Here is a 144179-nt window from a genome sequence, read left to right as displayed (position 1 = left end):
CTCCTGTGAGACCCGAAGACCCCACAATCCTCCTACGTGTAGAAGGCATCGGGCCAGCAGAGCTCTCAGCACGAAAAATATGATTTTGGAAGCCGTGGTTGTGTTGAATCACGGAGTGTAGTACATGCGCTCCCGCACGGAAAGGATCGAGGGGAGGGGAGAGGATCTGGGCGAAATTTGTGCGGAAAGGCAGGAGAGGTGCTTGGACGTTTCCAGGCTGTGTAATAACGCGAAAGGTGGGGTCCGTGCATGATTCTGCAGGAAGGAAACTAGAGGACGCTAGTTCCCTCTGTATGCGTTATAAGCGTTGACTATGCATATGCCTCAGTGTTGCCAACCAATCCTTCAAAACGACTCTACGCGAAGGTCAAAATGCCCTACATTACACTGCGCGGATTACTCCGAGATCCTGCGTTTTCCCCTATGTACGCCCTAATTTTGCGCTCGAGCAGGTAAATGCAATTTGTTTACGTGAGAAGGATGTTAATAACAGATAACGGAGCGCCTGCATCTTCGACCAAAACTGTAAGGCAATCATAAGACGCAACTTTTCTAAATGAGCTTCATTTAGAAAAGCTGAGCTTCAACCTGCTTAGCTAAGCAGTCCCGTGCGGTCTAAATTATTTTAACAAGCCGTTGCAACGCCGCTACGATAAATCATTTAAACAATTTCTTTCGTTGGCTCCTCTCCTGACTTTCCGGTTTGTAAGTTTCTGGCCGTTTATGGCGAACTTGAGACACTATAGATGTCACTATAGTTGCCACTAGAAATATTCGATTGACTGTTTGGAAGCCGGCCTTTTCTCCAGCTCAGAATGCCAGATGCTCAAACCCTTAGACCACGGACGCATGCCTGAAAAGGGAAAATGATATTGTGCAAGCCAGCGCTCAAAAAGCTTGGCGCCTTAGGCGCGTCGCTTAGCAACACTTAGAAATAGTGAGCCCGCGCATCTTCGAGCTGACGATGAAGCAAGAAGTTGCGGGACACATTCGTCCCCGAGATTCGATGCGCGTCTCTCATCGTACTGAGGCACTGTGCTGCGTTTCTATGACGTCAAGCACCTCATGTGTCGTGATTGCGCAGGTTTTAATGCTGAACAAAAGTATCGCTTTCCCTGCAAGACCCACCATCATTGCGTGAGCTGCGAGTACGTCACTGAAATCGGTAGCGCGTCTTTTGTCGTAGTGCACAAGCTACCGCTTAGAAAGATATCAACCTAAGGTTGGTTCTGCCTTGACTTTCTGGTAGTGTCAACATAAGAATTAGAACGAATAATTTTTTTAGTATTGTAACAAAGGACAGGGCCTAATAAGTGGTTTATTAACACGTTCATCCTAAAATTGAGCTGTATCATACAGCTTTAGTGCACATGGGCGACGAAAGCGAAACATATGTTTAAACTCCGTTAAAACAGCATCAAGTGTCTCTGTCCAGTATATTTCTTTCGGTGCAGTTCAATATGCCATTCTTCGAAGTTCATATTTACGCAGCTCCGGACAGTCTCTGGCTGACATCATTACGAGGACGACGATAAGGCTGAGAGCTCGAAGTCTATTCCGCTTTTTTTTTTTAGATCAGTCATACTAAAGAGAATATCCTTTCCATATCTGCGCTTCATTGTGGTAAAGATAATATGAGCTGGGCCAATGTCGAGCTAGTCTTGAATTCCTGCACGCCATGTTATATGTTTCTCTCTCCAATGTCTGCCCAGAATGACGCGGTGGATGTTTTTCCATAGTGACTTTCTCGTGGTCAGTAAATTAGGAAGGCAGAGTTCGCCACTACTGTGCAATTCTTACAGGCTCAGGCAGCAAGTGAGCATAACGCTCCTGAATTGTCAGCAGCATTGGCAGCTCCACTGTGGCCTGCACACTGAGTGCAGTTGCTGGCGCTACGAAGCTGACCTCGTGAAAAGCGGGCCAGAGACCTGAGATCTTTTCTTGACCTCGGGTAGAGCTGTCTGATAAAACATCCGACAGTGAACTCGGAGGTCTTGTACTTCAGTTTGCTTGCCTTGCTTCAATGCATGCATATATGCAGCGCTTGCAGCCTTCGCCCAAGCAGACATCTTCTAAGCGCAGCAAAAGTTGTGGGTCCATGGGGTCGATGTCACTAATTTGTGTTGCACTGGATTGCACGAAATTCTGCGACATGATCCGGAGACGCTCTCTCTTTGTGTTTGGCGCTCTGCTGTGAGAATCTGACGGTGATGAAAAAAAGTGCATTTAGCCTGTTGATGAATTTTAGGACACATCTCATGAAGCTTGAATAATCCTCGGTGATGCAGTTCATGTCGTTCAGGATTTTCTCGGCCACGACAACGCGATCATTGATGACTTTTTCCTGGAAAAGAAATCTCTGCGTATATCGTTCTAATACACACTCAACGCGTTTGTGAAGGACGATCCTTGGAGTCCCATAAGGATGCATAATTCTTATTTTCTCCGTTTGAAGATATTCCCGAAAAGAGGCCAGATGAGCTTGTTGCTTGCTGAATGAATGAATTCAGGGGTTTTACGTGCCAAAACCACGATTTGATTATGAGGCCCATCGTATAGTCGGGGACTCCGGATTAATTTTGACCACCAGAGGATCTTTAACGTGTTCCGAATATACGGGACACGGGCGTTCTTGCATTTCGCCCCCCATCGAAATGCGGCCGCCGCACCTGGGATTTAATCCCACGACTTCGTGCTTCGTGCAGCGCAGCCCTATAGCCGCTCAGCCACCGCAGCGGGTTTGTTGCTCTCGGCTATAGCTGAAGTAACTGGTAATATTCCGCAGAAAATATTCAACGTACCTTAGTAACTTCATTGCAGCTTTGCCAGTAGCGATGCAGGCTAAGTGACACATGCAGTGTATGACCACAAAACTACGATCTCGTTTTTCCTGCAATTTCTTCATCAAACAATTATGTTGGCCGATCGTTCTACTGACATTGTCACAGGCAAGGTCAACTATGTTTTCGAGACGCTTATATTTCTCTGCGCGAAGTAGTTTTCAACTGTTGATGAAACACCTTGTCAGAACAGCTAATCGCTTTCAAGAGAATCATTTCAAAGATCTGAGTCATGACTTCTCGTATTTCGATTGAAAAGTACCGCCCAACTCAGCAGAGGAGCTTAGTGCTGGAAATGTGAGTACCTTCATTGACGAAATGTGAGAACGTTGATTTTCTCAGCATAGCTGCGATCTGGTCAGTCTCTGTCTTCGCCAAGACATTTTTTTTATCACTTTGCATTTTTTGCTGTGTTACTGCACTTGCTTTGCGATGGTCGAGTCCGGAAACCATTCCTGTAGAAGTTCTGTTATAGGTGGTCGGTTTCTGTAGATAATCTACAGAAGTGTAATCCCCCTATGGTTGGCAACATCGTTACAGAATTACCCTAGGTATAGTCAAAAACGTCTTCGACGGCCCTAGGGGCCCTGCCATGCATTACAAAGGCTGAAAATGCGCTACAGTAGGGTAATTACCCTACGATTGGCAACACTGATATGCCTGGGATTTATTATGAGCCACACGTAAACCAGTGATTCTGGACGAATTCATAAACTCCATGCCTGTGAATACTGTAGTCAGTGAACATAAAGAGCAGACAGCTTGTGTAAAACAGCGGCAGAGAAATTAATTTCCCGGCGGTAAAGGGCCTCAAGAAAGCGAGTCCCTTCTCGCTTTGCTGCGGCTTGATCAAGAACATGTATAATGAAACTCACTTTTATAGCGAACAAATAGAGAGTTCATCAGACCTTGTAGCCTAATTATGGCGAGATAATGGTGTTTAACACGATGGCCATTTATTGGAAGTCGGAAGTTTTGTGCTCTCATGTTCTCTCTCTCGCTCTTGTGTGTGTAGGCAAAGCGCTAATTTGGGATCGGATGGCTGCACGCTTCGTTCCGTTAACTGCGCGTTTATTGTATCTGAGACTTCTCGCCACAAATGTCACAAGCACACATAGATGTGTTAATGCCTGCCGGAAGTCCCACTGGTAACCCTGCCCTTGAAGCATTGAAGAACAGTAGACATAAGATACTGCCGTGTGGAACACCTTTATTCACGCTGTATGCCTCACTCGATCTGCTCATCATATAACAAAGTTGGGACATCTTATTCTAATATGAGCAAAATTTTCCGGTCACTTTAAAAACGCAGCTGTCAGAGTGACGGGGCGGAAGAAGTGAAGTAACACGAATGACTTTTAGGGCTATAGCAAGGGAACCACAGTAGCAATCCCCCAGAGAACATTTGCTTCCTCATCCGCTTTGTCGAAAGTATGGCGGAGAGCGCATAGGTCGTTCAAGGTGCATGAGAATATTTTTTCAAAACCGGTCGCTCCATGCACTTACCTTGTCTTCTGGAGAGAATGTTGCAGTTCTAAATATTACGGACTATTCAGCTGGGTATGAAGTAAATGGTAAGCACTTCCAAGTTGCCGATGTACGTACACACAATGTTCATTGATTCGAGTTCGTTCGCGCTTCTCCTTCGTGGTCTCCCGTTCAGAGAAGATATAGCTGGTGCAACACTTCTGAGAGGTGTACGTTCTACTAGTGAACAGGTAAGTGCATTTGGTTATTCTTCAGATTTCGAGTAGTCCTATTAACAGTGTGAGTGACGTGTAAAAGTCACGACAACAATGCCGCCCTAGCTTTTGCATACCCCGGACAGACTGGTGGTTTGCTGCTCGGCTGTCTTAGCAACCTTCAAACATTCCGGTACAAAGAAAGCGCCGTCTGCTCGCCGTCTCATAGTTCATAGGTGTCCATATTATATATACGCCAACACAGCAGTGGCAGCCCGCGATTGTTGGCGTAGCAAGATAGTAGCTACTGTGGGCGTGATGATGATGATTTCCTCCCAAAATACCACGAGCCCACTGTTAGGGATAAGGAGAAAATCGGGTGATATTGCGAGAACAAAAGATAAATGAAAATACAGGAGAAACCGATCATAAATAAAATAAAGTAATGCGTAATATACAGCATAGTCAGTCTTGTAAAAAAAAAATAACGTTTACGAAATGAAAAAGAAAACGCTAACGGAAAGCAAAGCAGTGTGGTGGATGGTGTCTCAGAGATGTTCAACTAAATTTTTATAGTTTACGTATTTTGTAATTTGAATTTTATAATTTATGATCAAGAAATAAATCGTGCGCATATGACAGATAAAGGTTAGAATAGGAAGCGAATAGCACGGTAGCATTCTTCTTTCGCAAATGTAATCATATGCGGCTCGGCAAACGTTCCTAGGATGTAGCCTATGTGTCGATTACCCAAGTGAGAGTACAACAGCATACTACATAGACTTAACCCAAGATTATGAAGCGAAATCTCCAAAAGTCGTTGTGCACACTGTATATACGGAACATAATTTTATACATGTGACAATTAATTTTTGTGTAACTGTGACTTTCCGTGGGTTTATGTGATTATATGTTAGTGAATGTGGATTCGGACACTACTTTGAAAACGTGCCATGTGTACAATGCTTCGTTTTTTTATATCTTATCGTTCTCGTGGAATTGTGCCCTGATTGTGACTCAGTGTTCGTATCGTCTCTTGTCGAAATAAACTTTTTCTAAACACACCCAAAAGTCTTTTTTGTGGAGCGTGAAATCGCCGGCAGGGTAGAAAAAAAGTGATCAATAGATTGCAAATGTACCGCAGAGGCGATAACCGCCAGACCATATTTGTGCAAGTAAATATTAAGCGATGGGATACGACAGCGCAACCTCGCTGATGACGCTTCAAATTTCAATTATTCTCCTCCCCATCTTTCATCGCCCCCATCCCGCTCTCATGTGTAGGGTGGCAAACCGGTTAAGCTAAACTGGTTAACCTACCTGCCGTTCCTTCTCCACTTTTTCATTCCTTTCCTTCAATTAAATCCTGAGGTTTTACGTGCCAAAAACACGATCTCATTATGAGGCACGCCTTATCGGGGATACTTCAGATTAATTTCGGCCACCTGCGATTCTTTAACGTGCACCCAATGCACGCTGCACGGGCGTCTTGCATTTTGCCGCCGTCAAAATACGGCCGCTGCGGCCGGGGCTCGATTCCGCGACCTCGTGCTTAGCAGCGCCACAAAGCCACCGTGGCGGGCAAACTTCGCTTCGAATTGTCCGGTAGGACACATCCGTTTGCTATAAGAATAACGCAGGTGATGACAGGCCACGAAGGACTGTTTTCGAGTTTCATGTCTCAGCCCATTTAACCTCATAGTGACCTTCAAAAATGACGCTTAGCGATGCCGAGTTGATGAAACCCGCACGTCCTGATTTTTTCTTTTCTTTCTTCAGAGAGAGAAAGAAAGTTTAGAGATGATATTTAACGGCTCCGCTGAGATGAAAAATAGTCGCTCGCGTTGACACATATGTTGATAGAGTAAATTCAGGGTATTTAGGACTATATATAGGTGGGCATGAATAAGGGATATACACTGGCGGCTAGCGTCATTCAACGAGATTCAGATCTTGTGGGCTACTTTGTTTAGCCTTGTTAAGATAGGATGTTTCCCTGGTCCGGCTGATTGGAATAAATGTTGCGGATGTTTTTATGCGCACATTCACGTAACTCCAAAGACGAAACAGAATGGCTTGCGCGGAGGGCACTGAAAGCTTTTGTGTTCCACAGAGGGAGAATACACTGCATTTAGATTTTCAGAGACCCAAGTGTGGGTCTTTTATTGCTCCAGAAGAAACATGCCAGCACATAGTGCACTGCTCTTGAAAACAACCTAGCTGGTCAACGGCCGCTCTGCCAGCATCTACCAGACAGCGTTAAGCACTGGAGCCCGGGAACACGCATCGCGTCTTTAGCCAGAGCCCCGATTCTGGCACATTTCCCTTCGCGCCCTGCGCTCGCGACTTTCACCGTCGTCATTACAGCAGTGGTCGTCGGCCGAATAGCGAGGCGTTATCTGGCATGCGCGCACTGGCGCAGTCGGAGGAAGGGGGCTCGTCCTTCGTTGCCTTCTTCAAGCTGTGTACCTTCCGATTCGGGAGCGTGAACCGAGCGCTGGGAACAAAAAGTCCGGCCACCCGTGCACTTGCCATGTTTAAGTGTTGGGAGGGAAGCGATAGCTTGGCGGAATCAGCGTGGGTGGGCCGGCAGCCGCGCGCGTAACACGAGACTCAAGCCCCAGGCGCGACGCGGCATTCGGACGCCCGCCCGCCCACTTCGGGTCCCCGGCGCGCGGCCCTGTCGTCATCGGCGCGCCACGGGTCTTCCGTGTGGCCGGAGCCAAACAACGGCTCGGTGCAAGAAAAACGCACCAGGGATGAGCGGATCGTCTGCGCGGCACATGCCGCCCAGCGCTGACTGCGGTTATGGTCGGCCGTAAACGGTCGCCGCGGGCTGCCGCTGCCGACGCATGGCTGTGCCAACACGGGTTCCTGCCTCCTCCTGCGAGTCCCTTCTTGTCATTTTGCTCCGAGGTTTTTTACGTCCCGAAAGAAGCGAAAACGATCGGTAGCATCGGACGAGAGGACACGTGTTTATCTTCGCTGCGAGCACACGGCACGACTTCTATAGCATCGTGCGCGAGAGACCGCGCATGGCCTCGCCGACTGGAGTCTCCGCTTCCTCTTCCCACCCCTCCCTTCTGCCGCTCTTGAGTAGGGGCCGCTGCTGTCGTGTTCAAGCTTTCTCTGGCCATGTTGCAGAAGCAATAAATGCTCTGCGCCTTTCCTGCACTGCTTTCTGCAACTTTTCCTGGCCCTCGTTTTCTTTTTCTCTGCCACTGCGGTGCATAAACCACACCGACGTAGGAGAGTGCTCCGCAACGTTCGCAAACGTTGATGTAGCATCCCTTAACAGTTGCATGTTCACGTTTTCTTTTTACCACCGGCTGCTGTTACGGAGGGTGTTTTCCTGCTAAATGTACGCAGTGCTTTATTATAGTTATTAAGGGAGCAGCGAAAATAAAAAAAGGGGCGATTATTTTTTTTCATTTGACAGGCCAGTAGCTACTATGGCTCATTCACCTTACTAACTTCTTACTAAAATTTCAGGCTGCAAGCCCAGTGCCTTTTGTGTACCGCAGCAGCGCCTTCATAGCGGATCGCGCTGATGTCCGCGTAGGCCAGTTTCCAAGTATCTTGTTTTCTGCCATTGTGCGCTTGTACAGTTTGTCTAGGGTGGCTCAGAGGATTGCTCTTTGCGGGACTTTCTGACAAATTGTGACTACACTGCGTAGCACTTGGAACGCCTTTGCGGGCTGCGCGACAGTGCCCACAGAAACAGTCTGTGCGTACGTGCGCGTTTGTGTGTGTAGTTCTTTTATTTTTTTCATCATTCTCTATCTCACCTATCGCGTCCCCTTGCCCCTCCTCCAGTACAGGGTAGCCAACCGGAGATAATCTCTGCTTAACCTCCCTGTCTTTCCTTTGCCTTTCTCTCTCTCTGTCTCTCTTCAGGCTGCAAGGCAGGTTGAGAAGCTCACTGCGTGAAGTGACTTGTACCACGGCTTTGTCGTCGCCGCTTCGTGCAGTTAGTTTCTTGAAGTCATGCACAAACTAACACAAAGGAAGATGATTAATAGTAAGAGGTGTAACTGGCAACAAATGCGAACATTAATCAGCGTATATGTTGACCTGTTCGACTAATAAACTGGATTAATCCACTTTCGATAATATGACATGATAAGAGTTTTCTAGCACTATGTCTAACATAATTTCGATTAAAACAGCGCAAGAAAATAAGAAACGGCAGACCAGACAAAGAAAGATACGTACACAGCGCTGACATACAGCTAAAATATATTTATCGCCACAACGCAATATACGTGCTTGCGCAATCTACCGAAAAACGAAGGGCTGATAGAAAGAGAGAAGAGATGAACATGAAGGTTGAAAGGTAAAAAAACACCTAGAGTATAATATGACTGTACAGAGCATACGCACGGCCCAAAGCAACCAAGGAACTTAATCGCTGTGTTAGAGTAACCGAAGGCTTGCTAACACACAGGTCACCTAATGTGGCCATTTTCAAGGCCTCAATAATTTCTCGTCTCAGCTGGACCCTGTGATGTGTAACAAACTTACACTGCTGAAACTCGGGCATGCAGCCGCATTGGCAGCAATGAATGCCAAGGTGACCAGGGGCTCTATAACGTAAAACTATTCCAATTTGTTTTCATTCCAATCTCCTGACGTCAAATATATGTAACCACCGACGCAAGCATCGGACGGTAACCCGCAGCGTTGTATGAAAAGCCCAATCAAACGTGCTCCTCGTTTAGAGGAGGTCACTTTTTTTTTCTTTCAAAGCAAATATCATTGCCTACATTGAGCGGTCTTTCTTTTAGAATTGGCTGAAAGGATGCGAGGAGCACGCTCAAGTGGAGAGGGGTGCGATAGGGCCGAGACAGCACAGTGAAAGTAGATAACCGTATGAAGAGGGTGGTGCCGGCGTCTTCGATTGATCCGTTTCCGGATACTGAGCTTGCCGTGGCTGGTCGAAAATCGCAGAGACGTCCAACCGAACGTTAAAAATGCCACCAGAATGGATCCGCAGCATAGAAGAGTTGGCAAAGTGATGCCGTATACGTGCCGAAAGGGCTCGATAACGTTATACTGCTACGGAAAAATGTTTATTATACGCAAATAAATCCATGCTCCCCGGCACATCATATCAGATGGGGTGTTTTTGCGGTTTTCGTGACGTCGCGTGAGAGACAGGCGAAGTGTGGGGGGAGGGGGCGAAAATTTTTTGATCACTCATGGAGGACTTGCAGAATTGGAATAGAAAAGTTTCGAATAGCTTTAAGTTACAGCGCGCCATATGTCGCTGAAGTTGCGCTATAGGCATGTTCTTTTAACCGCTCATCAAGATAGCAGCTAGATTGGCCGATATAATGCTTACCGCGCGTCAGGGAGAGGGAATACACCACCCCTTAAGCACAAGTGACAAAACGATCGCGATGCTTCGTCTTGCAGGCCCTTGTTGCCTTGGCAGTGGGGCTAGCGACCCTACAAACCTACACAATTTGGCCAGGGGCGGCGAAAAGCCTCGTAATCATATTGCGATTTTTGGCGCATAAAACCTAAAAATATAATGTTTTCAGTCTTCTTTTCTCTTACGCACAGTTGTTGACTGCAGCGGCATTGCCTAAAACAACGTTTCCAAGCAAATCGGGTGCTCTTTTGGTCGACCTCCCTGCCTTTCCTGTCCTTGCTTTCTCTCTCACCCTCGACTTACAAACCTGTATTGAAGATGGAGCAGTTACATTCACATCATAAGTTGGTCAATCTGACATCTGTTTTGTACACCCACCCCTTATGTAATCCCTCAACAGCGGGGTCTTTGAGAAAATAACGAAAAAGTGACACTCCTTTGTATTGCACCTTTGTATTTTATAACCGCTTTTGTATGCTTTGTGTAGCGTATGAGTATTTATATCCTATTTAGAGAATTATGAAGTGGTGAGCTCATCTTCACACTCTAGCTATGATACACATTTAGTGCAATGCCAGCAAAAATAATTATAGTGTTCTTTAAATGAATCTTGTAACTGAATTGGGAGCTATAGGGTGGTTTAAAGATAAAGACTCCAATCGTTTTAAAAGTAGAAAACAACGTTTACTTCTTATAATTTATACATAATTTTCAAGCATGAACATCCTTGTATTTTTTTACATAGTTGTCATTTCGGTCGATTCATGCAGTTTTCTAGGCGCTGGCGCAATTTTCCCATGCCCATGTCATGCCTTGTCGTTGTGGAAGCGTTGAATTAACCTAATTTTTCACATCGTCATCGTCGCTGAAGCGCCTTCCAACCACATGTTCTTTAAACTTAGGAAACAAGTGGTAGTCACTGGGTGCCAAGTCCGTACTATAAGGTGGATGGGTGGTGATCTCTTATGCAAACTGTTCCAGGAGAGCGACGGTTTGGCGGACGACATTGCGGCGAACGTTATTGTGGAGAGGGCTTAAGCCCTTGCTCAATATTACTCTTCACAGAGGTTCTGAATCGCCCGCTTAAGTTGTTTTTGCGTACACCTTCCGATATTCCAACTTTTCAACCAAACTCCTATGAGTGGCACTTCAACAAACCTCAGGAATGCCGCGAGCACCGAGAGTGATCCTCCGATCTTGACGCATGATTTGTTCAATCTTCGCAAGTGTCTCGTCGGAAATAAACGGTCTATCGCCTTTTTATTCGTCGTGAATTACAGTGCGACCAGCTTTAACCACCCTACACTACTTGCGGACGTTGGAACACATTCTATGCGACTGTCCTGAATATAATGTTCAAAGACAGTCCCTGGCGTCCGTTCTAGCGCACCTTGACAATAGACCAGTGCCAGTTGCAACTATTGTCACATATCGTCGACAGAAGACATCGCAGCTGAAGGCGACGAAGGGACTACTTCGGTTTATGAAGGAGACGGGCTTGGACAAGCTGCTGTGACAGTGATGTCACGTACCGCGCCAGAGTGACAGACTGTAACTAACGATGTGTGTACCGTGTTATGTGCTCTCTATCTCTTCTCCCCATCGTTCATCAACCCCCCCCCCCATTCCGCTCCCATGTGTAGGGTAGCAAACCAGTTAAGCGAAACTGGTTAACCTCCCTGCCTTCCTTCTCCACTTTTTTCTTCCTTGACATCTATGCATGACTCTCCATACACTTCCGTCAAATGGCGATGAATTTCAAGAGGTCGAACGCTTTTTTGTGTACGAAACCCAAATAACTGCGCGCGCATTGCACCTGGCGCTGGCGATAAGCTGGGGTTTCATTGCAAACGGCTACCGAGCCATGATTGAGACTTCCAGAGGGCTGAACGATGACTTGTTTGGAAGAGTGGGAAGCAAGGAATACAGCAGTCTGGCCAACAGCCACGTGAACAGTTTCCCTGTTACCCCAGCGCTTTGGAGACCGTACTTTTGGGATTGCCCTAATGTCGGTGCTAACAGTAAGAGGAAGGACCATGTGCAATGATGAGAGTGAGCGTGAACTCATGCAAAAGTTGTCTTGCAACACGTTTTGCAGTTGACACGGAGGACAACGATTTTATTTGCCCGCACCGACGACCTCATGGTATTCAGAAATGCTCAAGAGCTTGGAACACGACAGCTACTGGTAATCGGTGACTCCTCGATAACTACGCTTGCGAACGAGTTAAACGCGTTGCCTGTTGTTGGGAATTCTGGAGTTGTGACAATGTTTCTTAGAAAACCAGGACGGCTCATTTAGCTTGGGAAATGGAACGAGAAATGGCATGAACAATATGCGCAACTAAATCTTCTAGGCTTTTGACTGTTGAATATAATGTAAAGTGCGGCAATGCTATTTCAGAAATGTTATCTGTGCACAGGAATACTGGTATGTCCTCGTCTAGAGCACGTATATCACTGGCAAGTACCAAACATTAAATGGCGAAGATTGATGGAGTCGAGGATCTGACGCTATCTTGTCTTGTCAAAAAGAATTATAAAGGAAAAAGAAAAGAGATTCCCACGAAGATGAATATTTTTTTTAGTAAATATTTTCATCTTGGTCAGCGTCTCTTTTGTTTTTCATTAGATAGTATACGCCAACAGGTAACACACTACCGCGATGAACTTGTTCCTTACCACGGCATTGAGTCCGTTTTTTATTGCTAACAACGTAAATTTGTTTTTTTTTTTACATATACCTTGTGCGTACGGTAGAGGGACAATCTTTGCTTGATTTCGAAGGTGTCTGCAAGTGTATAGCTCCCTAAGGAGCGTACGTTAGATCTGGCTTTTTCGTAGTAAAGGGCGTTGTAAGGAGCAGTCCGTTTCTCTAATGCCCTTCATTGTACAGGCGAAGGCTGGCACATTGTATTCGATGAGAACCTTTGTTTGGCTTGTTAGTTCTTATTTAACAATAAGTTTAAAACATGCAACGGTACGCAGAAGGACATAAATGCACATAGAATTGACGCGCACATGCAGGCACCAATTACCGGCAGTTTTGTTACCAAATTAGTTAATTAAATTCTGGGGTATTACATGGCAAGACCACAATCTGATTATGAGGCACGCTATAGCGGGGAACTCCAGATTAATTTTGACCACCGTGTCCCTAAATCTAAGTAAACGAGCGTTCTTGTATTTAGCCCCGTCGAAATGTGATCGCCGCGGCCGCGGTCAAACTTGCGACCTCGAGCTCAGCAGCGTAACGCCATAGCCATTCGGCTATCACGGGGTTGCTGTTTTGTTGCCAGACTAGTCTAGGAGGAGGAGCGCTGCTTGTTGCAGATGGATCTAGCCTTGCAAAAGATGCTGACAATTGCTCTGCCCGGCGCTTCTGGTCAAATGCGGTAGGGTCCGAAGGGCGTCACATTACATTTGGTAACATAACAGCACCCGGTAACACAAAGGACAGTGACGCGGAGTGCAACAGGCCACGCGTCCTTCATTCTACTTCCGTCAACCCAAACGGTTAACAATTAACACTCAGAAATGTGTCACACGGAGAAGCTTCAGCAGGAGGCGAAGCACCTCTCGCCGAAATATTCAGCGTCCTTGCGGAAACAAAATGTCACTTGCGCTTGAGTGCGGGGCCATATTGTGCATCAATCCATGTATTAATACTTTACGTTTAGCGGTAAACTTCAGGGCATTCTAAAAAATAATGGTTGATGTCAACAAATAGCTTGACAATGCGCACAAATTGACGACGCGCTATATCCTGTCTTGCAATGTCACGCTGGAGTTGCGTTTACTCTGTGCGCATGCAATAAAGGAGAGCGGCTTCAATTTTGTCAAGTCTGAAACAGTCCATCTGGTAACATAACAGCACCCGTAACTCTCTCACGGCTGGTGCGGTGGAGACCACAATGAACGGAAGTGAGACCAGTCTGTTCTTTTATAAGAAATGTAGCCCACATGAAAGAAAAAAACGTCGCCGTTTCCCCCGAAAGGCGACGCATCGATTGCGATAGCAAATTAGTGGACAGCTATACGAAGTAAGGAGTATAGTTTTATCGGCCGTGTAAACTTCTAAACATAGGCATACTAACTAAAAGAACAAACATGGTGTCACGCACGCACAAGCAAACATAAACACATCTCAATCGATGACCGCGGAAACTCGCTGTCAGAACGCTGAAGTGAGGAAGCGTGGCAGCAGCGGGGAGCGAATTGACCAGCGTGCTGCGTCTCGCATCCCCCCCCCCCCAACGCGAACTAAGCCGCGAAAACACAGCGCGAGGCAGACTCTGTCCCGGTCGCAGATGACTTTCAAGATACAGCGGCCCGGGCGGGCGTGCGCGGCCGCCCTTACCACGCTGAGTTGAACGCGCCCCCGCACTACCCTCCCCCGCGCCGCTTTGCGCGCAACGCAAGACGGCGCGCTTCCTCCCCGCTTTCCTACCTTGCGCGCGCAAGATTGAGCAACGATCTCCAGCTCACCCTCACACGATTTCGCTCGCACATACAGCATACGGCACGCGGCAACGATTTTATCGTGTTAGACTTTATACGGAATCTCACGACGACGGCGACGGCAGAAATGCGCCCGGGTTGTCCATATAAATCCTATCGCAATAAAGAAAAATCTGAAGATGACAACACAATGACGTCAGTAGTAAACGGACATTGCATCAATGAGTCCTTACTGGTATGTGCTAGTATTAGCAAGTTGTAGCCGACAAACGGAGGAGCCTGATACAACCAACAGTGAAGCTCCGAGGAAGATGGAATAATATATTTATAGGAAGAAGGATGGAATGCAATGTCGAGAACCAACATCACAGAGCAAAAAACCCGAAGTGATAGTTTAGAGGATCATTATATGGTTCCTTCGGGCTCATCTGTTTGTCGGTTTGTCGTCTGTTTGTCTGACTTGCTAATAAAAATACATATTGATTGATGTTCATTGCTGTGTTGCCCCTTTACCATTGACGTCATCATGCTGTCGCTTTTAGAGTTATTCTACCATGTTGACAGCATTGCTCATAAGTAAGTTTCGTCTGGGAACAAGACATTTCTAATCAGTGTTTTTTGTGGATTAAGTGAATAACATAAATCTTGTTCGTGGTGCATAACTGGTGTATGTGGTGACCGCAACTTTTACGCAATATGTATAATTCTGTTCTGTACTTGCAGTATATTACATGTGTTGTGTGTTTTGGCTGTTCAAAATATCTGACTTTATATATGTGCACGTGCACTGAACTGATGCACAAAACTTTGCGATTCATGTACTGTTGGACTGTAAATTTTTTTATTCATCCAGTGCTCTAATGAATGTCATAGTTTGTGTCGTTATTCTCCCTCTTTACGCAAATTTGTTTTCTTTGCCAAGTGACAAGGAGTAGCCGGTGCCACCATAAAGGCGCCAACCTCTTCTAATATTCATTTCAATAATGATAAATACAGTGAATGCACCTTCACGTCATCCTCATCCTGTGGCCCCAATTTATAATTTTATGTATTATTGAAGCTACTTATGTGTATATGTATACTAAGGTTGTTCCGGCGGAAATGTGAAGCGCTGACATAAATAAAAGTACAAAATAAAGGCCCATCTGCTAAAGTCGAACATGGGCCACCTCAATTCTAAGTCGCACTCAAATGATTGCAGTACCATTAAATTGGATACTTGCTAGTGCCACGTGAAAAAGTTTGCGCCGCATGTGTCTAACGCTGAACGCTGATGACAACTGCAGCACGCAGTAGCAAGGGGCTGGTGTCACGGGTATGGTGTGTCGAGAACATTGCAAGTGGAGTGAACGCATGGAAGATGCGCATGGTCCAGCAAGCAGACTTTCGTAGGTGTTAACGCAAACCGCCGGTGTATCGGCAGCAGTCTGAAAACTGTCAAAAATGAGCCGATCGCATTTGTAGTTAGTGCCGCAGCAAATCACTTGAAATTTAGAGGGACTGCTGGTTACTTTATCACGCAGTAATGCGAAGAAGCCAAATGTTTTCTGCTTTTTATTTCTTTTCCTTTTTTTTGTCAGAAAAAGGCGCAACGCAAGTGCATAGCGCAAGAAATGTATTTACTCAAGAAAGGCACAAATGGAGCGAGTTGCATTGGAATTCAAATATCTGCAGTCTTCTTACAGCACGCGACTAATAAAAATCTAGCGTTAAACCCACGCAAGGCGCAATGTGCGCCCGTATAAAGGTATATAAGCGCCAATGCACTCACTTGCGCGGTGCTGTGTAGGCAGAACGCGTACAGCTCGGCGCTTGCACATCTTGCCTGCATGGCTTCTCGAGTTCCCAGCGTTTCAGTAAGAAAAATTCCGCCTTGCGGCGCGTCAAAATTTTAGTACCAGCGTTCTTGGAATTCGTAACTTTATATCCAGTAACCTACTTGCGTCGGCATGGCGCAAAAAGAAGGAAATAACGTGACTGCAACTCTGAAAGTTCTGCGCGAGCTCGAGCAAACTGCATTGGTACTCCCATATTGCCCGTGTGGCGTCCTGCGCCTATCTTAACGTCCTTGAGTGTTCAGACTCCCCATGTTGCACATGCGCGAATGGCTGACTTCTTAAAGTGCACAAGGGATACTGTGATTTCTAAATGCGCTTGGCAAGCTGATAAACTTGATAAACTACATGCGATACGCCACGCGTGGATTCTATGAACATGTGAAATACCTGAAGGAAGGTCTGAGCATAAAAATGAAGCGCAACGTAAACAGTTGCGCCTTCTCAACTGATGCAGCGTCGGCTTTTTTGCGGAATTTGACACAAGAAAACGCGGCGGACAAAAAAGCTATCGAAACATTGACCGGCTCCAAACAACGCGAGTACAAAGTACAAAGTAGCTTGCAATGCGAAGGTCTAGGGGTATGCGGATTGTACGTGAAAGTGCAACATTATATATATATACAAAAAAACAGGCTGTTTGAAAAATTCCTGAATACCAAGCATGAAAATGACTTTACACTGTTTAAAAAAGTTCGAAACAAATTAAATGCAGATATTAGAAAATCAAGATTTGAATACTACATAACAAAGTTTGCAGACATTACGGGTAACTCACGGCTAATATGGCAAACCGTGAGGGAGGTACTCTCGAAAAATTTCCAGCACAAAAAGGTCCCATATCAAAACGATGCTATGACTGACAACGAAGTCGCAAATTTATTTAATGACCATTTCATTGCAGTCGGATCATGCGATGGGAATTCAGTTGATTCACCGTGCGAGCAGTTCATTGCATCAAACGCCGCAAACACATTGTTTTTAGCACCCACTGACGAACGTGAAGTGCTAGATATTATTCTGACACTAAAAAATGGCTGTGCTCCAGGAGCAGATGAAATTAAACCGAAACCTCTAAAGGCTGTAGGTGAAATAATCAGTTGTCCGCTCTCTCACATTTGCAACATTATTTTATCTACAGGCGTTTTTCCGCAGAAAATGAAACTGGCCAAAGTGACTGTTGTGCACAAGGGTGGCCCAGCGAACGAACTAACAAATTATAGGCCTATATCAGTACTACCAGTATTTGCAAAGGTAGCCGAACAGGTTATAAACAAAAGATTCGTCCGTTTTCTCACCGCGCAAAATATTATAGCCGATGAGCAATTTGGCTTTAGGAAAGATAGATCAGCCGAAACCGCACTCCTTGGGATAAAGGAAAAAATTCTAAACAATATTGAAGAAAAGGCACACACCCTGGGAATTTTCCTCGACTTCAGAAAGGCATTCGACTGTGTTCAGCACGATGTTCTAATAAGAAAGCTTCCACTTTACGGATTCCGTGGCGTGTCGTTGACCTTAATTGAGAGCTATTTAACGTCAAGAGAGCAATTTACTGTCATAAATGCTGCAGCCTCACACGTAAAAACAATAAAATATGGTGTGCCTCAGGGATCTATTCTCGGACCTGTACTCTTTATTTTATACCTGAATGATATTGTGAATATACCAGGCAGCGAAAACCTAGTGTTGTACGCTGATGACACTAATGTCTTTTTCTCAGGTATTGACCCCTACGCGCTCGAAAGAAAGGCTAACTATTGGTTGACCGGCTTGAGTACATGGTTAAAACTAAACAAGATGCAATTAAATGCTAGTAAGACCAAATACATTCTCTTCAGAGCAAAAGGTGTAAAAGCTCCTGACAACCTAAACTTAAACTTTGAAAACACTCAGTTGAAACAGTGCTCGCAAATTCGTTTTCTAGGTGTTCTGTTTCAAGAAAATCTCTCTTGGAATTCGCATGTTGATCAGCTTCGAAGTGATCTTTGTCGGGCGGTTGGCATTTTAAACAAATTGAGATATCTCCCGGCGTCCATAAAGCGGCAAATATACTATTCATTAATACATTCCCGTTTAAGCTACTGTTCCCTTGTATGGTTAACGACGACACAAACAAATCGAGATTCCCTCTTTGCAATTCAAAAGCGGGCGTTACGAGCTATTGGGAAAATACAGTTATTGCGCAGCTGCTGGCCCTTGTTTAGGTCTTATGGAATACTAGAAATAAGTAAACTGCACACATACAAATTATGTCTGGAAATATTACGCCAGTACAAACTAGACAAAATAACCTTCGAAACCACCTATCACACTAAACTTAGCACATACGAACTTAGGAAACAATGTATGGAAACACCTCGTGTACGCACTAATTACGGTTTTCAGAGGTTAGGATGGCAAATTCCTGACTTAATTAATCAATACCCTATTATTCTGGATACTGTACGCAACACTCCCTCTATACGTAAATACAAAATGTTAATTAAAGCAATGCTCATAAATGAACCTTAAAGGTGAAAACTGAACGTATACCTATCACTAGTGTGTTTTGTAAATACTGCTATGGTTGAATTGTGTTTTGAAGTATGCTGTTTGTTTTTCCGCCGAAAGCCTGTGTTTTGTAAGGATGTCTTATGTATTGTGTAAAAAATATTGAATGTGTGTTCTATTATGTAATGCTCTTTCTTGATTTTTGTAGCCTGTGGTGCCGCCTGTCATCCGGGTGGCGTGGCCTCGTCAGGCAAAGTATGCCTTTTGCCACGTCACCCTGGACAACCTTTTCGTTGTCTTAAATAAATTCTGAATGAAAATTCTGAATGAATGAATAATTACGTTTGCATTCCTTTCCGAAAATTTATTACGCAATACCCAGTGCACCAATAGTTAAGTTACACAGAAAAGATGCCACGAGCAATTGCCTGTGCTCCCATCATCTTTTACACATACTAGAGCCACGCATGAGGACGTGATGACAGTATAGCCTAGCCTACGACTCTCAGTGGTATGCTCTCCGTGCCATTTTCAGCCGCTTAGAGGACACACCGTTTTCCGAGGATAAGTTCCTGAGATCTTGGCTTGAGACTTCTAGTATGTATACCAGGTCACCAAATCTCTAATGCGCTTCTTGAAGACAACCGGACTACCGCTTGTGACTATATGCGTGAGTGAACAATCATGTGCGGGTGCATGCACACTGCCTATCCTTCTTCCTTCTTGTTTTTCTTTTCCCCTTCCACACGTGTAGATTAGCCAACGGAGCGTGACATTGGTTAACCTCCCTGCCTTTGCTTCTTATCTCTCCCTCTCTTTCTATGCGACATTCTACGAAGAAGTGAGCAAAGATGGCTTCTTGCCTTGCTCCGAAAGTTTTGCCACAGCGATGGCCAAACAACTCTTCCTGTACGTGAAGCTGCCGAAAGTTGATCACGACAAAGGGCAGGTTGTCTCTTGCGTCGAGCACGTCTTCGCACTTGGACCCCTGTGCCACGTCGGCTTAAGATGTCGGTTAGACGTGGGCTTAGGTATGGGGCACAGGCTGTTCCCCGTAGCGCCCGTGTTATGTCTTCCACTGTCCTTGGTCTCCTGTGCGCTGCGACCACGCTCCACTACGGTTTCTCCCATAGCCCCTACGTTGGTCTGGGACGTTAAGCCCATTGATTCACTCATTTAATGAATGAATGAATGAACATAAACATCGCTAGATGATACCATTTCCCAGAGAACAGTTTTTGACACGGACCACAAGCGAAGGTTACTGAGGGGAAAATAAATGCAGAAAAACAGGTAAGAAACACTTCTAATAGAGGAACATCTTGTAAATACATGATGCAGCAAGACCCGATCAAGGAGAACTCTCACAAGGAGAATTTTTCTTCGTGGTAATTTTCATTTCCCCACGACTCCTCAGAACAAGCATCACTCCCCGAGCCGTTCACGCGAACAGAGAGGTATATGCGCGGCCAGAAGACGGCTCGCCGAACGCCCTAGCCAGCGCGGCTTCGAGGGCAGGGTTCGGGTTCCGAGGGGCTCCATCTCAATCCTCGTTCCGTCGTCGTCGCCGCGCGTGTGTGTCATGTCCTCCGGACCTGCTTTAAGAAACGAGCTCCGTAATTAACGAACCGCGGATGATTGCTCACAGTCCGCTGAGAGCGCGATATATCACCACGTGCCAACTCCGTTTTGCCTCCGAGGCCGCGCTCATTCGGGCCCCGAAGACACATGGCCTCTTCCACATGGGAGGTCGCCATGGCAGCAGCGGCGCAGACACAGCGGCCCGCCGCGGCACGCGCGGTTAAAAGGGAGCGCGCGCCGCTGCCCTCCGCCAACTTACGGGAGCTCCAAGCAAACTGAGCCAAAAATTGTCCCCGGCCATGATCGTCGCCGTAATAAGGGAGCAAGTTATATAAACTGTAGACACGGCTTCTGGCCAGTACCACTCATCGTACTCGAGAGTAAACACTCTTTCTTTGCGCTTCTGCGGTTCTCCTTGTTTTTTGGCCGCGCCGCCGTGCTCCCGGAATGAGGAGCGGCGGTGGGGGCGGCATGCGAGCGCGGCGGCCCCCGCGTCGGGCCTTTTAGTGCGCGCGCCTGGCACTCGTCAAGCGCTGCCGAGGAAGCCAACCGAGCCCCGCGGCCGGCAACAGGGGAATTATTCAGTGTCCAACCAATTATAGATTGCCCATTCACCTTCGCAGTCTTTTTCTTTTTCTTCGCCTTCCTCGCTTGCTTGCACGGCGCGCCGGTTTAGCCGCGCTTTGGCCCCTTGCCACGCTGCGCGTATCACCCACCTATGGTTGAACAGATGCCTCGCGGCGCCGAACGTGCGCGGCGGCCTGTAGGTGCAGTCTTCCTCGAAAATTTTGCAAGTGGCTGCACGAGCACGAGATTTTGAGGCATAGTATCCATCAACCACTCTCGAGTGGTGCCGGCCCCTTCTTGCTTAGCCAAATAAATACGTAACGCTCACAGTGTGACTAAATTGAGAAATAACAGGAATAAAATCTAAGCAATAATCGGAACGCGCATAGTTCAACAACGTCTTCATGCGCACAATTAACGTAATGGAATCACTATTGGGGGGGGGGGATACAACTTTCGGCGCTAATTAAGGAACAAAAAGAAAGAACTGGTGCGGTTGATTTTCTGAGAAGCAACCTATGAAATGGACAGTCAGCGAAGCGAAAAAGAGAACATAAGGGAAATTAACTTTTTATTATTCTTCGACAGCATAAGTGGGAGTCAGTGAGGCTAGTCTAGTCTAGAGCGTCTAGTCGTTCCTTCTGTTTCCGTGCTCCTTAAGTCCTGCTGCTACAATCCTCGAAGAATGAACCAACTAGCCCAGTTAAATACCCTTTTGGCGTTATTTATGTGCTCGGAATAAGCCATCATGTGTTGTTGCAGTATGACCTCAAAGTGTCATTGCCATGTAACGTCGTGAAACCAAAGATCGTACGTGATTATAGGAACACTAACTTCGGCGTCATGAACAAAAAAAAAACTTTGCAGATATTTTGACACGTATATGGATCAGTTATAGACGAAGAAAAATAGGAAATATTTTTTTCATAAAGTAAATGGATAAATTAGCACACATGTGCCATTTAGGCGAACCTACAAGATATTATGACATTCATGGTCAAAAGCAGCGTAAGAAGACAGCAGCACAAGACAGAGAAATACACAGGACATCTGTGTCTTGTGCTGCTGCCCCTTTGCGCTGCTTTTTACCTTGAAGCTCAACCAAATCACCTAGTTTTACGCACCATATTATGACAGCGCGTCCTTGGTGTAATAATACTCTAAACGACTTCGCAATAAAAATGACGCCTTTTTTTCCCCAGGCCAAACTGCATAAAACGAGTTATGTTGGAAAGTGGACAACTTTTCCTGGGCAGAGTATCACGTGGCAGTCTCCCTGAGGACAAAAAGATAATTTTTTTTTTAGCATCACCCTACCAAATGTGGTGTCACTTAACGACAACTCTGGTGAGCCTGTACCTCTTGAGGAATGCGCCTCGGTCGCCAACAATGTTCTTGCAAGAAATTTTACTTCTGTCAAAATAAAACAGGCACTCGCTTAAGGTTTCAAAGGAAATAAAACATATAATGGGGCGTTTTGGAACTGCTACGGGTCTCTTGTTTACAACGAAGATGGGTGCCAGAGGGAGCAATTATTTTTGCGTTAAGTAGTGCAGAGTGCATGTCTGGTTAATCGCGTGTTTAGTCGATTGAATATGCAAATATTCTAAGAGCAGCAGTGAAGATAGGCGCTTCTCTGTCGCGATTACACTGGCAGCACCCCAGTCAACCATGTGGCTAGTAGTCATGCGATGATACTCCAAGGCGTCATTATATGTTTTATTTCCTTTCAAATCTTAGTTCAGAGCAAGTTTTACTAAATTTTTCTTCGTTTCTGAAAATTATTTCCAATGATATCTCATGTTTTTACGCTCCTCCCATGTTTCCGATTACTATCGTGCGTTGTGGTGACCTGATTGACGCGCTGAAGATTTTGTCTTGGTGTTAATAATGTAAACTCGAAATTTTGTAACCGACAAACATATTTCCCTCTATGTTTGAAACTATTTCAGCAATCACTTGATTTGGAGATTTTGCCTGAACGCTGGAAACCTGGTAAAGTGGTCCCGATTCACAAATCAAGCACTACAGTCTCACCCTTAAACTATCCACCGATCTCGTTAACAAGTAGGATCGGCAAAATCATGGGGCACATACTACATTCTCACGTAACTGCATTTACTGTAATTAAATTTTTTTATAACATCTGCTCAACATGATTTGAGATACTCCTTTTCTTACGAGACCGAGCTACTTCTTTGTACGCCCCGTTTGCTTACCATACTTGACCGGAATTCCGAGGGGGGCTTTGTGTTTCTTTTCGTCATTTTTTATTTCGCCAGAACCCTTGATAATGTAAATCGCGCACTTCTAATGCTCAAGATTTCAGCGTTAAACCTGGATCCTGAAATATTCACCCGGATTGAATACTTTCTTACGAACCGTTTTCAGCATGGCATCATTAATGATCATGATTGTCCCTTGGCTGTAACGTGACTTCCGGTGTTCGATTCCCACAGTTCTGTTTCAGGTCTGCTACTCTTTCGAATACATATGAATGATTTACGGGTGTGTACTTTTTCTTCTGTTAATCTATATGCCAATGAAAACGTTCTTTATAATTCGATTTCTAATGATAATGACTCGCAAGCTTTACAGTCCGACGAGAATAATATCACACTACGATGCGATAAATATTTAATGGAGTTAAATCCCAGCAAATGTAAACTAATGAACATGTCAAGACGAAGTGAGCGCCCTTTGATTTACAAACTTTACGATATTGCTTGATACAAGCGCTCAGGTATATACTAATATCTTCAAACTTAACGCGGAGCGTTCCATATTGACCATATAACCAGGAACGCTAACAGTACGTTAGAATACTTATGCCATAACTCTACCAGGGTCCTAACTTATCTAAAATTGCTTCTTTATAAAACCATTGTACGTCCCAAATTACAAGTACGGGGGGTCATTTTGGGACCCTTACCACGCTACTCTCCAAAACGACCTCGAATTAATACGAAATAATGCCACTCGCACTAATTTGTTTAGTTATCCCAGTACAGCCAGTATATTATTAATGAAATATTGCAAATCTTTACCACTGCTGTCAATTTGCGGGAATGTTTTTTGGCTTTGCAGGAAAAGAAGGAAAACTTTCCTTCCCAGGAAAGTTTTTGACAAAAGTTACCATCGCCAATGCTTGCGAAACCAGCTTATTGCAGCACATCTCCCTTCTCGCCTGAATCATCAGTATAAAGTGGGGTTCAGTTTCTGTCACATCAAAGCCTTTCTTCTCTCCTTCATTTCACAAAATTCTACAATTTGGAAGCACCCTCCCGCGGATATTGTGTTTATTCTACCGAACATGGTTGTTTTCGAACATATTAATCACGTTCTTCAGTCGTGATTGAAAGCAAAGTTGTGTACGTAATTTTACTACCAAAACGTGGTTGATTTTTTTTTCTATCTCCCTGGCACTGTAGAATGTAACCATTTTATTGTGTAATGTTATGAAACCTGTAACAACGTTCGCCACATTTCTCGTTTTTGTATTACATTTATCTTGTTCTGTAACGCACTCCTCTCCATAATACCTCGGTGATTGAGGGTAGTCCAATGAATGAATGAATGAATGAATGAATTGGTGACAGTGCGCGCTCTCTAGTGGTAATATTAGCGCTTACACTCGCTCCTGACGCGCTAGGTTTTGGTGTCGTGCTGAAAATGAGTCGGAGCACCTCGCGCCAGTGTTTTTTAAACAATAGCTTATGGTCAGTTTTAAAAGGTGGTTTGTTATGAGCTCGTTATTAGCCACAAACGCCCAATCGGCCTTGGTACTCTAATGTTTATAATGGAAAACTTAATTAGCCAACTTTAATTAGGCTGCTAAATGATCCGACATGGAGTTTTATTTCGTCCACCCATGTTTCGAAGATTGTTCTGCAATAAGTATTCTTGTGTAGAAAATCTCTTAAGCTCTGAAAATTTAGAGAAAGTGGTCGCGGAAACACGCCGTATATATGCGTGTGGTCTCCATGTTTTTCGTGTCAACCACTTCAAACCCACGGAAGAATGATTCGCCTTCTTCCTAATTCCGGGAATGGTCATGCACTGTTTATACTGTCCGAGTTACCTCGAAGGGCTGCCGAGGTACCAAAGGGGACAAAAAGGTGCTGCCGCTGGCGTATAAGTTCCCGGTTTACACTCATGATAGGCTATGATCAGTCATAAAAAAGGCACTACGGGGTCACTGTGCCAACGAGGAAGCAAAGTGATGATTGGATCCTTGAAGATAGAGAGATCGCGATCAGAGTGCATAGACTGCTACGCAAGTTGGAAAAACCTAATATTTGGCGACGGTGATTAAAATATAACAAATACGCAATCCTTCTCATTGATCTTTCCAACATACATCTATAAAAACAGCTTTTCTATATTGCAAGACTCTCTTGACAAGAGAGCGCATGCGCTACCTACCGGAGAAACAAACATTTCAGGAAGTTCTTCAAAATGTAAGCTAGTAGAGATGCTATTACGGCGTCACGGCCAGTTGCTTATGAGAACAAAGACGCTCGCAAATATCCATGTAGGCAATGGCAATTACATATGGCTGCGAAAAAATTCGCCACATTGTACATACCCAACCTCAACGAGAAGGTCCACCGCGTAGCGCGAGGTCTCACATTCCGCGCCCGCGTAGGAGCATCCTCTCTTGTGGTTGGAAATCCAACGGAGGCATGGACAGAGAAAGACAGAATGACCAGGTACTGTGATATTACAAATTTGTATCAAAACTCGAGGCGTGCTTATCCACCCCCTAACCCCAAACTCGACAGGGCTCAAGCGGTAGACTGGAGGCAGGCACAAACCAAGACCTTCCCCAACCCCGTCCATCTTAGGAGGATATATCCAGACATCTTTTCAGACGATAACTGCAAACTATGCGGCAGGCATCAAGCATCTCTTAGACACATTCTCTGGGAATGTGAGGTTATATGCAGAGAAAATGGACGATGGACGGCCGATGGACGGCCGCTTTGCGCAGCTCAAACCTTCAAGATCAACTATGGGTCATCCAGCAAGCCCGTGAGGCGGCGAGGAGACAGGATCTCCGGACGTCCTCGGGGGCGGCCTAGGCCCAGGCCACGAATTTGCCGGACCTTCAATAAAGTTGTTGCCACCACCATTGTACACAGTCGCAAGAACCTCTAGTCCTATTGCGTGCAGCGCAGCATGCGTGGTGTACAGAGCTCAAATAGACACCTTCCAACATACTAGAAGAGGGAAACGCCTCTAGGAAAGACGACACCGCACAAGACTTCAGCCCGCAGCCAAGAATCCAGGTGACCAATGAGTAGAAGACCAAAACTCGAAGTGGATGTCTACCAGCACTTAAAAAAGGAGCAGTCGTATAAGGGCCAAGTACCACTCATGGACTCGCAAGGAAGAGGTGCTAGGTCCGGCCTTATAATGTCAGGTAGACACGGGAGATGCCAGAAGGTTACGACGCAACAGGCGGCACCTGCTGAGGGCGCGTGAGCAGTGTCGTCAGGAGCCAGCGTAAAGCGAGATTCGGACCCTCCGAGTCGAAAATACCCCCATGCATGAAGATCGCCAGGACAACCGGAGCCACCAGTATTTAATTAAGGCACCAGCCCTCTGACAGCTGACGTCGGCACATAGCCAGGACCGAGCCGTCTCAGCCAGTGCCGTTCCCAAGATTCCTGATCCAGCCTCCCTATGATCAACACAGCAGACGAAACCACCAGATCGGCTGCCGTATGGCAGTAACTTTAAGCAAGCCATACTTCCGAAACACAGGAACTCCAGAGGCGTTTGTACTGCGGGGCATCTAGAGGAAAGGCGCTCGCGCGGGTTAACATGCCACAACGGAATATCAACTTTTTGATAAGAGTCCTTTGCGGACAGGGAGATATCCGAACTAGATCCTCTATGGACTTAGAATGGTAACCTAATTCGCAGCTCTTCCACCACACAAAACTTGACAAAACGCAATGGTGACTTATTAATAATTTTAATTATTGGAAGAACAATTTTATATTTAGCAGTTACGCAGCTTGTCTGGCAGTGAACTTCGGTTGCAGCGATACCCTCAAACCACTGCTGCCGTTGCCCCAATTATGATCACCAATATCACGTTATAGTGGCCTCTGGCAGGGTCGTCGCTGAATGGCTTCGTACCCAACCGGTTTACACGGGACAGCGTGCTTCGCACGGTCTTAATTGTGTCACGGTTTGGAAGTGCCGTATACAATTCTAGCTCGGCGTTTATTGCTATCCAGACCAGCGTATCCTAACAACTTGCACACGCTTGCGCTGAAGAAACGCTGGTTCGTGTTCACACAAAGTTCAATACAGTGCCTACATAGCACATGCAGGTAAAGTTAACAGTAGTGGTACCAACTTTGCTAGCTAAAGAAAAAGTAGTAACTGTTACCAATGAGGCACATACCAAGTACAAAACGTAGTAACGATACTAACAAAACTACAGTGTAAATAACATTATATGATGGTGACTACTTCGTTGACGCGCCATTTCTATTTGTCATATTTCATTGAAACCATTGTAAAAGCATAACAATGTAAACAAATGAAAACGATAACCGCGATATTGTTGTCACATTCATTCGCCATGCTCCATAACAGCCATACTCACGAAGAAAGGTTGTGGCATACCTTCAGGTGAAGTATACAGACAGTCAGAACAACGCATACAGACGAAGCCACTACGCGACATGTACTTATTAGAAGTATTTATAGCCATGTCTTGAGGGAGTACACGTAGTACCGGTGATTACTTATGTATAAGGATAATTATTCGAAGTTATGGACCTGAATTTATATATCGTACTGCCTGCACATAACTGCGCGACGACGTAGCATAACTCCTATTCTAACATAAAAAATAAATAAATAACGTAGTTTATCCTAATTTTGCACAAAAATTGCACAAAAAAGTTCCATAGACAACACCCCCCAAGACGAGGTATACTAGACTTTACTAACTTATCTGGCATGCACTTGAATAGACCTCCTATGTTAGTAAATAGGTGCAAAACGTTAGTAAACGTCTGTCGCAAGTAGTTAACTGTCGCGTTTACTAACCTTTTACTGCCTTTTTTTAAAGATTATCTCACTTTCTCCTTAATTTTCCTAATTGTTTCGCCCCGCGCACTTGCCGCTACAACAGGCAGTTGTATTTGTCCGTACATAAGAAGGCATAGATCTATTGCTACACTTTACTCAACAATTTATCTACTGAAAACGACTTCTTTGTATGCTTGTTCGTGCGCTAACGTTTTCCTTTATTAGCCAACTAATCCCGGGAATGCCTGAAACCTTCACACTGCTTTCAGTTACGCGCGAAGCTGCTTGGCAAGAATCATGAAACAGTAGAGCAGGCCTTACACGCAATGTTAATTTAGCGCCATCGGCAGCGATTAAAGACAAACTATAATACCGTGTGGACGTAATTTGTTACTCGCTTGGGCAGCACGACACAACGCAGACAAAAGGAGACATGAGAGGGAATGAACGGGACATCCGTACCAACTTGCTCGCTTCCAGTCATTCCATTGCGGCAATAGATGTGCTACTGAAATAAAGAGGCAACTTTCTTTTTACAATGCATTATTCATTTCAGCGTACATCAAAAATTATTCGATAACCACTCTCTAAAATTTTAACTGAAACTCGCTATTTAACGATTTCATGCAACCGCGGAATTGACGTCAGCCAGTGCTCAGGGCTTCTCATTTCAATAGGCATCCCGAGACTTACAAGAGAACCGTCCGCCACTTACGGCGAAGTGTATTGTCACTCCATCTTATGTCAGAAACTCTTTGCTAGCACATAACTACACAGCAACATGTATAAAACACGAATGTTGTGCAGTGCATTTCATTAATTAAACAACTGAGTAATCATAATTGTTCAATTGATGATATCAACTGACAGCTGTAATATGCGGCCGAAAATATCACAGCTTTATTGCAATTGCACTGCTTTCACGTTTTTTTTCCTTCTTTCTTTAGAATTGTTTGGTTTTCGCTGAAACGCCTGGTATATATACGACTTTCAAATAGAAGCTACAGTTATCCGGTCGAAATAAACAGCTTTCTTTTTTTCTTTCTCTCTTTCTTTCTTTCTTTCTCTCTTTCTTTCTTTTTCTTTCTTTTTCTTTCTTTCTTTCTTTCTTGGAGTTGTGCGGAAGCAAACTCCTGCCTCAATGGTGCTATTGAAACTGCGATTCAGAAATAAACTTTCGTCGTTTGTCGCTCTGCTGTGCGTGTATATGTAATGCGTTCGCATAACTGTTAAAAAAAAGAGGAGACAAACGTAAGCAGAGAGGGGACGCCGCGCTTACTCTACGGTTTGTTTCCGCGGTGCCGCTATGTTTGTTGGCTTGTATTCTAAAGGCCCACCAGAATAGGTGGCCGACCTCTCTTACACGCCACAAGCTCCCTCCTTAGGTTAACACATAATAGTTTGCTTTCGTTTTCGGAATTTCCACTTGAGCCGTCTGAATCTCTTCACTTCTCCCGCCCTATTTCCGATAATTTTTTTCGTGCTGCGCAGGCAAATCTGCGCCTTACCAAATTTTGAACGTATTTCGACAGTTCAGTAAGACCGCTTACTGTCATACAACAATACTTAAAGTGGGAACATTGAGTTGAGCTGTATTAGCGAATGAGGTTTCTGCAAAAGCAAAATGGCCAAGCTTACCGTGACAGGAGGCTTGGTAAATCAGAAAACATGAAAAATTGAAAGATAGGTGGCGACGCCGCCTTGATGTTTCCACACCAGAAGGCCGTGACGTCACAGATTTTTGCAGCGACTGCACGGTTCTTCGAAAAAAAAAGAAAAAAAAGAAGAACTATATTTAATTCTAAAGGAACCAAACACACACGTAGCGTGTTTTGATAACATTTCTTGCACCAAAACAACCCAAATGCGAGAAACTACATTGAAATCCGTGACATTACACTGACGTACCGACGGCGATATTTCGTCCCAGTATTCAACATAAAAAAACTTTGGCGTTCATTTCTTTCATACAAGTAATAATGATTTTTCCCCCAGCAAGTTGTTGAAGATGTGGTTTTGAAGGACTACAGCACTAATAAATATTTTATTTATTGTTCCTTGTTTAGTGTCGCTTGAAAACAAAATATATATAATAAAAATTGAAGGGTTTTCTCAACTACACGCAGGGCATGCACCCTCATGGACTCATTACGAAAGCGAACAATAATTACGCAGGTCCACGGCCCATCTATGTGAAGCGAAGCTTTCGTGAAGCGGTTAATGAAATAATACAAATTTGTCCCTTTCATTCCTGCCTCTTTGGCGTAAAGTAAACTGGCACGCGCGCACGTGCTCTCGTGCACCCGTGCGACGCGATGTGACATACAGGCTTGCATTACTTTATTTCTTCTTATGTACTTTAAATGCACCGCCCGCCTCTTGGTCAGCCCATCCTTGTGGGTATGTGCTATAGTAAGGAAATAATAATCATCGTCGACACGAGGCGATCATCTCAAAGAGCTAGTTTGCTTGCGCACGGTAGAAGTGTACGTGCGATTGTGGCCTAATACTACAATACAAGAAATCGTGATCCTGTTTTGTCAGCAAAGACAGGCTGACTCGTTTTAATAATGCTACTCCGTTTTGTTTCGTCGAAACCAGGGTATAAGATTTAAAGAAAAAAAAACAAGAAATTATTGTGGCCTAATAGTTGTTAGAGCATCGAGCTGCTGTGCTGAGGTCGGGTACCGAGGTTCGATTCCAGCGTCAAACACGTAATCCATTTTTCTTTTTTACAGCGAAGCTGTTTATGGCTGGCGCTCCGCGAAATTTTCACGCGTGCGAGCAAAAACTATCATAATCAGCAATGGCTCGTCCCACTGCTCGATTGTTCGTCGTCGTCGTCTTCTTCCACAGCTGGCACGTTGGCGCCACTCGGCGTAAGCGCTCGCTCGCGCGTTCGTCGTCGTCGTCTTATTCTACAGCTGGCTCTGTTGTCGCTCGTCACGCCAGCGTTCCCATACTACACCTCGAGCTCGTGCCACTGCTCGCGGCTTCGTCGTCGTCTTCTTCCACAGCTGGCTCCGATGGCGCTGATCACGCCAGCGTTCCCATACTGCCCCTCGATCTGCCGACTGCCAGTCGGTGCGGTGATTTCGGCCTCAAATTCTTTGCCTCAACATATCGCGAAATGAAAGCACGAATGTATGTAATGAATGTGTATGACGAATGCATAACACGAATTAACGCGACTGCATGAAAATGAATTTGTGTGCGCACCTTTTGTCAAGATGACCACCGATCAAAACAGTAAATGTGTTCGTATCTTTGTTCAAAATTCTCTGTCACCTCTTTGTTGTTTCCTAAACAGCTTCGCTAGTCATGCACCTTCACAGTGCGGAGTGGCTCATGAGTTTAGTTATGTGGGCGCCATTTGGCATGACAGCAACAGCACTCAGCCAGCTGCCACGGTCATGAAAGTCGCAAAGAAAGCTTCGTTTAGAAAAAGTAAAGCAACTCGCCCTGCAACACACGCATTCACCTACACAAGCATATACTAGTATACAGAACACTCTTACCAACAAAGAAAGAAATGAATTGTTTAACATTCAATGCCCGCTACACCACTAAACATATTTAGGAGCGATGTACAAGATTCCTTGTGGGAAACACTGCAAATAAGCGACAAGGAGTTTTTTGTTGCGTTGCCCTAGCGTTTTGACACCAAACGTTATGGCAGCAGCGCGCGAAGCTGGCAGTTCTACCCACTTCTCATACCAACATATACGTACATATTGCACAACATATACTGCCACATTCAACGCACAGCACGTCGCATCATGCTTCTTTTTTTTTTATTCCTCTTTTAGAAGAGTAACGTGGTAGTTAACCGGATCACGCAACGCCAACCAGCACAAATATGTTATTTGAGAATGTTAAAAATTACCTATATTACATCTTGGTGCAGCTAAACGAGCAACATAATTCTGCTTCTTTACAAAAACCGTTACAAGCTTTGCTGTTGTCTCGTATCAGCGACGGCTTTCTGCCAAACGAAGACGATGAAAACCGCGTGCGAAAGGAGCACGAGCCGCTCGGCCCCGCCGGAAGCGAGGTAGGTTCCATGTTGAAAAGGAATCAACACCACCAGCGAGGATGTATGACGTGCCTAGTTCAGATGAGTCATCGCACCATTAACAGTGTCAACTACGTCATAGCCAGCTGCAGGAGAACAACACAGATTCTCATACCGTGTTTGAGGGAACGGTTCGCAGCGCGAATGCTTCTGCTCAAGGCTTATACGTTTGTCCCAGCTAACGTTAGCCAAGCTGTTCAACGAAAAAGAAAAGATAGCTGAAGTTAGAATCAGCTAGCGTAAGACAGGAATAATTGGAGATCGCTGGGACAGGCCTTTGGCCTGCTGTGGGCATAAAAATTGGCTGACAATGATGAAGATTCTTGGGCCACAGGATATGTGCCATGACCGTAGACGATATATGGTTGATAAACTCCTTAATCGTATATCTACATACGTGCCGTACTTCTCAGTGACCCATGTACCCCTCATATTCATTCTTTCCTCGACAAGCATCATACATCGCCTTCGTCCTAGTAACATCGCTGCAGGGAAGTCCTGGTCGATGTCTCGCACTAAAAACGCCCGTGTCCCGTGCTTTGGGGGCACGTCAAAGATCCCCTGGTGGTCAACATTAATCCGGAATCCCCCCTACGGCGCGGCTTAAAATCAAATCATAGTTTCGGTCCGTAAAATCACAGAATTCAATTTAATGTCTGACACTGAGCACTCACCTGATTTGATGTTCGCATTTTGGCATAGCTGGTGAAGGGCGCAGTAGTACATAAGCTTAAACATCGCATGGGATTAAAGTTGTGACCGGTGCGTTGCATAAACATAAATATTGAATGAGTATACGCGCTGCATATTGGCTGAACACAATTGCACTCATTGAATTTAGCTGTACAGCATTTAATTAACCGCTTCACATTGATTCCTACGCGTGTGTTCTATCTGCGTAATTTTTTTTTTCTGCAAGATGGCCACCACATGCACCGCAGAACATTCGTGGCAACTCTGCAGCACCTCGCTCATCGAAGAGGGCGGGTCACACGAATGACAGGTCTGCAGTACCGACCTCTCCCTGATATCGCTGCTGTCACTGCTGCTCGAGGAGCCAAAACGATGTGTACGGCTTACACAAAAAAACACTGCGCAGAAGGTGAGCGTCATTATGAGAGTTTTTGAAGGGCAGCAGCGACAAATGACGCGACACCGTCAGCTAATGGAACTATGCATCAACGTTGCGCCTATACATGACACGAGATAACCGTGAAGCTGAAAGGGAGAAACTGGCAAGAATGTCCAAATTCACTGAGAATTAAAGAAATGTACGGCATATTATAATTCTTCGTTCTTTGGTAAATAACGGCAGAATGAAAACTACAGTTTCAGGACGCAGTTTAATATAATTAATAAAACCTTATTTAAGCCTCCCGTCTGTTTTGATCATTTCAAACAATGTTACCATGTTTTTTGCTTCTTGTACCTAATGTAGACTGTTGCAATTGTCCAAAGCACGCACAAGCTTTATTGATACATCAAATGGTCCATTGAGCGAAAAAGCCGGCGTCTGTAGCAGCGAAACGGCAGCTAAGTTCCCATTGGCTGCGACACCCCATCATGAGCGCGCCTCGAAGTAGCAGAGCTACCGAATAGGAACACCTGTTGCCACTCGAAGGACCGCTAAGCGGCGTTCACTTGGACATTAATGCTTTCTCATCCACAACTCACAAGAAGTGGTTAGGTGTCCTCGCATTTTTTCATTCGCACCATTCTTTGCCTTATACCAGGCACTTAGAGGTATGCCTATACAGGTAAGCTCCCGCCTCGCCTCGTTTCAGGTGCCTTCAGTAAAAAAAAGTTGTGCCCGAATGTGGGTTCGAACCAGGGTCGCCCACAAAGTCCAATGCTCTGTCGATTAGACCACCAGACGCTCCCCCTCCCCCCTCTTTACTGCATTGAAAAAAAGACACAAGCTACGTAAAAGCGCTAAGGTTCAAATACACACATGCTCAGTCCGGCAAAAAAAAAAAATGCATTTAACAACGACATCCAGTCGGGCGGCGGCTCTTGAGCCACGTGCGCACTGCGGGCATATGGCACAGTTTCCCTAAAAAAAGACTTCGTTGATCGCAGGGTTTCTGCGTGCCTGCCGAACATCCTACTTTTCTACAGGCTATGGAGAGCAGTTAGTACAAGCATATCATATGAAGGATCTTCGAGAATGTTTAAAGCTAGGAAGCGAATTGAGAAGGCTGTTGCATCAACATCTATCTTCAAGGACGTCCCGGAAATATATAGCGTTTCTGCAATCTGTCAGTAGAGTTCTATAGCCTCTTCACGTAGACATAAGCGGCGGTTTGCTGACCATGGACACTTAAGAACATCTCACCTGTAACCATGTCTTAACGGGGTGGATTGCTGCGCGCAGTTAAGAGAGAAACGATTTAACGCGTGGAGGCTATACTTCCTTTTGTATTTTTCAGTTCTTCTCATGTAATAAGTATTCTTCTTAGGCTACCTCCTGTTGCTCGATTCTTGGCCTTTCCAGTTCTAATGGGTAAGCGCCATAGATGAAGATTATTAACATCATGACTCGGCGGATGGGTTTGAACACAACTTCATATTTTCAACTCGAGAGCAATACATCGGTCAACGGAAGCCACGGACTACAGAGGACCTGACCATTGTGACTCCTCAATAAGAAACACTGCACAAATAAAGCTTTTCTCTCTCTCTCTCACTCTCTCTCCAGTGACGCATACATATACTTCTGTCGTGTCAACGAGAGAATTATTCTTGTGCAACTAGCTCACTAACTTATACTAACTAGTTAACATAGTCGCGTTACTACACAAATATGTTAGCCCACCTGGTACTGCTTTGCAGATCCCGAAGCGGTGATGGTAGCCAGGTACCTCCAAAATGTTTGGCATAACATCGCTTCCCACACTGCGTGAGATCTGCTTACTTTTTATTTGCGATATTCTCACAACAATACGACGCTAAATATTATAGACTGTAGGAGGTTAATTATTCCCACGAAAAAGATTGATAGGAGAGTATATGGTAAATACAGGAAACCACAACGTTGCTTGAAGCCGAAGGACAAAGTATACACAAATCCACGTACTGCCCGTCATTCCCATGCTGCATGGATAAAGCGAAAGTACATACAATCGAAATTAGGTGATGTACTCCGACTCTAATGCAGCTCTAGAGATACTAACACGCCATTTTCACAATGGTAACTCCTCGCTTTGCTACTGAATAAATAAAATATTGACCCTCGCCTTCTGTTGCGGAAATCAGATCCGTTTGCAATGGATCCCAAGCAACGATGGAATAACAGGTAATGAAGTACAGGATAGAATGACTGCTGCGGCGCATATTTACTTTGAACGAACTTGCAGTTATACCGCTTGTAGCATCCGACGCCAAAGCAGGGATTCAGGCGAAAGTTATCTAAGACCATGTGGTTCCATGAGCGGACGAAAGTGTTTCTCTTGTACTGCCCTTTGTTACGCCTCTAACAATATATACTTTCGATTGGCCGACGTCGACGACGGTCTGGGTCACAGACGGACACTCAGCCCAGTAGCTTTCAGGAATCGATGCAGCACTTATGTGGCTTTCTGCAGCTGCCATGTACGAGATCACATTTCTAAGACCTTGCTTACCGTGAGACACGCAATTCGTCTAGCTGGTTTAAAGCGGTGCGGAGAGTACGCATTTCATGTAAGAAGGACTCCGACTTTCTGTCATTCTCTTATCTTTTTCCCTATAGTATTCCTCCTTCTCCCAGTGCAAGGTAGCAAACCGGGCTCAGTCCCGGTTAACCTCTCTGCCTTTCATTTATCCTTTCGCTCTCTTCTCATCGAACCTGAAGGATAGAACGGGCTTTGCGTTCTAGGCAAACTCTTACATCGTTTAGGTCTCTAACTGGCGTACACGCTCCGCTTTCTATGTCTGATACGAAGAAGGCCCTCTTCAGACGGCGTACATTGTGGCACCTCGGACGCTGCTTTTGTACAGCGCATTCTCGTCTAACGCTAACAATTTGACCTACATCGGGAGGCCCTTCGTCGTCGTCTTGGCGTCTTTGATAGACGTGCCTTATCTGTAAGAAATTAGTATAACCTTGTTCCTGACCCTATAAAAAACAGAGAAGCTGCAAAACCCTTGAGCGACTTTCTGGTGGACAGTGACTTCATTAGTGTCTTGTGAACGGATATTTATGTGTGAATATTTGTCACGCGGCAACGCCATGATGACTTTCTCGTGGTTGATTGACATTTTGAGTGCTTTGGTGTGATTTTTTTTTTCTGTCAATTCGTTGTCATGATCACTTTTGCGCGTTACTGGTTTTTTATATGCGCTTTGCAATGAATTTAACTATATCATTATCAGTAAAGACTACTCATGCTTGTTACAGGTTATGCGCCGATTCTATATTATGGGTAACACGCTTATATTTTTAAACTTATGTAAGCTCTTAGTATGTAGTGTAAGTTTCCTTTAATCTAAGCAATTGTGAAAGGCTTTGATTGTTTGATTTTTTTATTTGGTTATTTTTGATTATTTCTATTTTGTCTATCTATATTGTTCTCTCGTTTCGTTTATTTGATGGTTTGTTCTTGTTTATAGCTACGATTTTAGAATAACGGGCCTATCAGTAGCGAAGATTTCAACACTGTCGTAGCTAATAATAAAAAAGTGATGTGCCGGCGGCGCACGGATCGCGACTAACATCAGATCTCCCTATAGTTGTTTTAGTACAAAGTTCTACTTAGATTCACCCAAAAGGTCCACTATGGTGTTCACCAGCCACTGCAAAATTCGGAAGATCCAGGCCTTATTGCCATTTACTGCGTTTTGGCTACTTGTTCGCTCTGCTAAGGAACACGCATTTAGTTGTCGAAAACAGCGGTCACACAAGTTCACAAAAGCTGCTTACTTAGACAAAAGCTAGAAGACTATTGCACGCATATAATATAGCGGCAAAAGAGTACCGATGAAGTAGCCGATCATGAGCCATAAAGAGTATAGTAATAAGCAGTCTAAGTTTGAATTGGTTGTTTATTTCGGACTCTAAAAAAAGGAAGCAAAGGAAATTGCTATCGACCACGTTGTAACTGTCTGGCTTTCTCTGCTGACACCTGAACGGTGGCCATGCAGAGGAGCTTTCGAGTATGGAGAGTAAAGAACAGGGATAAAGAATATCAGAGAGTATGAAGTCGAAGGAGGAAATTACACCCACCCGCCTCGGTGGCGCAGTAGGTGGATCTTTCTTCCACGGAGCACGAGGTCGCGGCTTCAATTAGCGATCGCGTGGGGGCGAAACACAAAGGCGCTCGTGTACTAAGGTTTAGGTGCAACTTAAAGAACTCCAGGTGGTCAAAAAGCCCTCAACTATGGCTTCCCTAATATCCCTAGGGTTCCTTTGGGTGGCTAAACATCACGAATCTATCAAAGCGTATAAACTTATGTACAATTGGGCGACTATGTCAACGTAAACCATAGTTCACTTGCAATATCATTTCTGCGTGTGTTTGTTCTATACCGCCCCGCACACTGCCTCTGTTTATTGCATGGAAATAAAACATTTGATTTGATTTGATTGATATAGCAGCTGGGTTACGTGATCCGACTACCCGAGAAAGGCGCACAGGATTTTTTTCTGCATCCCGTGCACTAGATGGGCTACGTGGCCATATGAGCTCTTCGGCGCTGTCAACGGACAGCCCACGAGCGAGGTATACAGCTGATGAAGAGTTCCAAGCACGCGGTGTCACAAATGGACTGCACCGCACGAGCAGGGTTGCCATTTCCCAATGGTTGTTGCAACTGTTCGTAGCGACAAGGCCGAGGCGTTGCACGCGCGCTTCCACCCATGTGCCCATGCACCCGACACGCTACTGTAGCGACCCCAGCTCCTCGTTTCTGCCGCGAAAGGTTCCGCGCATGATACGCGGATCGGGGTGCTGTTGTTGAAGGCGGCGTCGAAGGGCAATCCTCATGTCTTTACTGCTTTCGTGGCCGGCCAGGCCGCACTGGCTTGGCACCCATTGCAATCGGACCCTGACCGCTCATATACACTACTTTTTCGAGTTTGCTATGTGTCTCGCGCACTAGAGAGGAGCTGCGGCCTTTACCGTGGACACGGCAGTACACCTGAGAATAGCAGCAGTGTGGAAACACCTGCGTGACCCTGTTAGATTTAAATCACTAAATTGGCCACTACCAGCACATGCCTTGTGGCAGGCTCTACTACCGGCAGGGGCAGTCTCAGTCATCGCAACGCATAGGGCCCTTACGACGTTAGACACTTCTCACAAAACTGGTCAGTGCCGGTGAATGCAGCGCATCTGCGTTCGGACACCCATAGCCACTCCTGCCTGATTAGGCTAATCGTTGCATATGAACTAGAGAGAAATGATACGCCTACGCCTACGCCTAACCAGGCTGATAATCATCATCATCAGCCTGGTTACGCCCACTGCAGGGCAAAGGCCTCTCCCATACTTCTCCAACTACCCCGGTCATGTACTGATTGTGGCCATGTTGTCCCTGCAAACTTCTTAATCTCAACCGCCCACCTAACTTTCTGCCGTCCGCTGCTACGCTTCCCTTCCCTTGGAATCCAGTCTGTAACCCTTAATGACCATCGGTTATCTTCCCTCCTCATTACATGTCCTGCCCATGCCCATTACATTTTCTTGATTTCAACTAAGAGAAGTGGTTCTTGTGGGGAAGGAGAAAAGGCTAGCGATGTCATTTACCCGCGTTTGTTCCCTCACCCAATCTGCTCTTTTCTTATCCCTTAACGTTACACCCATCATTCTTCTTTCCATAGCTCGTTGCGTCGTCCTCAATTTCAGCAGAACCCTTTTCGTAAGCCCCCAGGGTTCTGCCCCGTACGTGAGTACTGGTAAGACACAGTTGTTATACACTTTTCTCTTGAGGGATAATGGCAACCTACTGTTCATGATCTGAGAACGCTTGCCAAACGCACCCGAGCCCATTACTATTCTTCTGATTATTTCAGTCTCATGATCCGGATCTGCGGTCACTACCTGTCCTAAGTAGATGTATTCCCTTACCACTTCTAGTGCCTGGCTGTCTGTGGTAAACTGCTGTTCTCTTCCGAGACTCTTAAACATTACTTTAGTTTTCTGCAGATTAATTTTAGACCTACCCTTCTGCTTTGCCTCTCCAGGTCAGTGAGCATGCATTGCAATTGGTCCCCTGAGTTACTAAGCAAGGCAATATCATCAGCAAATCGCAAATTACTAAGGTATTCTCCATTAACTTTTATCCCCAATTCTTCCCAATCCAGGTCTCTGAATACCTCCTGTCAACACGCTGTGAATAGCATTGGAGAGATCGTATCTCCCTGCCTGACGCCTTTCTTTATTGGGATTTTGTGGCTTTCTTTATGGAGGACTGCTGTGGCTGTGGAGCCGCTATAGGTATCTTTCAGTATGTTTACATACGGCTCGTCTACACCCTGATTCCGTAATGCCTCCATGACTGCGGAGGTTTCGACTGAATCAAACGCTTTCTCATAATCAATTAAAGCTATATATAAGGGTTCGTTATATTCAGCACATTTCTCTATCACCTGATTGATAGTGTGAATATGGTCTATTGTTGAGTAGCCTTTACGGAATCCTGCCTGGTCCTTTGGTTGACAGAAGTCTAAGTTGTTCCCGATTCTATTTCCGATTACCTTAGCAAATACTTTGTAGACAACGGACAGTAAGCTGATTGGTCTATAATTTTTCAAGTCTTTGGCGTCACCTTTCTTATGGATTAGGATTATGTTAGCGTTCTTCCAAGATTCCGGTACGCTCGAAATCATGAGACATTGCATATAGAGGGTGGCCAGTTTTTCTAGAACAATCTGCCCACCGTCGTTCAACAAATCTGCTGTTACCTGATCCTCTCCAGTTGCCTTCCCCCTTTGCATAGCTCCCAATGCTTTCTTTACTTCTTCCGGCATTACTTGAGGGATTTCGAATTCCTCTAGACTATTCTCTCTTCCATTATAGTCGTGGGTGCCACTGGTACTGTACAAGTTTCTATAGAACTCCTCAGCCTCTAATCTCCTCTAATCTGCACGATTTAAATCCTAAAATAGCGTAAATCTTTAAATAGAGACGCACATTGCGGTGAGTGCCCTCCAACCGTATTTGATATGCTCCAAACTACTGTATACATATGCATCAGCAAGAAAATATGCCAGTAACAATTTTTATGGGATTTCCAATTCGGTTCCATGAGCAACACGAAAGGGGACAGCCATATCAGTAGTCAGTAGGCCATAGCGGCTCCTGATCACGGGCGTTGCGGTTTAAAAGCCACTGTAGACTATGTTGGCATGTTAGGTTCGAATCCGCACGTCAGGAGGAACGATCGCTTAAAAACAAATCCAGTGTTCCCCTTAAGGACTAAAGATAAAATTTGGGCTTATTGCTCATCCATAATGAAAGAACAGCGCTTACAAAAAGGAACATACAGAATAAACATAGAGCTCTAGTTCTTCGTTATGCCGATTGTAAAAATCTTACGAGTGTACAACTCTAAGTACAGTCGTGTACTCAAATTTTGGTGCATGTTACAGAACCTCAGGTGATCAAAATTTATCCGGAGTCCCCCACTAAGATGTTTCTGCAATCAAATCATAATTGTTGGCACGTAAATCCCCAGAATTATTTTTTAAGTCATTTAAGTCATCCATGACTACATAGTCAGCAGTGCACTAAACTATTCCGTATTCTTGTCTGCGGTTTAGTTCATAACTTCATACCAAAGGGGTAAACGTGGGTAGTTTTCAGCGACTTCCAGCTGCAGCTTGCATCGCTTAGAGTAATTTAACAACGAAGGCAATACAAGATTACGAGACATTCAAAGAGCTCACAAACGTGAGAAAAGCGAGACGCACGATAACATTTATCATACCTGGATACTGTAATATTCCATGCCGGCGCGCCAGCATGAAAAGCATATGGATAAGATTAAATGTTTTCCGTTCGACTATCATAACTTGTTTGCGCCGTCTTCTAAAAGCTACATCAATCCATGCATGTATATGGAAGGACATGATTTGACTATGACTGCAGGAGTACCAATCTCTTTTCATGTTGATCCTCTTATGAATTCTACATTCCGCTTATGTTCCTTAAAAGAAAGTCTTATTAATTGATCACTTGTTGGCACCACCTGTACGGAAACCATTTTACAGGAATTCGGCACGCTGAAACTTATAGTGCGATCGCAGACATGCAGACGAAGAAGTCTCCTAGGGTGCCCGCTTCATAACACAGGAATACATCGAAGGACATCGGCACTATTGACATTAGATCGGAAGCCTTTAAGTTTGTAGAAGTTATTAATTCCGTGGTCAACAAGTGCTATATAGGTACGCAAACGTGCACAATTCAAGATATCTGCAAACGACATTGGCATTTCTGGACAGTAATAGTGTATCCCCATACACTATACAATTGTAGCAATCAATTTTGCATCCACTATTGGCCTGCATGAGAATTACTTCGTAATGTTGTGTTGTGTTGACTATTGCTTTGTAATACCGCACCGCGCGTATTCACAGCAACGAACTCTTTTTAGTGTACAAACTATGTGCACGAATGTATATAATTTGTGTAGAACTCCTCCAGTTCATGAAACAAGAGGCCGGCGCCGTATTCGTGCGCCAACGTCTTCTCGCGCCAACAACAAAAAATTCGATAATGTGGGGTCATGTTATTGAAAGTTTATTGTGCTTGTGGCGCAAGTATGCAACCGAAATGCCTTGCTACTCGACCGCTTCCTGTTGAGCGTACACGCGACGCTAGAGGCCTTGACATCAGCGAAAGACACGGGTAAATGCTGCAAGGAGCGGAGCGATACGATTGAGGACTGGGGCAGGGATGTTTTTTTGTTTTATTTTGTGCGTGAGACACGTATCCCGTTGCTGTCATAACGTCACGAGGTCAAAATAAACACCTGTCATCATGATGTGTCTGTTCTTCCATCGGACTGACACACACGACCATTCAGACCACTTGAAGCGTAGCGTGCATGATGTGCATGTATAGGACGATCAAGTTTCTCGAAAAAACAAACCGCCGCTGTTTTTATCGAACGCTCTCGTAACGCCTCTTTTCGTACGTCGGTGGCAAACGTGCATGCATAGACGCGAATTTTCGCGGTGGATGGTTAAACAAAACATTTACAAGCAAAATGTATATTAAAGGGACTTCGCAACACCTTTCATCGAAACAGCCGTTCCTTTGTTTCTGAAGCCATCTGCGTCCTCTCGAAACTGAAAGCACGCTGGAGGGAAGAAGCTGGCCTGATGAAGCACGTCCAGCGGCTGTGACATCAGGTCAGTCGTAAACAGCGATGCTGCGCATTTTCGTTTTATTATTCACTGATGCGCTTCTCCGTTTCCAAGGGTACCTACCAATGGTGTCTCTTGTCTTCACTGAATCACTTTCACGGACGCAATGTAAATAATAAAACGAAAAATAACTATTTCATGTCGTCAATTTTCACTTGCTCGATGATGTAGATGACGGCGATGATGGAGTCTTGATGGTGTTACCATCGTAGGACTGCCGTGGTGAAAGGGACGCTCTTGTTGAGAATGTACAGAAGAAAGACCTTCCACATGCGTGCCCCTCAACACCTTGTGTTTCCAGAAGGATCCGATATAGCCCGCAAGGAAGCGTCACACTTTCTTCCTCATTTATAACAGATTCGCTCCACCCGTGGTTAATACTCTAGCGAAACAGCAACAGAAGCTCAGGCAGATCCTTTGCCGGCCTCTATCGCCATGTTAAACGCGCCTATTTCAACAGCCCACCACTAGTAGCACTTGACAAAATACATTCGGATGTTAAATTTATTGAAACGCTAGTAAGAGTAGGCTGCATTTCTTGTCCTAACTAATTCAAAATTGGCTGTATAAGCTAGAAAAAAATGTGTGACTATGTCCACCTTCCAGAAGCACTGGGATTCAAAAAAGGTGGAAGAATTAACTGGTCAGCAGTTGAAATAAGAGACGTTTAGAGTATTGGTGGGAAAAAAGCAGGGAAGAGCTTGATAGAACGGGAGTCATTGCAAGCGTAGGTAACGGTACAATTTAGTGATAGGGGTTTTAAATACGGAAAATAACATCGAGGTGAGACAAGCGAAAGGCTAGATGGCAATAGATATTGTAAAACCTTATTAAATCAAGCAGCTTAGGTGACTGTCACCACCCCGTTTCAAAGGGGATATAAATGATCATCATCATCATCATCATCATCGTAATCATCATCATTGTCGAATCCTGCACGGTCCAGAGAGAGAATGGAGGAAGGAAAGGCAGGGAGGTTAACCAGACCTTCTCTAGTTTGCTACTCTATACACGTGGGAAGGCGTACAAACGTGCATTTGATCTTTGAAATCAATTCACTACGGGCATTGAAGTAACTATAATGAATGTCGCGTCACGTTGACGTTACAGGAAACGTGCAGCGTGCAGCTTCCTACATAATAGCTTAATTGTACACGTATTGAAATGACTGCGTTGACAAAGGCAGATACCTTCCGGAATTTCTAAAAGTCGCCATTGGCAGAGAGCATAATTCTTGTCCTCGAGCTGGTTTACTCGAAGAGGCGGACATTACTAGCCCAAGAAATCGAAGCACAAATTCACATAATTAGCAAAAATAAATCATTAACTTTCTTCATTAATTACTTACGGCTCATATTGCCATTTACGAATGGCAGCTGGTCAGCTTGCAAGGCGTGTCCACTCGAAATTAATCTCCAGGATGACACCAGTTTCGAGATAATATTTCCCAAAGTGTGGGGCGAGATACGTGAGCGTTCCAGTTAATTTTGTGCTTCAATGCATAAAGGAATGTTTTGTTCAAAAGCTAAGTGGAAAAACAGCGCATATTTAAGGCGAGTTTGATGGCGCATATCTCCAAACTGGCGTCATTCTGGAACTTCATTCGAAGTGTATACGCCTTGCAAACTCACCGGCTACAATTCGTAAACTGCAATATGCGCCGTAAACTAACTCAGAAGGTAATTAGTGATTTTTAATTAGCTGAATATGTGTTGCAATTTCTCGCGCAAGTAATGCCCGCCTCTCTGAATGATCCAGCTCAAGAAATAGAATTATGGTATTTGCAACCGCGATTTTTAAAAACTTCACAAAACTTAAAAATTATCACCCCCTATATTGTGGCACGATTTCCGTGAGTTGTGGGAGCCCGGCGTTTTGACTTCTATGTGCACCTGGCAGTCGTTAGCGGTTACATTCTTTTCAAAGTGCTGAAACAGTCTAAGAAAGCTTCGCTTTAAAGAGTCCTCCATGTCTCCTGTCTCGCGGCATGTAGTACAGAGCGGAGAATTGGTACGCCCTGTCTTTATGTTGGCGTATAGGTAGATCCTGTCTTTATCCCACGCAGTAGTGATGCTTTTTTTTTTCGATGAAACCGCTTGGTTTGATTTCGTCATTTGGTCACTCTTTGGGACGTTGGCTTTCGGGAGATGCTACAGTGCTGCACATGAAGGAGCATCCGGTTCGTCCTTGCCAGCAGTACCAATGTGGAAGGGGATACACTGAAACTTCAGCATGAAGCCTTTGTTGTTGAGGTCCTTCACGCGCGACATCAGCCCGACAATAGCAAGACGCTATATTGTGTTACTATAGCTTCGTGATAGCGGTCGAGTGGATGATAATTTTTCCGTTTCATGAATCTTTCTCCACCTTGCGCACTTCCACAGAACTGAGTTGGCCAAGTAATGTATACAATTTGCTCACAGTGCTCAGATTGTATACTTGGCAATGTGGATGTCAGCGCTTCATTAAAATAAAAAGTTTTATTTCACCCCCAGTAATATCCATTGTTTGTGTCAAACCATTTTATGTTGAGGGACAGTCAACTAGAAATGTCACTTTTTTTCATATGTCACTTAAATCAATCTAAGGCTGCTACAGAAAAAGGAGGGAAACAACTGCGTCAAAGTACCCATTACATAATTTTATAGTTATACGGCACCCATTTTAACAATTTCTGGCCCGTAGATATGCGAGATCGTTTCTATTCAAGAAGCGGCACACACGAATACTGCACCGAAATCAATACAGAAGTATATGCGACTTTTGTATTTAGGCACTTATTCGCAAGTCCTTTATTTGTACACCCTTGTCGACCACTTGTTTCTATATAAAACGACGTTATCCAACATCATGGATATCACTGGTCATTGTTTTGGCATTGTTAAACCATATCCTCGAATCATCACAAATATTTCGGCTTGTGCAAAGTTGTGCTTCCTATTTTACAGCCATTTTCACTTCACCTACATCCTCCACTGTTCATTCAGAAAATAATAATGAAGGCATTCCACACTTAGTTTCTGACCTGAAGAATGATCACCTGCAACCATAACGGGGAAAACAAGGAACACTCATTGGCTGCACCAGATAAGAGCGTATTTTCAGACATCTGTCCTGCTGCTCGGATGTGAACTAACTAAACCATGATCGTTTCACGCACCCTCCTAAGGTTTTCTACTTAGTGTTTTGTGTCGTTATGGCACTGACCCCAATATGAACAGAGCTCCTAGTTCACGCTTTCTTATGACCAAACTGGTTTAAGAACACTTCTTCCCTTTGTTCACACGTGTTTGCTTGCAAGGCAGTGATTAATTAATTAATTTATTTATTTATTTATTTATTTATTTATTTATTTATTTATTTATTTATTTATTTATTTATTTATTTCGTGCTGCGGCCTTGATAACCCAGGCAGGAAAAAGAAGTGAGAATAGACACAGGATTTATGTTGTTGTTAAGTTTGAATACTGTGCTGTTTCATGATATCCGTAGGTGAATACGCAATTTAGTCTCTGAAAAAAAATGAATCAGTCGGTTATATATATATCCAAACACTTCTAATACATCGACGTTTGTTTTTGTACGATAATGCGATACTGTGCAGATGTATTACATGGTGTGTCTAATAATTGACGTATAAACGAGTAGTTCCATTTCTAAGGAACCGGTATTTACTATTTAATAAAGGGAAAATGACACATCCACCCAAACGTAGCAAATTGCTACAAAAGAAACCCATACGGGTTCCTCGAGAGAAAAAAAGAGTTGAAGAAAAATTCGTCCTGATCCGGGACTCGAACCCGGCACCACCACATTTCTGGGGCAGCCGCCGTAGTGTGTGCCGTAGAAAACAGCTTATAAAATGATGATGCACATGAGTTCATACAAATGCGTGCCACTTCATACGACTTCGTTTCAGTGCATATGACACTTAAGGCGGACTGGTTGAAACGTGTAGTTGGATACTATAGCTTTGATTTAGATCTTCGTTATCCGATCCCTATAGATGCGCTATGCAGAGTAAAATAATGTTTTCATACATATTCTATAATGAAAAAAAAAGGAAATGACACGTATCTGTAGTGGAGAGTGTCAGAAACTGTAACTTCATTCTGTCACTGCCTGCGCCTTCTGAGCGGCGAAATCTAGGGAGCGCCGCAGGACCATGCTTTTTTTCTTCTCCGAGCGCGAGATTGCGATGATTCTGGCTGCAAAATAAACACGTTCTTCCGGACCAACGCAGGACTGCTCTGTGTGCGCCTATTTTTTGCGAAGGCCTGGGCCGTGCTGCCTCTTGAGCCGCAACGGCAGCAGCAGGGCAGTAATTGGAGGTGTCAGTGACTTTAACGCGAAGTGTAGCCGCAGCGCGGTAACCGGGGAGACGGCGTCAGCGGCAGAAACCGTCTGGGCCCACGCAGAAGCAGGCACGCGACCGCGGCGGCGTGGGGCAACTCGCCGGCGGCGCGCCCCGCTCAGCGCCCTCCCCCAGGGGCGTCCGCCCACTCGAGGGAGACGTTCGGGCCGTCCTGATTTACGATTAGCCCCGCAACCAATGTGGGCAAGGCCCGCCCCCATTGCTCTTGTTTTGCTTGCCCGTTCCCTCTTGCAGCCTCCCCCGTCCTCACTGCGTGTTAGAGCGAGACAAGTGCGCCAACCGTCAGCTGCCTCGCCTCAGGGCTCTCCCCTCGTGTGACGCAGTAGAAGTGCGTCTGGCGGTTTCAACCTCGCGACTCTCTGGTTTCGGATAGCGCGTCCGCATTGCGACAGGTGCGAGAAGCAGAAGCAACAATGGCCGCGCGGTGCCGCAACGTCAGGCCACCGATATCGTGAGTGAAAGTTGGTGAAAGCAGTGGGAGCGGGCGCTGCCTCACGGCAGCCGCAGTATGAAGATGGTCAAGGTAGAGATGCCAATGCCCAACACTATGGACAGCACCCACAGTGCAAACCAGCTGTGTGAGCACACCCGCTTGGACGAACTATCCATCAGCATGCCTGCCGTGAGCACCACAAACAACTGCTCGTCGAGCAATAACGCCAGTCTCAACGCGTCCACTGAGCCCGACTCTGAGGACAAGGTCGTGTCCACTACAAAGAAGTCTGGGGCAGGTGTGCGGAGACAGGAGAAGCCCCCTTATTCGTACATCGCCCTCATATTTATGGCCATCGAGAGCTCCCCTACCAAGCGAATGACCCTCAACGAGATATACAACTTCCTTCAACAGCGGTTTGCCTTCTTTAGAGGACCCTATCAAGGCTGGAAGAACTCGGTCAGGCACAACCTTTCTTTGAATGAGTGCTTTGTCAAGCTACCCAAAGGACTTGGGCGCCCAGGAAAGGGCCACTACTGGACTATCGATCCCAGCAGCCAGCTCATGTTCGAGGAGGGTTCCTTTCGGCGGAGACCCCGAGGATTTCGGAGAAAATGCCAGACCATGAAGGCTTACACAACGTTCTACCCAACGCCTTCTAGCACAGGTCTCCTTCCTCCAACACCGTACGACCTACTCAGCCAACAGCAACACCAAGCCGGTGTCCTACCAGGTCATGCTCAAGTTGCAACAAGCCACCACCAAGCCTACATGTCCACCGACCCACAGTCGATGATGCCGTCCTCCACAGCGGCGCTGGCTCCCACGTCTCACTGCAGCTTTGCTTCTACGGGCCAGAACTCGCTAGGCCCAATGAGTCACCACTACTTGGCCAATTGCTCACTGCCGCAACCCATGACACCCATGTCCAGCGCTGGCTCTGGTGATCTTCCCTTGAACTCGTCCATGTACTCTGCCGCGGCTCCGAGCATCTCCATGGACACTATGTCGGCGGCCTGGAGTAGCTGTCCGCCGCACCCGAGCGTTACACATAGCTCGCAATACATCAAGCAGCCCCCGCCTAGCCCCGTGCCTAGCCCGGTGTCCCAGATGCAGAGTCTGCCACCGGACCTAGGCCCTATGTCTTACTCCTCGGGATCGCCAAGCATCCATGGACAATCGCTGTTAGGAAACACTGCGGACAGCATGGACCTCGCTTTAGCAGGTAAGCCGCTTTTGAGACATGCCTATAACGAATACAAAAAGTTGAAATCTTTAAAGCAGCAACAAATGACTTCTGTGCTTGCTGCAAAGTGTATTTTAAGAAGATATCAAACGGTGCTTATATGAAAGGGTGGAACGTTTCTATGTCACGTTACAACCGAAAGAACCATTGCTTACTTTTTACTTAAAATAAAAACTTTGTATTGTAGTATCAGAGATGAAAGTATGTATTATAGTTCTCGCAGAACCCGTTGCGTTTTACCTGACTACACTCCGATAAAGCAATTTATGGTCCTGATTCGACCACACCGAACTCCTGCTGGAATCTGTCTGGTCGGGTCAGGAAGAGCATGCTTAGGAAATGACCAAAGAGATGAGTTAAGAACTGTTTTGTCTTCGAGTTACTGACATAGCTCTATTTAATTTCAAGAGAAATTTTTGGGGTTCGCCTGTCCCTAAAAATGGAAATATTACAGTCATGTCGTTCCAACGCACACAAACAGCGCCCTGTGTGTCTTTAAAAATTAGCAGAAAATGAAACGACGATATTGAATGTGGAATCATAGAGACTTTTTTCTGCGCACAAACGTATATCTACGGATTATATTGCTTATTTCACGATGTAATCTTACTGCAGTCGCCTTGATTCATGGAAAACTTTAGGGCGATGACAAGGAACTAAACACTAAATAACTTGTATTAGTTTCTACGCTACTGTATGCATGAGAAGCAGGCCTAATAGATATGCACAATAGTTAAAAAAACGAAGACGAAGTTCTTTTCTCCTGCCTCTTTCAGTCATTAAACATTAGGTTACATATGTTTTATATTTAGTTTGTCTTCGACCACTTTTATTTCTTATTAGGGACATATACAACAGCGCTTACTTATTATAGGTATTTGTGAAGGGGGAGGAAATGTAAGTGTCATAGAACTCACGCTTTATCTCCCTGTTTGCGTGCCACTTTTGCGTCTGCCTTGCTTTAAGTTTAATATTTGATCATGAGACACAATTATTCACGTGCAAGCTCCACCACTTGCGCTGTGATATGTTCCGAATAATAGCGACAGACGTACACGATGAGGAAGGCTTCCGGAAATGCCGTTATCAGTTGTAAACACAACTGGTACTTTTTCGAGTAGCTTAAAGCAAGTCTTGATATCTACGGGCTGAATATTTTCCTGTAGAGAAGCCAGATGGCGCTCTCCTTTGAGTTAGTAGAGGATATACTTCCTAAGAAAGTGATGAGATGTGGCCTGACTTACGAATCCTGTGCAGAGGCCAGCAAAAGCATATTCTCCATAGATGAGTTGAAGCACGGCTGGAGAGATGCGAAAATACACTTGCCTCCTGGAGGGGTGCCTCTCTGAAGTGTGTCACGCACACAGCACATCTCCCCTGTCCTTCCATGCTTGCATGTATCTTCACGCTGTATCTTCATGCGATTCTTTTCCAGTGTTGGGTTGCAGCACAGGTGTCTTATTTGATGTGCCAAGTCTCGTCGCAACTGATAAGAGCTCATACACTATCGATTGCGCCGCTTTCTTTCCGAGGCTCTCACGCTTGTGTCACCGGTTGTGACGACGACATCCGGCAATCTTATTCCTTCTGCTTACTCTTTCCATATCTCAAATCATACATGCAGGATATGCGCAAAATTTTAAACGTATAAATATTTGCATGCGACCCGTGGCGCAGATAAATTTCCTAGGGAGATGAAGCGCAGAAATTTTAAAGCGCCCGGTTCATGGGACAAGGTCTAGGCGAGTAACGGGTTTTTCTGTGCCTATATCGCGCGGCGTGCCTCGCCCATTCCCTTCTAACTTTTCCTATATGCCCCTTCATATGGCCCAACGAAAATATACTGTACACTATTTGAAAAGTTATGACGTGAGAATACCGCACACTAGGCAGTGAGAAGAATAAGTCAAACAAATTTGATGTCACTGAAGACATAAACGTACACAGAACACCTACCATGTGAAGCCGCAAAATTGGAAATGCGCTAACATCATGAAGCGTAATCGGGAACTATACCTTAGCGGTGATTTATACTGAACAAATGGAGCTCGAAAAGCGCCTAAATATTGTTTCCAAGGGCAAAGGAGCAAGATGAAACGTCCGATATCAGTAGCTTAGTGCGCTTTCACCGCCGCAGCTTAACAGGGAGAGAGAGAGCGAGAGATTTATTATGAGAGAAAACCTGAACTCGGCCTGAACTGAGTTACAGAGCTGTTAACTTGATGGTTCATTTTCTTTATTTTGTTATCCACAATTTTTATAAAAACATTTGTGCAAAAAAAAGACCAAAATAATCTGGTCTATGCAGAAAGTAGATTTGAACATTTTCTTTTAAATGCAACAAATCTCATCAAATTCTGTGCAGTGGATGGTGAGCAAACCGATTATCCGTTCCCATCTATTTGGATAGGCGCTCTTTAGGTATAAAGAGTTCCAACGAGTTCGTTTATGAGACGGCCGCCATCGAGCTGTAGAAAGCAATGCCGTCCTTTGAATAGTTTGCTCATGAAGTTTAGTAATGTCGCTCTTAGTATTGAGACCAGGACGAAGCTTTGCATATTTCTGAAGCATAATGCTCACTTGTCTCATAATCCAGGAATAACTGAGCCAGCGACGAGAAAGACGGAGTCAAGCGCATCATTGTGAGCAAGAATTGGAGAGGTAAAAAAATATTCAGAGTTCAGAAATATGTCCGCTTTCGTCTGACCCGCAGTATTACATTTACTGCGCCTCTAACGCCCCGTCTGAACGAACCCTCTCCAGCATGAGTGATGTGAAAACAAATAAGGCGAGATAAATTTAGCTAGAAACCTGAACACCATCTTTCTAATTCACCTTTCGCCGTGACTGGCTGGAACTGTGAATGTGAGCACTGATCGAATAAAAGAGAACAACTTATGCTCTATCGAAAGTAAATGTACTGAACAAAAAAGATTTGCTTGAGTATCAGACATTAGTCAACAAGTAATTCTGTTTTAGTGGTATGTGCGTTAGGTCATGTAACGCAGTATAATTTTCAAGATAAGCACACGGTTGCCAAGACCTGTCGACTTGAGGTACTTCAACAACGCTGTCGTGGCTTTCTGTGCCATTGACGGGTACGGCCGCCTGCTTGAAACTGACCTCTATTTCCTCTCTCTCTCTCTTTTCGTCCCTATACCCCTACCCCAGTGCAGGGTAGCAAACCGGACGTGCGTCTGGTTAACCTCCCTGCCTTTCCTGTCTTCTATTTCTCCCTCTCTCTTAAAATAAGCAGTTCATAATCAATTACTAGGCTTACCATGCTCAGAAAGTGATCGCCTGTACTTCTGCCACTGCCATTCTCATAGCACTACCTTAGAAGATATTTCAGCTATGCATATTTCAGTTTTCTTCCTGGCCGAAGCAAAACCCAACGCAAGTTCTGAAATTCGCAAATTTAAGCCATCAAATTCTGCTTGAGAAGTATGTATGTTATAACATGTATAGGAAGCCTAATAGAAAACGTTGTCTTTATTCATATATGTAACGACTACGTTACTTTGTTTCGGCAGCCTCTTATTTATTAATACCATTTCTGCTATATTGAATCATGTGGTTCATTAGTTGAACGAAATGTTGGTGCGTAGGGTAAAAGGTAGCGTCAGAGAGAAGGCAGTGTACGGTAATGTAGGGTTTTTCAAGATACCGCGTAGGGTTTTTTTGAAAAAGTGGTTGATAATTTTCACTCAGCTTTAACTTCACTGGATGACAGCTTTTTCGTTCCACATAGTAAGTGCGTCACTGAAGGTGACTAACGTGCCATGACGCGATCTTGTCACTTCGTTGTCGTTTTTCGGACGGTCATCTGTTTCCCGTAAGCTGAACAAGCACAGTACTGCGGTACTGATTTGGCTTGTTCTGTGAGTGGTTCAATAACGACAATGGGAACGGTTATACCTGGTTCAATATGTCGACAGAGGACTAAAAAGGCAACCCATGCGGGCGTTATTTTCTGTTTTTCCGAAAACAGCGGAACACAGAACGTGCTGGTATAGACGGGGTCAAGTTCTTGAACACGTCTTCTTTTGCGAGACTCCGAGAATCTAGGAGAAAATACCATGGCATAGGCAGGGACAGTTGTCACGAAGACGTCGCGCATAATTGCGGCCTCATGATTTTATCGTTGAAAGGTATCCAGGGCCCGCATTCACGAAACTTCGCTTGCGTAAGTGCGTTTCCCCTTCGGCCGACGTCTGGGCGTCCCTCACTCATGATAGCAGTTATCGTGATAGAAAGATGATCGCTGCGGCAATAGCCAATTGCGGACGGCACAAGGAGCTCTGTTAATACGGTTCCAGTTGTCATCGCTTGGTATGATGGCGGTAAACTTACCTCCCTTGGCTAGCCTCACTTCCAAATGCGCCAAACAATGTCCAAGGCGACTGCGTCAGCATCACGCTTCACCGCGTGAGTGATTGAATTCTTGTAGGCTACGGCGAGGACCATTACAGGAAGCGTTACACCTTAAAAACTCTTTTGTGTCCTTGCTGCCATGTTTTTCACTAACTTTTCTTAGTCGCAAGCTGAATGTTAACCCGGCCGCATCTGATGTTGATCTGTTCTTCATTCTTGGTAAGGCATCTCACGAGATTTTACTGTTGGGCATGAATATACAGTCCGTTATGCCACGCCTCATCGCTGTTATCTTTTGCTGTTCTTACCTCAAGATCTACATGGCCAGCAGGAGCTGGAATTCCGCGTGCCACCAGCAGCGCCCTAACCCACAGCCTAGCGAGCGGAGGAAATAGTGTTCATTAGCAAATGGTACAATTTCGTCTGAACAAATTGGCGCAACGCTCATGGCCATTGAACGAGCTTGACTGGACGCCTTAAGAAGCAAACATTTATACAGCGTTCTCTTTTTCTTACATCAAACACTTTTTTAAAGCAGAAAACTTGAATTGCGTGGCTACATATTAATTATCTGCTCAGCAGGACGTCACTTACAAGAAAAACCAAAGCAATCCATTCATAATTTAGCTAATTCTATTAATTAACTTCCTAGTTACCAAATCTAGTGCACATGCCACTTGCACATGCACTTTCTGCCACTCAGAATAGCAAGCGACATTATGGCGAGGGACAAAGTAACTAAACTCTTTTTTCCTCATTTGTGGTAGCAAACCGAACAGTCCTCCCGTTGACCTCCCTATATCTTCCTTCTTATGTTTCTCTCTCTGTTTCGTTGAAGGTGACTCGCGTCAGGTGTCGCATTACATTTTGTCACATCATTATGTCTATTTTATAGAATCTCACCGTTGTTCTGAACTGCCAGAACTAATTTGTCACTATCCAACGCAGACAGAGTGTGGTGCTCAACAGTAATAAATGAGTCCGTTCCTCCCCATGTCTTTAATGATCACCTCACTTCAGTCGGTACTAGAAAACCTCTTCGGACTCAAGAAAATTAATACCGCTATGATACACCAGTAATTGCTATCACGGGCCAAAGGTATATTTCACGTTTGTGGAAGCTGAAGTTCCTTACTTTCAGTTATTTAAAAAAAAAAGCTCGGTACCCTTCCACTCTGTGAAGAAGAATGACCAGCTACGCTGTATATGTGGGCCTCTTAATGGTGAACTGCACATCCGCCGCGTGTCGGCCACGTATTGCACTATCTTCGGTAGCGGCCCACATATAGGGAGTGCTTAACGCCTGCTTCACCTCCGCCGCGGGTCGGCCCGGCATTGCACTACCTTCGGGATTTTGTGTCTACACACGGACACGATCCTGGGCGAACAAGCCCTAAAGAGCTTCGCTGTAAAAAAATAGTTTTATTTCGCGGCCACATGCTTGACACCCATGTGAATTCTAAATAAACACTCGCGAGACTCTTCATTAATTATGTAGCTTGAACCAACCAAACCAAATTGTCTCCTTTAGTGCACGCAAAGAATATTTGCTGCCACAGAAACGTTTCTTAACCAAAAACGTTATTGCCTCCTCCTTGGCAAAAGAGCCACCTTAATGAGTGAAATCGTTCAAGAGATTTAATACGTGGCTCTGCAGAATTATTTGGTCGAGGACAAGCCTTACTCAGCGCACAATTGATACGCAAGGAAAGAAGGCGACAAGGCGCAGTGCTTTTTCCTGTCACCTTCTTTCCTTCTGTATGAATTGTGCCCTAAGTAATGCTTTTCCTCGATGAAAGAATGTTTCACCCCTGAGCAGCTGCTCTGTTAGGGAGAATTCTCTGGGATCGAGCTATGGCTGAAGACGAGAGCCAGTCAAATGCGGGTTGATGCACCAGGCGTGTGCAGCCGCCTAGAACGCTTCAATGACAGAGGTTTTGTCTTGCTTTTTTGATACGGAAGCATCAAATAGCCCATTGAGCGAAAAAGACGGCGTCTGTAGCAGTGAAACGGTACCTAATTTCCCATTGGCTACGTGGTAGCGGTTCGCTACATGCTGGCGCGCGTTCCGAAGGACCAGAATGAAGTTTTACCATACGACACCACGTCACGTGCGCACCCCGACGGAGAAGAGCGAGAGAAAAGGAACACCTTCTGGCGCGCCAGGTCTTGAGTGAGGGGAGAGGGCATCACCACGACGCCAAGTCACCCTCGCATGCCTTTGTTATCCGCACGTACCTTGTTCGCGCAAGCGCTCTCCTGGGTTCTAACGCCGCCTCGCCAATCACTACAAAGAAATTAACGTACAAAAGCCGAATAAATTCGAAGGGGAAACGTTAGCGGTGGTGAGCTTCGAACCTACGACCCCACGCTTATGAGTCGAGTGTCTTGCTCACTGGGCTAAACCAGCGCCTCCTAGATAGCAGGCCTATGCACTCTGCTGTATGACATCATGCTACTTGGGCTGAAATTTCCAAGGTCGGTGTGACGAAAGCGGTGATGTAAAAATCACCGCTACTTACTCGGGAGCGTCACCATTAGATTCTATGGCAGTCGGGCATGGTAGCATGACGTCATGGATGGAACTGCACTGGCCCGGTGCTACTTAGGAGGCGTTGGCCAAACGTCACAACGAACTCGCTTGCCCGCGAGGAGTTCAGAACCGTTCATCGGCGTTCAAATATACATTAACGTCTCCGCAGTCGCAACTAATAAGTGCTTAGGGGTCCGCGGCTTTTTTTTTCTGTGCCAACGCTGTGTTTTATTTCTGTCTCATTATACTGTTATTATTCTTTTATCAGTTTCTTCAGCCTGCGATGACTCGATGATGTAAGCTGAATTGACCTTATCTTTATTGCCTACTTCATCCATAAAAATCCAGAGTGAAGAACCAAGGATGTAGTTTATTTATTATTCTAAAATCACGCGTAATACGGTTCTGTTCGTCTTTATGTGAGACGTGAACATTCATTCTAAAGAGGACTACGTTTTTAACATAGTGGTTATTTCTAGCACTACTAATGCGGCGGAAACAAGCTGCAGGGCGCGAACATCAGGCATTGCAGACTTCAAGAAGAATTATTACGGTGACGCGACGCTAGACGCCAGTCAGACGATGATTCGTTGATACTCCACAAGCAATACATTTGTAAAAGAGTCCGAAGCTCCGGAAGACGCAAAAGCCCCTATCATATGTCACAGGTGCATGGCATTATGTGTGGGGCTCTACGGCATATTTCTTTGCGTAAGGTCGCCAAAAGAACATTAACATCTACCCTGTCTGGAACTTACTATCTGTTTGAATAATATAAATATAACATGATATGCCAGAGACTAAGCACGTAAAGGCTGCTCAATGCCATGGAATACGCCAGGAGCCATCAAGTTTTCTAATGAGCAAAGTGAAAATCATGTCATATACCACGATCGAGCGAATACTCAGAGACGAGCTATAGCATTTATATTTATTTCAAGTACTAGTATATTTGACGTATACTGCATCCACCAACAAAGTAAAACCAAAAAAAGAAAAATACTTGGGAAAAAAGCGCGAACCCCAAGCTTTGGGACATGTAACTTATTATTCCTGCTCCTCCACCATACAGCGACCTTTGCTATACCGTTGAGAGCTCCAATTTCGAAATACCTAATTGGCAGCGTAAGATATTAAAAAATATGTGAATCCCGGAATCGAACCAACAGACTAACATTCACATCCACAACACTATACTAAAAAAAAAACGCTCCCCCACCGCCTGCATGGTAAGCTTCTGCCACCCGATAGGTTTATATATATCTGCACTACTGCGCTAGGTTTTGTGACATCTGGTGTCTCGAAAACTGCGATTTCTATGTAGCTTGTGAACACGCAGTTCGAAAGAAACAAAATCCCAGTCTCTTGAGTTCCACAAACCACTCTCGAATGACCATTCACGAAGTGTATTTTGTGCGCAATTTCTTTAAACTCACAAATTCCTTTAGATTCTCTTTGGTAGAGCTTCGTGGGTATTTCGGGAAAGAAATGCATTAGTGCATGTTGTTGGGTGAGTCGGTCGTACACCGTTAAGCAAACATGGACGAGAAGAACACAAGGACGGGCGCAACTTTTTCTCGCGACTGGGTTTTATTCTGAACAACACGGATATTTATAACTCCCTGTCTGCAAAATCATCTCAAACGCGCATGCTAGAAACCTGCTTTCATTTTGACACAATCTGACAACGGTATTACTAACATAATCTTCACCCTTATTCCTTGTGAAAAAAACCTCAGCAAGCTCACGTGCCATATGGTCACTATACTGTGTCTCAAAATTGTTGTTCTTGCCAGCAAAGGCCGGCACGGATTATCAAGTATAGCCAAAGGGCATGCGCAGCAGTGCAAGGGCAAATTAGACCCTTTTCCGGTCTTTATCGGAAGCTGGTGCTCTCTTAGCCGTTCATTTATACATCGGCCCGTTTGACGGACGTAAACATTCCCATAGGTCAGGGGGATTTCGTATACAACCCACGTCGAACAACCGACGTACTTAATTAAATGAAATTATGGGGCTTTACGTAACCACCATTGTAACCCAGCTGCTGATGATGATGATGACGACGACGACGATTATGATTATGATGATGATGATGATGATGATGATGATGATGATGTGCCAAAACCACGATCTGATTATGAGGCACGCCGTAGTGGAGGACTCCGGAATAATTTGGACCACCTGAGGTTGTTTACCGTGCACCTAAATCTAAGTACACGGGTGTATTCGCATTTCGCCCCCACCGAAATGCGGCCGCCTTGGCCGGGATTCGATTCCGTGACCTCGTGCTCAGCAGCCCAACACCATAGACACTAAGCAACCACGGTGGGTACACCCGACGAACTGAGAGACGTGACGCTTAGTGCAATCTCGCATGCTCCTTTCTCCGGAGGCAATCCGGTGGCACAGTGAGGCCAACTTGTGTGGGGCTGAAAATACCACCGACACACGTAGCGATTCAAACAGCTCCACTGCATGCGTGATGGGCTACTAAGTCTGTAGAACCCCTTCCTTCGCGTGATCATCCGTTAGTTTCTTGCTGTGCGACTAAATATATATTAGTCACGACCGCTAGAGGTACTGAGTCTTCATGTCCTGAATTCCTGCATTTTACTACTCCAATGCATGAACTTGGAAATGGAAAAAAGGAAAGGACTACGTGGCTGTCGGCTTGGCTCCAGCGAGAATAAACCGAGAGACCAGAGACGCACAATAGTCATGTTAACATTTGCGCATGACAATCCATCTCGTCGAAACATTTTTTAATAGTCTTGCATGACATTCAGGCAACGAAAGAAAATTTATGAGAAGTGCTGTTATTGAAAACGAAAACGTACTCTTACTTAGCAGGTGTGCGAAACACGGCTGGGGAACGCTAAATATCAGGGGATGGTCTGCAGACGCGTTCCTGCACGTCGCGCAGGTGGTGCCCTCTGAAATGCTAAAGCAGCAAAATTTCATTTCAACATTTATGTAGATGCTGGTATTGCAAATAATGTGCACCAATTCAATAGTGCTCACAATTAAAAGTCATATGAGGCCTGGAAGTATTCGGTGATAAAGTAAATATTCATGGAAATGACCATGCATTTTCCATAGATCCTAAGGTAACTTAGGAACCAGTTAGCATATTTGTTCTCGCTCGACTATGCATACTGAACACATCCGTGTTGTTACTAAAAGGGTCGGATAACAGAAACAAATAATCGGTTCAGTATGTGCGCGTATTTCTTTCAGGCGTGCAATTCAATGGTACTCTTTGATGCGAAATTTAGTTATGGGACTGTCTGTCCACACACACACACACACACACACACACACACACACACACACACACACACACACACACACACACACACACACACACACACACACACACACACACACACACACACACACACACACACACACACACACACACACACACACACACACACACACACACACACACACACACACACACACACACACACACACACACACACACACACACACACACACACACACACACACACACACACACACACACACACACACACACACACACACACACACACACACACACACACACACACACACACACACACACACACACACACACACACACACACACACACACACACACACACACACACACACACACACACACACACACACACACACACACACACACACACACACACACACACACACACACACACACACACACACACACACACACACACACACACACACACACACACACACACACACACACACACACACACACACACACACACACACACACACACACACACACACACACACACACACACACACACACACACACACACACACACACACACACACACACACACACACACACACACACACACACACACACACACACACACACACACACACACACACACACACACACACACACACACACACACACACACACACACACACACACACACACACACACACACACACACACACACACACACACACACACACACAAAGAAAAAAAAAGAAAACCGTCCTGTTATCCAGAATGCACAAGTAAGACATACATTCCACCGTCACCTCTTTGGGAGTGTCATATGCGAATCCTCAATAGCTTGCGATTGCAAACCTGATCTAGCAATGCTGCACACTTATTGCTTCATGTTGGATACTCATCGACGACGTAGCTCGTCCGCTTTTTTGTGCTGCGAATTTCATGTCCTGGTGAAATACGCTGTAATAAGAATTAGAAATAAGTATTTTGATGATTGCGACAACATGCCAGAAGCTGAAAATGCGAATGCAACCGGGACAAAAATGAAATGAAAGCATAATTCACTACCCTAGAAGCGCATCCCAGAAAACCTGCGAAAAAAAAAATGAGCGACTAACAATTTTCATTGACTTTTGCGGAAAGATCAGTAACGTTCTCTATGCAAGAATTAACGCATCCAATATCCTCCGCCAAGAAACACATGTAGCTTAATTTCAAATCACTAGCGTGAACTACAGCTTCAAAAGTCGAAATACTTAGGTCTAATCAACGCGGTGTAAACATTAATATGCATGAAAACTCTTTATTTCTACGTGTCATTCTGCGGCTATCCGGACATGAGAGTGTAAAAGTTAGCTTCTAGACACTTGGCATGGCACAGTCTATTTATTAAAATGATTCGTGTCGTTGTATTGCGTGTCTCTGGAAGGAAAAGAAAATGGCAGGATAGGGAAGAGATCTAGAGGACATTTTAAAGTGTCTGACCTAGCCCGTTGACATGATACACGAAAAAAAGTTAGATATTAAAGAAATTCAGATAAGAATACATGAAATGGTGAGCGAAGTTTTCAGCGTCTTCGCGGATGGCGAAATTAGAGGCTGGATATATTTGGTCTACAATATACCTGTGGACTAAATTATATAAACGACCTGTGAGCGTATCCACATTTTATGCTAAGAAGCTATTAATTTAGGCCATTTGCAGCATTTGGAAAATACGAAGTGTTCTAACTATAGCTGAAAAACAATTGCTCAGAATATGTCCATTGCCCATAAAGCTGTGAAGGCGCTTTTGTGTTTCTTAAGGACGACGGGTTTTTGCAACCACCTGTGACCAGTAATGCAACTTCTGTAAAACCACACGCGTCAGCGAACTCGCAGCAATTTCCTTCTTTCCTTCCCTCCTCTCTCTCCCTGTGATCTTTGCTTTCCCCTTTCCCATTCCCCCGGTGTAGGGTAACCAACCGGACGTTATTCTGGTTAACCTCCCTGCCTTCTACTTTTCTCTTTCCTCCTTCCTTGCTCAGAATATGTCAGGCGTTCTCTATTTAAATGAGAGAAATTATTATTAATAATGAAAAAAAGCAATAAGAAATACATGGTCAAATTGGTATGCCAATTTAATGTGGTCGAAGCACAGCCTACTTTGTTGCAAACTTCTGTTTATTCGACTGCTCTTATCTTCCTGTTTACATATAATCTAGTCCTACTGGTTAAATTTGTGGGACCTCTGCGCATCACTCCTCTTTTTGTGAGTTGATTCAAAATACAGCTTTGGTCAGAGCTTCTGTTTTCTTGCTCGTACTACAATACAAGCTTACCAGAATTATTCATCTGTTCCGGACCGTCGTCTACCCACACCCTTTGTTAAAATTGTAATTGCCACGGTGGCTCTTCCGCAGCGGTGCAATATTGTTCTACCGGTTCTGATCAAAGTGGCTTTTACAAATGCTTATTCATTCTTCATACAGATGGCGAACACACATATGAGCGGCTCTTACAAATCTGTGGAGTCCAATACTTCCCATGCATCAGTCCACGTTATGACATTTGGTGTCTTCTTCGTTGTACTCTGATAAAAGGCAACGCTGGGAATTGCTTTGCAATGTCAGGGAAAAGGTTTATTTAGGTATACCTACGCTTTCTGTTGCGTCTAAGGCAGTTCAGTTCATGCAAAAAGGTAGAAAAAAAATATTTTTATCTCAGAAAGAAATACTCCGGTACCTGGATAGCCCCTTCTCGTGACTTCAACAACCATCAATTCTCTGGGACATATTCTGCGGCTCAAATATGACTCTGCAACCTCTCCCGTCCGCTTTGCATCGTGACTCCCATGAACAATTGCTGTCAGAAATAATATTACACTACCATCAAGCGGTTAACAGAGGCCACGGAATAGTAGTGGCTACCGGGACACTGCAACGTCATTGGCAATGAAAGTGACGACAAAGCTGCCTGTGAGGAACATGGGACAAATCGCCATGTTCGGATTAAAAATGAGGAACAAATCGTCAGTTCAAAACAACGGATCGATGTACAGTGCCCTCCTGTCTTAAAAAATAATCGGCGTAAACACTGCATAACTCACTCGCACCGTGTGGTGGACATGACCAAAGCGCCTGGTAAAACGCTCGGTACAAACTTTCTTGATATTCTTGGCTCTCAATATATTGCTGTAGCCCATAAAGCCGGCTCGACTTATGACCTTTTATTGAGCTGAATGCTTCTGGACTGCGGCCACATGCGTTTCTGGCGACTAAAGCGACACAAGCTACCTGAACAGAATAACAAAGTAAACAACGTGGCTGCTGACCGCTTTCTTGCCATCCATTGCCAGAGATACAAATGCAAACCCAAATTTAGAGAAAAAGCAATCATGCATGAGTAGAAGCAGGTGTGAGATGACGCGCTTGATAATAGAAGCTAGACACATATCAACACTTGGGGACACATGCGTCAGTATGCCTTTCATTTTTTTTTATCCACAGAGGAGCTCGATTATCTTTGTTCGCGTTGCACGTGTACATGTCTGTCAATTTGTGTAGCAAAAAAAGTGCTTGCTTGTGGTTCCCTGTTCTTTTTTGTTCATGTTTATCGAGCTTTTACACGTGTTGTATGACGTATCGAGGGTGTATATATGCGACGAGAGCTGCAAATAGATCTATTGTTGAAAGTTAGCGCTGTGTGTGCCAGATGTGCCTTTCTGTAGTCTTCGTCGTTCAGCTTGCGCTACAACAAAATAAGGTAGTTATGGAAGCAGCGATTGAAGCGAGACTATGTGAGGAGGGAACTTACGTTCAGAAAGAGAAGCCGTTTTTTAATTAAACGGCGCCAAAGTTTGATTTCATTCAAAAGAAATAAAATCCTAATCAATGTTATATACGTGGGGCGAGGAAACATAACTGTCTTTTACTTTATCATAAAAAATCAATTACCCCTTTTCAGCACCCGCTATTCACGCCGCTATGAAATGCAATGCAATGCAGCTCTTGAAGGCGCGCACCTAAAGTTTACGTGCTTGGCCCGGTTTGTCTTGGCGCGGCGTTTGCGAGGTGTGTTTCACCGTTGTTCGAAGTGTTAAGTCAAAAGTAGCGAGTTGCGGCCGCCAGGTAATTTACTTTAGCTACCTTCGTGTGGCTGTGCTAGCCGACGGGCCTGGCGTCAGACGATGCGACCAGCACTGAACACCCAAAGTTTTCTTCGGCCTGCAAAGAAATGATATTCTGAGAATCGGTGTGATCTTGACATCCGTACGGCTGAAATATTTCTGCATCACTTTCCGCGTTAAAAGGTCGAAACGCCCGTCGAGTCGAATTCCAGGTGATATGAAAATACAGCTCCAATGGCAGGCCATAAAGCAATTTTCGAGCCTCTGAGAACAAAAATGACGCCACTTCCCTTTCTAACGCAACCGGTGTCACATCATTATTATTTTTTTGTTCCGCCGGAAGTATCCCCGCGTCACAGAGATGGTGCTAAAACCCATGAATCGCCGATGAACCACCATGTTCGAACGTGTGGGCTTCTATGGGAGCTTCCTTACCAGATGCATTTACTTTGCCCTAGGCTTACAGCTTCATGTGATGCTTTTTCTCAGTAAACCATTACTGCGCTTGCTTCCCGAGAGGCGCACACTTTTGCACTGATGCTGCTGCATCTGGCTGCGAACACAACGATGTGGTGGATAGGGATATGCAACAGTTCGAGTCACTTTCAAGCGCCATGGAAACAGAGCTTTATTTCAGCCTTGATGAATCAGCATAGTGCGAAGCCCCAACATCCGTCACGTTGTCGGATGACATCATATGCGATGAAACTTTTCGTACGAGTTGTCACTCAATATCGGCCTGTAAATGCATACAAGATAACTAAACACCAAAATAAATATTAGATCTGATAACGCTGTAACATAATTGGAGGCGCATTTAAAAAACCAGAGACTTGCGAGGCAACCTACAGGGTGATCATTCTTAAGTTTTACGGAATTGTTCAAAATCACCTGGTGGCAGATTCGAAGAGGTGGACATTACTAGCATGCCAAATCAAAATATATATACAACTAATTAGAACATCGACCAATTAACTTCTTAATAAGTTACCTTACGGCAGATATTGCAATTTATGAATTCTGGCCTGTGAGTTTTCAAGACGCATCCAGTGGAGATGAATATCCAGGATTACACCAGTTCCGAGACATTATCTTCCAAAGTGTGAGACGAAATATATGGGCATTCTAGTTATTTTTGTGCCTCAAAGCATAAAAGAGCGTTTTGTTAAAAAAGTAAGTGGATCAACAGTGCATTTTTACTGAGAGTTTGATGGCGCGTATCTCCAAACTGGTGTTATTCTGGAAATCAATACCGAATGTATACGCCTGAGAATCTCACCAGCTACAATTCGTAAATTTCACTGTGCCATAAGGTAATTAATAAGGAAGTTAATTAGTGAATGCCTGTTCATTAGTTGAACAAGTGTTTCGATTTTTCGTGTCAGTAACGTCCGCTTCTCTGAACAATACGGCTCGAGGACTAGAATTATGGTATCTGCAACAGGTGATTTTCAAAAATTGCATAAAACAAAAATGATCACCCCGTATACTTTATACGGCTTGAACCACGCCTCTCAAGACTTAAAACAATGTACAAACGATTACTGAATTTCAGAGGCGACCAATGCCTTATTACAATTACAATAAATTGCCAATCGCAGCTGCATTTATCTTCACGCCTTCAAGTGCCGAGAACACTATTGTTTCGCAGTACGTTGAATTGAGCTCCAATAAAGCCGTGTCGCCATATATGCATATTCACTTGAATAAAAAAAAAATTAGTGCTTCTGTGACTCGAGACCACGTCCTAACCTTTCCGATGACCTTCCAAAATTAAAAAAATAACTTGGCAGAAACTTCGCTTTTTCTTTTCTTTCCACTTAAGTGTCACTTCCTTGAGTACTTATGCCATATAACCTTTAGTGCGATATAGTTTATTTCATGCCCGTGTAAGTCAGTTCAGCATTGAAGGAATGTTTACGAAAAAAGAAAAGTTTTGCGCGTTGGCGGAACCTCCATGTAGTTGTCAAAAATAATAATAAAGCGGAAATAGTGTAATATACATAAAAAGAAGGAAATCCCCGCCTGGACTCGATTACAATAAGGTTTTTGAGGCATCGAAAAATACTGCCTTCTGTAGAGTAATTTTCACTATTCAAGGTTCGTCGTAAAGCCTAAAACCAAGGCAAAGCTCTCCGAACACTGAATTTATTTGGAGGCCTCCACTGCAGCGAAGTGCGTTTGGTATGAATAACGGCTGCAAGCAATCTCATGAGCTTATGAGTGGCCATTTCTTTCGCCATTTATACTCAGTGACAATGTGTGTCACGATCACATGCTCGTACCTTTAACTAAATATGAGACAGTCGCTGTTACGTGAATGATATGAGAGACATGTGGCTTGCACTGCTGCCATGTGCAATACGTATACCTCGCGACGCTACGAATAGCCTTACCGACTACTTTGTCTTCGTATTAAGTATTTTGTTCCCTTTTAGGGATGAGAGGACATTCAACGTGCGTGCAATGATGAGGAAAACGGTGCCCCTCCCCCCCACCCCCCACTGAACCCAGCGCAGAAGAAAAGCAAAATTTTGTCAGAAAACGCGCACCACGGGACACGCAAGCCGCGCACTGTGGGACTTTTTCACTGCAAGTTGTTCAAAGTCGATAATGAGCCTGAATATGAGAGTGACTGAAAAGTTTTGATGTTCAATGAAACTGAACAAGGTAATTTTTTTGTGCTGTAGTTTTTCGACAGGATCCCTGTAAAGCGCAGCATACTTGCACCAGCGGTGTCGCAACGCGTTGATGCCTTCGGGGGAAAAAAAGCAGGTTTTGATCCGCAAAACTGTTCCATGGTATCGATGACGTCATTAGTGTTCAGAAAACGCTGTCCAGCAAGAGCTTCTTCCTATTTGGAGTCTTTTTCCAAACAGATGAAAGTAACTTAAATTGTGAGGCTTAATGTCCCGTTGCGTTTGCCTTTATTGCCATGCTGGTACGTGCGAACACTTGCCGATCGACTGCATGCAAGGCACGGCTTAGAGTCTCGAGCAACGACTCATCGACGGTGTCACCTCGTCAGCCTCGTCCTCACTTGTCACTAAGGGTCCGCCGATATACGATCAGTCCCGGACTCCACCGGGGATTATGAGGGATGCCATAGTGGCGGGCTCGAGATTAGTCTGACCATCTGTGGTTCTTCAACGTGCACCTTAATTTAAGTACACGAGCGCTCTTGCATTTCGCCTCCATCGAAATTCCACCTCCGCCGCCGGGAATCAAATCCACGACCTCGTGCTCAGCAGTAGAATGACATAGCCACTTAGCCACCGTGGCGGGTCGATGGAAGCTCGGGGGTGCCAAATCTGGAGATGAGGTGGGTGGCGAATAAGCTTAAACCCTTTAACATGGTATTGTGCCACAGAACCCACTTAGGTGCAGCCGGGAGCGCTGTCTTGGTAGAGAGGTCGGCCTGATCTAAGGCGCTCTTGCCTGCTACTCTGCACAGGGGGATGGGGGACCTAAATTTCTGAATAATAGATGCTGATGGACTAGTTGGTGAGCCATGGTATTGAAGCAGCGCACTTAAAAGTGACACGTTCACGCATACATGAAAAAGAACATACCCATGCGTTGGAATGCAACTACTACAGCCCAGCGCCTGTGTATGTCTTTTCTTCATGTGGCCGTGAACGTGTCGCTTTTAGGTGCGCTGTTTCAATATCATGAACTTCTGACCCTTTTGTTACTCAGATTTGCTGCCTCACACGTTTCAAAAATATTTTCGGTGAGACCCATCTCGCAATTATTGCCGATGTTAATGCGATTAAGAGATTGAAGCAATGTAGCGACACACTGTATTGCCAACGCCGAAACGTGCATGTAGCTGGGCTCCTCTCTGGCGCTTCCCACCGCACACGGTGCGCCATCTAACCGTGCCACCACGAAGTGCGTGTCTGGGGCGGCTTCAATTTCTGAGATGCCCGACCTGTCTTAAATTTGGTGAATTTGTAGTGGGCAACCTTTCGTAATCATGTTCAGGACAATGCATACGTTTTTCTTGGGTGTTGGCACTCGATGGCATCCTCCTGTTCGTTTCGAACAATTCCCCTGCCACACTTAAATTCTTGTGCCCAGCGTCGGACTGTGGTACATCAAGAAACACTGTCACATAAAGTACTGAACATGTTGTGGCGGGCTTCCGAAAACCGACAGTTATTTATAGCTATTTAATCCCAACACGGTGCTCAAGTTTTTCTGCACTGAACAAGTGCTCCACTTTGGCTACTTGCAGGCCTTGAAGAAATAACATGAAAATATTTAGAGCGATGAATAGGGTTATTGGTAGCCACAAAGGATGACATATTATAAAAATTACAATTTTCGGTACACGAGCGCGGTTTTTTCTGTGTGATGCTTAAAACTTCAGTCAACAGGCGTACTACAGCACTGGTGTGACAGAAAGAAATATTCAAAGTTGGCTTACAAATGTATTTGAAAGATAACGGCATGTGAATTTTCATATTTGAACAGACCTGAACAATTCAAAGCAACCAATGCTGAATAGCGTGCAATTTAGTTATAATTTCTTGCTACCTTTGCCGATGCAACCACTGGGAAATCCTCGCGGTAACTTACTGAATCCAGAGCTAACACACGGTCGCAGTACAGATATCAGACTGGGGCTTTTATGTCGATAACTCTGATATCTATATGTACTACATAATATTCGATTGGAGCACGTGATGTGATCGGTCCCCTTTCTGCTAAGTAGCAGGCTGCAACAGTAAATTTATTTTTATGTTCTTCTGCCATCTTCTTCTTTAAACTCACCCCACACTTTTGAGTTGAATCGTATTCTTGAGAAGCGGAACTGCCAGACCTGAAAAGCAAGCAGCGTATGTGCGATGCTGATTCCAGATTTTGCAGACTTTCGAGAAGTTCCCCCAGTTTGCAAATCGATGTGCGTGTTGTTATTCATGGAGTTTGTGATTTACCCAGCGCTGTGAAGGACCAAAGACCACGGGAAAGATCACTGTCGCCATATTCCTGGATGTCGAACGAGCATCATATACAATACTGCCAGCGATATTAATGTTTTAAAGGATCTGATCTTGCAGGGACTTAAGGGAAAGATGGTGCGTTGGATTGCTGACTTCCTGAAGAACAGATGAATTTTTACTGGCCCGAAATCAGAACATGTTGTTCGTCGAGGAGCGTCACAGTGTAGTGTAGTAAGTCGAACGCTCTTCAATACAGCCATGACGCGGCTTCTGTACCACCTGCCACCGAACATCAAATGTTCAATATATGCTGATGATGCGAGCATATGGACATATCGTCCGCCATATTCAGATGCACAAGGAACGCTACAAGACGGATTAGACTGTGTCAGTCGATTTCTTACTAAACGAGGAATGACTCTGTGTCCGCCAAAGACGGCTGTAGTGCCGTTTACTCTAAAGAGACCAGGCAACTTTCATATTATTCAATAGCCCCATCAATTATTGTCAAATCACCGCTTCCTATAGGAGGGGTACTGGACCGGGGACTTACACACATTATCTTATATGTTCAGTCCCTATAGAACAAAAAGTGAATCAGGCCACTTGTACCCTCCTCTGTTATCTCTGCGGGGCTAAGTGGGGCGGCACTACAGAGACGTTGCTCTACACGTTGCGTAGATACATGTTATGGTGAGTTACTCTTTGCCCCTGCTTCATGGCCTTCCAGCCTCCACTAAAAGATGGCTCCAATTGCTCGTGGCATGGAGCTTACAGATATGCTTACGGGTACCGCGGTCTACTTCGAGTGACCTGGTATACGCAGATGCTCGACAACCACCTTGTGGCAGTACGACGAGCCCCATAGGATGATCATCCTCTACCTGGAGAGTTACTACGACGGACTGGCACTCGGTTTTAAGACAGCGTATCAGCATTCGGAGCAACAGTACCAGTCTACGTACGACGGCCACTATCAAAGCTACCTTGGACACGCTATTCTTGATATAGACGGCATGCACAGGAAAGATCACCTGGCGCCCCTCATGGCTGTATAAATAGTGTTTTGTCATTTGTATAGAGGACACACGCAGTGGAAAAATACAGGTATATACAGAGAAATCATGTACTGAAGAATTTTCGGCTTCTGCATTTTTAATCCCGGAACCTGGTGAAAAACGAATGAAAAACTGTCGCATCGATTTCCAGCGACATCGGATCTACATGCAGTTTTGAAAGAACGAAGTTTATCTGCCAAAGAAAAGACATTGTGTCTTTTGTGCTCAAGGAAAATAGGTGCTTCAAATCATCATGAATTTAGGAGCAGCTTATAAAAACGGAGAAATAGTTCACTGCATTGCACAGGCCATAGATGAATCAGCACAGGGCCATAGCATTGTACTTCAGTAGGTGCCCAGCCACATCGGATTAAAGGGCAATGAAGGGGCCGATAGACTCGCCAACAAGGCCCTGAACGAAGGAAATCACCATGAGATCCCTATGTTTAAGCCGGATATCCGGAATATTATGACATGTGTCTACCCACAGTTCTGTCGTGAAGTGTTTCGGCGGTGATTAAACGAAACAATCATTGTTATATGAAATAGGCCCGCAAAGAGTATTCAACATAACAGCAGATCTCCCTCGACACTTAGATACAATTCCCATACTTCGACTGGAAGTGTCATATATAAACAGTTTTCTGTATAGGATATGCCCCTCCCCATTTCCTGAGTGCTACTAGATTCATGAGATTGAGAACGTATGCTGGGTTCTTCTTGAGTGCTAAAAACATTAACGAAAAAATGAGGAAGCTTAGACAAACGCCCCTTTATAATACAAAAATTACTTGGACCGTGGTCAGCAAGTCCATCTACAGCAAAAGGCTAACATATTCTTAAAAGACTATTTTAGTGGACACATTGTTAGATAAGCGTTTGTGATTAGTTCGGTTCAGTTACACATGAAGTTGCGAGCTTATGCTCAGTGCTGTGGACGTAACCTGAACGGACATGTGTTTGGACCTACCATCCATTTAGTACTATTGTGATCGGCCGTTCGCCCCGCGACAACCTCCTGTCAGGGCTCGCGCGGTTATAGGAAACAGGCCGACGGCCTCGTCATAATGGTTCTCAAGACGGATGATTTGTGACCAGCGCGGAAGTACCTCGTTCAGGAGAGGTCTGAGCAACTAGCATGATACGGCCATCAAATGTCACACGCACAAATTAGCATGTCCAAGCCGGACACGCGGTCAGTGCAATAATACGGCCATCACCTGTCAGCCGCACAAATTTGCATGTCCAAGCCGAAGACGTGGTCAGTGCGATGATACGGCCATCACCTGTCAGAATACGATCGGAGTCGGCGTACGTTCCCCTCCTTTCCCTGTTTGTGCCCAGTGATGTGCGTGCGTTTCCGACCAAGTTCCCTTTTTAGGGAAAGGGCAACCGACCTCCGGATTGGTGGGACCTGATGTCATCGGTCTTGTGACGCCAGATTGACGGAAGTAACTGAGCAATGATCACGCAAGCCATAAAAGGAGCAACTGACGGCGACAGTGATCGGCGACTACAACTTCATCAACTTTTCTGTATTACTTCTCATTTCCTTGTACATATGTAAATATGAACGTGTTTGTAAAACGTCCTGAATATCGGACCCAGCCTCACGTTCACTTACCCCTCCACGCGGACAGATGATCCCACCGCTGCCACCAGTGTTGCGAGCGGGGGTTCGAAGACGTGGACCACGTCTTCAAACCCCCAGTCGCAACAGTACGTGGAGGACTCTTCCACTAATGTGCAGGGACTACAAAGTGTTCATAATATTGAATTGAATTGAATTGAATTTTTATTCGCGTAACGGCCTGGACAGAAGGTAGTGAACTCGCTATTGAGATGGTATCTTTATTGGTTTCATTTTGACTTTGTATTTATTTACTTATTTTAGCATTGCCATTTATTCTTTTATCTTCTGCTGCATAACATAGAGAAATTGAGTATCTGAGGTACTCCTTATCGCAATCTTTCCGCAGCAGCGCCTGTATAACCAGAACAGACGAGGACAGAACAGGTTTTACGTGGAAAATTTTTAATTTCAATATAAGACACACCGTATTTAATTATGACCACTTGGGTTTCTTCAGCGTTTACCGAAATCTCAGTACACAAGCGTTTTTTTTTTCTACAATTCTGCCCCCATAGGGTTGCGACAGCCGCGCCCGGGAATCGAATCCGCTACGCCACGCTCAGCTCAGCACAACACCATGGCAACTACGGTACCACGCCGGGTAACTATGTCTACAGTTCACTCGGCGTTGGCAATAACCGCCATCAGCAGCAGTTTTTTAACTACGTGAGAGCTACTACAATCAACAGACAATTACTTGTCTCGAGTGACGAAAGTCTGGTCACATGAAATTTGTTGCAGTTGCGTTTTCCTCTATACTACGCGGCGACAAAAGTCGGATCTCTCCTGTGAGCGCTTCGGGTGCGCTTCCCGACGCGTTGTGAATTATCCCCGCCGGCAGCCAAAGCCGTGGCCAGATGACGCTTTTCACAAGTGTGCCATGCCTTGTGTCGAACACCTACAACGGCGTGTCCCGGCTGTCCGTCGGCTACACTTTCAATTTTAGCGCGGCCCTAATTTTTTCTGACGAGCCTCGTAAAAGAGCTCCTACCCCGGCGCACGCGCGGGCCCAAGCTGCTCGCTCCAAAGAACATAAACAAGCGGCCAGCGCGCGGCTTCCTCCCCGTCGGCAGCCCCTCGCGTTGCAATGCCTCCGCAGAAAGAAATAGAAATACAAGAATACGGAGAGGTGGGTGGAAGAGAGGGGGTTGCGCAGAGCCCGCGGTTTCGACGGCAGCACGTGGCGGCCGCCGAGAGGAGTTCGCGTGCGTTCAGCACGCGGAGGGGTGCACCAACATAGCTGAGAAGCGATCCGAAGAAAGCGAGGCGGTCGCGCTGCCAATAGCCACAGCGCAGCGCCGCATGCACGGCCGGGCACGCCGTCGGCGGAGTGATGCGCAGCGCTTGGAAGGCTGCCCATCGGCCGACCGGCTGTTTGCTTAGCGCGAAGCCCAGTCGGATGTAGTATACCGCTTCCCCTGGTGGTGTGGATGCTAGGGGGGTGCTGGCTCGAGGCGCAGCCGGCCACGGCCGTCGCCCGTGCGACCAAGACTGCGAACCGCCGAGATGCGCACGACTGGCCGGGACGAAGCCTCGAAAGGGCTTGACCTTTTATTCCGGAGCCAAGTTCAGCACTGATGCTAGAACTCCTTCTTGTCCCATCATCAGAAATGCGCGCGTCAATGGCAGGCGCCAAACAGCTGCTTCGACGGTTCACGCGTAAGAAGCATAACAAGCATAAGCTCTAGGGTTCAACTTCATGACGACACTACAGTATCTGCCCATAAAGGAACAACGTAAAAAAAGTATCAGTGCGCAATAGAAAATGTTCTAGCAGTCTGTTCAAACTTCAAACTGCGAGCCGCAGGCGTTACATTGACGCGCGCGTAACCTTCAGTTCGTTGGTATCTTGTCACCCTAAACAATCAAGCAGGCTTTGCGAACCACTATGTACAATTTGCACGTACAAATAATTTCTAACGTTTAGGAGCGAAACGACTTTTCATCTGAAAGGAATGGAATGTTGGTCAGTCGTATTTCCTTAAACTTGTTAATAGGTGGTGAGCAAAATACAGTGGACATTGTATTACGGTTAACTTTGAGGCACTTACGGCAAGTGCCTATGCATAAGAGCCTTCTGTTCATTATTGACCAGTTACACCTTTGACGCTAAAAATGTTGTGCAGCTGAGCAAACTATGCTTTTAAGATGCATTTTATCTCGTGCATTTGGCGTTCGGTTACCATGGCCATAAGCCTAGATGGTCATCGTAATCAGAAACTATGGCCTCCAAAATAACTGATGCACTCTGGTGACCCACTTCGTTATATATTGGTGTTACGTCCTCTATCATGTCCCCGTGCTGCGTCTACAATTCCGCATCACGAAAGCAGTGCGCAAGAAATGACGCCAGGTCGCGCGCGGTGCAGCAATATTGGCACATCGCGATATCAGGGACCTCGCCAAAGTGTTCTTTGCAGTCCTTTGCCGTTGCGTTAATTATGAAGCTGGACAGTACTTCCCGTCACTCCATGACCTCTTTGTTATCATGCGCACGGTACTGGTTAATGAAAATCCGGGGCAACATTTTTCTGCTTCCGACGCAATGTGTCGTATTTATCAAGGAACTGGAATCTGATTGGTGTAATTTGGCAACCGCTGTTGTTAAGACTCAGGCAGAAAAGTAAGGAGGGGCCCCACTGGGTTTCTTGGATTTGTTTTTTTAGTGTCCAGTGCTGCCCGGCGCGGTGCTTTCGGCCAATGAGCATTAGCGCATGCATAGTATTAGGTAGTCCTTAATTGTCCCACGCGACAAGTGGAAGAGTCCCGCTGTCACTGCACTACGCAAGCATCGCTGATAGCTAGTGGCGTCCGCCTGGTATCTTCCCAATTTAGTGCTATATACTAAGAACTCTGTGAGTGCGACTGTCCTAATCAGCACAGCGCGCTATTGCAGCAGAGGGCACAGCGTCTCACCGTAGCACAGGTACAATGCTCGCATGTTTCAATCACTGGTAGGCGAAGAAAACGCCAGTCTGTACGGCGTTTGAACTTGCTGTTCTAACGCACGCAAATGCAGAAAATAGCACACTTTCGCTGTGAGCAAAACGTGGGGCAACTACACAGAAAGAAGCCAGCCAAAGAGCGAAGGGAAGAGAACGGCGCCACATCGTACGCGAAACGAGGCCCACTCACGGGCCAAGGCCTGGGGGCAATCGTCTCCCTGGCGCTCAGCATAGGTGCTTGTTCTTAGCTCGGATCGCTTACAACGCCCAAGTCCTTGGTGTCTCACTTTTCAACGCGTCTGTAGAGAAACTGGCAGCCCGTGAAAGGAGACGAAATCTGAGCCTCCGAAGCGCTTTCTGCGCGGGCGAGGAAACTCCGAGAGAAAATATGGGCACCATTATTCTTTCTAGCTCGCCTTCGTTTTTTCGCTTTCTCGCGGCGGGTCGGCCGGGATAGGGATTATTTATTACCCCCTCATCACTACAAGACGCTGGGAGATTGCAGAAGAATCGCACACATGGCCATTCCTTGCATGTTATAGATTGAAACTCTCAGAGATATAGCCGAGAGTTACGAGACTAAAGTTGTGCTCCACGGTCACATACTTATACCTACTTGCCATTATTCCTGTCAAGCCTTATATTTTTTTACCCTTTAACTAGTTTTTGGTTTTGCGGTAGTTTCGCAATCAATATCAAAGCAGCTGCAGAAAAGCCCCAAATTACGTGCGTTTATCAAAATTTTGCCTGTTTAAATTCTGCCTTCTTTTTCCTTTACGGGTTTCTACTATTAAGCGCCTAAATACTAAACTATGAATGGACATCCTCGATTGTCAAAATAAGCAACAAAAAATACTTATTCACACTACCGAAATATACTCTGGCTCTTCCAGTGCCTGCACATGCACATTCAACTCAATGGCTTACAGCTTGGAAGGCGTCCTCCAGTTGAGCACAAAGTCTCGGACTATCAGCAGAATCAGCAGCCTTATGCGAATGTAGTAAAAGGCAGAATACTTGTATGCTGACATGGTGCTCATGAAAGTGCCTCATTAGGTTGGCGTTGATCTGAAGCTCTTCGACAAGCCGTTCACCGTGGCCAATGGCATAGCTTTGAGAAGGCAACTAAAGAATCTACCCATATAGATTGATATATCAGTGCATCGCTAGACGCTCGTAACAAGGCAGGAATTTCGCCTGTTCACTTCGTTTTAGCTGATATGTTGTCAAAGATTCAGTTTCGTTTTCATTACTCGTGATATGTGAAATGTTTCGCAGTAAAACATGGGCGAGTGAGAACTGTGGCCGTTCATTCACACCACAGAAGCTCGAAATTATTCCGACATCCTACCTCAACTTCCTAGAGAACTATGGTTACGCAGCTCGTACACTCCTGCGCTTGTGGTAACGTCGTAACGCGCTGGCGCCCGCACTTCAACCCCGCTGTACGAGCCACTTAGGCATAAGTGGCAGTCCGGTCATTGCCCTCCAGACCATCTCCAAGCGCGAGGCCTCTTTCAAAATGTCCTCCTTATACTCTCAGCACGTAGCGCAGCCACTCGAAATGCGTACCGCGTGTTCTCCGGCCAACGTCCGCCTCAATTCGTGTGCGCATAAACACACTGTAGTTTTCTGCCTCGTAGCGTCACTTCTGTTACTGTCTTAAATCACACGGCGTGTGACTGACTCTCATGGGCATCCGTACGCGACGGCGTTCCCGGCCGCAACGTAGCACTTGCTGATGCCGTTACGTGAAATCCGGCCCGTTGCTCGCACCGCCTGTAAGCCGTGGAAGTCCGCGGCAACGCTGCGAAGTGAACGCACGGTTAATCAACACTGGCGTTGTTTTTGTGGGAATGACGCACGCATTGGGAAGCGCAGTGCGCACAGCACATACGACGACTCCCGTGGCTGTCACGTCACCGCAGGTTTCCCGAACGCTGTGCTAAACGAAAACCTGACTTTCGCGCACTGCCATCCGCGTAAACAGGGCAGCGTCCGCAGTGTGGTATCTGAGTGTACAGGTGGCCACTACCGCTATGGCGCGACGAGTCCGCGCGCTGACCTGGATAGTAACACTCCCGACCAAGTATAAGCCTGGAGTGAACAGGCTTGTAATTTCCTGCACTGGTGCACGACAGAATTGTGCGTAAATTTCTTGTTCCGGGAAGGCTATAGTTCACCATCAGCGCGTTCCCATCTGTGTACAACAAAACAACATTCTCAGCGATAATAAATTGCCGGAAACTATCTAGTATTCACGGGCGCAAGTCATGAAAGCTTAAGAAAGCAGCACCTGGGCAGGTTATAATGCAAGCATTAATTCTATCGCTCGATTATATTCCTTTCGGTTCGCTCACCGCTCACGGCCGCCCGATCCCGGTGATAACAAGGGCGGAGCGACGCTCATGCGGCTGACGGAAGCGCGAAAAGTAACAGCATTAGAATATAATTGCTACATTATCGCGGCACTGGGTTCGCACTCAAACGGGATGCTTACGTTAATGTTGTGGGGTTACAGACCGGCGAGAAGTGTGTCATTAAATCTTGTGCCTAATGATTACATCAAGTTGGAGAAGCATGTCTCCTGCGTGAAATGTACATTGGTGATGTAGTTATCGCAGTAAACGTCGTTAACTTTGACTGATTGTACAGATTACTTCCAGTTTTCAGTGGGCTGTGACCCAAGCCCACCCGCGTCCCTAATATTTTAAAGCTTATTTCCTTCATTCAACCGTTTAGCGTTTCCGAAAAGCAAACGTTCCAAAATTAAACCAGCAGAGATTCCGTGTTTATTTGTTAGTCATACGCGATTAAACACTTCGCAAAAGCTGCTAGCACAATAGCGCGAACAAAGAGATGTTCTGATTCTGAAGCGTTGTCTTCTTGCAATTGTGTCTAAGCTTAACTTTATGCACACTGTGCACCAGAACCTCAAGCGTTGTGTTTACGCACCGATGAGCGTATAAGCACCACGGAAATAAACACGCACGTACGCTATGGATCGCCGAACTGCTTATGCCCACAATAACAAACACGGTCGGGTTGTTCAGCACGATAAATAGCCTGCGAGCTCGGACGCTGGTAAGTGTTTTTACTTGGGCGCATTGTGAAACGTGCTCTCAATAATAAGCTTAACTGATGAAACAAATTTCTAACAAGCAGCTGCGATGATCAAAAGGTGCCGACTCTGCAGTTAGCGTGCAGTTACTAGACTGCGCTTTCGGGGATCGTGCCAGTAGACAGATTTCTTGAGCGCTTGTGTTCATGCGTGTATAGTGCTTTTTTCATATTTTCTCCTTTCTATTCCTTTGTTATCGTTGCTTGAGTAACGAATTTGAAATTTCGGATCAGCCGGTTCTGACGCAGCCGGTTCTGACGCAGCCAACTTTCACATGTTTCTCCATCTAAATAGAAAAAAAAAACAATCTGCAGGCAACCCTAAAGAGAAGAAAGAAAGCAGACGTGTGACAGCGTCAACTTTGTACGTGTGCGTGCGTAAAGCTGCAAACTTCAAGCCTTGCCGCAAGGAGTGGAACTTTCAGTGTTCAACTATTGGACAACAATCAACGCTCCTGTTCATTAATTCGGCTGAAATAAGAATAATAATGACAATAGGGCACTTATTGAGCCTGTTGCCACCAATTTCTGTCATTCAGATGCGCCACGCCGCTAAAGAACAAAGAAACAAACAAATAAACGATTACAACAACAAAGGCATGATACCGGTCTCCCTTCCGATAAATCTGCCCATGCCTATGGGAAACGTATGCGTCAAGAAACGCTGCTGCTCTATAAGATACGCTCTATAAGGTTTGAGGGTCTAAGTTATGTCCCACGAATAAATAAGTTGTTTGGCTTATTACCTACATATATATCTTAACCTCCTTTTGTCTTTGTTATTGAACGAAGGATAATTTTTATGCGTCTCGTACAAGCTACGAGTGAGAAATGTTCAGAAAGGAACTGCTACAGCCCTATATGAAGCCGCTTTTTAGGATGGTGAATGAGCTATGTCATTTCGACACACTTGAGGATTATTTTATGGAATTATCTGCACTGACGACAACCCTTTTCTAATTGTTTTTATTTACTTCTTTCAAAATACTGCAGGCCAGTAGTTCTGGACCAGTTTTACACGCAATCTTGCTTAGACACGCAGATACAAGCACAAAAGCACGCAGATACAAGCACAAAAGCACGCATGCACGCGCTCGCCCGCACAAGAACCTACACAAAAACGTATAAAGTCTCACAAGGACGTTTATAGAGCTAGTTGACTCGTGAATGCACATTTAAACAAGCCTACACTTTGTACAAGGACGAAAGAGAGACTGACACAGGACAGGCGATGTTCTGTCGAGACCCTGTCCGGTGTTTATGTCCCTTCTCGTGCATAGTGAGCACTTGCTGAAACCTACGAGCATGCAGTCCCGTCAGACAACTGTCCACTGCTCCCATTCATGAATGCACGACGTCTGAATTACAGTCGAATTTTGCGATGCAAGTTAACTTCGGCTTGCAGAAGTCAACTTATATTGATCTTTTCTTTCTCTTTTCTTTCTTATTCTTTTCTGTACTTGGGAAGTTCGGACGTAGTCTTGGTGCTATTTTCGTTGACAAGTTGCAGAAAAGGAGTACCCTCGCGCCTTCTACGCCAACATCCGTTTACACAAACCTAATCGGAAAATATAGGATAATGCCTGTCTACTGGCGGTGTGGCACGAAGAAAATTGATAGCAAACGCACGCCCACAGAAATAAGCGTTAGGCAGTTAAAAACTTGGACAAAATGCGCGATTGCTGCGTTTGTGAAACAACGCAAAGCGTTCGAATTTTGCAAACGTTGCGAATGACAAACATTCGCGTACGTGCTGGCGGGCCAAAGAAATAGCGCAGAGACTAAATGTCAGAATAAACAAGGCAGGACACAAGGCGCTGTCTTGCAGCCCTCTTGCGCTGTTCATTATGCAACTTTACTAACCCGCCCAACTTGCCACACTTGTCGCAACAGCTGATACATCGCTGGCGTAGCACAATTCTTTACTCGCTCCTTTCGTCCTACGCCCCCACGCGTCCGTCTGCTTAACTATACAGATCAACTCTCAGCCTTAATTCACCGAAGGAGTTCGCAACAACGAAATTTCCACGAATAGAGGAGCCCAAATGGAAAGCGCGCGCCAACGACACTCCCGTTCCCCCGGCGTCTCTCTTACCCTCGTGAACCGTTTAAAGCATAGTCAGAAGCCGCGGTTAGCGAGTGACGCTTGAAAGCTCGCTCGCGCTGACAGCATTTGCGCGTAATAACCGGGGGGGCGCGTCTGGCCAAGCAGGCGTGAAAAAAAGCTCAGCGATCCGGCGGTGAGAAAGCGGAACCGGCCGGTGTCGAGTTGCGGCCGGGCCGCTGCTGTTGTCGCACGTGTATCCTGTCCGCCTCTGGTGGCCACAGCGACGCACGTGCGCCGGTCGGGCCCGCGCGCACTGCCGACGCGGCGGCAGCTCCGGCGCTCTTCCGCCGCGCGCGGTGATTCATAACGCCACTCCTTCGGATGTTGCGGCCACCACGATTCTATTGCAGTGTCGCCCTTGTTTATGCGACGGCTTGCGGGCTTTTGTACAACTCTGCTTCCGCCTGAACGCTTCTGTCCGCGAGCAGCTGCGCGTTCAGTGCAGCGGAGACTGAAGCCCGCTCAAGCTTACGCCGTCTGATCGGACGACACCGCGCAACGCAGCTGCAGGGATCAGCAGGGATCGCATGCCACAAACCACTGTACCAACAGAACGTTTGACGCTGGCGCGACATGAAAGAATTCTGCGCTTAAGTGCGTGTGAGTAGACAGCGTTCTATATGGCACCCCGTGGCTTACACGTATATCGCACGATCCGCAGTGCACGACAAGGCTAACATCCCATGTGCTGCTTTGACTTCTCCGGAAGACAATGCGCCGATCTCGACCGGGCCTTTGCTGAATAAGTATCACTGCTGCTGTCTGTCCAGCAGTAGACGTAAATTAGAATGATGGTGGTAAGGCTGGTAATGGTAATAATGATGACTGTCATCATCATCATCATCTGTTAATATGACCAACGTGAAGCAAAATACGAGATGAAAATGATATGATTGGCCGAAATACACCTACAGTAATCGTTTTCTATATTTTAAATATTTTGTCACCTTTACGGGTATATATGGGGTGTTCGGTTGTCGCATGGCTAACACCCTCTCGTTTAAGGGGTAAGATAAGGGGTGGGTGGGAACCAATGATGGCATCTTGTTTGCCAACTTTTTCTTGCAACTAAATATGATGACAGCTGCGACAGGCAGCATAAAAAGTGCATTAAATAAAGTTTGATTTCTATCCCTGTGAAATTCACCTGTCGGATACTTCTGTGCGCCCAAGGCGGTCTGAATTATTATGTTGTTCAACTACGTCTTTTGTCCTCGCACGTATAGTTAGGGCTCCGTTGTCGTCCTCTATAAATTTTCGTAAGGCCCTTACGGTAGGGGTGTTACCCGTGTGACAAGAGAACGCCCTTAAACATTTTGTGTGAACATTTTTACTGAGCAGGACGGCAATCTTCAACTCTCTGTGTCAATTTAGCTGATGCAATGTACAGCGTCGAAGAAAGTTAGTGCGTGTACCGTGCGATCAACCCGATGTACGTGTCGTTTAGCTGTGAAACACAGCTTACAGCAATTCAAACAAGCATGTTAGGCAGTGTAAACTTTTCCACGGACTCTGCAAAAAAAAAAAAACACCGCATATAACGTCAAGATTATCATCGCTTACGTAACGCAATGATTTATTTGTAATGTTGGGTACGCTGCCGATATGAGGTACCCAACGAATCAAATAGTAAGATTCCTTATAACGAACGCTATTTAAGCGGACTGCAGTCAATACACAATGGATTCAAGCGCGCTGCCTGATTTTGTGCGCAATTTCCTGCACTCCGAATGATTGTCTTCGGCGTGCTTGAGCGACTGTGTACGCCACACAACATGATGATCAAGTTCTATTTACTGCAGATTGAAGCGCAGTAACTGGCAGTGTTAACTTGCTCGACGTCTAACACTCTCTTTCCTTCCGTCTTTAGTTAATCTCTACAGTCAAAGGTTTATTGGCACAGTTGAATGTCGCACTGCGCGGTAGTCTTTCCTTCCTTCCGTCCTTCTTTCTTTTTTTTACTGTTTAAAGCCATATGGTTGAGCCATCTAAACCACATATTGGTTTGATGATGCATCCTGCCAATGCAAAAAGGTAAAAGAGCACCACTACGATAGACTTTCAGGGGTATAGAGGGGTTAAGGCCACTCCAGATGTATCACTTACAGCACTAGTTTACAGATAGTGTATTTATTGCATTTCATTGCATTTTATCATTTCCTTGACAGCAAGTACTTAAGGTGCCGTAACGGGTTATCGTTTATTTTACGATGAAAGCGGGCTTGACGACTGGCTTTCTCTTTCTGGAAGATCGTTGTTGTAACACAAAATATAGGCGGGTCATCGCTTACCTCAGCAATCAGGACACCGGATCTGATGTCACTGTCACATAATTTTGATAGGCCATAAGTCTATAAAAAAGTGATCTAAATTGCCGTTAGTCTAGTGAGCAAATCAGTGTAATTTTTTAAGCATAGGAATTTAAGAGATTATTCATTTCGAGTAGCCAGATATCTTTGGAACTCATGTCCACATAACCCATGATAATGCATGGTTCACTTCCCGGAATTCAAATTGAACGAATTGCTCCAGAGAAGAAGAGAACTTACTCTTATGTCCTGGGGGCGAAATGCGAATACACGCGTTTACTTAGATTTAGGTGCACGTTAAAGAAACCCAGGTGGTCCAAATTGTTCCGGAGTCCCTCACTACGCCATGCCCCATAATCAGATCGTGGTTTCGGCATGTAAAACCCCATAATTTCATTTTAATTTTAACTCATGTCCGTTTGACGGTCTGTATATTACTGACGCTCTTGTTTTTCGTAGGCGCAAAATTAAATATTCCACTTCTTCACTCGTTCCCGAACATTTCATTAACAGGGTTGGAATGGGAACTTGAACATTTGTTGCAACTCTGTCACCTCTTTCCTTTTGACTTAAGCAGGTCTTCTGAACGATAACCCGGAAAAAAGGGTACGTGATAGCAATCTGTCACCCACTGTCTCAGCGAGACAATATCGAATTTCAGTCGTGTTAATTCAAGGAAAACAATCCAATCGTCTCGTTTATTTTTCGTGCTCCTTACATTAAGGCACACGACTCTGAATGCCGCTTCTCTAAGTAAAATCTTTCCCAAGTCTATCCAAGGTATAACCATCAGCTTCGTTGTAAACGGCCATGAAGAAGTGCTTCTGAACAGTACCTGTGTAGTAAGTGTGTATTCCATGGGTGTCGTTTTAGTAATATCGTCCAGATTAGCAATGCGTAGAACGGGACTGTTGCCGTCTCTTCTTGCGCATATTTTTGCTTTTGACGTCCGGACATACTCCCAGCTCACTGCTCTTTTCTCGTTTGCTTGTGCAAGTAGCTTCTTGTTCATCTGTGTAAGGTGCTCGTTCGCGTATTCATCGTATCAGTAACCGGCAACGGCTCACTGCGCCCGCGACTACAATAACTCTCAGACAATGTACCCCATTTGCGTAGCAGCACAGAAACAATCGAAAACGTTCCAAGTATTCGCAGAGGCAATGTTTTTCCTTCTGTATTTAATCGACCGAGACAATCCTGCGGAGTGCTTCAAGCGTTAAACGATTAAGGCCTCAAACAAATTTCTTTGCAGCATAAGTCTATATAATGCGGGATCAAAGCACCGTCTGCCACGCTGCGCCTACTCAGTCAGCAGACCGTCAGTTGGACGAGTGAACACTGGCAGCGCAGATCCCCCGCGCTCGAGCGGCGGGCTAAAACCAAAGTTCTGCCTCGCATACTCCGCCCGTTCGGCGATCGAGAGCCGCCCTCGAACGGGAGGGGGTGCCTCCGATTTCGCGCGTGCCAGCCAGTTTCTACGAGGACGCAAACAATAACTAGAGAAGTAACCTTTAGGCTCCGTTGCTTCGGGGTAACTCAATACCCGCGGCCGCACGGCTGACAGCGGGGGCCTCATAAACAAGCGCGCCTCCACGCGGGGCCCCGGCACGCCGTCGCCACTGCATGCCGCGCCTCTCGTCGCGCCGGCATCATCGTCTCGCTGGCGCCGCGATGCAAACCGAATGGGGCGCACCAAGCCGCACCGATCTGTAGCCGCTTCGAGCGATGAGCCCTGCTTTCCGCGAGCGGTTTCCCACCACCTCCATGCGCGCCGTAGAGCCCACGCTGTTTCGACACTGCTGCAGTACAACGAACGGTCTGGCACGGACCGCACAGGCGTCCCTTTCTCCTAGCGCTTGCACTGGGCGCACGCCGCGTTTGGAATGCTGCGTCATCGCCCGCGAAGGTAGATGGACGCACGTACCTAAACCGTTAGAGGATTTGTTTTTGAAGCGCTAAATGGTGGTGCGATCTGTCCACGGGATGAGTCGCTAATACCCCTGGCTCCGTTTTCATCCGCTCATTACAGAAGTCCACAGTGCCACGCTAAAGTAAACCTGATAAGTAAACTTGTTGCGTATGTACATACGCGTTCTTGTTGCATATATATGGAAACTTATTGCACTTGTGCGATGAATTTGGCATAGTTCATGCAAGAAATAAGACACCCGAGTGCTACTGGACTGCTCTTCGCCATGACTGTCCGGAGGGGCGCGTGTCTGCGAAATCGCATGTTCGTCGACAAGGGTGTTAGTAAATAATTTTCAGAAGAGATCACAAGTCTTCATTTTTTTCTGGTGTTTGATAGGAGCCAGCAATGCCCATTTCCGCTCCCAACTTTCAAGGTAAAAGTATGAGCTTCTTCTGCCGTATCAACCTGCATGCAATAATGGAGCAAGAAATCACTATCGGCGATTACTTAACCTGAATGGCACACACGTGCGAAGTTAAGGAAACTCTCTTGCTCAACATAATTCCGAAAATAGCAAAATTCCCCGCACTATATCATGTCCGGATCACCCTTACCTTCTTGTGAGGCTTGCAGTCTTGAATCGGTACTTTGAGACTTTCAAATATATAATCTCATGAATCGGACTCGTTTTCTGCCCCCTTTTTTCCGTCGATTAGTTGTCGAAGATCAAGAAGTTCTCGCGCAAAAAATAATACCGTCCGTATAAACCAAACGACCATGATTTTCAGGGCTCTTAGTCAAAGACCTACATGTTTCTTGATTTTTGCACGAGTTATTGCACATTTCTAGGCCTGCAGCACTCGCATGTGCTTTTATGTCTTTGCATCTTCGTCTATCTTTGATTTTCGGTAAGCATACCTTCATGATAATCATCAGCAGCACATTTTTTTTCCCTTTATGTCCAGCGCAGGTCGAAGGCATCTCTCTTCGATCTCCAGTTACCTCTGTCCTGCGCTAATCGATTCCAACTTGCGCCTGCAAATTTCCTAATTTCATCACCCTATCTAGTTTTCTGACATCCTCGATTGCGCTTCCCTTCTCTTGGCCCCTATTCTGTAACTCTACGGTCCCCAGTTATCCATCCAAAGCGTTACATGACCTGCCCATCTCCATTTTTTTCTCTTCATATCAATTAGAATATCGGCTATGCCCATTTGCTCTCTGAGCCACACCGCTCTCATCCTGTCTCTTAACGTTACACCTAACATTTTTGTTCCAACACGCTTTGCGTGGTCCTTAACTTGTTCTCGAGCTTTGTTGTCAACCTCCAAGTTTCTGCCTTATATGTTACCACCGGTACAATTCAGTGATTGTACACCTTTCCTGTCAATGATGTGGTAAGCTTCCAGTCATGATCTGGCAATGCCTACCGTATGCGCTCCAACCCCATTCGTATTCTTCTGTAAATTTCCTTCTCATGATCACGGTCCCCTGTGAATAACTCACCTAGATATGCTTATTCCTTCACGGGCTCTAGAGGCTGAGTGGCAATCCTGAACTATTGTTCCCTTCCCAGGCTATTGAACATTTTCTTTGTCTTCTGCATATTAATCTTCAATCCCACTCTTACACTTTCTCTGTTGAGGTCCTCAATCATTTGTTGTAATTCGTCCCGAGCGTTGCGGAGCAGAACAATATCATATGCAAACCGAAGGTTGCTGAGATATTCGCCGTTGATCCACACTCCTAAGCCTTCCTAGTTTAACAGCTTGAATACTTCTTCCAAGCATGCAGTGAATAGCATTGGAGAGATTGTATCTCCTTGCCTGACCCCTTTCTTGATAGGTAAATTTCTCATTTTTTTCTAATTCTTTTCTAATTTTCTAATCTTTGTAGATATTTCCCAAGATATTCGCGTATGCCTACTGTACTTATTGATTACGTAATGCCCCAATGACTGCTGGTATCTCTACTGAATCAAATGCATTTTCTTTGTAGAATATCCCTTCCTGAAGCCAGCCTATTCTCTTGGTTGACTGAAGTCAAGTGTTGCCCTTATTCTATTGGAAATTATCTTGGTGAATATATTATACAATACTGAAAGCAAGCTAATGAGCCTGGAATTTTTCAATTCTTTAACGTCTCCCTTTTTGTGGATTAGTATAATGTTGGCATTCTTCCAGTTCTCTGGTACACTTAAAGTCGTGAGGCATTGCGTATAAAGGGCCGCAAGCGTTTCAAGCATGATACCTCCTCTATCATTGATTAAATCGACTGTTATTCCGTCTTCTTCAGCCGCATTTACCCCGGTCATGTCTTGCAAGGCCCTTCTGACTTCATCGTTGGTTATAGAAGGAGCCTCTGTATTCTATTTGTTACTATTTTTTAATGAAGGTAGCTTGGCTGCTCTGGGTACTGCACAGGTCAGTGCTTTTACTATATGTTCTAAATTGCTGATGATATTACCTTGCTTATGTTTGCATGCATACATCTTGGCTTCTCCTGGGCCAAGCTTTCTTCTCACTGATAGGCTGCGTTCATTTTTTACTGCTTTCTCAGTCTTTCTCGCGTTATAATTTCGAATACCCCTTACTTTCTCCTTCTTGATCAGTGTTGCCGCTAGGGTGGCGCTCGGGCCATGTAATCTACCAGGCGTATCGACTACTACGTAAAGTTGTAGAAAATGAAGGAAAGGGTTTGTTTAGCTTAGTTACACGGCTCCAGTTACGGAGGCCCACCCCATGCAGGGGCAAGTTAAAAGTCTCAGTTTACATCAGGACCCTCTGTCCTCACTCTCGAAAAGTCTCCGCTTTTATTACCGTCGTCTTCCCTAGGCGACTCAACTAGGGAATCTGAAGACTGTCCAGCAGGAAATCACCCTCGTCGACTCCGTTGCGATACCACGCCCATGCTCTCAATAACCCGCAGTAACTCCGCCTCTGAAGACACTGGTTTGGAATCTGACACGAAAGCAACCGGCGGCACCCCGTTCGTCTTCGTTGTCCCCCCTTTTCTTCGCTCAGGCTGCCAGGTAAAGAGCGGGGTGAGGGCCTTTCGTGGAACCCTGCAACAGTCGGTGTCCATGCTGCGTTGACGTCTGGATTAAGCGCTGAAGGATAGGTGGTGATTTGACTCGTCGCAAACATCTAAATAACTGCGCCTGTCAGTTGTCGTGGTTCCCTCCTTTTCATCCTCTTCTCAGATTTCCAGTAATGGTGGGGTGAGCACCCTTCGTAGGACCCTTGAATTATCGGTGTCCCCGCTGCGTTGGCGTCTGGATAGGAGGGGTGGTGGTTTGACACGTGGCAAACCTCCAATTTATGCCTTTGTGGTGTTGAGACGTAACATCAGTTTTGATAGTTCCGCTATTTATATCTTATCTCCTTAGTTGGACACTTTTATGCTTTGTCATTTCTTTATTAGGTCCTTTGTTACTTGGGAGAGCTTACCTACCGGTTGCCTTGGTGCCTTACCTCCCACTTCAATTTCTGCTTCTGAAATCAGCCTAGTTAAGGTTTCATTCATTACCTCCATGTCATCTTCATCTCTCGGTTCTGAAGCTGCATATTCGTTTGCAAGCACCAGCCTGAATTGGTCTGCTGTGACCCTTACTGCGTCTTGGTTAGTGTGTTTCTTCTTGACAAATTTTACTCTTTCTCTCTTCATATTGAAGGAAACCCTAGACCTCACTATCCTATGAGCACTGCATTTTACCCTACCAAACACTTCTACATCCTACACTATGGTGTGATCGGCAGGGAGTATGAAATCGATTTCATTTCTTCTTTCTCTATTAGGGCTTTTTTCCAGGTCCACTTACTGTTGGTACGATTCCTGAAGAAGGCACTCATTATTCAGAGCTTAGTAATTTCCGCGAATTCTACCAACATCTCTCCTCTAGTGTTCCTAGAATCAATGCCGCAGTTGCCAATCGCTTTTTCACCATCCTGCTTTTTCCCCATTTATACATTGAAGTCGATCATGACTACAGTATGTTGAGTTTGCACTTTTCTCATCGCTAATTCAGCATCTTCATAAACCTGTTCGATTTCTTCATCGTCGTGACTGGAGGTTGGAGGGCAGGCTTGCACTACCTTCATTCTATACCTGCTATTCATCTTATTACGACTACTGTTACCCTCTCATTAATGCTGTAGAATTTATCAATGTTGCCCGCTATGTCCTTATGGATTAGAAATCCTACCCCGTATTGTCTCTTATCTGGCAGTCCTCTGTAGCAGAGGACGTGGCCGTTATTCACCACTGTATGCGCCTCACCAGTTGTAACCTCACTAAAGGTAATAATATGCCACGTAATGCCTGATAATTCCTTAAAGGGGTAGCTTCACTCGAGAGGGTTCGTGTGTCGAACGTTGCCGGGTTAGTTTCCAGTGGCGGCCGGTCCGGGTACAGAGATTCTTAGCACCCTCTGCCGCGTCGCAGGTCTGACCGCGGCCTTGGTCAGATGCTCCGCAGCCACTGGGGACTGAGGGCCATGGGTTAATTGTAGGGGTCATGAGGGAGGTAGTGGTTGAATACTGCACTAGGGAGGCCAATTCGCATGCGTGTTAACTTTGCCTTCTTCTCTCTGTTGTCGACAACAGATTTTTAGTTGGGTGCAGCGATCGAGAAATTAAAAGCAGGCCGCTAAGTTTGCACTGATGTTCTAAACGCTAAGTTATAATTAAACTAATATAAGAAATAAAAGAGAAACACGTGGATATACTAAAGACAGAGTGCAGACCACGACACTTCAGTTAAACCATGACGTAATAATTACTAGGTCGCGTTTCACCCATAAGACAAACGCAGAAACACCCAGAGAGAGAGAGAGAGAGACTGTAATGATAATCTGGACATGTTAGCCTGGCTAATCGTCTTGTATGGTACTCCAGGTCAGACTTGAGATCGATTACTTTTTTTACTCTGTAACACTCACTGCAATTCCAGTAACTTTTTTTCAGTAACCGATATGACATGTGACCAGTTACCTTATTGAGGAGACAAGCTGTAACAGGCGACTCACCTTTGAGCACCTGAATGTCGCGGGAATACAGCAAATTTCCCGCTGTTGTGCGACGCAGTGACCTCGCGGATGCAGGCAGCCAAACTCGGGAATTCGCAGACCCACAAAGAAAATTGCAGCAGCATAGAGCGAGTAGCGCAAGAGTGGTTCCATTTATAGTAGCAGACCAAATCTACGTAGTCGCTTACAGAACCAGCGTATAAAATAATGGTTTCTGCGAAGACATGCGCGCGAGATAGTAACACTAGGAGTACCTTCTATGCTTCTGTGGTGGTGTTTGTAGAACTTTGCGAAATGTACTCTACGAAAAAGAGGAAAGCCTCAAGCTGCCCAGAAACACCAGAAATACTTCGAAAATAAGAATTATTTGCAGTAGCTGCGAACGACAGACACTCTGTTTTTTGGCAATGAGTGAAGAAAATATTCAGGTAAAGCAGCTCTGGCTTGACCTGACGCACAACAACCTCCATGAACTTCAGAAGTTGCTCCAGCAATATCGGACGATAGAAACTGGATGATAGCATGATAAAAAACGAAGTCATAATCTTTTTATGTACTATAATAAAACGCCTTATTTTTCAGTCAACATGATTTTAACTGGCAATCATAAAAACTTAAAGTATACGTTTAGGTGTGCTACACGCTTGTAATGCGCAGCTTTTCAAGAAAAAAGAAGTGTTCTGATTGCGCAAAGTGCACAAGCAGGAGCTCTCTTACTTTAACTTAGTTTTCGTCTCGCCGCGCTCAGTCCGGTCGAGCTCTCGCGAAGCGAGAAATCCTTTCATGCGGCCGGCATCTCCGGTGCAAGCGCGACTCGTGCAATACGCTTAGACGGCGCCTATATTTTCGCATTCGATTGGCTTTGACTGTAGGGCACAGCGAAGGCCCGTTGTTGGCGCGCTTTGTCCGCACGAACACTGAGAATAGCTGGCCGATGCCCTCCGCGGCCGGCCCTCGCCCAGGCAGCCCTTGACAGTAATGGCCGCCAAGGGAGAAGCCGCCGCCTGACAGGCCTCGCCGAGGAACAGGAAGAGGCGGCCGGGTGTCTCCAGCTAAGACAATACGGCTGCCTGTGTGTGGGCTCGACCCGCTACGAGGCGCCGTGTTTTTCTTTCACCGGATCAAGGACAGAACGCACGCGGGCGCAAAAAACGCACAAAGCCGAATGGTGCACTGAGAAGCCGAGATGTTCCCAGACAGCTCGGTTGGGTCAGGGCTCCATGAGCGCACGGAGGGTCGGGGACGCGACTGTCGCAACTTCCGCTGCCCGCCAAGGGCGCAACACGGAGTCTTAGGAGCCGTAAATTTCTCCCTAATCACCTGAAGCCGCACAGTTTCCGTCCGCCTGACGATCAGCCGTTCCTCTGTCTTCGCCCACTTGGTAGGGGGGAGGGGGGCTATTCAAATCGACCAGGCCGACGAAGCCTCCTATGCAATCAGCACCTCATCCAGCTTCAAATTTTTCGCCCCCTGAGCGCTCGTACAGCTAGCTACAGGCGGATGCATACAGCAGCAGGTCATCTGCGGTGGCAGTTCCCTTTGTTAAAAGCGATAGAATAGTTTCGTGGAACGAACCTTTTTCATCGAGCATGACTCCACCGATGTGTTGGTGGACAGTAATCTAGGCTGTAGGCCACGCTGCAGTAAGCTAAGCTGCAAGTAAAAACAGGTTGTTTTAGAGCTATCCAGGGAAGGTTGATGTATACTCTGGCAATAAATACACTCAGACTATTAAGATACAGGTGAGCGCATGCAAATAACGCGGTGTGGAACCATGTTGCTTCAACCAAGTGGATTTCTTTGCAGCAAACTCGAACATGCGCATCCTGTTATGCCAGTTTTGTTCTGCACCTACCATCAGCATAAATTGAAACACGAACAGGGAATAACTGATCAGAAGGACGCCTGTTACGCGTAATTACATGAGAGTAAGGAGTGTAATTGCTCGGTAGCGCGGTTTGTAAACATTGTGTAGTCCCAAGCATGTGTTCTTGTGTCTGAATTAAGCTACTATTACAAATGCAGGTGAACCTGGAAACGGAACAACACATTGGAGTAGTTTCGGAAGTGTTCGCATTTGAATTCATCCTGATAGTGCATGAGCATGTACCTGACGCAGATTCGCGCAAATGATTTTAGCTCTCCGTGAGAAATACTCGATGCCATATATTAAATCTGTGCGCTGAATAGTATGAATCGATATTGTAGTGGGGTTCAATACGCCTTACCAATCTTAATTTAAACAACTACAACTGCTTTTCTGGATTTACGCAAGGCCTTTTTTCTGGAACTGGCAGAATGTTGCACAGGATGTATACGATCACGAAACTGCAACGCAGCAATTAGGCGGTATTATTTACGGCACTTTGCGAACATTCGACTAACGCGTCTGCGGTCATCACACGCTTCCAAATACGCTAGTTGTTTTGAAGCTTTACAAGGTTGAAAGACCCTACCGCTACCCCACCCAATCCGTTGCGCCACCATTCTAATACCTACCAGCGATTAAAGGCTACAGGTTGACAGGCTAAAAAGCTAAATTCAGTTAATTAAATTCTGGTGTCTTACGTGCCCAAACCAGGATATGATTATGAGGCACGCCGAAGTGGGCAACTGCGGATTAATTTTGACCACCTGGGGTTCTTTAACGTGCACCCAATGCACGGCACACGGGCGCTTTTGCATTTCGCCCCCATCGAAATGCCGCCGCCGTGGCCGGGATTCGATCCCGCGTTCTCGGGTTTAGCAGCGCAGCAACGAAGCCACTACGCCACCACTGCAGGTTGCAAAAAAGTTCTCGAACGAGATTGCATCGCCAAGCTCATCAATACCGCCGCCACGTTGGACATATATTTTTGTCATTAACTGCGTACTGCTTGCTCTCTAAGTGTTTGAAAGGGGTCCAGGACCCGTTTCGCCTGGTGTAAGCGTTGCGAGAGAAATAGAAATAAACGGAAACGTCGGCTCCACCACAAGGAGCCGTCTGCCAGCGCAGAAGCGCCACACGTGCGCAAACGAGGCATCGCAGGCAAACGCCGCTCGGATGTCCTGTGTCGCGCAGGTTTCTTTGTGCACGTCTGGAAGCGAGCTCCAAGGAGGCGGCCGCTCGTAAAGCGCTGGCTGTGCGCACCTGCGCTTGGTCCACGCAGTTCCATCGATCAAGAAATTTCCCTTGCGCTGCGCGAAAGGTTCGTCCATCGAAAACAAAATGAAAAGTCATGGCGCGCGGAAAAATAAAGTTTTCTTCTGTTTTGTGTGCGTTTGTTTGGAGAGCAAATGCTGCAGCGGGGTGCTCTCTGAGTGCGGCGATATATTGTTTGGCTCAGCCATGGTACAAGAGAACCGTTATATCACTCTGCTCTTGGTTTGTTGATACACGCAAGTTGTCGCGTAAACTCACACGAAGAGGTCATGCAAAGGCCATATGTAAATATACACAGAAACCCGCGGGCATCGGGCGATGCTGAGCGCAGGGGCGAACACAGCGGCAACTCTTTACTAATTGCTTCCATAGAAGTGCCCTGCACCTTACGAGGTGCATGTAAAAACATACCGCTCTCGCTTAAATCATCTCTCCTGCCTTTGTAACAGCAAATATGCGCCTAGAGAAGGGTAAACATACTTGCCCCGGAAACAATCGGCTTTATCCGTAGACAGCCGTTCTACCTACTCGAAAATCGTCATATATGCACGTTTTATGACCAGCCCATGACTTTGTTCTGCCAATGCAACTGTTATTAACAACATGTTCTGTCGTTACTAGGGAAATGAGATAAAACGATAATGGTCATGGCCATTTCATGATGTCATACTTTCTAACAGCATGTAGCATAAATCATACACTCAATTTGCTGCAGCCTCGTTGCCTTTCTTGTAGCTGTACATCAGCATGCCCTGTATACGCGGTACAAAAAAAAAAAAAAAACGCGCGCGTGCGTGCGTGCGTGTGTGTGTGTGCGTGTGTGCGTGCGTGTGCGTGCGTGTGCGTGCGTGCGTGTGCGCGCCTGCGTGCGCGTCATTTTCAGACTGTCATTGTGAGATTGGCTAACAATTCGCACATGCTCAGTGACACATTCCTAGTCCCACATACAAGCGGCACATTACCCAAGAGCCCAAGAATCTGGTACAGCCGAATGAACGAGATGAAACCGAGAAACCGGAGGGCCCTATTTCTGTTAGTCACAACCATATGAAGCCGACAGATAATGAAGCTAAAGAAAGCACAGGGAAAATCATTTGTTGTTTTAATTGAAATTTAGAAATGATAAGCCAAATATAAATAAAAGTGGACAACAAAACAACTTGCTGCTCGTGGGAGCCGTATCCACATACTCTGCATTACACGTGCGATCCTCTACTATTGAACTACGGCGACAGGGCTCTTCCCACGTCCACATTCTTGCATTCTTGGACACTGGCACCACTTTGTTGGCAAAATTTCGTGCTATATATAAACCGATGATTTCGGTGCCGCATCATATGTGCTCTAGTATGGGGCAGCCCAAATTATGAAAATCAAAGTCATTCAATATCATGCACTATTCCATAAGAGGTCCGTGCATACTTCGTCTTCTCGTGAGGCGAGGAAGACGAAATGAAGTGAGCGAACGCAGCTTCTTCAATACCTTTTCGAAGAATTGGCCTGGATTTGACAGAACCTGCAATTCTTTCGTTCGGAGCGTCCACTTTGGGATTCAGCCACAGGGATGCATGCTTCGCTGTCCGAACATTCCTTACGGAATCTAAACGAATGCCCTGCTAAATTCCTTTCTTTCTGTTTTTACTTTTAAGTTAATTATTACTCATTCAATATGACCTTCCTGATTTTATTTAACAGGTAATTCTGCGCTATTCAATGCTATTGCAATAGCTATTAGGAAATTTATGCTCCATTATAATTTCGAATAATCCACCCATTTCTTGGCCAATCCCCCATAGTGGGTATGAGCCACACGCATCACAGGCTACAACAACAACAAGTGTCCATCAGCGCTGTCGTATACCGACGCTGGATTGCTTTCTACACCAATCTGGACTGATGCCCTCATTACTATGCTCATTCTGTAGCGCAGCATAGGCAATAGATCATTTCTAGTTTCGCGTAGGCGCTTCGCTGCGATAACAAAAATATGATTACAAGCACAGCTACGCAGACATGGTATGGTATGGTATGGTAAAACTTTAATGAAGTCCTGCAGATCGTGAGTCTTCACGAAGCGGGACGCTCCCACGTGGGAACTGGAAGGCCGAGCCTCTCGGCCGCATCGTGGGCCTGCTGGACAGCCCAGAGTTCGTCAGCCAGAAGAAGGCTGCGGAGAACCGCCTCCCATCTGGCCGAGCTGTTAGCGATGATAGAGCGTGACCGGGCACACCACCAGAGCATGTGGTCTAACGTGGCTATTTCTACACAATCGTGACAGGTAGCATTGGTGTAAGTATCCGGATAGATTTTATGTAAGAGCGACGGATTGGGATAGGTATTCGTTTGCAGTAGACGGAGCATTAATGCTTAAGCTCTATTGAGGCGCGGATGAGGAACAAAGTAGGTTCTACGGCTGAGATAGTAGTGTTTAGTAATCTCGTTGTAGGTGGAGGGTGTGTCCCTGTTCTCTGGGGAGTCGGCTTCCGATTGGTCGAGGCTAGCTCGGTGGGCAAGTTCACGCGCAGCCCCGTGAGCCGACACGTTGAGGTTGGGAGGAGCACCCTTTATCTGACCCTGATGTGCGGGAAACCAATAAATGAAATGGTGCGTGGTTGCCTTGCCCCCAGTAAGTTTGAGGGCCTGCTTGGAAACGGTGCCTTCTTCAAATGCTCTGACTGCAGATCTTGAATCACTGTAGATGACATCTCGTGAGCTATCCAGCAGGGCTAGTGCAATAGCCATTTGTTCAGCTATTTCGGAGACCTTAATTGAATCGACTCTGGGTATACGGCAACCGTTTCTTGTATATAGGTTAATGTCTCTGTCTTCTAACGATGTCCACCCCTTGGGCCTTGGAACGTGTTTCTTGGGACTATGCAGCAAAAGTTCCGACTTCAAGGGGGAGCATCTGAGACCTGGTGGGTTCGAGATAGGTTTCGATAGTGTCTATGGCCTCCTGTAAGGCTCCCTCAACCTGACCGTCATTGCCTCCTGTGCACCATATAGTTATATCGTCAGCATACATATTGTGTTTGATGCCTTCAATCTCGAGAAGCTTTCTGCTTAGGTCGACTATGGCGATATTGAATAAACAGGGGGAAATGACTGACCCCTGTGGGGTGCCCCTCTCGCCAAGTTCCAGCAGTTGTGATTTGAGATCGGCCACCCGGAGGGTAGCCTTCCTATCCGAGAGGAACGATCTAACATAGTTATAAAATCTCTCACCCAGATTGAGCCGAGATATCGAGGCTAGGATATTCGGTTTCTCGGAGCCTCTATTTTTGGGCTCAACAACAGAAATTATGGCTCAGCAGTGCGAAAATACCTTACTGAATGCAATCGATACCCCTGCTAGGCTGATGCATTTTTTTTTCTTATTTAATTCAGCGTTTTGTGTACATCCATTTTGTTCCAGATTTTTCCTGCACACTAGAATTCTTACCTGTATATGGCAATTTCCAAAGCGTTTTCCGTCTCGTTCTCCATTTCTTTTAACCACCCGATTCATGAACAATCCCCCACTGTGGGTATGCGCCACAAACACGACGACGGCGATTATCACACAAAAACAACAACAACAACAACGACAACTGTGGGTTGCGCCAAGTCACTAGGGAATGACAACTTATTGCCTTGCTCTGATAGTTTTATTACAGCGGAGGCCTAATTACGCTTCCTCGACGCAAGCCATCTGAGGCAGTGACCGACGGCACGCCGCCTCTTGCGTCGAGCACATCTCTTCACAATGTCTTCACAGGGCCCCAGTGCTGTAGTTTAAGGTTCACAATGTCTACATGAAGACGTATACCAGCAGCGAGCCCATGGAATACAACAACGACTACACCGCCGTGGAAGGCAAACGACTGAACAGGAAATACCACAGGACAACTGAAGACGCGAGTGAGCAAGGCCTCACCAAACCGCCTACTCTGACTTGCACTATTGCCTATATACACGATTGCCTAGACGTCGAGGTGCTTCTCGACGTCTTGAATAATCTAAATTTTATAGACAGCCAGATTATCAAGACCTATGTTGGTAACGTGGCTCCTAAAGGAATCATCGAAGTGAGGCTCAACAAAAGAAAGCATAACTACTGTGGAAGTGGCGACTTGGGCAGCCCTGAATAAAGTGAAAGTTGTGCGCATATTAGGGCACAATGGAGTCCGCTCCTTCGTCGTGCACTGTGGTCGCACTGGGGCAAGTGTCATTTCCGATGCCCAAAGGCTTCAGCTGTGAAGGTCATCACTTTTCACCGCTTAAGCGCTTGACGAGCGTCAAGCTTCTTTTCGAGGGAAACACTCTAGCTGATCACGTCAAGGTGGGCTTTGCGACAAATCCTGCGTGTGCTTATGTGCTCCGACCACTGCAATGTCACAAGTGCTTAGCTACATCATGTCAGAGCTGTCTTCACAGGCCAGACAACATGACTCCTACGCGCAAGTAGCCATAACATATTTTTATGCACAGTGAAAGAAATTAAATGCTCGAAGTGCGATGGACCACATAAAGCAAACTCCCAGGATCGTTCCAAACAGAAAAAGGAGATGAAAATATTGGACCTAATGAGCAAGCCCAGCATGTCACGCAGTGTGGCGGCAGTATCAGAGCGCCACCCGAGGAGGCGGTCGCGTCGTCGACGTGGACAGCTGCAGGTCCAAACGACAGCTCCCTGGCTTCAACTGCACAGGCCCAGCAGGAGGTGGATGAATCGGCATCGGTTGATCTTCTCAACACCATTTGCGTCAAGCGAGCAACACAGGCACGGAGTCGAATGCATTACCATGCTTGCCGCCGCGGACACTGACCTGGGAATGACAGCACGAACAACGGCAGTGCGCCGAGACGTCATAATCGGACTCTACCATCACGGCCACGCAGCGGCAAATAATCGACGTCTTGCAGCTACTTCTCTCTCATTTAAATACGCCAGTGCCGCGAACAGCTGCGAAAATGATGCACGCTAGAGAGGTTATTCTGAATACGCTACAGTAGCCTCAAATCCTACCTGCGAAGGTGCAAATACTGTGAAGCGTACACGTACACATTGCGCAGAAACAATATACTCAGTAGCTCTCATCATAGACTTCCCCAGATCACCACCCTCCTTCCTCTTCAAGCGCTGTATTTGTTGCTCCCCAAAACTCTTTCCACAGCATGGAGGAGCAGGCCAGATTCACATCTAAAATATAAAATATAACTATGAAATATAACTATAAGGCGGCATTATATGTACGGGTTTTGTGTCTTGACATATTATCTTATTGTGCAGAACTTAGGCCCGGTCAGTCACACTACCTTGTCGGTCACCATGCATTAACTTATATAGGCCGGTGCTAACATCTATAATACATCAAGCGAGATAATGATACTGACGGACGCAAAACCGTGGTAAGCTAGGCAAAGAAATCTTCGCTCTAATATCAGCTGTAAGCGAGTGCTGATGTTATCATTGTCACATTCGTGTTCATGTCGAACAGTTCGTGTTCTTACAGAAATGGTGTACTGGCTTTCTAATTTCTGTTTTCAACCCAAAAACACAGAAAAACATCCGCCGGTAATACAAAAAAGCCAGTGCGTAAGAACCTCAAAGCCCCTGTTTTTTGGCAAATTTGTCCATAAAACGTTTATCCTAAACGATGCGATCCAGCGTTATTGTAGCCGCCATCTTACGCACAGAAGTGCAAGGAGCTTCTCATATCTGCACATTCTGAAGAGTGCAATCAGAGAAAGTGTACGAATTTCGATTATGATGTCGCACGGAACAACTTAGGACGTTTGCACCGCAATTAGCCTTGTAGAAACAACGGTTTTTGTGACACACAACCTAACTTCCTTTTTGTGGACAGAATAACGAGCAAATGCATGAGCGAGACTCGCTGTATGAAGCTTCACAGAACAATGTTTTTTTTAGTATGTAAAAGTCCCCTTTGGATATAAGCCTACACTCCGCTGAATACTGATTTCCATATCATTATTAAATATGTTCGACAAGCGTGCTTTGCAACAGAAATAAAAGAGTCACAAATAGAAAAAGAATAATTGGGGAGACACGGAAGGGAAACTTCTCATTTATGTGGATAACTTTGCGCTACACAACTTTATTATGATAGGCCAAAGAGCGCAAGGTGCGTCGCAACGAGCAACAACAAGGACTGCTTACGCGCTTCGACCGGCCCCATAATATCGTCAAGTGCCACTGGAACCTCTAAACCTTTCTTTATGAAACACAGTGTGCCGTGTCCATCACATGTAGCGCCTTCATCGTTCTGTCATCCCGTGTAAAAATATACGCTACGTTCGAAACAAATGGGAAAAGGCGCCAACGTGCGCCCTCACTGAACTAAGTGTGTGTGTGTGTGTGTGTGTGTTTTTTTTTTTACTGTTAAAGGAAACGATGTATTTCCACCGGGCTTGCACAACAGTTGCTGTCGCTGTCATCCGATTTTCAATAACGTCGAAGTGTTTCAACACAACGCTCATTACAACCATGAAATTGCGCAGGCGTATCTTTAATGGGAGACCGGTGCAGCTGCACATACATTTGTTGTAACGTTTCCTGTGTCACAGTCAAATACGTGTCCACCAAATGTGACCTCCTGGTATTGCTGAAGATACGTCGCGCTTTTGTCGTCGATAAGGAGTGCTCTTTCGTCATTTGGAAAACAAACAAACACGAGGAAAGCGCCAACCTACCGTTGCTGAAAATGGACACCATGCACAATATCTGAAGCCTGTTGAAAAACCGTCTACCATGAGGTGGGTGAACGAGTTTCCGGCCAAGCATTACACCAACCGTCTTCTGAAGAAGTTGAGGGGCAGAGGAAGCAGGCTGTGGTCTCTTGCCAACACTGCACATCTCCGGGCAAGCGTCTGCAAGGCAAATCGTCCCACTTCCAATGCCACTGCAACACAGGATACAAATCTACAGACTCTGCTACTCAAAACGCATGAAATCCGACATTGGCATGAAGCCGTGAATGGAGCTCGCTAGTTAATTTCGGCCATAGAGTTTTACGTCATTTGGCACACCGCTGTGGGCAAAGCACAAAGTGTTGCTTCTGGTGCCGTGCGAGAAAAGAGCATCCGTAATTTCGACTATAAAACCCGCCCCCGCTATAAAACCTCGACCTGGAGCTGCACCCTTGCTCAGGTTACAGGGAGTTCTCCCCTCGCGTTTCGAGAAGTTCCTCTGTTTCTGTCTTCTTGGGTGGCTGAACACAGAGGACGTCGCGGTGTAAATTACGGTCAGATCCCATTGGAGCGAGCGTGTCTTATCTGCGAAAATAAATCAGGTCTCTGCCAAGCGAAAAACGAGCGACAAAACGCAAAGCCTGCCCACTACCCAGTGAAAATTGTATCTGGTTAGATAGCCATTTCGAGCCGACACACCTAGACGAACGCTACTTATTGATTATAGGACCGTAATCCTGCCCCGATAAGCAGAGGCGTGACGTCAGCGCCCTTCGCGATTTCTTAGGGGACAGTAATTTCACACACTGGGTCCCTGAGTGCCAGTTCTCTGTTACGCATCCCGCTTATTAAGTTTATGAGCAAGTTTCAATGTCACTTATATTTTCTAAATGTTGTGTGGGATTCTCGCGATGTGTAGTAGTGACTGCACCAAATAACTATAGGCTGTGCTTCTGATGCTGGTGCCAACGATGACATAATTTCTGTGGCTACAAACAGCTAATTATGGACGATAAGTTCCACAGTGCACCTATGCAGTTTCTTCGCGAAAAAGACTGCATGTATTTATTTGAATAATGTGCCGCATGGCAAATTACACCATTAAAAAAAATGTGTTTGTGACTTATATTACAATGTGTGCAGTGTTGGTATTATTATTTTGTTATTTATTTGTTATTTTCAGCTTGCGTTCTTCTTTCTTTCGTTCCTCCGTGGTGTTAGAAACATGGGTATTTTTCTTCATTTACTGAAAAAATTTCCCACAGCTGTTATAGCTCAATCTGCGGCCCCGTAGTTGCAAGATACGGCGGTGACAAGTTTAGAATGCGCTCATCAAGAAAAGAACTGCATACTCGGCTACCATTATGCGTGGTTTGTGTTAACTTTTGGTGCAGCGACTGCAAACGTTTTCTCGCAAAAGAATGACTTGGCGGGTCCCAAGCAAACTCGAGCACGCTGGTCGTTGGTAAAACGCCCCCCCCCCCCCCCCCCCCTCACCCCAAGTGTTGTTGTAACGACTGGAACTTGTTAACCGGTTTATCGTATTTTTACCCGTCGTTGAGCTTTCTGACTGGGCTCTTCGTGAGCATTTAGATTCAGTGGCATCTGCTTACTGCTGAAGCGTTCGCTTGAGCAAAGCTCTGCTGCACAACCATTCTTGCTCTCTCGTACCTCAGCGGATCTCGCACGTTTCTGCGCGCTATGGCGAGATCGCTGCTTACAATGTGCTTCGATGCACTTTTGCTTCCGTTCTTGTGTCACAACACCAACGATGCGCTTAGGCAGTGCCTTAGCTGCATTGCATACGTGACCATTTAGGTAGAAAAACCAGTGCACAGTCCTTCACTTTCTCTGGCTAGACAGAAATATTCAAGGCCGGACTTCTTTCTCATCAGGCCCTTTCAATTTGACATAGAAAACCATGCAAATCAGTGCTCTCACTCGTTTAAGTAATAGTCTGCGATTCAAGGATGTGCGTTTTTATAATTACTCAGCGTCGTGCACATTCCATTTTGCGCATAAGGCAAAACCGACTGCATCGAATGCATTTTCGAGACGTCGAAAAGAAATGATGCGAGAAGATTTTTTTCTGAAACTCTAGAAACATTACAAGAATGTACTAAAAGAATTTGGTAAAATCTATACAACAAATATAATACAAACAGACAGGGGGGGGGGGGCTGGCGCGGTGCCTGGGCACTACATTAAGATAAAGATACCACGTTAAAGGTACACACAAGCAGCAATAAAACGTGCCGACAGAACTATTTTTCAGAGCTATACGTACCTTACATTTTAAGATGTGGGCGCAAGTTCTTTCGAAGAATGCGCCCTTCAATTAGTCCCGAGTGCTGTGACTACTCGATCGGTAATGAAAATACGTTCAATTTCTGATGTGTTGGATAACTTACAGTGCCGTCTAGCACGTAACCCTTTTTTCGCCTCCGCACATTCATGCTCCCAAAGAGCGCATGATAACACGCTAGGAAAGTGACGATGGGAAGCCATCTCGAAAGTTTTCAACCCGTATGCCCGTTCGAGCGCACAAGATTTTGGTGCTCAAAATTAATCTGGAGCCGCCTACTACACGACGTCTCATAGCCCTTTAGTTGCTTTCGGTTCGTTAAACCCTAGAATTCTTTTCTTTTTTTCGCGCAGGGTCTTTTTCATTCAGAATTATTTTAGGAATGGATGTCAGCAATTTCCTGTCAAGCAAATGTAACGAAACTGATATAATCGCACAATAACTTGTCCTTTGGCTAGTGGATTGATACTTGGTGAAGCTATTGCAGCGGAAATAAAACAGACACAAAGAACACAAGATCGCGCGCTACCTCATCACCTCTCGCACGTTTTCGAATAGTCGTGCTCCTTAGCATGGTCCTCCCAAATTTACGGATATGCGCCCTCAAGATCACCCAGGAGTAAATTCTTCGTTCAGCTATATACGTAGATTCTGAACCCAGACTGCCGTCATTTTTTAAATTTCTCCTTTACATTTCGCAGTTGTGTGCGTATGTGTTTTTTTTTTCTTCTTTTTTTCTTTTTTTTATCAAGAATGAGCGGCGGGCGAGTGCTCACTTTGCACCTCTCTCCCACGCAGGCATGCGGTTCTCACACAGCGGTGGCAGTCCGTGCGAACGCAAGGTCTTCTCAACAGCGCCTTTCCCGACCACGCCTCTCTCGAGCTTGGGCAGCCTGAGCCCCGGTGCACCGACATCTGCGCTGCCCCAGCCACTCTACTACGAGTCCAAGTACACCCTTTGAGACAGCTAGAGCAGCACCCGGCAACTGGGGCGCACAGCCCGCCATTGTGGTGTATAGTACGCGTACTACCCCACCCGCCCCTGTTGACGCTTTTATCGGACGCTTCTCTCGTACATTGCTGTAAAAACGCAGATTGTCCGCTTTGAAGGTTCAAGTTGGCAATGGAGCGAGCATCTTGAATGGGCCAGTTGATATGGATCGACAGATGTGTGTAGCACGAGTATAGAGCCTGGACGAATGAATTCAGAGACGAACACAAACACTAATTTTAACTCGCCTATTGCGAATTAATTACCCTCTATATGAGCAGCCAACACACAAAAGAAGCGAGAGAGACACATGTATATAAGAGAATGTGCAGCATGAGAGATAACGGTTTCTATGTCACTTGCCTACAAATCGCAATTTTATTATTATTTATTTTTTCTGATAACGTACAGGAATGAAGCAGCTGAGGTACTGTTTACCTGACTATTTCCACAGCAACCCATATATAACAGAACAGAACAGTTCATAAATGTTTTAGTTATTGCACAGAAAACATAGCCGTCTGTGCGAGTGTCGTTCGTCTCTTCGTTCGCTCGTCCACGTTCTGTGTTCGCGCTATACACACAGCTATAGCAAAAGGTGCAGCTCGACTTCACATGAGAGGCCGACAGGCGCATGCCTTAACCTGCACTGTTTACAGACGGCGCACTTAATCACTTTTTGTGCACGGTATACATTGGTTCGTGGAAACTTCGGACTTGACACAAATTCGCAGTGCTGCAACGTCCACCTGGAAGTCAACGCAATAAATAATGTTTCAGCATTAGCACTACCGCAGTAAGATTGGTGCTATACCTTCCTGGTCGCCGGCCAGCCACGACCTTGCTACAGCGTGCTGTCTGTCCTCAACCCCCTCCCTGCTCGTACTTCTGGCGCGGCTTCTGCAGCACGCACAAGGCTAGCGCATGGCCCCCACAGGAGCGACTGCGTTAGGCTGGTAACACTATGCTAAAACATTCTAACTTTTGAAAAGCCTACCACAACAAGAACATTGCCCAATTGTCGATAGAAATAAAAGGACGACCAAGATTGTATTAAGGCACCGGCAAAGAAAAAAAACTGTTCTAATGTTCTATAGAATATTCTAACAATAATGTGAGAAGAGTAATCAAATTAGAAAGCCCAGTGTCTGGTCATAACCAGACAGCGAGCGTCCTCATTTCATGTCTGGAACGAGACACCCCCCCCCCCCCCCCCAGTGGGGTTTACTAACCATTTCCTTAACAGTGACAGCTTCGTTCTTTTATTTGATACAACTCGAGACTTCAGACTGCGCAAACAAAGGGTCTGCGCTCTGCTCAAAACCGATCCAACGTTAGTTCACGTCCGTGCGTGCACCTCAATGGCAAATACTTCTGCGGATATTTAATAACCATGTTATAAAGAAACAGACTGCTTTATTCTGCACACTGGCTTATTTTTCGTCCAGTAATGAAACTTCTGAATTATGGCTTTTCTCTTATTTCGGAAATCGATTATTCAGCTGCATCTCATCTAGTCTAGAAGAAAATTCATGCAAGGCCGAAAAATAATGCGCCAACGAATAATATTCGCTAGAACGTTATTAAAATAAACATTTCGGCTAGTTTTATTAACTACAGTAAGAGACAATTTAGCTTTTAATCACGTCATTTTGGTCGCCATTCCGCTAGTTATTCATCAGTTAACATTTTTACCGATGCAGGTTCAATTTTGATATTGCAGAGGGCAAGAACAAATGTGTTACACGGCTAATTTCTTAATTCTAGAAAGTACTGTCGCCAGTTCTTTCTTTTTTGGTTTCAGCTGCAAGGAATGTCCATGATACTAACAGAACCTGAAGTACTTTCGACGTGCGCGGTACCAGTTGTTGCCCCTAAGCATTTTTAAGTTCAATTGCTAGCAACACGCGTGAACAAGGCCAAGATCAGCCTCCTGTAGTATACGGTTCACTTCAGCTATTTCTTTATATTATTATTGCTGCTTATCTGCGGTGGTGGGCCAAAACGTTGGGCATCAAAGTTTTTAGCTTCTCGCACAATTTGAGCCAGCACACCATCATATTCTTGAAACAGCTTTATTAATTATTGCGTCGCGAAGCTAACAGACAATAAATATATAACCGCAAATTCTCGGGAACTTTGAATTTCGAAAAAGGTATTCGGATCCCTCCCATGCAATTTTCTCGTAAACTAAACATTTTCTTGGCACAAAAGAAGCGTTGCGAAGTTTGTGGAACGGTATTCAAACAGTCCACGTCGACTTGGTATTTGCCTTTAGTGTCTTTTTAAGGTATTGCTGAATCAAAAGATGTCCAATTTTGAAGAAAAATTCAATATTTTCACAGAAACATTACAAATACGGTAGAGTCGATCGTGACTTAGTATTTCGAGGGAAACAGAGATTTGCACTTGAATAGTGACTTTCAGTTCTCGTTACACTCTCTATAAGAAGCATAATACTAGGCGGAACACGTGTTTTCATTCCCTTTACAATCGCGTAGTTTGTCAACCGTATTCACTTGTATAATTGAGGTGGTCAAAACTAAGAAGCAAGAAGTTTTTTGAAAACGACAAAATTTTCATTGTTTCCACATGACAACACACCTACTCTCCCTCTACTTTCTCTTTTTCCTTTCCGAAAAAAAAAGCCAAAATTACGAAATCCTTTAATGTTTGAGGCTTCTATCGAGCCGGCACTTCTAACACAACCGGTCGACTCAGACGCACAAATGGCGAGGCTTCATAGAGGGGCTGTAGTACTGACGCCGCTCTTTGTACAGTTGCTTTAACAGGAAAAGATATGTGAGGATAGCCTTATGTAAGTGCCTTTTTAACTACAGCCGTATATATGTCTGACTGGAAACGTAGAGGCTGAGTCGTCGGCCTAGCACAGACTGCTATAGTATGAAGGAGATGGCAAGAGAATTATCAAAGGTGTTGAGCTGCCCGGATATTGAAGCCAATGTACGCAACACGTTTTCGGTGTTTTATATTATGATGAAAAAACAAAGCTGACCTCCGGAAGGTGTGCCTCTTGTCACCGTCAGTCTCGATTTCCCAAGCTGCAAACACTGTGCACTCTTTTTTTTTCTTTTTTTTTATCGCACGCGGGGAGTCGGAATAGCTTTATTATCTATCAAACATCGCTCACCCCCACTGTTATATTCAAAACGAAACGTGTTATAGAATTAATGGAAGCATGATTGTCCCTTTGTGGCCAAGACGTTTCTCGTACTCCAAAAGCACTAGGTAAAACGAATTTCTCGCCACTTTAAGTTACGAGTGCAACAAATCTAGAATGCAACGTATCAGTATAGAAGCGTAGTCCAACTGTTATGTTTTTTGTTTTGTTCTGCTGCGAATTTCGCCATGCCATTTTGCACTGTGACTGCACAGACCTGAATAATCTATGAGAAAAAAAAAACAGCTAGGCATCGGCGTGCTTCCGTGCGACTGAACGAAAAGTAAATGGGCTCCTAGTTCCGCCTTGCTGTCCCGAGTTGACTGGTGCTGCGTGCGCACGGACTTGTTGGACGGCTTTTAAAGCTTCACGCAGCCAGGAATCAGTGGTGTATATTTTGAGGGCAACACATACCTGGGAACCTCCAGTTGTTGTCAAGTGGCTCGAAGATGTTAGTATACTGCAATGGTTGTTTATTTAAGGAAGCACTGGTGTGTGTGTTCTTAAAACTGTTAGCTCCGGTGAATGTTTAGTGTTGCGTTTTTTTTAACTGCTTTCTGTCTTTTTTTTTTCTGGATGTCTATTTAAAAAGCGGTATATTCTTACTTGTGCCACAAACATTTCTAGACATTTCTAGTAGCTTCTTTAAAGATGCGCTAATAAACCAACCGCGTTAAAGAAGCAATAAAAACCGTTTTTTTTTTTTTGTTGCTCGCATATTGAAACCAGCTTCTTCAGCGCGCTTCCGTCAGTATTTATGCCGTTGGATAGCTATGAAACCAGAGATCCGACGTTTTTGTTTATTATTATTATTTCGTGTATAGACTTTATGCGTTCATTCGTGCTTCGTTCCCCGTGGACCTTCCTAGATCACTGAGTGAGTGTGATCATGTGCAACGTGACATTTTGTGAATTATTATATGTCAAGTCCTCGAGTCTAACCAAAGACTGAGTGAATGATGTTGCATCATGAAAAGCTTCGTTTATTTTTATTTTTTTGTCGCGAACAATCGCCTGATGACTTGGCTGTAATAAAGTGATCAGAAATCCTAACACACTTTCTTTATTGCGCACAAGTGTGCAACCGCGAACACGCCGATAACCTGTAACATAAGTGTTCCCAGAACACCAACCTGCTTCAGAAAGCCAGTGAAGCGGTCACCGAGCCACCCACGAGTTAAATACGTTACTTGGAGCTAGTTACTTATGCAGATGTTAAGGGGCATATTCATTTCAGCAAGTACTTTGATACGTTGCTGGTATACCTTGCGCAGAATCTTAAAGAGACACTTAAAAGAGAGTATAATGTTAAGCTTCGTTGGTAAATTACACTCTTGTAATATCAGAAGCGTCAGTTATATTGTGAGCACGAAGTCCTGATGCGTCTGAACGACGTGACAGCGCTAGACGGGCTTGAAGTTCTCGGGCTTAAAGCCCCTGCATCCACGCGCCACCGCCGCTTTCTCGGCGGAAACGTGTATGGAGGGGCTTTACTCGGGCTAACTCTTCGTGACGTCATGAGATTTTGGCAGCGTCTGCTCGGGTCTATAGTTTATAGTTCATCGATAAAAAGAGGATGACATTGCATTCTAATAGAACCGGATAATCTACATAGTAAGTTTTAATAGCGTTTTCGGAACAAGTACGACCCGCACATGCGAAAATACTTTTAAACCCGTAGCGTCATACAAATGTGCCGCACTGCGGTTCGGAAGAGAAATTCGAAAACGTAAATATTGCCCTTTAATTTCTACGCTACTAATTAACCAAAATAAATGCAAATTAAGGGACGTATAACGGTAAACTATTCCAATCTCCTAACGTTCAAGTTTACGTAACTGCCGACGCAAACATCAGGCGGTGAAACGCAGGATTGTTTGAACAGCCCAATCAAATAACGCTCTCCTCGTTTATAGGAGTACACTTTTGTTTGGTTTGAAAGCAAACAGCATTGGTTATCTTGACACGATTCTCTTATCTAATTGCTTTCAAGAGGCGAGGAGGCGCACAAGGGGATAGGGTTTCGGTGAGTCTGAGCTAGCGCAGTGGGAGTAAATAACCGGATGATGAGGGCGGTGCGAGCGTCTACGATTAGTCCGCTTCCCCTTGCTTAGCTCGTGGTGGCTGGTCGAAAATCACAGTGGCGTGCAACCCCCCCCCCTCCACGAAGGTTAAAAATACCGCTAAAACACATTCGCAGCGAAAAATAATTGGCACAGCTATGTCGTATACTGGCCGAAACGTCGACAACGTTATAGTGCCACCGAAAAAAAAAATTATTATACGCAGAGAAATGCGCTCTTCCCGGCAGCTTCGAGAAGCCAGTGCCAAAGCGATCGGTAGGCTGCTAACATTTGTTCATTTCGGAACGGAGCAGTCTCCAGCTATTTAGTTTTCAGTTTTGTTCAGTTTTGTTGGGCATATTAACGCATCTTTAGTACTTACACGTCGCTTTGACGTGGTGAGTTCTCGCGGTTTTGTGATGTCGCGTAACAGACAGGCGAAGTGGGCGCAGCCCGAAAGAAATTAGCTTAGGACGAATGGTGAAAACGGCATAAAATCGTAAAGATATTTTTTTTTCTTTTGTTCGGCTTATTTATGCATAATCGGTGGGCACACGTCATATCAGTTGGGGAGTTCTCGCGGTTTTCGTGACGTCGCGTGACAGACAGGTGAAGTGGGCTAGCCTGAGAAATTCTTGACAAATCGTGGAGGGCTAGTGGCAGAAATGGAATAGGAACAGATTGGAATAGCTTTACGTTATAGCGCCCCAAGTTTTGGAAAGGTACTTCAGCAGAATTAACTTGGTGTTCCTCTTTCGCGCCCGTTTAAGAGAACGCCCCAAGCTGGTGCATCATTCTCCCCATGCCCCTACACATCGCGGACCACATCGGAATCTCATATGGAGGAGGGAATGAGGAGGAGGGGGGGGGACAGGCTCGATGTCAGATCCTCCTGTGTAACACAAAGGAAAAAAGGACGTTGTGGGGAGATTGGAAACACCCTCCCCCTTGAATTTAGGCAGAATGAAAACAAACCCGGAAATAAACTCCTTAATGCATGGTAGTTATACGCATGCACGAGGATTTAAGATCTGACAATGCTACCATTAGATTATAATTTTTTTTGCGGGAAAGTTGTATCAACAACTTATAAAAGCACAGAAACTGGCGCTTCAGGTCACAAGCGGGTCAGGTGGACAGAGATATGAGAATAAAATAGCTGAAGCAGCGCGAGCTGAAACTCGCGTGGCGATAAAATTTAGCAACGCCCTTCATCCAAGTTACAGCACTGTCTGCGCGCCCTCCTTGTTAAGGCCGGTACAACTTCTCTTTTACCAAGTTTCGCTACGGGGCGACGCACTTGAGTCTGAGAGCATTAACAGGTGTGCCTGCGGAATTCTCTCGAAGCACCACAGCACTACGCAACACCGAGCGTCGCGTCAAACGGCAAGGTAAGCTTTTGTGATCAGATCTGGCGTAAAGGTACCTACTATCGAACTGGGTACCGTCCTGAACTCTCCACAGCAGAGCTTTTTTTTCCTTTTCTTTTTTTCGGGCGCAAAGCAGCAAAGGAAAGCAACGACCACATGGACGCCAAGGTTAAGTATGCTCGAAACCACACCAAGGCTGGGAATCGCGGATATACAAGGTTTCAGCGAACATTTTCAACAATATTTTTAACTTGCCTTTGGCAGATAGCCCAATTCTAGTGCATGAGCTAGTCTACTCGAAGAGGCAGACATTACTTGCACAGAAAATTAAAATGCATAATCAAGTAATTAAAGAAATCACTAATGTTAAGTTTTTAACTAAATAACTTATGGCATGTATTGCAATTTACAACTTCCAGCGTGTGACACTGCAATGCACATCCACTTCAAAGAATTGTATAGATGGCACCATTTACGAGATTTGTGCCGTCAAACCTAAGGTAAAGATACACTGTTGTTGCACTTACTTCCTTAACAAAGCGTCGTTTTATGCATTGAAGCAGAAAAGTAACTGGAACGTCAATGCATTTTTCCGCAAAGTTCGCGAATAAATATCTCGAAAATGGTGTCATCCTGAGAATTCGTTCCTAGTGCATCCGCCTCACGAACTCCCCGGCTAGAATTTGTAAATTGCAGTGTGTGCCATAAGGTAATTAGTTAAAAAACCTAATTAGTGAATTTCTATTAATTCGTCGATTATGCATTTCAATTTTTTGTGCAAGTAATGTCCGCCTCTTCGAGTAGACTAGCTCATGGACTAGAATTGTGCCATCTGCCACAGGCAATCTTTAAATCTTTTTGAAGATGGTCGCTGAAACAACCGATATAACAGTTGGATCTGAGCATGGTGTCTGTCATACCGGGCAGAATCATGTTTATCGAAACGTTTTGCCGTAGTCTTGGAAGCGCAGGAGGAGGAGGAATAAACGTTTATTCTCGAAACAGTACTCGGGCTAAGCACCAGTTGTACTCTTTAGGTGGAAGGTCTACTCATTCCAGGAACCCTCTGGCCTTCGCCGCCGCCTCCTTGGCCCTGGCGACGAGGCGTCGTTGTTGTTCCAGTCCTCGGAGACGAGCTTGGCCTCCCACGTTTCGATGAGGTCTTCGCTTTCTTGTCTGGTGTTACAGTCTTTCAGTGAAGGCGATGCCTCTGTGTCTAGATGCCATGGACACTCTAGGATCAGGTGCGCCAAGGTGCAGCGACAAAATTTTTTTTTAGGGGGTGAATCAATTAATGCACTTTGATCGACACGACAGCTGGAAGTGGAAAAAAGTGCAATAATCCGGCGTTACTCTCGACGCGCCAGAATTCACTGCGTGGTCCGGCGACCTTCAGCGACAGTCGAATTGAAAGAGCTTTCCAGACTACCTTGCTTGGCTGAATATTCTGAGTAGAGAGTGAATCCCATTCCCAGCCAGCAACACTGAATCAGCGCAGAAGCCTAAAGAAGAGATACTGCGCACATTGCCTTTAATGCGTGACCAAAGTTGAAGCGTCGCGGTCAAAAGGCACTGATAAATACACCTTAACGACTTTCGAAGTACGCAACACAGAAGCTCCACCGGTAGGGAACCCATTCGCCTTTACTCATCTGTAGTCTACTATTAATTCGAAAATTCCACTACTTGAATTTCACGTTTTGCGCATTGAGGCCACTACATTAAAGTACTGCGTACAAGAGACCATGTCTGAAAAGAGGTACACGCAGTATACGCACGCAGTCAACCAGGCGGTACGAATACCACGCCATCCACTGGTGACCGCAGGCAAATGCTATCGATATTGTATGATAATTACATTGAACCAAGCAAATAAATATATCCCGAAAATCCCATCCATCGGTATTTCTTTTAACTGGTGAACGTTGATAGGCTGAGTAATTATGAAAATGGCAACACAAATAAGCTAGTGTGACACTGATATGCGATATTAGTATAGCGGCCCACATATGTTATAGAGCCGCTATAGAACCTATTAGGTGCCAATAAGTAGTGAAGCTGCGTTGTTATTTAGCGATACTGCGATCCTTGCAGATCGCAATTCGACAATTCTCAAAACATTACCAAAAAAAGAATCATTTCTAACTTTTCAACAACGAGGGAGTATCTTTGGCTTACGCGGGCGTCTAAATACAGTAGACAAGCACAAGAGCTTGAAGCATCCTTTCTGAAGTAATAATGGCTGCTTCTTCGCTCACCTTTCAAAGCTTCGAATAAAGCAAGCCGTCCTACGTAAATTTTCATGCGCCCTCTCCTACTTTATCGACTGTAAATTATGTGTCAGAAGACAGTGCAAAATACACGACGCACACGTCAAGGATGACACTGGCTGTAGCGTTTTGCTGATGTGCACGGTGTTAAGGGCTCAGTTTTACCTGCCGCGGTGACACCGTTTAGATGGAGATGACATGAAAACGCATTTGTGCTGACACATTGTTGCATATTCAAGAACCCCGGATGACCGAAATTAATCCGGAACATTTCACCATATGTATAGGTATACGGCATCTCTGACGCATGTTCCGGATGTGCAACCTCAATGATTATTGAAATGTGATGTAAAAAAAATGATTTTGCCTCGTTTGTGGCTGTTGTGAGTAATCAACCAGCACTAACCTCATTATCCTCGAGAAAAAAAAGTGTCCTGCTGCCCCTCCTTCTGCCTCGGACTGCTGGCAACACTTGATTCTAAGCCCACTGATTTTCCTTAGCCTGTCTAGCAGTATATTGTCACGTGGTGGTGACTTTGAAGAACACAGTAGCAATACTGTGAAAGACAAAACTAACTTTTATTGGGCTAACCTGCGCCCACAAAAACAGGCTACACTTACAGCGCAACGATAGCGGCGAATGCAGTCGGCGATCGTCGAAAATCTGATCAACGGGTCAAGCGCATCGGCTTTTATGCATCAATCGTCGAACGTTCCAGACTAATCGCTGGCACCCGCGTGTCTTGCACAAAGTTCTACACTATTCGCGTCGCGCATACATGCAATCAGATTACACAAGGTTCGGTGACAGACAGCGGATGGAACCATCGATAACATTTCAGAAACGTCCTGTACATGCAGGCGCGTCCTGCGCTGCGTGATAACATTTAAGCGGTGAAACGTGGTCAGGCGAGAAAGATAAACATGTACGCGTGTCAATATCGCATTTCCAGCTTCTTTTTCACGCAAAGCGTCGATGAGGCTTACGGACGGCCTTGCACGGCAGTATCTTAATCTATGGCGGTGTACGAGAAGGAACACACGCACCGCGACTATGTGTGTCTCCGAGGAGTAAGACCTTCGAGGAACGCAATGTGAAAAGCACCCGGTGCTCAAAACCTCGCGTGAAATAATGAACGAAAGAAAAAAAAAAAGTCTGCCGCAGTCGAGCCCCCGCGCGTGTCCAAAGCCCACTGTCTGACGCACGGAGCGAGGCCACACATAGGCTGCGAAGCTTTTCTCGTCCGCGATATGCGCGACGCGCGCGGAGCCCTGCCCGGGCGGCCGTTATCAGGCGAGGAGCTCCGGCGACGGCCGAGACTGCGGGCCGCCGCCGCGTCTGCGCTTCGTCACCTGACGCCTGCGTGAGGTCGGGAGCGCATTTTTTACGAGCGCTGCTCTGGAACGCAGCGCTTTCCTCGAGATGCCCGCGTGCTTTCTTCGCCGGTGCAACCGACCCACCCCCTCGCTCCGGCGCTGCGGCGTGCCCCGATTGTTGATCCTGCCCCTGCGTTGCTTCCTTCTTCCCGGCGGCCTTCCCGTTTTAGCGGCTGCCGCCCTATGACTTGACCAGCTCATCTCGATGACTCTCGCTGCCACTTCCTTTCGTTGACGTGGAGAAGCTTCGCGGCAAAACCTTTCGACCGCGCGCCGTGATGAAAATGTACTACGCTCAAGCTTAGATTCAACACTGTAGGTGCTACGTCGACAATGAGTAGGTCTGGCTAGAATCTTCGCCGATCCCGCGTTACACTGGTGGCAAACTGTATCCGCGAAAGACGAGTTAGCTGATCCGAATCTGCGTTGACAGTACACTCCACATTTGTCGCGTGCCCACAGGTCCTGACATAAGGCGATTTTCATATGTGCGTGAATCATTTCGCGCCAAAAGCCCAAGACACTACAAGGATCCTGCAAAGATATTCGAAGTTGAATGCGTCATATTTAGCGTTCTTTCCAAGTTCGTTTCTTGAAAAACAATTATTCATCATGTGTGTGTGCGTGCGTGCGTGTGTCTGTGTGTGCACGTGCGTGTGTGTGTGGTTACTTCACTATTCGTCAGCAAGTACTGTCCACCGTTAATATAGTATTACCCGATATGTAACTTTTACACGAAAAATTTGAACTGTTTTTCCAGAAGAACAACGCTAATTCGAGAAAAACTGCACAGAAAAAGAAACGCACTAATCTCATGTTGCATTTGGTCCAAGTAAAAATGCAGGACTCGTTGCTCGTAATCGTGCACATGTTATACGGGGTGATCGTTATTACGTTTTCCAGAATTTTCAACAATCGTCTGTGATAGCTGGCATAATCCTTGTCCTTGAGCTGGATTATTCGAAGAGGCGGATGTCACTAGCGTGAGAAATCGAGACAAAGTCATCTAATTAACAATACTCACTAATTATCTTACTAATTAATTAATTTACGAATTGCAGCCGGTGACTTTGCAAGACGTATCTACTTGAAATGAATCTCCATGACGACACCAATTTCGAGATATTTCCCAAATTGTGGGTCGAAATACGTGGGCGCTCCAGTTACTTCAATTTGTGCTTCAAAGCTGCGTTCTGTTAAAAAAGTAAGCGGAACAACAGTGCATTTATACGGCAAGTTATATGGCGCATATATCCTAACTGGTGTTTGGGATCGGACCGCTGGTACGATCTGTTGGGAACTCGGCGCTGACGCCCGTGGTTGTACCTGGGTCGCAAGCCCCAAGGGTAGCGTTGGCCTGGCGGCCTGGGGTACAACTGGAAGCATCCGAAGGTCCCGGCAAAGCATGAGTCGACTGGTAACAACGAAACAACTTGTTTATTTTAACATCGCAAAGAGTTGGCGGTCAGGTTTGACCGTAGTAGAGAGACGGGAGAGCACTTCACTCAACAGAAGAAATCGGAGCCCTCCTTTTGGCGTCCGGGGGCAGCTGTTTTTATACTCTCGCAGTTGAGGGCAAGAAGGAACCCCTCAAAAGACGAGCACGTGAATGTACAATGGGCTAATGGTGACGCACACTGTCGTAGCGATGCCGTAGCACCATGTCGAGCACGATCTCGTAGCACCCTGTCGTGGCGCTGCCGGTCGGACACAATGACTGTAATGAGAGGATGGTCCCTGCTTTGGCATCGCCTGTTTCGGGCACAATGACTGGAACGAGATCCCTGCTTTGGCATCGCCTGTTTCGGGCACAATGACTGGAATGAGATCCCTGCTTTGGCATCGCCTGTTTCGGGCACAATGACTGGAATGCGAGGATGATCCCTAGGCGGTCGCATCGCCGCAGTCGCGCCTGGAAACACCTGGCGATGAGTGTTGCGGCGACGACGATCGGGCCAAAATGTCTGCCGCCCCGCCGCAGTCGCGCCGGCAAAACCACGTGTCGCAGGCGAAACGCAACAGACCGCCCCGCCGGGGGAAGGAGATCCCGATGGACAGGGGACTGCATCCGCTGTCCGGAGGGATGTCGCTCGATGATGCTCATAACCGAAGTCGGGCGTCCCTCGACGTTTCTTGAGCGCAGCGCACAGAGAAGGCCTCGTTCTCTTGTTCAGGTTCGCACGGGACACTGCAAAGTGACTTCGGGAGAGTTCACATTTTTGTTCTCGTTCCCGGCAAGCGTTAGAACTACGCTGAAACTCAACCGCTCAGTCAGCAAGCACGGCACAACCCTCACTAAGCCCTGCCAGGCTCTTTCCCCTTTTTATACCACTGCCTAGTTCCTTACAGTAGTCTAGCATCACTCAGAACGCGTCCACAAATTGAAAAATTGCACTAGAAAGCATATCATCACTTTGAAACACTAAACAAAAGCAATATGTTAAAAAAAAAATCCTGCCTCAGGAAGAAAACATCAGTAACAAACAATTTTGAGGCTGATTCCTACGTTAGGGGCTTCGACTTAAGCCATCGGCGTTACCGTTGAGACTCCCCTTTTTGTAACGCACCTCAAAGGAATATTGTTGTAAAGCGAGGCTCCAGCGCAGGAGGCGGCCATTTTTGGGAGAGATGGTCTGCAGCCATTGGAGAGGGCAGTGATCCGTCTCAATGATAAACCTCGAGCCGGCTAGATAGCATGACAATTTCTGAACGGCCCACACGAGACACGCACACTCTTTCTCGGTGGCGCTATACGCCTGCTCACGACTGGTCAGCTTACGACTAGCATACAGGACGGGGTGTTCTACTTCTCCATTTTCCCGTTGGCACAGTACAACGCCCATGCCTCGCTCACTAGCATCGCACTGAACAATGAACCCTTTTGTATAGTCTGGCGATCGTAGCACAGGCTGGCTTGTTAGGGCACTCTTTAGGGCGCTAAAAGCTCTTTCCTTTGTCTCGTCCCAGACGACTGTTTGAGGCTCTGTCTTTCTTAGAGCATCCGTCAGGGGAGCCGCGATATCAGAGTACCTAGGGATGTACCTCTGATAGTAGCCGGCGACACCCAAGAACGACCGAATATCGGTCTTGGTGCGCGGTTGCGGAAAGTCTCGCACAGCGGCCACTTTTATTTCAGAGGGGCGGCGACGACCCTGACCAATCACGTGACCGAGGTAGACAACCTCGGCCTGTGCTAACTGGCACTTAGGAGCCTTTACTGTCAAGCCTGCTTCGCGCAGGCGGGTTAGCACTGCCCGCAAGTGTGTCATATGCTCAGACCAGGATGCGGAGAATATCGCTACGTCGTCTAGATACGGTAAAGCGAATTCTTGCTGTCCCCGCAACACTTTATCCATGAGACTTGAAAAACAGTATGGCGCGTTCTTCAAACCAAAACTCAACACTTTAGGACGGAATGTTCCCATTGGTGAAATGAACGCCGCATACCTACTAGCCTCTTCTGTAAGTGGAACCTGCCAATAACCCCTGACAAGATCTAGGGTGGAAATAAACTGAGCGCTACTAACTTTCTCAAGGCGCTCCTCGATGTTAGGGATCGGATAAATTTGATCCTTAGTGATGGAATTAAGCCTGCGGTAGTCGACGCAAGGACGAGGTTCCTTGCCCGGTACCTCAACTAAAATCAAAGGGGAGGTATAATCACTCTCACCTGCCTCAATAACACCGAGCTGTAGCATTTTCTTTACCTCAGCCTCCATAATATCGCTCTGGCGGGGTGACACCCGATACGCCTTGGATCGTACTGGCTCTGGGGAGGTAAGTTCTATTTCATGAGTAAGTACAGAAGTCCTACCAGGCCTCTCAGAGAACAGACCTTGAAACTCTTGTAATAGCTGGTGTAGTTCGGTTTTCTGCTCGGGCGACAGCGGTGCTTTACTGATAAGGTCACTAATGACTTGACCGGTGTCTTCCCTGTTCGTCACTGAGCCTAGTCCTGGAAGCTCGACCGGAAGCTCTTCAGGAACGTTTACCATCATGCACACCACTGCTTCCCTTTGTCTATAAGGTTTGAGCAGATTACAGTGGTAAACTTGCTGTGCTTTCCGCTTTCCTGGCAGACTTACCACGTAGTTAACGTCCGACAGTTTCTGAACAATTCGTGCTGGGCCCTCCCACTGCACGTCTAGTTTGTTGTTTAGCGATGTGCGCAATATCATGACCTCATCGCCAACCTCAAAACGACGGGCCCTGGCTGTCCGATCATAATAAACCTTGGCCCTCTGCTGGGCCTTTGTCATTGCTTCACCTGACAACTCCTGTGCCCTTCTTAAGCGTTCGAGGAGCTTAAGCACGTACTCCACCACGACTGGGTCGTCGCCCCTACCTTCCCACGATTCTCGAAGCATGCGAAGCGGAGATCGAAGCGAGCGACCGTACACCAGTTCAGCTGGCGAAAACCCCGTAGCCGCATGCGGCGCGGTCCTTAAAGCAAACATCACCCCAGGCAGACACAGCTCCCAGTCAGTTCGATGTTCAAAACACAACGCTCTCAACACGCGCTTCATGACGGAGTGGAGCTTCTCAACGGAATTCGACTGTGGGTGGTACACTGAGCTGTGTAGCAGCTTTACCCCACACCTTTCGAGAAAAGTTGTCGTCAAAGCGCTAGTAAACACTGTGCCCTGATCTGATTGGATTTCCGCAGGGAAACCAACTCGCGCAAATATGGACAGTAGTGCATTAACTATCTCAACTGAGCTGAGTTCTTTAAGCGGCACTGCTTCAGGGAACTTTGTCGCTGGGCAGATCACAGTCAAAATGTGTCTGTACCCCGTGGCTGTTACCGGCAGAGGTCCCACAGTATCAATAACGAGCCGTCTAAAAGGCTCCGTAATGATAGGTACCAATTTCAACGGCGCCCTCGATTTGTCCCCTGGTTTGCCCACCCGCTGACAAGTGTCACATGTCCTCACGAAATGGTCTGCGTCCCGAAAACACCCTGGCCAATAGTACTCTTGCAAGAGACGGTCCTTAGTTTTCTTAACTCCTAGGTGTCCGGACCACGAACCCCCGTGTGACAAGCGCAACAGATCCTGACGATAGCATTGAGGCACGATCAGCTGATCGAACTCCACTCCTCGGCGGTCTAGATACTTCCGGTACAGGACTCCCCCTCTTTCCACAAAACGCGCAGTTTTCCTGGCGATACCTTCTTTGACATTGCAGCGCACGTTTTCCAGGCTGCCATCCTTTTTTTGCTCGGCTATCAAAGCCGTCCGGCTGACTTTTAGCAACCTATCAAGTCCGTCTGACGTAGGCGCGATGAGCAAATCAGTAGATAGCTCTTCTAACTTTCCCGTGTCGGGCGTTTCCTCTCCAGTATCTGGCGCCTTTAACGTTACAGACTCAAGTTTATTCAGTTCGGGCGTGCTCGGAATATCAGCTTGCTGCGCCTCTGACCCTTTTTCGTTGTTTGATAACGTCGGCCCCGCAACTACCGCCTTTGCAGCGAGCTCCCGAACCTTCGATCTGGTTAAGGCCTGAACACTAGCTTCACCAAACAAAAGCCCCTTCTCGCGCAGGAGGTGATCGGACCTGTTTGAAAATAAGTACGGGTACTGGGGTGGCAGCATAGATGACACTGCCGCCTCTGTCTCAAGCGCTCCGAAAGGTCCTTCAATAAGCACCTTTGCTACTGGCAGACACACGCTATGAGCTTCCACGGCTTGCTTGATCCACGCGCACTCGCCCGTGAACATATGGGGTTCTACGTAAGATGGGTGAACTACATCCATCGTAGCTGCGGAATCGCGAAGCACTCGGCACTCTTTCCCGTTCACGAGGAGGTCTCGCATGTAAGGCTCGAGAAGCTTCATGTTCTCGTCAGTGCTGCCTAATGAAAAAAACACAACTTTTGGTGTTGTTTGCGGACACTGCGCCGAAAAGTGACCCGGCTTCTGGCACGTATAACAAACGCCCGCTCGCCTCATCTCGAACCGCTGTCTGCGTTTGGCTGCCGCCGTCTCTTTACGTCTGGTCGGACTGCTTTCACTCGCATCCGCACTACGCGTGTCCCCCTTTAATCTCATGGGCGTGAACTTCGGCCTCTCAAACTTCGAGCCAAATTCACCCTTTTGACCGTCCTTAGCTCCGCGAGCCCGACGCGTCACAAACTCTTCGGCTAGCTCAGCGGCTTTAGCCACCGTACAAACGTCTGGCCTATCCAAGACCCAGTATCGCACGTTCTCCGGTAACCGACTATAAAACTGTTCTAGCCCGAAACACTGCAGAACTTTATCGTGGTCACCAAACGCTTTCTCTTCTTTGAGCCACTCCTGCATGTTCGACATAAGCCTATACGCAAACTCTGTATATGACTCACTTCTGCCTTTCTCATTTTCCCGAAACTTCCGACGGAACGCCTCCGCAGACAGCCGGTACTTTTTTAGAAGACTCGATTTCACTTTGTCGAAATCCTCTGCTTCCTCTCTATCCAAGCGAGCGACTACGTCGGCCGCCTCGCCGGGTAACAAAGTGAGCAAGCGCTGTGGCCACGTTTCCCGAGAGAACCCCTGCTTCTCGCACGTTCGCTCAAAGTTAACCAGGAACAAACCAATGTCCTCTCCAAGCTTAAACGGCCGCATCAGGTCAGTCATTTTGAACAATACTCGTTCTCCTGCACCGTGTGCCTGACTTCCATTACGAGCGCGTTCCATCTCTACCTCAAGACGCTTCATTTCCAAAGCGTGTTGACGGTCACGCTCTTGTTGCTCTCGCTCTTTCTGTTCTTTACGTTCACGCTCTTCTTTTTCTTTTGCAGTCTCCCTCTCTTCAATGGTCTCAAGGCATTCCGACAGCTCGTCATCCTCAGCCTCTAACTCAAGAATAGCCTTTAGCAGTTCTGGTTTTCTGAGTTTGTCTGAGACATCCAGACCCAACTCTCTTGCAAGCTCCAACAATTTCGGTTTGCGCAACGACTTCAAATCCATGGCTGCTCTGAATGCTGCTTTCTCTACTGCTTACTATTGTCTTGCCGCAAACTAACCCGGCAGCAACGACAACCACAATTACCAGCTCTGTTTCTAACACAAACAAAAAGCCTGGCAAAGCTCAGAAGAAGAAAGTCCCGCACTCACCAAACCTCGCAGGCAGGAATTCCGCGCAGTCGTTCCGCTGCAGGCAACCAGTCGTCACACAGGGCTCGTTGCACTGCTCCCGGATCGTCGTTGAGCTGTTCAGCATACAGTCAACTGCATCTCTTCGCTGCTGGCCTCCGTTGTCGCGATCCCACCGCTGCCACCAGATGTTTGGGATCGGACCGCTGGTACGATCTGTTGGGAACTCGGCGCTGACGCCCGTGGTTGTACCTGGGTCGCAAGCCCCAAGGGTAGCGTTGGCCTGGCGGCCTGGGGTACAACTGGAAGCATCCGAAGGTCCCGGCAAAGCATGAGTCGACTGGTAACAACGAAACAACTTGTTTATTTTAACATCGCAAAGAGTTGGCGGTCAGGTTTGACCGTAGTAGAGAGACGGGAGAGCACTTCACTCAACAGAAGAAATCGGAGCCCTCCTTTTGGCGTCCGGGGGCAGCTGTTTTTATACTCTCGCAGTTGAGGGCAAGAAGGAACCCCTCAAAAGACGAGCACGTGAATGTACAATGGGCTAATGGTGACGCACACTGTCGTAGCGATGCCGTAGCACCATGTCGAGCACGATCTCGTAGCACCCTGTCGTGGCGCTGCCGGTCGGACACAATGACTGTAATGAGAGGATGGTCCCTGCTTTGGCATCGCCTGTTTCGGGCACAATGACTGGAACGAGATCCCTGCTTTGGCATCGCCTGTTTCGGGCACAATGACTGGAATGAGATCCCTGCTTTGGCATCGCCTGTTTCGGGCACAATGACTGGAATGCGAGGATGATCCCTAGGCGGTCGCATCGCCGCAGTCGCGCCTGGAAACACCTGGCGATGAGTGTTGCGGCGACGACGATCGGGCCAAAATGTCTGCCGCCCCGCCGCAGTCGCGCCGGCAAAACCACGTGTCGCAGGCGAAACGCAACAGACCGCCCCGCCGGGGGAAGGAGATCCCGATGGACAGGGGACTGCATCCGCTGTCCGGAGGGATGTCGCTCGATGATGCTCATAACCGAAGTCGGGCGTCCCTCGACGTTTCTTGAGCGCAGCGCACAGAGAAGGCCTCGTTCTCTTGTTCAGGTTCGCACGGGACACTGCAAAGTGACTTCGGGAGAGTTCACATTTTTGTTCTCGTTCCCGGCAAGCGTTAGAACTACGCTGAAACTCAACCGCTCAGTCAGCAAGCACGGCACAACCCTCACTAAGCCCTGCCAGGCTCTTTCCCCTTTTTATACCACTGCCTAGTTCCTTACAGTAGTCTAGCATCACTCAGAACGCGTCCACAAATTGAAAAATTGCACTAGAAAGCATATCATCACTTTGAAACACTAAACAAAAGCAATATGTTAAAAAAAAAATCCTGCCTCAGGAAGAAAACATCAGTAACAAACAATTTTGAGGCTGATTCCTACGTTAGGGGCTTCGACTTAAGCCATCGGCGTTACCGTTGAGACTCCCCTTTTTGTAACGCACCTCAAAGGAATATTGTTGTAAAGCGAGGCTCCAGCGCAGGAGGCGGCCATTTTTGGGAGAGATGGTCTGCAGCCATTGGAGAGGGCAGTGATCCGTCTCAATGATAAACCTCGAGCCGGCTAGATAGCATGACAATTTCTGAACGGCCCACACGAGACACGCACACTCTTTCTCGGTGGCGCTATACGCCTGCTCACGACTGGTCAGCTTACGACTAGCATACAGGACGGGGTGTTCTACTTCTCCATTTTCCCGTTGGCACAGTACAACGCCCATGCCTCGCTCACTAGCATCGCACTGAACAATGAACCCTTTTGTATAGTCTGGCGATCGTAGCACAGGCTGGCTTGTTAGGGCACTCTTTAGGGCGCTAAAAGCTCTTTCCTTTGTCTCGTCCCAGACGACTGTTTGAGGCTCTGTCTTTCTTAGAGCATCCGTCAGGGGAGCCGCGATATCAGAGTACCTAGGGATGTACCTCTGATAGTAGCCGGCGACACCCAAGAACGACCGAATATCGGTCTTGGTGCGCGGTTGCGGAAAGTCTCGCACAGCGGCCACTTTTATTTCAGAGGGGCGGCGACGACCCTGACCAATCACGTGACCGAGGTAGACAACCTCGGCCTGTGCTAACTGGCACTTAGGAGCCTTTACTGTCAAGCCTGCTTCGCGCAGGCGGGTTAGCACTGCCCGCAAGTGTGTCATATGCTCAGACCAGGATGCGGAGAATATCGCTACGTCGTCTAGATACGGTAAAGCGAATTCTTGCTGTCCCCGCAACACTTTATCCATGAGACTTGAAAAACAGTATGGCGCGTTCTTCAAACCAAAACTCAACACTTTAGGACGGAATGTTCCCATTGGTGAAATGAACGCCGCATACCTACTAGCCTCTTCTGTAAGTGGAACCTGCCAATAACCCCTGACAAGATCTAGGGTGGAAATAAACTGAGCGCTACTAACTTTCTCAAGGCGCTCCTCGATGTTAGGGATCGGATAAATTTGATCCTTAGTGATGGAATTAAGCCTGCGGTAGTCGACGCAAGGACGAGGTTCCTTGCCCGGTACCTCAACTAAAATCAAAGGGGAGGTATAATCACTCTCACCTGCCTCAATAACACCGAGCTGTAGCATTTTCTTTACCTCAGCCTCCATAATATCGCTCTGGCGGGGTGACACCCGATACGCCTTGGATCGTACTGGCTCTGGGGAGGTAAGTTCTATTTCATGAGTAAGTACAGAAGTCCTACCAGGCCTCTCAGAGAACAGACCTTGAAACTCTTGTAATAGCTGGTGTAGTTCGGTTTTCTGCTCGGGCGACAGCGGTGCTTTACTGATAAGGTCACTAATGACTTGACCGGTGTCTTCCCTGTTCGTCACTGAGCCTAGTCCTGGAAGCTCGACCGGAAGCTCTTCAGGAACGTTTACCATCATGCACACCACTGCTTCCCTTTGTCTATAAGGTTTGAGCAGATTACAGTGGTAAACTTGCTGTGCTTTCCGCTTTCCTGGCAGACTTACCACGTAGTTAACGTCCGACAGTTTCTGAACAATTCGTGCTGGGCCCTCCCACTGCACGTCTAGTTTGTTGTTTAGCGATGTGCGCAATATCATGACCTCATCGCCAACCTCAAAACGACGGGCCCTGGCTGTCCGATCATAATAAACCTTGGCCCTCTGCTGGGCCTTTGTCATTGCTTCACCTGACAACTCCTGTGCCCTTCTTAAGCGTTCGAGGAGCTTAAGCACGTACTCCACCACGACTGGGTCGTCGCCCCTACCTTCCCACGATTCTCGAAGCATGCGAAGCGGAGATCGAAGCGAGCGACCGTACACCAGTTCAGCTGGCGAAAACCCCGTAGCCGCATGCGGCGCGGTCCTTAAAGCAAACATCACCCCAGGCAGACACAGCTCCCAGTCAGTTCGATGTTCAAAACACAACGCTCTCAACACGCGCTTCATGACGGAGTGGAGCTTCTCAACGGAATTCGACTGTGGGTGGTACACTGAGCTGTGTAGCAGCTTTACCCCACACCTTTCGAGAAAAGTTGTCGTCAAAGCGCTAGTAAACACTGTGCCCTGATCTGATTGGATTTCCGCAGGGAAACCAACTCGCGCAAATATGGACAGTAGTGCATTAACTATCTCAACTGAGCTGAGTTCTTTAAGCGGCACTGCTTCAGGGAACTTTGTCGCTGGGCAGATCACAGTCAAAATGTGTCTGTACCCCGTGGCTGTTACCGGCAGAGGTCCCACAGTATCAATAACGAGCCGTCTAAAAGGCTCCGTAATGATAGGTACCAATTTCAACGGCGCCCTCGATTTGTCCCCTGGTTTGCCCACCCGCTGACAAGTGTCACATGTCCTCACGAAATGGTCTGCGTCCCGAAAACACCCTGGCCAATAGTACTCTTGCAAGAGACGGTCCTTAGTTTTCTTAACTCCTAGGTGTCCGGACCACGAACCCCCGTGTGACAAGCGCAACAGATCCTGACGATAGCATTGAGGCACGATCAGCTGATCGAACTCCACTCCTCGGCGGTCTAGATACTTCCGGTACAGGACTCCCCCTCTTTCCACAAAACGCGCAGTTTTCCTGGCGATACCTTCTTTGACATTGCAGCGCACGTTTTCCAGGCTGCCATCCTTTTTTTGCTCGGCTATCAAAGCCGTCCGGCTGACTTTTAGCAACCTATCAAGTCCGTCTGACGTAGGCGCGATGAGCAAATCAGTAGATAGCTCTTCTAACTTTCCCGTGTCGGGCGTTTCCTCTCCAGTATCTGGCGCCTTTAACGTTACAGACTCAAGTTTATTCAGTTCGGGCGTGCTCGGAATATCAGCTTGCTGCGCCTCTGACCCTTTTTCGTTGTTTGATAACGTCGGCCCCGCAACTACCGCCTTTGCAGCGAGCTCCCGAACCTTCGATCTGGTTAAGGCCTGAACACTAGCTTCACCAAACAAAAGCCCCTTCTCGCGCAGGAGGTGATCGGACCTGTTTGAAAATAAGTACGGGTACTGGGGTGGCAGCATAGATGACACTGCCGCCTCTGTCTCAAGCGCTCCGAAAGGTCCTTCAATAAGCACCTTTGCTACTGGCAGACACACGCTATGAGCTTCCACGGCTTGCTTGATCCACGCGCACTCGCCCGTGAACATATGGGGTTCTACGTAAGATGGGTGAACTACATCCATCGTAGCTGCGGAATCGCGAAGCACTCGGCACTCTTTCCCGTTCACGAGGAGGTCTCGCATGTAAGGCTCGAGAAGCTTCATGTTCTCGTCAGTGCTGCCTAATGAAAAAAACACAACTTTTGGTGTTGTTTGCGGACACTGCGCCGAAAAGTGACCCGGCTTCTGGCACGTATAACAAACGCCCGCTCGCCTCATCTCGAACCGCTGTCTGCGTTTGGCTGCCGCCGTCTCTTTACGTCTGGTCGGACTGCTTTCACTCGCATCCGCACTACGCGTGTCCCCCTTTAATCTCATGGGCGTGAACTTCGGCCTCTCAAACTTCGAGCCAAATTCACCCTTTTGACCGTCCTTAGCTCCGCGAGCCCGACGCGTCACAAACTCTTCGGCTAGCTCAGCGGCTTTAGCCACCGTACAAACGTCTGGCCTATCCAAGACCCAGTATCGCACGTTCTCCGGTAACCGACTATAAAACTGTTCTAGCCCGAAACACTGCAGAACTTTATCGTGGTCACCAAACGCTTTCTCTTCTTTGAGCCACTCCTGCATGTTCGACATAAGCCTATACGCAAACTCTGTATATGACTCACTTCTGCCTTTCTCATTTTCCCGAAACTTCCGACGGAACGCCTCCGCAGACAGCCGGTACTTTTTTAGAAGACTCGATTTCACTTTGTCGAAATCCTCTGCTTCCTCTCTATCCAAGCGAGCGACTACGTCGGCCGCCTCGCCGGGTAACAAAGTGAGCAAGCGCTGTGGCCACGTTTCCCGAGAGAACCCCTGCTTCTCGCACGTTCGCTCAAAGTTAACCAGGAACAAACCAATGTCCTCTCCAAGCTTAAACGGCCGCATCAGGTCAGTCATTTTGAACAATACTCGTTCTCCTGCACCGTGTGCCTGACTTCCATTACGAGCGCGTTCCATCTCTACCTCAAGACGCTTCATTTCCAAAGCGTGTTGACGGTCACGCTCTTGTTGCTCTCGCTCTTTCTGTTCTTTACGTTCACGCTCTTCTTTTTCTTTTGCAGTCTCCCTCTCTTCAATGGTCTCAAGGCATTCCGACAGCTCGTCATCCTCAGCCTCTAACTCAAGAATAGCCTTTAGCAGTTCTGGTTTTCTGAGTTTGTCTGAGACATCCAGACCCAACTCTCTTGCAAGCTCCAACAATTTCGGTTTGCGCAACGACTTCAAATCCATGGCTGCTCTGAATGCTGCTTTCTCTACTGCTTACTATTGTCTTGCCGCAAACTAACCCGGCAGCAACGACAACCACAATTACCAGCTCTGTTTCTAACACAAACAAAAAGCCTGGCAAAGCTCAGAAGAAGAAAGTCCCGCACTCACCAAACCTCGCAGGCAGGAATTCCGCGCAGTCGTTCCGCTGCAGGCAACCAGTCGTCACACAGGGCTCGTTGCACTGCTCCCGGATCGTCGTTGAGCTGTTCAGCATACAGTCAACTGCATCTCTTCGCTGCTGGCCTCCGTTGTCGCGATCCCACCGCTGCCACCAGATGTTTGGGATCGGACCGCTGGTACGATCTGTTGGGAACTCGGCACTGACGCCCGTGGTTGTACCTGGGTCGCAAGCCCCAAGGGTAGCGTTGGCCTGGCGGCCTGGGGTACAACTGGAAGCATCCGAAGGTCCCGGCAAAGCATGAGTCGACTGGTAACAACGAAACAACTTGTTTATTTTAACATCGCAAAGAGTTGGCGGTCAGGTTTGACCGTAGTAGAGAGACGGGAGAGCACTTCACTCAACAGAAGAAATCGGAGCCCTCCTTTTGGCGTCCGGGGGCAGCTGTTTTTATACTCTCGCAGTTGAGGGCAAGAAGGAACCCCTCAAAAGACGAGCACGTGAATGTACAATGGGCTAATGGTGACGCACACTGTCGTAGCGATGCCGTAGCACCATGTCGAGCACGATCTCGTAGCACCCTGTCGTGGCGCTGCCGGTCGGACACAATGACTGTAATGAGAGGATGGTCCCTGCTTTGGCATCGCCTGTTTCGGGCACAATGACTGGAACGAGATCCCTGCTTTGGCATCGCCTGTTTCGGGCACAATGACTGGAATGAGATCCCTGCTTTGGCATCGCCTGTTTCGGGCACAATGACTGGAATGCGAGGATGATCCCTAGGCGGTCGCATCGCCGCAGTCGCGCCTGGAAACACCTGGCGATGAGTGTTGCGGCGACGACGATCGGGCCAAAATGTCTGCCGCCCCGCCGCAGTCGCGCCGGCAAAACCACGTGTCGCAGGCGAAACGCAACACTGGCTTCATTCTGGAAACTCATTCTAAGTGGTATCACCTTGCAAACTCACCGGCTACAATTCGTAAATTGCAATATGTGCCGTAATGTAATTATATGAATTTAATTATTGAATTTTTTAGAATTAGTTCTTTTCTCGTGCAAGTAGTGCCCACCTGTGATTAATCCAACTCAAGGACTGCAATTCTGTTATCTGCAACAGGAGTTTCTTTAAAATATTCCGGAAAACTTAACAATGATCACACGGTATATTGATGAGGTAAACTATATTCGAATGACTTTCTTTAAGTTAAAAAAGAAATTGGCCCCGTGTCTGCGAGTTTCACGGCACATTGCCTTCTATGCGAGTAAGCGTTGTGGTGCAGCGTCAGTACACGACATACGCTTCAGTGGCGCCCGCATAGCGATGCCTGGTTAGTATATAGTTTTGATCATGCCCTGCCACATTCGCAAACACCACAAGATACGTTGAGTTTCCTGAACGCACGACTGAGATTTCAATTCAAGATAATTTTATTGCATGGTGTGTGTAAAATATGACAAACACCGCGCCTGCACATGGATGCTTGTCATTGTTTCAACGAAAGAATTGCGGGGCGTGGCACTTGTAGCTCAACAGACGCGCATCAACCAGGATCAACGCTTAGTGTAAATTTTTTTCTTGCTTTTAACGAAAATAACTACGAATAAATTTCATCTGCTCAGTATATAACGCATGCTCTCTTTGACAACTTGCCTTGCAATTTTACTTGGATCACTACAATGCAAAATTAGCGCCCCTTTGTCCGTTTTTTTCTTTCTTGCAGTTTGTCATAAATATAAATTTTTAACAGTTCTGATTATCGTTGCGAAAATACACATAACGAGTAATACATCAATGGCGGATCAATATGTGGCTAGAGAGCTGCCGCAAGAAAAGAATTGTGAGTATCAATTAATAGAAGTGTCACATTTGGCGTTTAAACAATGATAGATTATAGATATAGTAAATGACTACAACTGTACCCTACCGAATTATCGAACTTAGTTCCCAGATCACACCAACAGTATTTTTGGAAATAAGATCATGCACTTTAATTTTTTAATCTATCTTTATAGAATTGGTAGTTTCACCTCCTCGGTGAAAATTGAGCAGCTGGTCACATGATTTCATTTTCTTCTCAGGAAAGGAACTTGCACGGAACGCTTCACGTGACCCACTGAACTGCCAGGATTCTTCATGTAGGTATCGGCGATGAGGCCAAGTGCGTTGTCTAGGATGTAGGGCATGGAATTAGAAATGTTCAGAGCCTTTAATTAGCAGATCTAGGTAATATGAAGTTCCGCTGATGATGGAAAACTACGAAATTTCGTAGACTCGCGATAGAGCAGTGCATAAAAACGAGGACGAAGGCGAGTAACAAGCACAAGCTCTTCAGTTAATTATTACTGATTCTTATTGTTGCTATTTTTCATGTGAACATGCAATTTCGCCTTTCCGAATTATTTACTTTTTATGAATCTTGAAAATTGATTTCCGATTATCACTTAAAGTAAACCATCCAATTCTTGGCTGATCCTCTATAGTCGACATGAGCCATATTTTTATTGGATCGCAACAACAAAATGATCCGCAATTTTGTATTGCATAAATTATTTTTTTTACCCGAAAGCATCAAATGGAGCCATTGAGCGAAAAAGTCGGTGTCTGTAGCAGCGAAACGGCACCTAAATTCCCATTGGCTGCGGGCCACATCACGAGCGCGCCTCGACGGAGCAGAGAGGCCGAAAGAGAACACGTGCTACCGCGCAAGCGCGCCAGGTGTTTCGTGATAGGAGAGGGCATCCCCGTGACGCCACATAACCCTCGCTCTAGGAAGCGTGTGTTGTCCGCGCAAGCTCTGGCGTGCGTTCTAACTGCGCCTCGGTAAGGTCAAATCCAAACGCGCCAAGCCAGCCAAGCGTCTCATTGATCGGAGGTTTGGTGGTCAGTGGTCTCGCCTACACCTCCCGTATCACCACCTTACTTAAAAGTGACTGGATCAGGCTAATAGTCTAATCAGGAGGGCGGGCAAGACCACACCGTTGTGCACTATCCCTACCCGCCTCCTACAGACTACTCTCTATAATACCGTCCAGGATATCATAGAGGCACGGAGGAGTAATCAACTCCTGCGCCTCTCCTGAACACCCACTGGGCGGAACCTACTACGAATTCTGGGGCGTGGGCCAAGCGGCACGATCCCTAATGAGAAGCCGTGGTTCCCCATTCCTGTAAGACTCGCGGCTAACATGCAACTCAAACCGTTGCCCCGAAACATGAATTCGCACCGCTATCCGGGCCGACGCAAGGCGCGGGCTGATTACTACGCCCGGCGTTATCAAAATTGCGAAGACCTCCTCTACGTCTACGCCGCGGTCGGTCCGCTCGAAGGAACGGCTGCTGCCATGACGGAGGACGGACACATTAACATCTCTGCCACGATTAAAACAGCACGCACTGACATGGCTGAGGGGATCGCATTAGCTATAGCAGTGGCGCATGCGGCCGCGGATCATACCATTACAGAATTCTGTACCGATTCACAAAGTGCATACCTTTACTACCTTCAAGGCTTAGCACCTAAGACGGTCACACACATCTTACAAAGCATCACTTCGCTTCCCCATCCGGTGACCATCACGTGGCTGCCTAGGCATGAGTATGTCGCCGGGAACGGGCGCGTTAATGCGCATGTCAGGTCTTTCCCTCCGGACCCTGGACGACCCCACCGTCAACCCCATGGAAAAGCCAAGAGAGGGGATCTACCCCTACCACCAGGTTACCACGTATTACAGGAAAGGTAGACGAGATTTACCTCCCCCTCACAATTCCCTTACCCTCCATCAGAGTTCAATCTGGCGCCAAATCCAGACCAAAGCATTTACTTCTCCCTATCTGGCACATTTCTTTTACCCTGGTCTCCTTAATCCACAATTGACCACCTGCCGAGTGACCCGGGTAGATCTTTTCTACTGTTTGTGGAGCTGCCCCAAGCCCATGGCGGTAGAGCCTATTCTGAATCCTTTCCTTTCCTCGTGGGAGGCCGCTCTTCGGGCCACTTGCTCGGATGACCTGCTCTGGCTGGTGGACCGGGCCTGCCTATATATGTCGGCCAGGGGGCTCCCGGACGTCTAGGGGCCCAACCACGTTTAAATAGATCAAATAAATTTTTATCCATCTATCCTCCCAACGCGATCGCTTGCCCGCTAGGAGTTCATAACTCGAAGCACCGCTCAGCGGCGTTCAATTCTACATTAATGCTTTCGCAGTCACAACTCATAAGAAATGCTCCGGTGTCCTTGGATTTTTTTCTCGTTTGATTGCGTTATGTTGTCACGTTCGCCTTTGTTACCTTGTATACGCGTGTCAACTAAATTTTTCGTTAACCGTATTTCAAGAGTAGAGCTGAATTAAAAATCGGGGCTTGTGTTGCACTCTGAACTTCGTCCACGTTTTTACCACAATATTTGTTACATCATGGAGCCGCATTAGTGATAAGTTTAATGCGGCGGTGAACTTCTTACTTGACTATCACCCACAAGGTTTCCGCTCTCATGGTGTCTGTGCATTGCTGAAACTCTGATGCACATATTGAAAAATTTTGAAAAATAATAAACGAATATATTAACCGTGCGTAACTTTTTTGGACACTATGCCTTTTATAAACAGGGAACACAACGGCAACTTGGCCTGAACAAATAACTACAGGCCCATCTGATGTTATTAACCTGTTTCTGATTGTCATTGGCACCACTTCAGCAAATGCTTTGAACGTCGAATGTGAACATAGACGGTGGCCTCTGCAGTAAAGTGGAAGCGTGGTACGCGTAGAAATGTAGGATTAAAATGTTTCTCATAGTAGTCTGCTCTTTAGCTTATCTTTCAGCACAGTGGACACACTGCACAACTGTGTGACCAGACGAACCTGCTCCAGAAAGCGCTTCTCCATGTCCTTCCCTTCATCTTGCGATAATGGAGCGCCACCTGGCACTGCAAGAGTTGTTAGAACTCTGGGCTCACATGATACATCAACTTTTCTAGTGCTTCCCTCGTGGTAATCTTTCGGCAGCACTTTAACTTCGCTGACTTACGACACCTTTCTGTATCATTCCGCAGTCGGATGATGGCGCCTGCGGTGTCTGGTGAGTATACTTTCCGCTTTTGGCCTCGCTGCGGCGGTGTAGAACTTGTAAAGACAGATACATCATCAGAACATCTTGTTAGGCTAGTTGGCAAATTTTCTCCTAGTTGCACACTGTGTAAAGGAACACTACACACAGGCACACAGGACAAGCGCAGCGTCCTGCTCCACTGTAAAGCGAATTTCATTGGCAATACATGCGTGCCAAATGACATCGCTTCATATTTATGGACGCACGATATTAAAAGCCCGTTCATTATCAAATTTCAAGCGCATGTGACCAAAATATACCGAACTGCATTCCTAAAATAGTACTTTTAATCTATAAAGGTCAGTTCTGATTATATTTTGTTGCAGGATTCCAAGTAGAAATATGCCTTCAAAATTTAATAAGTTCCAGGTATTAGTTTTTCTATATATTCATGTAACATGTTAAGCATTGCTGGTTTCTCAATAGCTAGCTGAGAATACTAGACATAAGTTTTTAGATCTTGATCGACAAAAGCTTTTGATTCATCTTCTTAATGATGGGCTAATCAAGCGTTTTATTTACTTTGGCGTCATATTTCACTAAAATACCCATAAGAGGAAAACTAACATCAAATAGTTTAAAGCTGCTTGGCAACTGAGCACTGGAATTTTTGCTCCAAAAGAATTTCTGCCATAAAGCGGCAAACCAAAATTAGGGAGAACACAGCAGCGCGCGGCAATAACTCTCTTCGCCGTATCGCGTCCTACCTTTCCCTTTCTGTGAAGTGACCCTTTCTGTGAAGTGTTCCGAGCAGAGGCGGTAGCCGTGGTACATCTGCTCGCACGTCAGCCCCGCCAGGACTCCCCATTTAGCGTACTTTCGCCATATGTCAAATCTTAAAAACGGGCCAAATACCGGTTGTTCATGATTAAAAAACAGTTAAATGTGAAACCAAAGTTGAGAGTACGAAGAAGCTACCGAAAAATTCTGCTCCTCTGGGCGCAGGTTAAAAAGAGAAGCGAACCTATATCGGTACATAAGTAAGTCGAACTTCTTGCAATTCAAAACGCAAACTGACCGCTACGTAATTTATTAATTTTTTTTAACCTCTGCCGTGTTCATGACCATTCAAAGGTGGTAATGTCACAAAAAAACTGGTCACCGGAATGCTCTACAGCGCAACCAATTTGTTCAGCAAGCATTCAAAGACCATCGGCACATATAAATTCCAACTTTTGTACTCGTGTAAAAAACGAAGAGCAACCGCCAACATATACCGCAGAGAAACTTCGGTCTGCGTGTCAGCTAGCATCAATCGGCCCATGTGCAACTTTCAACAAGTAGCTTCAGTTTCTTACAACACCGCAGAAAAATACGCTGCATCAAAAAAATATATATATTCACTTGAATACAACCGCGGAAGATCTTTCGTTTCGTCCTATAGGTGTTTTGATAAGCACAGCCCTTGTTTCTGTATAACGACTGCAGAAAAAGTGTGCTCACCTTTCGTTCGCTGGCAAACAGAAAAAATTCGCCCTGCAGTTCATCCCCGAGTGGCCACACCACACAGCCGCGCAGCATGCCTTGTGCCGTTTCCTCAGTTTTGTCGACATTGCCGGGACGTTCACGGGCACAGAAAGAAAGCATTTAACTGCAGAGCATACGAAAAAAAAAAACGTGCACGTGCATAGGAAGCGGCAGGAGCAGACGAAGAGAATGGCAGCCGAAGCGATAAGAGCGACAGCGCCGCCCATTGGCGCAACAAATGAAGCGAGCAAATGAAGATATAAGAGGCCGAAAAAGAAAACAGCCAAAAGCCCATTTTATTTCTACACATCATTGCAGCACTTCACTTTATTGTTATGTAGGTTGGAAAGATAGAGCCGCGTGTACAAATGTTATTGAATTTTCCTTTGGCTACCAGTGTCTTGGCGATGCTTTATTGCCAATACCGAAACTAGCCCCACTGTCCTCCCACTGATTTGTGTGCGTAGGCAAAAAAAGATGGCGGCCACCTCAGAGCTAAAAGAGCTCAAGCATAAAGCAAAAGCGTATTGCCTGGTATGCCCCAGCTGCGTTTAATCGCGAGAAGTGTCAAAACGTATTGAGATATAAAAATATATCGTAACAGACAAATCAGAGCCTCTTCCAGTCCGTGAACAGCGAAGCTGTGTTAGTTACACCGAGTATTGCAGCATGCAAGTCAAATTTCGCAAGCAGTCTATATTGCGGGATGGAATGTGCAGAACCATTAATCCAAAGCTCCGTATATTGGGCGCAAGGCCCACCACTGGAGATGCGGGCGCTGCAGTCGTTTTGACACGATTGGTTGGATTGAAGCTCTATTCTCGACACGCATGGCGGCTGCACGGCCGCGTATTATCCGCCATTTTGGCTCTCTGACTGGCTGTCGAAAGCTCACGTGCCTTGAAATTTGTGCTGGGGAACGGAAGTGTTGCAAAATGCAATTTCGCGTTTTCATCAAGATGGCGAAACGTGACTTGGGGCTGCAAACGTTATCGAGTAAAACATTTGTTTGGTAATTGGCAAAAAATTGACTACACTGCGACTTTAGCGCTTCAAACAGAAAGTGAGCGGTAGCGTACAGAAGCCAGTGCAATGGATCTGCAATTCCGCGAATATGTGATGGCGATCCAATATAGGTGCCATGTCAGCTTGTTGATTGGCTGAAGGAATGTGCTTTGGGGAGCGTCACAGGAAGGGCCGTTTCGTAAACGTCAATTTGAAGTTGCGTGACGTTGCGCTGGGCCGCCATTTTAGAGATTTTCCGCCATAATTTGTGGTGCGACGAGCCGCGCGAATTATGCTAATGAGCAGTCATATGCAATGGCGGCCGAGAGGAATGCGTATCGTCATATTTTCCCCGTCGTTTGGCGCCATGAAAATCTTTTGCTCATAACGCGTGCTCATGGTATTTGCATCGCTCTCGGGTGGTGTTGGCATTTGTGTTTTGGGCCATCATTTCTTTAAAAGAACGCGTTTATATGAAATACTATTGGTTGAACATAGCAAACTTTCTGAAACGTTGTCCACTTTTCACTGCTGCGTTCCCAGGAAACACGGAAGCAGCTATTTGATGTCTAAAAGAAATCTTGAACGGCTAATTCAAAAGTCTAGCAGCTGTCTTGATCAAGACATTTTGTAGCCATGCATGTCTAGAAGTACTTCAGTAAGCCTTAGCTGCTAACGTTACGCTAAAAGTTAGCTAATGGACAGCTTGACAAGAACAACTGAAGACTTCTGTTAGACATTCCCTCAAATTTTTGTGGCAGCTGTTACAGTAACACGAGGTTTGTCCACAGTTACAATTTATTTTAAAGGAGGCACGGACATCAGAAAAAGAAAGTTTATGTTCTCGAATAGAGTGATGTACAGGTAGTTTTTCCAGATGTGAACCATGGGAATAGTGTAGTACAGCCTCAGTGGTCCATTAGTGCTTTTTACTTAGACCAATCAATTGAATGCCGCCAGTCAGAATTATTTTGTAAACAAAACAAAATCTGTATTGTATGCTTATATGATGCCAATGTTCGCCCATTGACTTAAACAAGAACACCTCTGCATGAAACACGTCATTATTGCCAAAACTTCGCCCTGCTGGGTCTCCGCCGAATTGAAATAGTTTCTAGCAGGGAAACATTTTGTCAGTGATGCTGCAGTTCAGGCAAAAATTACATCCTGGTTTCAGCTATAGGAGGCAGGATAGCCTGACACCAGTATACTAAACAGTTCGCTGTGCTGCAATGAATTGTTTTGTTAAGAAATAAAGGATAGTTCACATCTGGAAAAACACTCAGCGGGCCCCTCTACCAGGCAATATAAATATATTTTTTTCTGATGTACATGCCTCATTTAAAAGTAAATTGTAACTTACTTTGTGGGTGTCCCTTGTAAGGTAATGCCGCATGCTGGCACAGCATCACGCAGAAATAGTGGCCAGTTCTTCAGCATACCACCCATAAGTGAATTCCTTGCACGTTGCATGCTACCGGAACTGAAAGATAAATCATAATAGTCTGTTATATTTTAATACACGGTACGATGAGTTTTTCATGCATAAAACATGATTGCAAGCGAAAATGCAGCAAGACATCTACTTCACACCATGTCACACAGTCATACTTTGTTACCTAATAAATTAGAAAAGATACAGAAAGTGTAAGTAACAAGAGTGACAAATAGCAGCAAAGGTGATCATGCATGAATCTTGAAGATGATTGCCGCCGCTGCCAGAGCAGGCCAGCCTTCGTAGGACAAGAACCTTCCCGTGCAGCCTGTGACAGCAAGCTTTTGAGGGCACTGGCTGCCCACAAAAGCTTGCTGTCACAGGCCACACGTGAAGGTTCTTGTATACATAGGCAAGCAACACCTGCACAGAAGAGGGGGAAAGGCGAGGGAGGAAATAGGAATGTTCAAATTGGAACTTCAATTAGCAATATGTTCTAAGTAAGAAGTCTGGCTCACTTTAAAAATAAATTTAAGCCCTCCTTTCTCTTAAATTACGGGTATCTTAAGGTATTATGTGATGTTTAAGATTACTAGTATATTTCCTGGCATATAATTATTAAATTGCAGAGCAGAGTCAGACAAAGTCAGCCTTTAAATTAATATATGGTGTTTGTGGCTAAAAAGGCACTTATCAACTTGTCAAACAAGTCTGAGAAGCTTCCTGCAATATACAATCAGTTTAAAACAGTAATCCACTTTGCAGGTAAATCATGTACTAACTTAATTAAAAGGTTACATAGCTTTTCATATTGTTAAACAAAAAGCAAGTTTGGAATTTACACTGTCTAGCTGTTGCCTTTTTTTCAAACTTAAACATGACACAGTACAGGGTAAGCAGGTAGCATGCAAAGGAGGACTAGTGATAAAGTAGCGTCCTAAAGCAACACTTCTACGCTGGATCAATCATTTTTGTTCATATATTTTCATGTGACCCTAATTGGCTTAGGGCAATACCTCCAACCAATGACGCATCACCTGATACGTCATAAAAATGCGGGGGCATCAAAGGTGGAAGCAGGGCGGCCCGTTGATTGGGGCCGCTGTGGTCGAAGCGTGCCAGGAGGTGTTCGCATAAAAACTTGGCTGTCCGCTGTCGCGGACAGCCGATCTTATACAGCCCTGGCACGCGCAGGCCTCCGCGAGCCTCAACCGCGGACCAGTCCGGATTCTAGCTTTGGTGTCCTGGAGGCGCCGCCAATAATGCGAAATAATGACACGGTGTCACAATTAGTAAAAAACACGATTGAATAAATATAGTTACGTCCAAGCGCCAACTTGTGACGATAAGTTAAGCCCTACCGCGCCCCGCGACTTCTGCAACACCAGTCAGAACTTTGCCTCTGAACGTACGTCGGACAGACTTTCTCGCACCTGCGGCGCTGGTGCTGGATTAGTAATGGTCACCGGCGGCCTTTCAACCACTTGCGTTCAACCGCGGTTGCTAAGGCGCTCTGCTCTGCCTTCTAGATTTTCAATATATGCGGCCCGGGCACAACTACGGTCGTAAGCTAGCTATGATCCGCCACGACTGACTTAGCAAGAGCGCGAAAGCCACAGGGGACGAAAGGCGGCGTGGCTGCGGCGAACGGGAAGATGGGCGACGTGTTTGCGGTGAACGAGACTGGTGTCCACGCGGCGATGGTGAGCGACTGTACCACGCGTCCCTATAGCAGCGTTGTCGGCGCTGTTAGACACGGCGGTGGGCGAAACATTGCGCGTATTTCCATCAAAACGGCTCAGGTTGATCGGCGTGCGAGGTGTTGAAGGCCACGAGTTGCGACAGTAACGGGCGACATGACCAATGCGGTGACAGGTGAAACATATCGGCTGGTCGTCCACAGTTCTCCACTCAGTCGGGTTGCGATAACGCGGAGCGAAGCGTCGGGGTGGAGCGAAAATAGTAGAAGGGCGTTCGTTGGCTCTGGGATTGGCAACAGCACAGACAGAAGGTAGACCAATGTTTTCAAGTTCCTGGAGAACGATGGCTTGTACGAGGGCAACTGAAAACGGGGTAGCATCAGGGCTGCGCGAACAGAAAGCTGCGGGCGCCATCGCGCCCAGTCGAACGATTTGCATCACGTCATCTGATGGAGACGCATGCTGCTGTGCGCGATGATCTTCACATGTCTACGTTGCGGCAGTATTGGGAAGTCTAGCGAATGGTTGTAGGACGCGTCGGCTTTTCGCCTGCTCGAATGGGCACTCTTTGAAGATAGCATCAACTGTACAGCAGCTTTTGCACATGAGCAGATTAAAGGCGTCGTCAGCAATGCCCTTAAGCACGTGCCCGACCTTCTCAGCTTCTGTCATGTCGTGATCGGCTTTACTACAAAGCGCCAGCCCGTCCTCGATGTACGAGACATAGGACTCCGAGGGGATTGGGCACGGGAGGCCAGTTTCTGCTTTGCGGCAATTTTACGGCCGGCTGGTTTGCCAAAGAACTCTGTTAAGTTCTCTTTGCATTAGTCCCAGCTGGTTAGCTTCTCTTCGTTGTTTTCGTACTACACCTTTGCCGTGCCACTTAGGTGGAACAACAGGTTAGCTAGCATAAGCGTAGGGTCCCATCTGTTGATTCCACTCACGCGTTCGTATACATAGCTACCCACTCTTCAACGTCAGCGCCATCGAACCCGCAAAAAGTTCCGGGATCCTTGGGTTGCACAACCACAACCGAAGGGGACAGCGACGGAGCTGGCGACGGTGATGTTGGGAGTATAGACAGACTGTATTAACAATATATATATATATATATATATTGCCAGAGTCAATGTGGTTAAGATGGCTGACCAGCAACAACACGCAAGAGCCAGCGTCTCGCGATCTTCTCCCTTTTTCCTCTTTTATCCTTCCGTAACAATATAGATGGCAGAGAATATCGCGTTAAGAAATGATAGCATTATTTTGTGTGTTTCGCGGTGTAAGTGTTTGATCATCTCGTAAACTATTTGATTTTTTTCCAGGAGCCGATTTATTACAACAATTTAGTGCAGCCTGAAATTCCGCCATGTTAAATAGACGGTTGCAAGATTCGTTTCTATATCCTTTCCGATCCAGAGGCAGTCGCTCCGCTTGTCACTGGCATCTCAGGACTGTATCTGAGTAATGGGATGAACTAGAAATGTACTCAAAATGTTCCCCCAGAGAATCGGCTTGGTTCTCAAGAGTGTCACCTTGAGTATTAACTGATGTTAGAGGATGAGTTTCACGACCTTTTGTTTACCCTGGTCCAGGTTTTTCTTTCGTCTGTATAAGAATTAATTCAGGACGTGTATCTTTTCCAGTTTTCCCTTTTGGCACGGCAGCGCATTCTTCTACCTTCCGACTTTATTTTCATGAATCTGATCTAATTATCGGTGGTTGGAGAGTCGCGAAGGTGTCTCCAAGTCTTACTCTGATTTCTGCGAGGTTCCTTACACTCATCATTCCACCGGGGAACACGTCGTTTAGAGGGCGATCCATTTGTTTCGGGGGTACACATATTGACGCCGTATCCACAATAAATGCCGTCAAATGTGCCACTGTGTCATCGATAGGAAGTGCAGAGATGTCGCCCCAGGTCATGTGCGTGAATTCTTTATACCGCTTCCAGTAGGCTGACTCGACTTTCCAATGGGGAAGGCGTGGATAGCACTCATCACCTTTTGTTAATTTTATTACAATCGAGAAATGGTCGCTCCCACATGGATTCTTAATCACGTTCTACTCTATACACAGCACGAGTGTACTAGATGCAATGCTTAAATCGATAGATGAGAATGTTTTGTTCCCCACACTGTAGAATGTAGGCTTTTTCTTATTTAGTAAGCATGCACCTGCAAAGAAGAGAAAGTTTTTACTAAGCGCCATCTGTCATCACAGCGGCAATCTCCCCAAAGGGTGTTATGTGCATTAAAATCTTTACGACAGTATAAGGCTCGGGCAGTTCATAGATACAGCTGTGAAATTTTGTTTCTGATAGATGGTAGTTCGGGGGATGTATACTGAGGTAATTGTGACCAGCTTATTAAAGAGTACCACAGTGACCGCAACTGCCTCTAGGGATATTTTAAGCTGCAATTGCCTGCAAGCAACACCCTTATCTACTGCAATAGCCATACCGCCCGACGAGGCAAGGGTGTCGTTGCGGTCTTTGTGGTAAACGGCATACTGCCAGAGAAAGTTTGTGTGAGAAGAATTACTATGTGTTTCTTGGGCACACCAAACCCTTGGATTGAACTTATGATAGGAATTCCTTCAATGCCATCTAGATTGTGGAGTAAACCCCTAACATTCCACTGTATATAGCATCTGTGTATCCATGTTATTATCCGATTTAGTTGCTCGTCAGGAAAATATGTCACAAGACATATCTGAAATCAATAATGCTGTGAATACACGTTTAGATGCCTTGGAATTGCGTGTGGCTGCTCTCGAAACCTCGTGTTCGAAGGCACTGTCTGATCAAGACTGATCAGTTTCGTTCTGAAGCGGTTTGTCTAAAGCGCGCTGTTGCCGAACTAACTGCCAAACATGACGATATTGAAAACCGTTCGCGAAGAAATAACACATTCCTTCATGACATATGCCAGAAGATACCGATGAGAATCCCGACAGACTGCACTCCAAGGTTGTGAACGTGTTCAATACGCTTCCATAGCTCAGGCAGAATGCGTCCTGGGCGTTCTGGCTCTATCATATTAAAATTGCGCGATTTCAGCAATAAGCAAGTGATGTTGAAAAACGCTTATAAGCTGAAAAATTCCGGCATGAAACTTTCTGAAGATCTTTGGTCCAGAGTGCGCGCAGTACGTAAAAAGCTATGGGACGATTCGGTTGAGCAGCGGAATAACGCCTCGGTTATTAAAATGAGCTTCGATCATTTATTTATCGATAACGTTCGTTGTAACAGGAACAGTGCCTCGAATAGTTCAGTTAGAGCTCCTGGTTTTGATTCTACCGCAAGATTTCATAATGTGTATTCATCATTAGGTTGACAATCTCATCAATCTGCCACAGATCTTGCGCTTTTGAACGGTAATGCCAGAAGCATAACTAACAAAATTCCACAGTTTCGTTCGTTAGTTTCTTCATGTTCTCCTCATGTTATACGCATCACAGAAACATGGCTTCATGAAGGTATTCACGACTCCGAATTCACGCCTCCTGGTTACTGCTGTCCGGTATGAATGTCAGAATAAGAAAGGTGGTGGTGTTGCTTAGCTTTTACGCTCAGATTTTAACTTTAAGGTTCTACCATGTCCTCCTAATGTAGAATCGGTTTGGTGCAAGTTACTATTGCATAAACAAAATTTAACAGTTTGTGGTTTTTATCGCCCCCATTATAGCCCTAGTGACTTGTTCAATAACATTCGCATTTTATTCATGACCATAGCGTCGACAGTTCTAATTGAATCGTTCTTGGCGACTTTGACGTTCCGAGCCATTCACTGGCCTCCCCTCACATATTCCACCACTATAAGTGCCTCTATTTTCAGAGACTTAATTGCATTTTCTTTATCACATAACCTGATACAATTAGTTAATAAGAATACGAGGCATAACTCCATACTTAGTGTTTATAAGTGGCAGTCTTGCTCATTTAGGCTTTAAGTATGATATCTTGGAAAGAATCTCGGACCATAACGCAGTTCTCGTACACATTAACTGTCCTATCCCACATGAACGCTTTAGCTATTGCACATTTCATGATTTTAACAAGGCTCACGACACATCTATCACTGATACTCTGGCAGATAACTCTGACATTCTTTGGCGCTCAGTACCGAATGTCATGTTGACAGTCTTGTTGATTGTTTTGAGTCGTTAGTGAAATTTTGCATCAATAAGTACGTTCCATTAAAAACAAAAAAGATAAATAATGAACTTCCTTGGATTAACCGGAATATCTTGCACCTGTCACACCGTGTCGGTAGACTACGTAAATCAAAGCATTATAATTCTGCGCCTCGCGTTCCTTTTGTAAGAGCCAAGGAGGAACTTGACAGTATATATATATATATATATATATATATATATATATATATATATATATATATATATATATATATATATATATATATATATATATATATACTGTCAATAGTTCCAGGTTTGTAAAGGGCCCCGCACGTCCACCAAATGTCAAGAGGCGTTATAGTTTAATTGGTAGAACACTCAGATAGTAGAGCACCACAGCGAAAGGTCACACAGCTTAGGGAACACAGGCACAAGGCTTACAAACACTCGTTGTCTTCGTCTTTCTCGAATCAGTGCCTGCTACTCGTTCTTCTCCAGTACTATATATATATATATATATATATATATATATATATATATATATATATATATATATATTGTGAGCACTATTAACGCACTTCGTCGTTTTCATTTGTACATAGCCGTCATCATCTTCCCCGTTCTTCTACGTCTTCGCGCATGAGCTGGGGCGTTGCCTTTTTAGTAATAAACAGCGCTGGACAACTCGGTCCGTCTCGGTATTATAAAGTGGTGGAGGTACGTCAAGACCCCGACGTTCTCTCGCGTTCCCGTCCTCCTTGGAGATACGTTCCGGTCGCCGCCTGCGCCCGGCTACCCCTACAACGATGCACCCTTCCAACCCCGGCCCTTCCGGCGCCTCTAATCCTACCACACAGACGTCCCCGCCTGCGGCCCCCTCTTGGAGTGTGACGAGCCCTCAGCGCGATCCTCCTGTCTTTGCGGGACTCCGCGGTGATGACGTCGACGATTGGATCAACCACTACGACCACGTGAGTTCTTGCAATAAGTGCAACGACACCCAGAAATTGAGGCACGTCGCATTCGACTTGACCGGTGTTGCAAAGACGCGGTATTTCAACCACGAATACGACATCGCGGATTGGTCCGCGTTTACCTCCAAGCAGCGGCAAATCTTCGCTTCCTCGTCTGGCCGTGCAGAAGTCGCCAAACAGAAGTGTGGAACGCGCCTCCAACTTCCACAAGAGTCTTACACCTCATACATAGAGGATGTCTTGGCTCTGTGCCGCCGTGCGAACCCTAGCATGACGGAAGCCGAACGCGTTCGCCACATATTAAAAGGCATTGGGTCTGTCGCGTTCAACGCCTTACTCGTGAAAAATCCGGCTTATGTCCAAGATATTACTTCCACGTGTCAACGCCTAGACGAGATGCAGTCTATTCGTCTTCAACATGACAGCAGCGATCCTCAGGTTCCCCATTCTCCAGATCTACGTGCTCTTATCTTCACCAACATCCGCGAAGAGCTTCAAATACAAGAACTAAGGCGTCCACCTGCTGCCTGCGCCCAACCCCTACCTTTGACTTGTGCGAAGTCGTAAAGCAAGAGTTGACAGCGATGGCTACACCCACGACGCATCTTGCTCCGGTAGCGCGCCCCACACCTACCTACGCGGATGTTGCTTCGCTACCCACCCCTACCGTGACCTCCATGCCTACTGACGTTTCCTATGACCATTTAACTTCGATGGGAACCAGAGCACTTGCTGCGCCATCCTACCCTCAGTGGCGTCCACCTCGTCCGGTTTGTTTTTACTGTGGTATACGCGGCCATATATCTCGCTTCTGCCGCCGTCGCCAGCGGGATGAAAGACGAGGCTATGCTGAGCACGAGAGAGACCGCACTCGCCGACCAGACGCCTGCTATCCCGGATCGTACTCGTTCCCGAAACAGCGTTCTCCGTCTCCTCCAGCTGCTCCCAATCTGCCTCTTAGTTCCCGTTCGGCCAGACGTCGTTCTCCATCGCCTTACCGGCGCTCTACATCACCGCTTCGCCCCACTTCCAATATTGTCGACCAGCCCTCGGAAAACTAACTGTTGCAGTTTTTGGAGGGGAAACTGCTTCTTATCGGTCTTCAAAAATTCCTCCTGTTCGCCCGGCCAACATGCTTTCTGTAACTGTCGAAGGTGTTCCCGCGTCAGCTCTCATCGATACCGGGGCCGCCGTTTCTGTTCTTCGCAGTGATCTGTGTTCCCGGCTCCGGAAAGTAAAAACGCCTTATCTTGGACCTATTCTGCGTGGTGCTAATAATGCATTTGATTCACTCCGACGGACAGTGTACTGCTCGTGTTCTCATCGACGGCATACGCCACCACATTGAGTTTATCATCATTCCAATGTGTATCCATGAACTTATACTGGGTTGGGACTTCCTACATTCTGCTTCAGCCGTCATTTCATGTAGAGAGGAAGTTTTCCATATCGCGGATACAGCGCTTGCACCTGTTACGGACTCTTCACTTTCATGCGTGAACTTGGCCATCGCTGCAGACTACATCCTGCGTCCTGGTCACGAAGACGTTGTAGCCGTAACACCCAGTCAGATCGCCGACAGAGACGCCCTAGTCGCCCATTCTTCCCGCTGTACTTCTCGCGGAATTCTTATTTCCACCTGTCTCGTCCGGTTTTCACGTGGTCGCGCACTTCTGTCTGCTTGCAACACCACCCCAGATACTGTGATGCTGCCCAAAGGGATGACTGTGGCAACCCTCGCCGACACTCAACCTATCTCTATAGCCACGCTTTACCCTTCTTCATCGCCAGCACCAGCCTCAGGTTTGGATGATTCTTTCCCTCCTCCAGCCGTTCTTGATTCTGACCTAGCAGCCGCGCAGCCCGAAGCCTTACTGGTGGTCTTGGCAAAGCACAAAGCCTGTTTCGATAGCTGTTCCCCTGTGTTCAGCCAAACTCCTGCGGCTACATACCGCGTCGAAACCGATGGTTCCGCTATAATACGACGACGCCCCTATCTTGTATCGCCGTCCGAACGAAAGGTCATTGAACAACAGGTTGCTGACATGCTTGCGCGGACGATAATACGGCCTTGATCTAGCCATGGGCTTCTCCCGTGGTTCTGGTAAAGAAAAATAATGGCTCCGTTCGCTTTTGCGTCGATTATCGAGCGCTCAATAAGATCACATGCAAGGACGTATATCCAATACCTCGAATTGACGACGCTTTGGACACATTACAAAGGGAAAGCACTGTTAACGTACTTCGTCGTTTTCATTTGTACATAGCCATCATCCTCTTCCCCGTTCTTCTACTTCATCGCGCATGAGCTGGAGCGTTGCCTTTTTTGGAATAAACAGCGCTGGACAACTTGGTCGGTCTCGGTATATATATATATATATATATATATATATATATATATATATATATATATTTATATAGTACTGCAATTAACACATGGCCCTCAGTCGCCAGCAGCTGCGGAGCAAGTGGCCAAGGCAGCGGTCAGACCTGCAACGTGGCAGAGGGTGCTAAAATCACTGGGTCTGGACAGGCCGCCAATGGAAACTGACCCTGTCAACCTTTAACAGCCGAACTCGGTCGAGTGAGGCTAGCTTAGCAGGACTCTTTGAGGAACTATCAGACATTGTTTGGGGTACCATCAGCCTTAGTGAGATTAGAAGAACTGGTGAGGCTTATACATTGCTGAATAACAGCCATGTCCTCTGCTATAGAGGTTTACCTGATAAGAAGCAATACGGAGTAGAATTCTTAATCCATAAGGACATAGCGGGCAACATTGACGAATTCTACAGCATTAATGATAGGGTAGCAGTAGTCGTAATCAAACTTAATAAGAGGTATAGATTAAAGGTACTACAAGCCTACGCTCCAACATCAAGTCACGACGATGAGTAAGTAGATCAGTTCTATGAAGACGTTGAATTAGCGATGAGAAAAGTGCAAACACGGTATACAGTAGTAATGGACGACTTCAATGCAAAAGTGGGGGGAAAGCAGGCGTTTGAACAGGCAATTGGCAACTACGGCGTCGATTTTAGAAACGCTAGAAGAGGTGCTAGTAGTATTCGCAGAATGGAATAAGCTGAGAATAATGAACACTTTTTTCAGGATGCGTAGCAACAGAAAGTGGACCTGGAAAAGCCTTAATCGTGAAACAAGGAATGAAATTGATTTCATACTTTCTTCCGATCCCAGCATAGTGCAGGATGTAGAAGTAATAAGTATGGTAAAGTGCAGTGATCATGGGTTAGTGAGGGCTAGGATTCACCTCAATGTGAAGAGAGAAAGAGCAAAATTGGTCAAGAAGGAACAGGTCAACATAGAGGCTGTAAGGATAAAAGCAGACAAATTTAGGCTGGTGCTTGCAGACAAATTTGCAGCCTTAGAACAGACGGATGATGATGATATAGAGTTAATGAATGAAACCGTAACTAGGCTGGCTTCAGAGGCAGGAATTGAAGTCGGACGCAAGGTAACCAGTAGGCAAGCTGTCCCAAGTAACAAAGGAACTAATAAAGAAATGACAAAGAATGAACGTGTCGAACTCAAGAGATAAGATAGAATTCGCGGAACGGTCAAAACTGATCAACAAGGCGAAAATAAGTGATATTCGGAACTATAACATGAGAAAGACTGAAGAAGCCATAAAAAACGGACGCAGCCTGAAATCAGTGAGAAAGGAACTTGGCATAGGACAAACCAATATGTGTGCACTGAAAGATAAGCAGGATAAATATCATTAGCAATCTAGAAGGTATAGTAAAAGCAGCGGGAGAATTCTATACTGACCTGTACAGCACCCAGAGAAGTCAGGATACCTCCATTAGAAACAGCAATGAACAGGATACAGAAACTCCTCCTATAACTAGCGATAAGGTGAAGAGAGCCTTACAAGACAGGACACGACGAAGAGCGGCAGGAGAACATGGAATGACAATCGATTTAATCAAAGATGGAGGAGACATAATGTTTGGAAAACTGGCGACTCTTTATACGAGGTGTCCATCGACTGCAAGGGTCCCAGAAAACTGGAAGAATACAAGCCTTATACTAATCCACAAATACCGAGACGTTAAAGAATTGAAAAATTAGAGGCCCATTACTTTACTCCCAGTATTATATAAAATATTCACCAAA

At 46.1% G+C, this 144179-nt stretch overlaps 1 protein-coding gene across 1 annotated transcript; it reads left to right on the top strand.

The window, feature by feature from the left end:
- The first annotated feature begins 46803 nt into the window (after nt 1–46803).
- On the top strand, nt 46804–105076 carry LOC142564749 (uncharacterized). Its single transcript, XM_075675899.1, has 2 exons — nt 46804–48351; nt 100650–105076. Exons 1-2 carry the CDS (start codon nt 47202–47204, stop codon nt 100811–100813), a joined length of 1314 nt encoding a protein of 437 aa, XP_075532014.1. The 5' UTR covers nt 46804–47201; the 3' UTR covers nt 100814–105076.
- Nucleotides 105077–144179: the final 39103 nt, after the last annotated feature.

Source organism: Dermacentor variabilis, chromosome 1 (genome assembly GCF_050947875.1).
Source record: "Dermacentor variabilis isolate Ectoservices chromosome 1, ASM5094787v1, whole genome shotgun sequence".
NCBI classification, from domain to species: Eukaryota; Metazoa; Arthropoda; class Arachnida; order Ixodida; family Ixodidae; genus Dermacentor; species Dermacentor variabilis.
This window is presented reverse-complemented; position numbering and strand designations above follow the sequence as displayed.

Bases quoted from the DNA above. Each gene is read 5' to 3' on its own strand.
- LOC142564749 (XM_075675899.1), top strand. From the start codon at position 47,202: ATGAAGATGGTCAAGGTAGAGATGCCAATGCCCAACACTATGGACAGC. The intron at 48,352-100,649 runs GTAAGCCGCTTT...TCTCCCACGCAG, and splicing joins CATGGACCTCGCTTTAGCAG to GCATGCGGTTCTCACACAGC.